This window comes from Scyliorhinus canicula, chromosome 13 (genome assembly GCF_902713615.1).
Source record: "Scyliorhinus canicula chromosome 13, sScyCan1.1, whole genome shotgun sequence".
In the NCBI taxonomy this organism is placed as follows: domain Eukaryota; kingdom Metazoa; phylum Chordata; class Chondrichthyes; order Carcharhiniformes; family Scyliorhinidae; genus Scyliorhinus; species Scyliorhinus canicula.
The window spans coordinates 115,005,563-115,149,741 of NC_052158.1; the positions used below are offsets into that span (position 1 = coordinate 115,005,563).

The window sequence follows — 144,179 nt, forward strand, 5'->3', positions numbered from 1 at the left end:
ATTTTTAAATTAGTTTTTAAACTGAAACCTCACCTGCAGTCTAAAATAGATCTTATGATGCTCTTTTTAAAAATATCAAACGTGTTCTCAGCTTCAATCTTCATTGGCTTTGGGACAGGCTAACGTCAGGAAAAGAGCTATGAAAATTGGTGTCTTTCTTTTTATTCCAAAGTGATTCAAATTTTGTATAAGATTGGGCATTGGAGTTTCCACTGGTGTTTAGGTGAATGAGAGATAATATAAGATCCCGAGGGAACTGGACAGGGTGGATGCTGAAAGGATGTTTATCATTGTGGGAGAGACTGGAATGAGGGGACACAGTTTAAAAATCAAGGGGCGGGATTCCCCGTCCGCCAGCCCCTTTTTTCTCGACCGCGCGCCGTTCGCTGGCAGCGGGATTCTATCTTCCTGCCGATTATCAATGGGATTTCCCATTGTAACCACCCCACGCCGCCACAAGACCCATTGGTGGGGTTGCACTGCTGGTGGGAAATTTGAATTGCAATGACCAGAGAATTGATAAGCGTTTGACCAGCGTTTGATAAGGTTCCCCACGGTCGGCTATTGCAGAAAATACGGAGGCTGGGGATTGAGGGTGATTTAGAGATGTGGATCAGAAATTGGCTAGTTGAAAGAAGACAGAGAGTGGTAGTTGATGGGAAATGTTCAGAATGGAGTTCAGTTACGAGTGGCGTACCACAAGGATCTGTTCTGGGGCCGTTGCTGTTTGTCATTTTTATAAATGACCTAGAGGAGGGCGCAGAAGGATGGGTGAGTAAATTTGCAGACGACACTAAAGTCGGTGGAGTTGTAGACAGTGCGGAAGGATGTTGCAGGTTACAGAGGGACATAGATAAGCTGCAGACCTGGGCTGAGAGGTGGCAAATGGAGTTTAATGTGGAGAAGTGTGAGGTGATTCACTTTGGAAAGAATAACAGGAATGCGGAATATTTGGCTAATGGTAAAATTCTTGGTAGTGTGGATGAGCAGAGGGATCTCGGTGTCCATGTACATAGATCCCTGAAAGTTGCCACCCAGGTTGATAGGGTTGTGAAGAAGGCCTATGGTGTGTTGGCCTTTATTGGTAGAGGGATTGAGTTCCGGAGCCATGAGGTCATGTTGCAGTTGTACAAAACTCTGGTACGGCCGCATTTGGAATATTGCGTACAGTTCTGGTCTCCTCATTATAGGAAGGACGTGGAAGCTTTGGAACGGGTGCAGAGGAGATTTACCAGGATGTTGCCTGGTATGGAGGGAAAATCTTATGAGGAAAGGCTGATGGACTTGAGGTTGTTTTCATTAGAGAGAAGAAGGTTAAGAGGTGACTTAATAGAGGCATACAAAATGATCAGAGGGTTAGATAGGGTGGACAGCGAGAGCCTTCTCCCGCGGATGGAGGTGGCTAGCACGAGGGGACATAGCCTTAAATTGAGGGGTAATAGATATAGGACAGAGGTCAGAGGTGGGTTTTTTACGCAAAGAGTGGTGAGGCCGTGGAATACCCTACCTGCAACAGTAGTGAACTCGCCAACATTGAGGGCATTTAAAAGTTTATTGGATAAGCATATAGATGATAAGGGCATAGTGTAGGTTAGATGGCCTTTAGTTTTTTTTTCCATGTCGGAGCAACATCGAGGGCCGAAGGGCCTGTACTGCGCTGTATCGTTCTATGTTCTAATTCTGGCCAAGGTGTCTCCAATTTAGGAAGGAGATGAGAAGAAATATTTTCCCTCAGTGGGATGTGAGTCTTGGAACTCTCTTCGTCGGAGAGCAGTGGGGGCAGCATCATTGAATACTTTTAACTTTCGGAGCACAGCTCTTTCATCAGGTGAATCCTGGTGAATCAGGTGAATGAAGTAGCTGCGCTCCGAAAGCTAGTGATTCGAAACAAACCTGTTGGACTTTAACCTGGTGTTGCAAGACGTCTTACTGTGCCCACCCCAGTGCAACGCCGGCATCTCCACATCATGAATATTTTCAAGGCAGTGGTAGATTGATTCTTGATTAAGGAGGGAATCAAAGGGATCAGAAGCAGGCGGAATGTGAAGTTAAGGCCACAATACCATTAGCCATGGTATTGATTGGTAGAGCAGGCTTGCTGGGCGAAATAGCCTACTCTTGCTCCTAATTTGTATGTTCGCGAGTTAATATATTTTTATGTTTTGAAGTTTGTTATCAATAAGCTACCTACCACCAGTTTAAAAACAAAACCATCATGTCTGGTAGAACGGGTGAAATCTGTATGGTGTCTATAACAAATACATTGCTGTATCACGATTTTAAAGTACCAGAGACACAGGAAGGATATAAACATAGGGTTTGAGGCATGCCTAATAATGTGGAAGCACCATCTGAAAAATGACGACAATAGGTTTTCATCATGCTACTCTTGAGGAGAGTGGTAGAAGTGATGCGATCGTGACTCAAGAAATGAATGGTGGTGAAAAAGGATGTGAAAGTAGGAATGCCAGACAAAACAGACCCCCCCCCCCCCCCCCCCCCCCCCCACCACCACTACTACTCACCCTGTTTCAGCCTGCACACCACATTCTGCGAGTCTTCCAATATTGCACTCTGTTTATGCCCAGTAAGGAACATTCAGGGGCTCTAACATAAGACAGTACAGACCGAAAGTATCTCAGTGGTTAGGTCAAGGATCTGAAAGAGCACCATACCTACCCCCCCACCTTAACCCTGTAAATCCACCTAACCTGCATATCCCTTGGCACGAAGGGGCAGTTTTATCATGGCCAATCCACCTAACCTGCACATCTTTGGACTGTGAGAGGAAAGCGGAGCACCCAGAGGAAACCCATACAGACAGGGGGGAATGTGCAAGCTCCACACAGTCACCCCAGGCCAGAATCAAACCCGGGTCCTGGTGCTGTGAGGCAGTAGTGCTAACCACTTGAGACATCAAATTCTAATGCCCACTTAAATCATTCTAAAATCTCATCATTGCTAATGATGTAAAGACTGCATTGATTATTAATAATAATAATAATCTATTATTGTCACAAGCAGGCTTACATTAACACTGCAATGAAGTTACTGTGAAAATCCCCTAGTCACCACACTGCAGCGCCTGTTCGGGTATGCTGAGGGAGAATTCAGAATGTCCAATTCACCTAACAAGCGCGTCTTTCGGGACACGTGGGAGGAAACTGGAGCACCCGGAGGAAACGACACAGACACGGGGAGAATGTGCAGACTCAGTACAGACAGTGACCCAAGCCTGGAATCGAAACTGGGATCCTGGCGCTGTGAAGCAGCCATGCGAACCACTGTGCTACTGTACCCCACCAGTCCCAATGATTCTACCGCCTCCCGCAAACAAGTTACTTGTACGCTGCCAAATGTCCCTCCATGAGCAGCACAGTGGTTAGCACTGCTGCCTCACAGCTCCAGGGTCCCGGGTTCAATTCCGGCCTCGGGTGACTGTGTGGAGTTTGCACTTTCTCCCCGTGTCTGCATGAGTTTCCTCCATCTGCATCCTACAGTCCAAAGATGGGCAGGTTATGTGGATTGGCCATGCTAAATTGCCCCTTAATGTCCAAAAGTTTAGGCGGGGTCACTGGGTTACGGGGATAGGCTTGAGCAGGGTGTTCTTTCCAAGTGCAGTCTTTATGGGCCAAATGGTATAATAGGTAACCGTCAAATACAAGATTTCCTTTGCTGAGTCATTCATATAAAGGTAACATGAGGACCTGAGCAAACATTTTTTGAATAAATACAGAAATTCAATAAATCGACATTGAATGTAGGATATCATGGTAGTTTGGAATTACTTCATTGACTTGTCAAATAATGCTGCTACTGTGATATGATGGGTGACAAAAAGTTGATAGGGAAATCTATGCATTTCGAATTTCAGGAGAGAACTTATGGCATAGATATGTGATTAGTCAGTCATTTATTAAATTCTTCAAATGTAATTGTGAAGAAAACAAAGCAATGGCAGCTTACCCTTAATAATGTATGTGATTCTCTACGCCTCGGTTTCCCTAGCTGGTTTATACTGCTGTGATTAACTTGTGGCCTGATTAGACTTTTCTTCTCTTTAATCTGTCTATCTATTAAGTTAGCATTAAGGATTCTGACTGACAAATTGAGTTCAGCTTTTTATCTCTCTTCCTGCCTGACCATGCCTACCTTCCCCTTGCACAGCCTCCCCCATCCTCTCTCCTCCCACCCCCCTTCTTTGGGTAAATCCTATTTTCCTCGGTGGACATAAATAGGATTCCGATCAAATAAAACTACTTTCATCTTCTTCCTACTATATATTCACACCACATTATAGAGAGAAATTTACCATGAAATTCTCAGCTAAAGTGTTTCCTATTTAGAAGTAACAGATGTCGGAATGCATGTCAGTTTGCATTGCATATGGTGCACAGAATACAAATTTACTTATAAAAGAAACGTGGTTTCCTAAGAATTCCTAAAGATCTGACAGTCGTGTGGAATTGTCTCATGTATAAATAACAGTGAATGCAGCATAATTGTATTAAAATTGAGTTTTTCTTTTTAATTTTAACTGTGCATGGTGACTGATCACGCAACATTTGACTCTGGCCTGAATCTGGTTTCGGAGGGTCTGCTATTTGGATTGTCCTGTCTTAAGAGGGATTTCAAGGTTTTCATTAGTTCTCATCCAAGCTGTTTAAGTGCCATGTGGAACCCAGGCATTCAGCTCACAGAATCCCACAGACACATTTTTATTCACTTCAATTTTATGCATTTCATTCTCCTAGCCCCCCACCTCCTCACCCCGCCACCTCCTGGCCCCACCACCATCTTATTCCTCCCCTTGACAACATGGTTTATATTTGTATATATCAAGAAAATACTGCTACTATTCCCAGGATGTTTTTGTCTATTAAAATGAATGGTGACAATTCCTGCTGAGAGTGCAGGCTCACAAGATTTGGCCATTTAATCATTGATGCGTAGGAGCTCAGTCCATTAAATCCATACAGAAGCAATTTTTCAGCTGGTATCATTGGATAGGCGAGTTGGTGTATTGAAATTTATTTTATCTATCTTTTCTCAACTCCATCATTAAAACCTATTTGTTGTTGTGGCTGTTGGATATTTCACAATGGAGCACATGACAACCAAGACTGATTTTGCTCAACATTTAGGACTGAGATGCGGAGAAATTTGTTCATTCCGGGGGGGGGGGGGGGCACAGGGTAGACCTTTGGAATTCTCTATGCCAGAGGGGTGTAGATGCTCAGTCGATGAGGATGTTCAAGACTGAGATTGATTGATTTTTGGCATGAAGGCTGCAGAGATATGACGATATGTGGGAAAGTTAAATTGACATTAAAATTCAGCCATGATCTTAATAAAAGGTAGAGCAGGCTGGAAGATCGTGAAGTCTACTCCTACTCTTTCTGAAGTTCTTATGTCCATCACACTGTGATTGCAGGAGAACAATTCCACAATTCCATCACCCTTTGTAAGAAGAAATGTTTCTTGATCTCATATTTGGCTGCCCTCGCTCTAATTTGTGTCTTACAGTATATATATATATTGGATCTTGGAGTGCAATGAAAACCACATTGTAAATTAATCTTTGCTAAATAGAAACCAACAACAACTTTTAATTGTATGATGTTTTAATATTGTAACCACGTCAAGGTACTTCATCAGCGCATTGTCAAACATGTCTGTGTGTTCTGAACATATCATTCAAGAAACTATACAGAGGCTAGAGTCATGAACCTTGGATCACTTACTGAGCTCACTACAACTATTGGTTTCTCCTTTTCTATTTCTAAACAGACCATGTAGATTACTAGCTAAACGGAGAACACCAGTAATGATCTCAACTGTCATTTATATGTCACATTTAATGTAATATAAAATCCCAAAGTATTTGATAAAACAGATTGCAGCACTTAACAGGTGTAGACAACTTAAGAATATCATGGTTAAAGGTAGATTATGGTAAAGTTTTTTTAAAATTGCAATGATCAGGGCCAAAATTTGCTGTTATAGAGCTTCTCATTGTTTTGGGGCCTGGTCAACTTCTCAGTGAAATATACCTTATTTATGTAAGTTTTACATAACAGTTCAAGTTTGACATTACACAAAGTGCAATACAGTGCAATTGCTTTGAGTACAGGATATGGCACTCTGAGACACCTCACTACATTTACAATTACAAGATATATTTACAATAGACATTTCCCATGCAACAATCACTGGTGCAGCTAGCCCAAGGGGTTTTACATGGGTTCCAGTCCTCCTCGTATATAGCAGGAGGATCTTGGTCTGTTTCCCATTGAGCCTTTGAGGCTCCATGTTTTATTACATCCTTCACAATACTGGAATGTGCCAGTCTGTGACACATGGACGTGGACAAATATTTACAGTGAAAGATGAACCATTTTCAGACAGCCGAAAGACCATCTTTTCATCGAATTGATGGTCCTCCAGTAGCAGCTGATACTTACCACTCTGCAGCCTTGAGAACAGCCTGTAGAGCAATGGGATCTGTCCTACGGAGCTGCTCTTGCCAACAAGTATTGAATCGCTTTACAGACCTTTGCTGACAAGAGATCAATATAGATTGGTCCCCACTCCCTTTCGCCCACTTCTATCCAAACTGGCTGCTTTTTCACCGGACATGTCAGTGTTAAGAAAGGGGCTGAGAGACATTCCAATTAGTTGTCTCATTTATGTTAAGTATCTAATAATTGACACTGATATGTAAAGAGGCTTCAGGTGGCCTTTGTGTCAGGTGATGTGAAGATAGAGTTTTGTGCAGAGTCTATTAAAGTGAAATAAAGGTGTTTGTGAAAAGGAGCAGAACCTTTGACTCTTTATACAACGGCAGCTAAAAGTCTAACAAATGGTAGCAGAGGATGATTGCTGTGCAAATGTGAATGGTTGAAAGATACAAGTTTTCCAGACCAAACCAAGTAGTGAGTGTGCAGTAAAAAAAAAATATACGGCTGAACATAGGATAAACATAGCCAGTTATGACTACCCCCCCCCCCCCCCCCCCCCCCAACCCACCATTTGACCAATGGAGAAGTGCAGTAGTTATGTGGACTAAGGTAACTGTCTTGGAAAAGAGAAAATAAGGTATGGCATTGGCTCTTTCTCTACCTTATGGCAGTAAACTCCGAAGCAAAGTGTTTTCTGAGCTGGAATTGGAAGTGTTAGACTCAGAAGAAGGTCTGGAGACTCTATTATGTTATATGGATAAGATTTATAAAAAGGATGACTTGTTAAGTGCACATGAAGCATGGTCGGATTTTGATAGGTTCCGGAAAATAGAGGATTTCTCCATGGAAGACTATATAATGGAATTTGGCAGACTATATAAAAGGCTGCAAAAACACAACCTGGAATTTCCACAGTCTGTGTTGGCCTTTCAATTACTTGACTGTGCTAGAGTGAGCAACATGGATAGGCTCTTTGTTTTGACAGGAGTTGAGTTTGCGGATAAGGATACCTTTTTCGATCAGATGCTTTAAAAAAGTTTCTGGGGAAACATTTGATTCCAAAGACTCTGATGACCCAAATAGGTCAGTCTGCAATAAAGCAGAATATGGAAGATACACACTAACAGGATGGCGAAATCGCACGGCTACAAACAGGTTCCAAGACAAATAAGGAGATCGGGACCCAGAAATTATGAAGACAGAAACCCGGAAGGTGAACACCAGAAATGCCGGGGTATGATAAATCGATGTTTTCAATGTGACTCTCAATACCATTATGCTTTCAACTGTCCAACACATTATAATAGAGTGAAGCAACACATGACACGCAAGAGTCAGAAGAGGAAAAAGATAGTGACCAGAAAGAAGGCATTGTCCTATTAACAAGCAGTTTTACGGCGGTAATGAGGGTGTTTGTTGCAGAAACCTTCAATTGTGCTGTATTGGACAGTGGCTGCACATCTACTGTGTGTGGAATTGACTGGTTGAAATATTACCTGGACGCCTTGAATGCTGAAAATCGTAACAAGGTTAAGGAATTTGAAAGTTCCACAAGTTTCAGGTTTGGGGATGATAATACTCTGAAGTCGCTGAAAAAGTGGTGATCCCTTGCAGTATTGCCGGAGTGAATCATTTCATTAGCACGGATGTTGTATCAAGTGAGATACCTTTGCTTCTGAGCAGATCTTCGATGAAGAAAGCACACATGAAACTGGATATGGAACAGGATAAGGCAACAGTTTTTGGAAAGACGGTGGACTTACAATTTACACAGTCGGGACACTATTGTATTCCATTACTGACAAATAATATTTCAAGTACAGTTGTTAAGGATGTGTTAATGACAGTTGAAAATGGGGCTTTAGCTGATAAAAAGCTTGTTGTATTAAAACTGCATAGGCAATCTGCGCATCCGTTTCCTCGGAGGCTGAAAAATGTATTAAAGGATGCAGGGGTAAGGGATGAAGACTATACTAAACTGATAGAACAGGTTAGTGATCGCTGTGAAGTTTGCAGGATGTACTGAAGGACACCAGCACGTCCGATAGTAACCCTACCTTTGGCCAGAGCTTTTAACAACATTGTGGCCATGGACCTTAAGATCTGGGATAAAGCCAATAATATATTTATTTTGCATTTTGTAGATTTAGCAACCAGATTTAGTCAATCATCGATTGTACGAAGTAAAGAAAAGAGAGTAATCCTGGATAAAATCGTGGAAAAGTAGATAGGTACAGGAATGGGCCCACCTGCAAAATCCTTACGGACAATGGAGGAGAATTTGCTAATGATGAGTTTAGGATATGTGTGAAAACGTGAATATCACAGTTATGAATACGGCAGCGGAAAGCCCATTTAGTAATTGTGTGTGTGAAAGAAACCATGCGGTAATAGATGACATGCTCTGGAAATTTTTGGCAGATAGACCAAACTGCACGCTAAATTCAGCTTTAGCATGGGCGGTACATGCAAATAATTCATTGCAGCTGGTTGGGGCTATAGTCCCTATCAATTAGTGTTTGGTAGAAATCCTAAAATTCCGTCCATTTTAGATGACCAGCCTTCAGCTTGGGAAGGGACTACAATTAGCTCTGCCTTTGCTGAGCATTTAAATGCATTACATAGCAGTAGAAAAGCATTTTTGGAAGCAGAAGTCTGAAAGAATTCGCAAAGCTTTAAGACATAATGTACGGCCATCAAATACCAGTTTTCAGCAAGGAGACATAGTATACTATAAGAGAGACAATTTTAATGAATGGAAAGGCCCAGGGACGATCATAGGCATATTTGGAAAATCAATTATTTTGCAACATGGTAATCAAACTGTTAGGGTACATTCATCAAGAATAATGGGTACAGATTACAAATTTTCAAATTTAGACAGAGCAGACAGACATGACGAGGAACCAGAGTCATCTGATACGCACATGTTGCAGAACTATGAGGACCAGTTAACTGATATAGGCAGGGTTTCTGCCGAGGAACACAACACTTCTGATGAATTAGAACAATCCATTTTTCCAAAAGGACAACTGCCAAAAGTTGGTACAAAAGTGACAAATTTGCCTGAAGGGTTGAGTCAATGGAAGGATAAAACTGTTATTAGTAGAGCAGGGAAGGCCACTAAAAAGTATAGACATTGGTTGAATGTACACCATTCAGGGGAGGGAGTCGAGACAATGGATTGGGAACACGAAGTTCAAAAATGGAGGACACAGAAACGCGGTGCCAGTTCAGATAGTACAGATCGGATAGTGAACAGGTCCTCAGGAAAATGTTGAGAACTATTGAAAGGACATCCCACAGCAGAAGGGAAAGATCAAGCAGTAGCAGTACAGAACGACATACCAGGCGGGAGAAGGGACATAGTTTATCAAGATCTCGGAATATGAGTAAGATGACGAATACGAATAGGAGTAGAAGCCCACATGCACGTGAGATTTTGGTGGCTTCCAATAAATTATATGAAAAAGTTATCCAAGATGCCAAACTGTATAGTTGGAGTGAATTTGGGGTGTACAGAGAAGTACTGGAGAGGGGACAGAGAGCTCTATCCCACAGATGGATTTGCACGGAAAAGGTTCTTCCGGATGGAATGTATAAGGCCAAGGCCAGGCTTGTTGCAAGGGGATTTGAAGAAAACTTAGAAGATCAGAATTTAAGGGTAGATTCACCCACGGCAGGAAAGGTTATTTTAAAGATCTTCTTGGCATGGGAATGCAAATCTATAGCTAAAAAAGCTGCCTTATTGCAGGGGTATCAGCTCCAAAGAGATGTTTTTCTCTGTCCTCCTAAAGAGACAGCTAATACAGAAGGGGTACTCTGGAAGTTGAACAAATGTGTATATGGATTAAATGATGCGTCTAGAGTCTGGTATGTTGAAAGCAGATCTGGCAATGTTTTACTGGAACTGTAAAGGAAATCTTTCTGCCATCTTTATGATGCATGTCGATAATGTTTTGTGGGGCGGGAGTAGTGATTTTGAAGCTATTGTAATCTCTGGTTTGAGGAAAGAATTCAAGGTTGGAAGTCAGGTGCATTTAAATATATTGGACTGGAAATCGGACAGACTAAGTTAGGGGCAACTTTACGTCAGCAATCTTATTTGGAAAGCGTCAGCCCAATAGCAAGTAGTCGTGGCCAGGTTTCACAAAAAGACGTAATGGTTTCAAAGATGGAAAAAGAGCAACTGCGAAGTTTAATTGAGCAATTGAATTGGTTAGGTAGACAGGCCAAACCGGACATGAGTTTTGATGTCTTAGAGTTAAGTACAAAAATGAATGACCCCAAAGTGGAAGACATAATAACAGCAAACAAAGCATTGGTCAAACTAAAAATGCAGGAGTGTGTTTTGAGGTACCCGGTTTTAGGCGACCGTAGGCACTTGAAACTCATAGTTTATAGTGATGCATCCTATGCAAATTTATGTGATGGGGTTTCAAGCCCAGGATATTTTGTAATTTTCCTTTTGGGAACAATGGTAAATGTTGTCCCCTTGTGTGGGAAACAAAGAAAATAAGGAGTGGTCAAAAGTACATTGGCTGCTGAGACATTAAGCCTTGTAGAGGCGGTAGATATGGCCTTTTATATATCTCAGATCTTGACAGAAATTTAGAGAAGGGGATTTGGGTAATATACCCATTGAATGTCACATTGACAATAAATCCCTGTGGAAAATGTGCACTCTTCAAAAAGTGTCAATGAAAAATGGTTAAGGATAGACATCGCAAGTTTGAAGTAGATGTTGGATAGCGGGGAGACAGCAAAAATTAAATGGGTTGACAGTAGCTATCAATAGTCAGACTGAAAAGAGAAGGGGGAAATTGCGAGTGTATTTTTGAGTTTCTTGTAATTTTGTTTTCACCTAATTATTTTTTTTCTCCAAGGAAGGGCAGACTGTTAAGTAATCGGTTAAGAGACATTCCAATTAGTTGTCTCATTTATGTTAAGTATCCAATAATTGACACTGATATGTAAAGAGGCTTCAGGTGGCCTTTGTGTAAGGTGATGTGACGATAGAGTTTTGTGCAGAGTCTGTTAAAGTGAAATAAAGGTGTTTGTGAAAAGGAGCAGAACCTTTGACTCTTTATACAACTGCAGCTAAACGTCTAAAAATCAGTGTCACCCTGTCAGTGCCGCTTCCAACGTTAATGGCAGGAATTACACCATTTTAAGAGGACCATTTTTAAGAACCGGAGACTCCACCTGCAGTCTGATTAGCAATTGGATTCAGGCAGAAGACTGTCAAGTGAATGTTGACTTTCTTCAGAGAATTCAAAAGAAAAGACTTGCATTATGCAGTGCTTTTCACAGGATGTCCCAAAGCACCCTTGGAGCAAATGAAGTACTTTGAATGCATTCACCCATTTTTTTTTAAAGAATAGGTCAAATCAATTTGAAGGTTGGCTCACTAATTATTATTTAATATTTAATCATTTTGAGTGGTTAGCCAAGCAACAAATGGTAACTCTAAATATCATTTAAACACCATTGATTTTCAATACGCAGCCCTGCCACAATAATATAATCACAATTACATTTAACACAGCTTGGGTTGCTTAAATAAAAGAGATGGGAATTTTAAAAGCCATGTTAATGAAGGAAAGACCTTTGGTTCCATTGTACCTTTCTCAATAATTTCATACCTTCAGGGTTAAGAATCCATAGGGGTTAAAGCAGTTGGATATTTGGGGCAAACCGTAACATCAAACAAAGTGCTGATGGCTGCAGTCTGTTGTGATCATTTAGTGGAGCTAAAGTGATTTGGTTGTCAAATTCCAAAGCTTGATGACTTCAAAGCTGGTTTAACTCAGTGAGATGGGAATTAAGAGAGCTGTGTCTGTAGTTAGCAGTGGGAGTATAACCTACCTCTGGTTCCTATTGTTCCCTCTCCCCCTGAGTTGGCTCCTGCAGTTCAAAGATAATATCTTCTCTTTTCTCAGACAGACCCAAGTTACAGGATATAGACGAGGGGGTTTCTGTCAATATTGGCTTTTAGAAATGACATTTACATGTCTAGGTTTATTCATCAACCGAGACAAAATTACAATGTAACCTACAGAGAAATGAACTAATCTGTCTATAAGAGTTCCCACCATAGGAGGGGTGGTACAGAGGTTGTAGAATGTCAGAGAAAAAGAGTGATTGATATACATTTAAAAAATATTAATGAAGTATTGTAAATTATAATTGCTCAGAAGATTTATTTTGTCCTGAAATGTTTTTAATGAAATGGCAGAATACAAGATAATTCTTTGGAAATGTTGGCTGAGATCACAGAGTTTCAAGAAAGTTTTCCTTTTCTAGCTATTTCATCGCAAAAAAATTTCACAGCTCCTCAACAATAATTATTCTGATTACCACTGGAACAATAATTATTCTGATTACCACTGGTGCCACGTGAATTGTTTGCAACTGTTAGCAATTGCTAACTATCGTCCCAATCTCCACGCGCAGAATTTGATTTCAGTAGGTCAGTGTTTCATCATAATTCTGCTTTTTGCTCCTAGTAAAAGTGTGGTTAAAGTGCAATAAATCACTGATACTTTCAATAGCAGTCTCACCTGAAGTGATTGCCGTTCAGATGTGAGACGCTTGAAATTAATTTCCTCACAAAGTAGTTATTGCTTATGAGAACAGAATATATTACGTGTTAAAAGTCAGTGAAGCCTAAAGACCCTTTTCTTCCTTTCCTTGCCACCCCTCTGTCCTTTGACCACTCCTCAGAAATGCCAAGTTAACTGCGATTGAACCAGGAATCGTCCTCTTAGGTACAGATCAGTACTACACTAAATTATGCATATGGTTAGCACTGCTGCCTCACAGTGCCAGGGACCCAGGTTCGATTCCCGTCTTGGGTGACTGTGCAATGTTTGCACCGCGTCTGCGTGGGTTTCCTCTGAGTGCGCCAGTTTCCTCCCACAGTCCACATGGGGATAAGGTGGGCAAGTGGGCTTTCAGAGGGCTGGTGCAGACCCAATGGGCCAAATGGCCTCCTTCTGCACTGGAGGAATTCTATTTATCAGCATGAGACACTTGGAGCTGAAGACAAAATGGATTCAGTAGTAATTTCCTTGCATTCTTTTTTAAAAAATGAACACAAATTAGGAAAGAGCATGCCAGCTCCAACTACAGTTCAAACTTCTGAGTTAATACAGATTGACGATGTTTCAAATATAACCAAATCTATTCTTGAAAATGCAATATAGCTACCTCAGTTCGTGTACACTGCTGAAACAAAAAAGGCTAGCCGTCCAGTTTGACCAATATCTAGATGCATGTCAGTAACAAAACTGGTAATCAGTAAATTGCTTTTTTTTAAATTTAGAGTACCCAATTCATTTTTTCCAATTAAGGGGCAATTTAGTGTGGCTAATCCACCTACCCTACACATCTTTGGGTTGTGGGGGAGAAACCCACGCAAACACTGGGAGAATGCGTAAACTCCACATGGACAGTGACCCAGAGCCGGGATCAAACCTGGGACCTTGGCACCGTGAGGCAGCAATGCTAACCACTGCGCCACTGTGCTGCCCTAATCAGTAAACTGCTAACAGTGTAGCCCTAGTATGTACTCTAAAATATAATTGAATCTAATTTCACCAAATGTTATGCAAACAAGTTTACGGATAAGAAACTAGACCCACATTATTATGCCCTTTTAACAGAAGGATTATGTTTAGACTTCAAATATTTAAAAAAATTTAAGCATTAATGGTGTTGTACTAGAGGCCACCTAATTGCACAAGGGAAAATGAAAAGGAAGTCTGTAGGCTGAATAGGGAGATTAGTAGGCAAAACCAAATTATTGTTTTTAATTAGGCATTCATTAACAAGGACAGGAAAGGAGTATACTGTGAAAAGGAATTGGAATTCCTAAAATGACAAACTCCGTGTTCAAGTACTTCGTTTGGAAGTCCACAGGTGAGAGGCATTACTAGATATAATTAGGAGTACAAAATGATCAGGTAGATGAGTTAATGTTAATATCCATGACGTAGTATGTATTCCAATAGGAGAAGTATTACATTTAAATAGGAGGCACGATTTACAGGCCGTGTCCCGCCGGCATTGAGACGGGACATGGCCGGTAGGTCTTGCGAGAAACCTCTTCCAGGATTCCCAATGGTCTTTCCGCCCCACAAGATCTAATGAAATTGTGCGATCTGGATACTGCCCATAATGGACGGGATCCAGAGTAGCACAGTTAAGTGAGCTTAACAGCTCAAACAGGGACCAGGTGAAATAGAACATAGAACATAGAACAGTACAGCACAGAACAGGCCCTTCGGCCCTCGATGTTGTGCCGAGCAATGATCACTCTACTCAAACCCACGTATCCACCCTATACCCGTAATCCAACAAGCCCCCCCTTAACCTTACTATTACACTACGGGCAATTTAGCATGGCCAATCCACCTAACCCGCACATCTTTGGACTGTGGGAGGAAACCGGAGCACCCGGAGGAAACCCACGCACACACGGGGAGGACGTGAAGACTCCACACAGACAGTGACCCAGCCGGGAATCGAACCTGAGACCCTGAAGCTGTGAAGCATTTATGCTAACCACCATGCTACCGTGCTGGCACTTGGGGTGGGGGGAGGGTCTCTGTGGTGAGCGCAGGGTGGCACTCTGACACTGCTGATGCCACCCAAGCAACATGGTACTGTCTGGAAGCTTGGCAATGCCACTTGGGTGACAACCTGGCACTGCCAGGGTGTCCAGGTGACACTGCCTGGTCGGAAAAGCCTGGGTGGCATTTTACCGATGCTGAGGGTTGGGCCCAGGGATGCCCTGCCCATATGAGATGTGGTGCAGTGGGTGTGGGGGGGGTGGTGAGGAGCCTCCAGTTGGGGGTGTTCCGGGTGTTGTGTCGGAGGGTCGAGAGATCGTTGCTCCATTTAAAAATGGCGCCTGATCTCTTCCTGCCCTGACTGAATGCAGCCTCGGCAAGATGTTCCATGCTGAGGCCCGAAAGAAAACCCGACCCTGCTAACCCCACCCGGGTTCTTTTTTGTCAGATCGCGCCCACGGTCTTTTGCAACGTCAAAATGCCTCAAATAGATTAACAGGTGAAATAGAATAATTGAAGTACAGCTGGAACATAGTCACTGCTCTAATGCAGGGGAAAATGGCAGCCAATTTATGCAAGATTTCCCCCCAAAAAACAATTAAAATCCATTTGTAATGTTGGTTGAGTGATCAAAGTTAGCCAGGAAGGGCAGCACGGTGGCACAGTAGTTAGCATTGCTGCTTCACGGCGCTGAGGTCCCAGGTGCGATCCCGGCTCTGGGTCACTGTCCGTGAGGAGTTTGCACATTCTCCCCGTGTTTGTGTGGGTTTCGCACCCACAAGCCAAAGATGTGCAGGGTAGGTGGATTGGCCATGCTGAATTGCCCCTTAATTGGAAAAAAATAATTTGGTACTCTAAATTTAAAAAAAAGTTAGCCAGGACACAAGAGGAGCTCTTCTTCAAATGAAGCTCCACTTGATCCTTTACATCCACCTAGAAAGACAGACAGGAGCTGGGTGCAGTGTTTCAGCTGAAAGGTGTCTATGAGAGTACCACTCCCCCAGAGCTCCACGGCATGTTAGCTGAGGTTATCCTTAAGTCTTAGGAGCTGGTAGATTGAACTCATGACCTTCTTTATTTGCAGATGAGAACACTACATCAAGCTATCACCCCAGGCACAATTTAACCTGATTTGCTAGAAAAGAAACCTATGGGATCGGCGGGAATATTGTGCCTCATCCAATATTGTTTGTCATTGTCTTCAATGGAGTAAAATGGACTGGATATCAAACTAATGTTGCCGCAGATCCCACCGGTTTGTGAATGGTTAGGCTAAAACTGCCCCTCTAAGTTTTAAAGCCCTAAAATTTTTCCTGTTTTGTGAACGGAGATATTAAGGCCGATTTGATGGAGGAGTTTAAATTTATTGATGTACCATCAATTCACTACAAGACGATGCGAGCGAGTGAACATAGGTTTTATTATCAAAGAACTTGCCTTCCTGTAACTGCTGTAACAACTGAGCGCCGCCACCAGACGGCGGTCTATATACCATCCGGGCGGGCGGATCCCACCAGGGTTCCAGTACAATACATGGAAGGAGATCATATTACCATTCCCTGGCCATAGGCCACAGTACTATACAGACAATTTATATTGTGGTGAATTATGAAGAGATTGGATAAAGTAAATTGAAACATGGTCTGGGATTTTCTGGCCACCCCATCACAGTGAGTTCCCCCATGGCAGATGCGCTGGCTCATTCAAATCTCCATTGGCTTCAGCAGGACTTGAAGATCCCATCGGTGTGGGGCTGGAAAATCCCAACCATAGTTTCCTGTTAATTGGATTGGATTGGATTGGATTTGTTTATTGTCACGTGTACCGAGGTACAGTGAAAAGTATTTTTCTGCAAGCAGCTCAACAGATCATTCAGTACATGGAAGAAAAGGGAATTAAACAATTCAAGAAAATACATGAGAATACATAATAGGGCAACACAAGATATACAATGTAACTACATAAGCATTGGCATCGGTTGAAGCATACAGGATGTAGTGTTAATGAAGTCAGTTAGGAGTCTGGTGACAGTGGGGAAGAAGCTGTTTTTGAGTCTGTTCATGCGTGTTCTCATGAGGTGTTCTGAGCAGGAAAATGGAGAAATAAGATGAAACAAACCAGATTTTATAAAGTACAGGAAAGATTTTTTTTACTTGGAGGCATGTGTTGCTGTGGAATGCACTATCAGAGTAAATGACTGAAGAGGTGACATAAAAGAACTTAAGAAAAAGTTATGACAGGTTGATGAAAAGGGCAGGAAATGAAAGGTTATGGGAACAGAGCAGTCGGGTGTGATTAGGATTGCTGTTCAGGTACAGGATAAACACCAGTAGGTGCTGGTTGGGCCAAATGGCCTGTTCCTGAGTTGCAATTACTTTGCTTCCCATTTTTATCATTGTCTTAAATCCCAGGACAATCCCTGCAATCTCTCTGACTTAATTGACTTCACTGCTAAACTCCATAGTTTACAATCACAAATAATTCTCACAACATTTATTGAGAGAGGTTAATTTTATTTGGTGTGATTATCTTTAAAATTGTCACTGATAAGCTCTTCAAATTGCACTGTGTAAGGCATATTGTCATGGTGAAGAAACTGCATTTGGCTGAAGCAGATTTGCGTCCCACACTGCAGAGTGATAATATAGTATTATGTGGGTATAAACGATGACTGCAAATAACTCACAAAATCCAATGCATCCTCCCCAAAGATAATGTGAATGGACTCTACAATTCCATTGTCTCTGTCCATACTGAAAGCTGTACTATTGCTGTCAGCATTGTCAGTATGAAGTTACCATTACTCGGTCATTTCTGAACTTTTAATCCTTGTACTTCCACAGGTGAATTAACTTGTCTTTGTGGAATTGGGTCACTGATAAATATACTTGTCCGGTGACAAGTTTTCTTGGTTTGTGGTGGTTTTAAGCATTTAAGACTGACATCATCATGCTTATTATGTGACTGCACTGACATTTTTCATTTTTGGCATTCAATAAACTGTAAAACTGGCTTAAGAGTGATCTTTTAAAGCTTAATATTAGTCCATGATTAAAAGGATTGTAAAACGCATGACTACAAAAAATAGGTGTACACAAATTGGTATTGACACAAATTTGTCAAAATTACAGTTCTGGATTTAACTGGAAGATTAATGTGGCAGCATTGAAGCCTTTCTGGCTTTTATACAATTTTATTACGCCAAGTATTAGTCAGGGAGCGAATTTAATATCCTCCCCCATGGTGGGTTTGGTAGCATTTAATCAGACAGAGGGTGGTGAGAGGCCGTGGGGGGGTCCTCATTATAATGTTCGCAGGGCCTGATTGAGGGACCTGGCATCAAGAGGGGGATTGGTCCACCAAGAGCTTATACCCTGCCCGTGCTGCTAAACCCCCTCCCATCTCTCCCCGCTACCCCATTCCCACCATCACTCACTCGAGCCTGGGTCCATGGTGATCCTAGGCCTTGCATGAGTAATACTGGCAGCTGCAATTGCCTCCCGGAGGATGCTGCCAAACAAAGAAGGGTTACCGGACTCTGATCAGCTGGCAGCTCTCAACAGATGGGACCTCCAGCCCTAGAGTCCTCTATTCCGTGGAAGGCCCACCAATGTCCAGTTACATGCCTGACATTGGCAAGTCTTCTGAAAAAGGGACAAAGTCAGTCTCTGCCAGTTTGCCAGCTGGCAGATGAGACCCCTGTCACCTCCATGAAAAACTAACCGTGGTGTGTGAGCCAATTGTTTTTACAATTTTGCATTCATTAAATGAGAAGAGTTTGTGGTGAGGGAGGGAACCTCCCATTTCAGGGAGCCAGTGTTGACATTCAGCAATCCCAGTTCAGTCAGGTGCAGGATAAGACTCCACCCAATCTGCCTTTACAATCTGCCTCAATTCCAATTTTAGCTAGTATCCCTTAGGTACCAGGGAAGCACTATTCTCCCACACTAATCATTCTCTTTGAGTGGCATTGCCAATTAGTGTCAGATAGGAAGACAAATGTTTCTAAACCATTGCAGCATGCAGTTTTTGTGATCCAGAAACCTTTTTTTAAATGGACCAAACTTTGCAACAATTGGCTCATTGGGTTAACAAAGAGAGAATTGTTCAAGATGAGTACAGATTAACAGGTTCAGACTCAGCATGTTCCATTCAATGTGCCATAGATTACAATGGGAAATTTGAAACAACACAGCCAAATCTGCAATTATTGTTCTCCCAAATTAAACACAAGTTTATTGATTATAGATAACGTCACCCAATAAATCACTTTTGACAAATACAGAGAGGATATTACAGCTTTTTAATCAGGATCTATAAAATGACATTACGGTCCCCAAATAGCTTATCATTTGTAGGGTGTGAGCTTTGTTCCTGCTTTTGGTGTTATTTAAACTTTAAATGCTTTTTTCATCGTCCAATGCCTTTTCTGAAGAGGTGAAAGTTCACACAAATTTCTTTAAACAGAACTTTATTAGTTCCTCTTTTGCACCCTAGGAGTTTTATTAATTGACTCCTTGAGTCTACATTCTAAACAAATGCTGAAGTCATGTGGAAAACATCATTCAGGCAGCAGACAAGCCACTTCTTTCAGTTTCTATTGTACCCTATCATTCACTTAAAATGTTACATTCCTTATTTTGAGCTGTGTTCCCTGTTTCTAGGTGAAAAGCCTGTCTTTATTATTTGATACCCAAATCTCTTTGTAGGAGCCATAACGTTCCTTGTTATACATAGGTGGCACAATTAAGTCTAAAACATTTTTTCTAATTTTTATGAGTGATTTGTGTGCCTACAAAAATTATTTCGATGGATGATAATAGGGTGAGTAGAAGTACTTATGCTGGCCCATGTTTGAGGTCTGGGTACTTAACTCGAGTGGGGAGGTTTGGAGCATGGAGTAAGAGAAGCACAGAGTGAGTTGAAGCCTGAGTGTGACAAGGAACAAGTGCTAAGTTGGGAATTTGATACAGTTTTTAAAAAAAAATTTTTATTGGCATTTTCAACATTATGTATATTGATATCCGTGTTTATTTATTGTACAGTGTAACAAAAGGCTTTTGTCTTGCGTTACTTTATTTAGATTGCTGCCATCTGGTCGGCGTGTCCTCACACCCCACCTCTGCGTGCCCCCCCCTCCACTAGCCCCCCTTTCCCTAACCCCTCCCCATCTCCCCCCACCCACTCCCCTTGCTGTCCTCCCTGATTGATCGGCAGGTGCTCCCCCTTCTCCTTGATTCCCCCGCCCTTTCACATGATTGCTTTCAGTGGAATTTGATATAGTTGGGAATTTGTGAGCGATCATCTTTTGTCACCAAGCTAGGAGACTTTTGCTGCGTAAATTAATAACTAATTAACTAATTAAATAAATAAGGTTAGACAAACATGGTGGTGGTATGCTGTGACTTCAACAAGTGGGAATCTGGGGAATGCTTTACTGTCTAGAAAACCCTATCTGTGATAAGTGCCTGTGGCTTGCGCAACTTTGGTTCAGAGTTGCTGAACTGCAGCTCGAGTTACAGAGATTGTAGATCATCAGGGAGGGTTGGACATTTTCTTCCACGAGTAGTCACACACCTCCAGCTAGATAGAATAATAGCATTCATCAATGGTCAGAGACTGGAGTGTGTGACTGTGAATTAGGCAGGTATGGGATACAACAGGTAGTGATGGAGCAGTCTTAGCTCTTTGACCAAGAGGTGCAAGATGTTTGATACCTGTGTGGGTGAGGAGAAGGACTGCATGGTGGATTATGACATCATGGTGCATGATGTCATTCAGGTGGAGGGAGTGAAAAGGAATGTGCTGGTGATAGGAGACAGTATAGTCAGAGGGATAGATGCTGTTCCCTCTAACCCCAATAGGGAGCTTCAAAGATTTAGCTGACTGCTAGTGCCCTGTGTTAAGGACATCTTGTTACGGCTGGAGATGAACTTGGAATGGGAGAAGAAGGATTCAGTTGATATGGACCATATAGGAACCAACAAAATAGGTAGAACTAAAAAAGGTGTTCTGCTGATTGTGTTTGTGGAGTTCAAGTCCAAATTAGAATGCAGAGCTTCAAAAGTAATTACACTGAATTGTTTCCTGAGCCACATATCAATTGGCACAGGGTAAAGCAGATTAGAGAATGAAACATGTAGCTTAAATAGTGGTGTGGAAGTTAGATTAAAAGAACATTGTAATTGTAAAGAATGGTAGCAAGTCTGAAGATTGACAATGTTTTAGACAGCAGCAAAGGGCCACCAAGTGGTTAAAAAGCGGGCAAATGAGAATACTAGAGTAAACTAGCCAGGAATATAAAAAGATTGTAAGAGCTTTTACAGATATACATTTGTTTTTAATTCATTTGCGGGATGTGGGTGTCACTGGTTAGGCCAGCATTTATTGCCCATCCCTAGTTGCCCTTCAGAGTAGCTAAAATAAACATTGGTTCCTTGGAATCAGGTACAGGAAAAATTATTATGGGTAATGAGGAAGTGGCAGAAACACTGGATTCTCCATTTGGGAGTCTATGGGCGGCCTTCTCCGTGGGAAACGGCAAAATCGTATCCGGCGATCAGGCAGAGAATTCCCGTTTGCGACTGAATCGGGGTTGGTGCCATTTTTTGGATGCTCCACCCGCTCCAAATTGGCATCATCTAGGAGCGCACCACACACCATTGCGATGGCATCAGCACGACACTTTGAGGCCCTCCTCCAATGCAACGCCCCCGATGGGCCGAGTTCACAACCGCGCTGGTCGCCTGTGGTCTGAGTTTTCGTAAAGCTGGAGTGTCCAGTGCCGCAACAGTTGAGGGGGAGCCGTGCTGCTGGCAGGGGCAGCTGGCAAGTGGCCGGTGGAGGTGATCCGGAAGTGGCGAGGGTGGGTCCAGGGGGACGCCACTTGCCCGGCCAGGTCCGTGTGCGGCCAGCGGCATGTTATACGGCGTGGCCACTACAGCTCGTCGCCGTGCGCAAGCACGGCCATGGACCCAGCAATTATCCGCCCGTTTATGTTGGGAATGCCGGGAGTTTTAACCGGCGCCGCTGCTAGCCCCCCACCGCTGGCAGCTTTTTCATTGCAAAACTAGACACTTCCTCCGCACATAGCTTCAAAATGTTCTCCTGCTGGAGATGAATTATAATGAGTGTATGATCCCACTGGGAGTTCAAACCGGCAAGCAATTCGTATTCCTTGCCATCAAACTTGTATATGGCATGGAATACAAGGGATTTCTGAGGGAATCTCTCTATCGGGCCGACATTTTGAGTGGTTGGCTCAATAGCGAGATTACGTGCCCCACCCCATCCCCCTCGGCACAGCAAATCCGGCCCGAAACCCCCCCTGCGCCACACAGCAGCTCCCCACCCACAGGGATCCCTGTAAGAAGGAGACACCCCCAGGGACACCCCCCTCTCAGGACACCTGCAATAGCCCCTCCCCCCCACAGGAAAGAGATCCCTGTCTGGAAGCTCGAGAGAAGACCAAACAGGGGCAGTGAGAAGAAATACAGCTGTAACACTTACCTTGAAGCTCGACATGTCCATTCTAGGAAGGAGAGCAGCTGTGACCCACAAATCCATTAGCTGCCAGCCATTCAGAGTTTTCTAGCATTGGTTTCTGATTGACAGCTCGTACAAACCATCTGCAGCTTTGATTCATTGGCCCAAGTGGTGAAACCCCAATGTTTACAAACATTGACCACATCAAAGAGAGATAAGTGCATTCCAATCACGCGTATGTGATTTCACTGCGTCCCGGGATGGAGAATCCCACCCTTTGTGTTTGTCTTCACAAATTACATACCAGAATTAAAGACAAATAAATAAAGTGGCTAACAAGAATGAGAAAATTAAGGTAATTAATCTCAGCAAAGAAAAAATATTGCAACAATTTAAGGGACTAACGTACACTGGGCGCGATTCTCCGCTGCCCACGACGGGTCGGAGAATAGCGGGAGGGCCTTCCCGACAATTTTCACGGCCTCCCGCTATTCTCCCCCCCCCCCCCCCGGCCGCCCCCCGATACGAATCGCTGCTCGCCGTTTTCTACGGCGAACACGCGATTCTCCGCAGGCCGATGGGCCGAATACCGCGGAGTTTATGGCCGTTTTCACGGCCGCGATCACACCTGCTTTCAGCGTTTGTGAAAACGGCCGAAAAGTGCCTGTCCCAGACAACCGTGGCACCGATTGGCACAACCGCACAATTCTCCAATGTGCGATTAGAGAAGTGAAAGCAAGGGGGCTCCAGAGATTGGGCCGCCATTTTAAAATGCGCTCCTTCACGCCGGTCCACACAATGGTCTGTGTTCCGATGCAAACATGGACACGTAATGGCATCTGGGGGGGAGGGGGGGGGGATGTCTCCAAGAGGCCCCTCCCATCAGAGGCCGCCAGTGGTTGGGCTCTGGGCAACTCCTGTTGTCATCCAGGTACCTTGGCACTGCCAACCTGGTACCACAGTCATCCTAGCAATGCCACCTGACACTGCTAGGGTGCCTGGGTGGCACTGTTAGGCTGGCAGGGACACTGTCAAGGTGCCAGGTGGGCTGTGCTAAGGTGCCCAGCTGCTAAGTTTGCACTGCCAGGGATCAGGCCTGGGGGTGCCCTGCCCTTATGTAGTGGGGTGAGGGGGCTCGAAGACCCCCTAACAAGTAAGCTCAGCGGGGTTGTTCTCGATACTGCAGGCCCTGAGAAATACCACGCTAAATGTGCCCAAAACTGTACTCAGTTTGTTTTCCCGTTATTTTGCGCCATTGACTTGGATGTGCACATTCAAGGAACACAAAATGTTAACATGCAGGTAGAGCAAGAATTTCAGAAGGCAGATGGCATTGTGGCGTTCATTGCTAGGGGATTGAAGTACAGGAATACAGAAGTCCCGCTGCAATTGTACAGGGCTTTTGTAAGACCCCCATCTGGGATAGAATGTGCAAAGTTTGTCTCCCCATGTACGGAAGCGTATACTTGTATTGGAGCGAGTATAGAGAGAGTTCACTAGATTGGACCCTGTGATGCAAGGTTTATCTTGTGATGGGAATAAAAGTAAATTAAGCCTATAATCTGTGGAATTGAGAAGAATGAGAGGTGACTCATTGGAACACACAAGATTCTAAAGTGGCTTGACACTGGGACAGACACTGGGAGGTTGTTTACACAAGCTGGGGAATCTAAAACACAGGCGCACAGTCTCAGGATATGGAGAAAATCATTTAAGACTGGGATGAAGAGAAATTTCAACACTCAAATAATCTACCCTTGAGGGTGGTAGGTGCCCCATCATTTATTATATTTAAAGCTGAGATAGATTGTTGGCCTCTCATGAAATCTAGGGATATGGGGAGTGGGCAGGAAAAGTGGAATTGAAGACAAAGATCAGCCAAGGTCATATTGAATGGCCGAGCAGGCTCGTTGGACCGCATGGTTTATGCCTGCACTTCATGTTCTTGCGAGTGGGCACAGCGTCTGGATGTTTTGGAAATTGTTGCAGTTCAATAGTACTGAAGGCTAGAGTTCAACAGATTTTGGGGTAGGAGAGCCCAGGAAAAGTGAATTCCCCCCCCCCCCCCCTTAACCTTACTTTTTAGGACACTACGGGCAATTTAGCATGGCCAATCCACCTAACCCGCACATCTTTGGACTGTGGGAGGAAACCGGAGCACCCGGAGGAAACCCACGCACACACTGGGAGGACATGCAGACTCCGCACAGACTTCTCGGCCCAAAGGCGCAATCTAGCAGCTATGTCCTTTAGGACCCGGCCAGCTCGGTCTGTGGTGATACTAATGGGCGCCACTCTTGGTGATGGACAATGAAGTCCCCCATCCAGAGCATATTCTGCGCCCCTGGCACACACAGTGCTTCCTCTAAGTGGTGTTCAACATGGAGGAGTTCTGCTTCATCAGCTGATGGTGGCCAGTACGTGGTAATCGGCAGGAGATTTCCTTTCCCATGGTTATTAACCTGAAGCCATGGGACTTTGTGGGGTCCAGAGTCGATGTTGAGGACTCCAATGGCAACTCCCTCCTGACTGTATTCCGCAGTGCCGCCACCTCTGCTGGGTTTGTCCTGCCGGTGACACAGGACATACTCAGGAATGGTGATAGTTATATGCTGTTGCCGTAAAGCATTTATGCATATATTTCCTGCTTCATAAAATTCATTGATGAAACAGCAAGGGCAGGGACTGCATGATTCCCTGATTAACATTTCAGTTTTGGATAATGAACATTATACATTATAAGTGAATCAACATGTATTGTTTCAGTAAACACCAAATTTTTATGAACAAAAATTACCCTCTAAAAAGTGCAAAAACTCACTCTTTATGTAGGTTCCAAGTTTTTAGATGTTAGCAAGAAAATCTCCATTAAGCTCAAAAATGCTTCAGTTGCAGATTTTAACTGATTAAACAAAAATCTATTTTTCATTGGTACATTCGTAATTTAGTTTCCCAACCATCAACAAGGAAACTACAATCGTAGGCATTCCTGTTCACATTCTCAAAAGTTTTCTGTTGTGAATAAGCGCAAGATGAGCCTGAAATAAAGCTGTGACCATTCGATCGTCAGTTTGTTACGAATCTTTTGGAAAAAGCAAAAACTGTGAAACATTCACAACTTAAGGAGATACAGGGGGCAATTCTGCCCCCCCCCCCCACCCCCAAACCGGCGCGCACGAGATTTATGGCTGGCCGCTCGGAGAATCGCCGCTCGCCGTTTGTAATGGGCAAGCGACGATTCTCCAGCCCGGATGGGCCGAGTGACCTGCCCAATACGAAGTGTTCCCACTGGCGCCGACCACACCTGGTTGCTGCCGGCGTGGACAGCGTGGGAACGTCCTGGGGGGGGGGGGTGCACAAAAGGGGTCTGGCCCCCGATCGGTGCCCACCGATCGGCAGGCCGGCCTCTCTGAAGGAGGCACTCCTTTCCTCCGCCGCCCCGCAAGATCACTCCGACATTTCTTGCGGGGCGCCCGCGGGGAGGACGGCAACCACGCATGTGCGGGTTGGCGCCAGCCAACCTGTGCATGCGCGGGTGACGTAATTTACGCGGCGCAGCTTTTACACGCCGCCAAGGCCCGGCGCGCGTAAATGGCGCAGCGCCACTCCTAGCCCCCCGCGGGTGGGAGAATAGGGGGCGAGGAACGGCTTCCGACGCCGGAGTGAAACACTCCGGTTTTCACTCCGGCGTCGGCACTTAGTCTCCCGATGGAAGAATCTCGCCCACAATCTTTTACCCTTTAGTGCTTATTAATGCACAGATTCAGCAACCCACACATGCTTGTAATGGTCAGTTTACCTTCAGAAATCCTCTCAAACTGTACAGACTCAGAATACTCAAATGTGGTTGAAAGATCTCGCCAACCACAGTGAGGAAAATATCCAATCAAAGCCACAGGTCTTTGAGACAGACGGAGGGCTTGATGCAAAAGAAATTCATGAAAATGTTAAAAGATAGAACAATTTCTGAAATACCTCATTTAAAAAATACATATCTTGTTAAACACTTATTTGGCAACATATGAGATTTGAGAAAAAATGGGAAAAGGAAACACGGTTTGATGGATTTGATTGACTCATCAACCAACAGTAATATGGAACGCTTCACGAATTTGCGTGTCATCCTTGCGCAGGGGCCATGCTAATCTTCTCTGTATCGTTCCAATTTTAGTATATGTGCTGCCGAAGCGAGCACATCAACCAACAGTAATAAGCATCCGTTAGACAGGAAGGATCTATTATAAGTCAATACATAGAACATTTTGAATTCAAAGCTTATTCTTGATGTAAGAGTGTGTTTAAAGAGTCGTGACAACAAAGGATGTGCACATATACAAAACATTTTAAATACAATATAAATACATATCACTTACACTCTCCCATGGCAACGCCCATACCTAATCTATTTTCTAAATAGTGAGGATCATTTGCATCTTCACTGTTTATCAAGTAGGCTGGTGGAATGGATCAAATCACAATGGATTCATTGGATTTTATAACTAGTAAGCAATTAACTCCACGAGACTACAGCCCAAATGTCGAAGATTGTGTTGTGCTGATTCTCAATATTCTACCATTTACCATATGGGCAGAACATTCACCTCAGGCAGGGGCATGAAATAAGCAGCAGTCACTCAGTTGTTGGAGCCAAAGAGGGAAAAATCAGATGGAGTGCGTTGAGTTCAAGGACAGGCCACAGGAAGCGTAAGGAACAAAATATTTATTAATAATAAAGGAGACCCAGGCTCAGCCAGATCCAATTCAAGGTGGTTCACAGGGCTAACTGTGGCCCGTATGAGTAGGTTCTTTAAAGGGATGGAGGATAGGTATGGTCGGTGTGCTGGAGGGCCCGCGAATTAAGTCCACATGTTTTGGGCATGTCCGAAGCTTAGGGAATTCTGGCAAGGATGTGCCGATGTCATGTCCATGGTATTGAAGGTTCCGAGTCCAGAGGTGCCGATTTTTGGTGCGTCGGTAGACCCGGGAGTCCAGCGGATGAGAGAGGCTAATGTTTTGGCCTTTGCCTTCCTTGTAGCCTGGAGACGGATCTTATATGCGTGGAGGGACTCAGAGCCCCTGACATTGGGAGTATGGGTCAGTGACATAGCCGGGTTTCTCAGGCTTGAGAAGATCAAGTCGGCCCTGAAAGGATCGACGTTGGGGTTTGCCCGGAGATGGCAGACGTTTATCGACACCTTTGGGGAAATTTAAGCTGTTGGAAGTTGGGGGGAAGGTAGTGAGAATGGTTGATTAGTTAGTGGGGGAGGGGGACTGGGGATCTGTGTATGTAAGCCATGTTGGCTGGGTGTGGTTGTTGGTTGTGTGGGTGTTACTTTGTTATTTTTCCTCTTGAAATGTTTGTTAAAAAAATTATAAATGCCTTAATAAAATGTTTTTTTAAAAACAATAAAGAAGACTCTTTGTACACTGTACATAAAGAAGACTCTTTGTACACTGGTCCCAGAAGGGACTACCCCGCGCCCAGCCCACATTCGGGTCGGGGTTTTTATATCCTGATTTGCTCTCCCTCTAATGATATCTGAAATATACTGAGGGAATGAACTTTTTGGGTGGCAGGGGCTGGTAGGAGCAAAAGTAGGCCATTTGGCCTATTGAATGAGTTCACGACTGATTAGCTATAATCCCCAACTTCACGATTCCGCTTTACCCCACAACCCTTGATTCCCTTACTCACTAAAAATCAGCCTGAGTTAGCCTTCAACATATTAATGACCCAGACTTTACAGCCTTCTGTGGTAAAGAATTACACAATTTCATTAGAAATGCTTCCTCATCTCTGTCTTAAACGGGTGCCCTTTACTCTGAGATTATCTTGTCTAGTTCTAGACTCTCCAATAAGGGAAACATTCTCTCAGCATCTACACTGTCAAGCCCCTTGTGAATCCTGTATGTCTGAATCAGGTCAGCTCTCATTCTTCTAAACTCCAATGAGTACAAGCCCAATGTAACCAACCTCTCCTCATAAGATAACCTTAGCAAACACATCCCTGCTGACTCCGGCAGGTCCACTGCCATTTTGCACTCTAACGAATGTTGATTGGCAGCAAGGGAGACTTTCATCCTCACTCTTAAAAAAAGTCCATCTCGTAGAGCTGCCAGCCATCAAATTGCCCTTTTGTGAGGTCATCACCGCCTTTTTGTGAGTCATCCTGGCTCAGATAAATGTTCCAAACGTTTGTTCAGTATTTCACTAAGAGCTCTGGAGTTCTGTGTAGTTGAAATTTGTTTTCTTTTTTTCTTTTTTAGTTTAGAGTACCCAATTATTTTTTCCAATTAAGGGGCAATTTAGTATGTCCAATCCAACTCAACTGCACATGTGGCACAGTGGTTAGCATTGCTGCCTCACGGTGCCGAGGTCCCAGATTCGATCCCGGCTCTGGGTAACTGTCCGTGCGGAGTTTGCACATTCGCCCCCATAACCCAAAGATGTGCAGGGTAGGCGGATTGGCCCTGCTAAATTGCCCCTTAATTGGAAAAAAATGAATTAGGTACTCTAAATTTATTTTTAAAAACTACACTGCGCATCTTTGGGTTATGGGGGTGAGACCCACGGCGACATGGAGAGAACATGCAGACAGTGACCCAAGTCGGGAAGCAAACCTGGGACCCTGGCACTGTGAAGCAACAGTGCTAACCACTGTGCCATCGCGCTACCCTTATACACAGGAGCTTGACAACTCCCATCTGGTCTGCTCAAGGGCCATCGGCTTATCGCATTCTTTCCAGAGCTATTCGTTCTGTTCGTTCATGGTCTGAACCCAATGCTTTTTTTGCGTGTTGATCACCCTTGTGTAGTTTACATTTCAAAAATTGAAATTCCTCCTTGCTTCTCAATTTTACCCAAGTATTTTGTTACACTGATTTTCCAGTTGTTTTTCGAGCTTGTGAATCTTTTAATTCAGCTCACCAACTACTCTGGTAAGATTGCCCTTGTAGAGTTATTTGTGGAACTATTGTATAAGTTTAATTACTTTGTGTGGGCATTCAGTTATTTTTTGATTATTTCTTCCGTCGTCTCTGGTCGCTGCTTAAATTCTTTCAATTCTCTCGTTAGATCTTCAACCTTCTTCGTAAAATTTTACTTGTACGAATTTGCTCCTCTATATGGAACATCTCTTCTTTCATGTCTTCAGATTGAATCAAAGTTCAAATATGTTATTAGTTTTTGTTATTAATTTTGCATTCTGCCTTTCAGCCTTTTTATTTTTGGAATTTTGCTCAGACATTTTTCCACAGGCTTTTGTGATCTGGTGAGGTCCTATGTTACGGATGCCTGGTCAGCTCTCAACAGTTTCCAAAAGACTTGCTCAGAACCATAACTTTTTAAAGTTTAGAGATGGTGCAAAAAGATCGATGTTCCAGGTGTGATAATTTAACAAATAGGACTTGATTATTTTATAAACAAACTTACAAAATAAAATAAAACAATAATTAAACTTTTAGACAACTCCAAAATATACCAATTACATGTAGTTTCTTAACCTTAACACCTATTTCTTATATTATCTCTCCTGGAACAAATCAATCTTTTTGCACCATCTCTAAATTTTAAAAAGTTATGGTTCTGAGCAAGGACACTGTTGAGAGTTGACTAGCCGCCCGTAACAGAGGACCTCACCAGATCACAAAAGCCTGTGGAAAAACTGAGTTTTAGTTTAGCTAATTTGATTTCAGTTGGAGAAAAGGGGCGCGATTCTCCCAAAGGGAGACAAAGTGCCGACGCCGGAGTGAAAACCGGAGTGTTTCACTCCGGCGTCGGAGGCCGCTCCTCGCCCCCTATTCTCCAACCCCCAGGGGGCTAGGAGCGGCGGCGCGACAATCTCGCGCGCCGGGCCTTGACGCTTGCGCCAAAGCGGCGCCACCTGAATGACGTGGCCGGCGGCGCCTAAATGATGTCACCCACGCATGCGCAGGTTGGCCGGCACCAACCCGCGCATGCACGGTTGCCATCTTCCCCTCCGCTGCCCCGCAAGACATGGAGGGTTGATCTTGCAGGGCGGCGGAGGGAAAAGAGTGCGTCTTTCAGAGACGCCGGCCGGACAATCGGTGGGCACCGATCGCGGGCCAGAACCCGCCTGAGCACCCCCCTGGTGCTCGATTCTCCCTCCACCCCCCACAGGCCCCACACGCAGCGGTCGCGCGCTGTTCACGCCGGCGTGAACTGGTCAGATTAGGCAGGCCGTTCGGCCCTTTCGGGCCACAGAATCGCCGCTCGATTGGAACGGTGATTCTCCGAGCGGCCTGTCACAAAACGCGACACGCTGTTTTGGGGGTGGGGAGGGGGGGGGGGTGGGAGAATCGCCTGCGGGTGCCAGGGCGGCGTGGAATGAATCACTCGGCATTCCCGCGATTCTCCCACCCGGCGTGGGGGTCGGAGAATCGCGGCCAAGTAGTGAGAGAGACGTCAGCTCTCATACCTCATGCTAGAAGCAGTTGGCTTAGACAGCTGGAGAGGGAACCTCTCTCAGCTTTGCGAGAAGAAAAGCTATACCGTGGAGTAATGGTTAAGAAAACAAATGCAGAGACCTCAAGGGCAACTAGTTGAGGAAACTAAAGAAATGCAGAGAAGTTTCCAAACAGTCTGATGTTAAACGTACTAAAACAGAGAACTGCTCAGTGAAAAGACCGACAAAAATCTGAGACACCAGAAAGATATTTGAAGTGATTTTCAGTATTCTGAGATTTAACAACAAAATAACTATGGAAATTGGTGGCTGAATCTCGGAGTTTGTAAAAGCAAGGAAACCTAAAAGGTGATGGTGTAAAATCCTGGATTGGATTCACTGTTAAAAGTGAAGCAGAAGCTTTGTTTAAAAGTGTCATTTTGAAAACCTGGTCTGGATTTTGGAATGCAAACCGCTAAGGGAAAGCATACATATGAGAGAAGTTTTTAAAGTGTGTTTTGGGGAATGGAGTTTGGAAACTGTCACATGAAAGTCATCTGAGGGTTGGGTGTGGGGATTCTGCGGAAACATGCACAAACATTCATTTGCCATTCTGAATGCAGAGTATATATGTCCAAAGTCACCTGGTATGATTAAATGGGACTTTGTGTATTGTTGAGACCATTGTAGCTTAAAATGTACTTTATAATTCGTGTTAATCCTGAAACCTATATGTAATTGTAAAGCGAAGCGGGGAGTAAAGGAGTATTGGATAATAATCCAACTTTACACGTTTAATAAATGTTTGTTTCATTGCTGTTAATACTGATTAGCGGTCCTCTGACTCTGTTCCTCCATGTTTTATTTCAAACAGTAAAAGTTACAATCTTTTGAGCCAGGGTTCCAATCTGGGATCTTCTCGTCCAGTTGTAGCACCAGCTGGGATCGCAATAATTCCTTCACTTCCGCCATGTTGTGATGGTTTATTCACTGTCTCACTAAGAGGTCAGAAGCTTGTGCGGTTGAACATTAAGTGTTTATTGGTCCCACATAAAAGGGGCAATTTAGTGTGGCCAATTCACCTACCCTGCACATCTTTTTGGTTTGTGGGGGTGAGACCCATTCAAACATGGGGAGAATGTGCACACTCCACATGGACAGTGACCCGGGTCCGGGATCCGAGTTCGCAGTGCCGTGAGGCAGAAGTGTTAACCACTGTGCCACCATGCTGTCGGGGACACATAACGATGCACGTAAGCTGTAGTCCAAGTTTGATGCTAACTCCATGTTTACTTCTAGACAACCTACAACTCTTTCTCTAGTCTCAGGTCATGTGTCTCTTTACATCATCCTGTGGGTGATACGGTACCCAGTCTCACATTAACCCTTGCTATGCTAGATACCCTAAGGGTCCCATGCTCCTGGTTAAGAGGCATGACCAATGGTAGAATCAACATATTTTTGGTGGTGATGGTGGAAGAGCTGGAACTTCAAGGCAGCTTACAGGTGGCGCTTTCTTCAGGAAGAGCACACATGAGAATGGCAACGGGAAACTTTTTTTAAAACTTTAGTATATCCAATTCTTTTTTTTCCAATTAAGGGGTAATTCATCTACCCTGCACATCTTTGGGTTGTGGGATGAGACCCATGCAGACATGGGGAGAACGTGAAAACTCCACACGGACAGTGACCCGGGCTAGGATTGAACCCTGGTCGTCAGTGCTGTGAGGCAGCAGTGTTAACCACTGCACTACCGTGCTGCCTTCATATATTCCTATCCCTAGTTGTACTGCTAATTTCTCATTGAAATTGAAAATGGTAGGCGCCTATGAGCAACTGAGAAGGAAAGCACAAGACTGCGGGGCACAGATAAATGAGTAGAGAAACCCTTGGGCAAATCACTACAATATGATTCTTTCAAAAATTATGGCTGGAAGTAGTTGAGTGGAATTTTATTAGATTACTAAACCAAAACAGAAGCAATAATTGCCACTAAATTAATGGAATAATTTACCGTAGATTGCAACATATAAGTTGATCTTGGGGCTCGACTTTTATGGCGAGTATAAGATGTAAAACACTGATGTGGGTGGATATGCAAAACAAATACAATGTCAGTAGTTCATATTAAATTAATATCGCACGGTGTATTGAATGAGTTAATTGTACAAAAATACCTTTCAATCAAACATTTTAAAATTGCCAGATTCATTGTCTTCGATTTGCGATACAAAGAGTTCATCGTATTCATTTTGAGTCACTTTGGCTATGCCATCATCATAAGTGTCCTACTCTAATTCAGGTTTGACACTTTCGCTTTTAGAATCATCCAACCACGACAAATTATCTTCCTAATGGGTAATTGTGTTTTTGCCACTGTCTAATGATGAAAAGCAGGAAATCGATCATTTTTGCATCAGGTCCCTTGGTACTCTCTGAGCAATTTTGGTCTTCTGTAGCAACACAAGATTGTTTTGTACCTTAAAGTGGCTACACCAGCTAGCTGTTGCTTGGAACCAATCCACCTACCCTGAACATCTTTGGGTTGTGGGGGTGAGACCCACGCAGACACGGGGAGAATGTGCAAACTCCACGTGGACAGTGACCCAAGGCCGGGATCGAACCACTGTGCCACCGTGCTGCCCTGCATTTCTGCTGACCATGTAAGTGTTCCTATGATTTTCAAGGACCCTTCCGACATATGCTTCTCAATATCAGGCCAGTGGTTGGTCTCCATTCCGATAATGTATTTGGTCTTGGGCATCTTCTTCAGGGTGGATTCTTTCTTTTTCCATTCTCCCACCAGTTTTTCATTAACACCAAATTCCCTTGCTGCAGCAGTTATTTGACAAGTTAGCAAATGTTGCAACTTTTAGCTTGAAAGCAGCTTTGTACTTCATGCATTTTGTTGGAAGAGCCCTTTCTGCGCAGCACGTGCCTAGTAATGTCTGCTCTTTGTTGGCCTGTCACAAACGCTACCATTTATTTGCAATGCAACCCAACTGCAGGATTCCATGTGTTGACTTAAAGCACAAGGTAAGTAAAAAACAAATTTCTGAGAAGAAAAATTGAGGCCATAATGTGATTATAGCATTTTGTAGCTGAAAAGAGCGATCGACTAATACAATCCATATATGTGAAAGCATGATTTTTGGTGCCGAGAAATTGGCTTGTCTTATACACCAGGTTGACTTATAAAGCACAATCTATGTTAAAGCACCAAATAAGGAAATTAAAATTAGATATGGAATTGATCTTTTTCTCTTTCTTTGCATCTTCCCTAAATAGAATGAAAATAGTAGAATTTACTTCGTTATCGATAGCACTAGGCCAAATGGGGTAATATACCAAAAGTTCCAAAAGTGATGTGAAGCAAGTGCAATTAATTAAATTTTAAAAAAGTTTCTTTGACTTTGTTTCCATATCCCCAAAAATGTTAGTTGCTAGGATCCACGGAATGTGACCATTTGATTTCCTCTCTAAATATTGCTGTTTTTCCTTGGCTCCATCAGTAGAATGCAATAACACAACGGAGACAGAGCTGCAGTGTGCACAGTGGGATATTTGTTCATTACCCGTGAATTCAATGGCTCAAACTAATATGAGAACCTAAGAATTGAATACAAACGAGACAGCATTTCTTGATTAACAGCTGGGGAGTTCAATTTTTTAATGAATTTTTTGTTAGCTTATTCGAACTTTTCAGACCCACATGCAGCTGTCCAAAATACCCAGGTCCAAACAAACGTGAGAAGATTGTGAATTCTTCAGCAAATGGACTTTGTCTGAAGAAAATGATGCGTACCTTAGCGATAGACTTGACTTGAGAGAAAAATTTATATGGGGACTTCAGTAGCACAGCAGGTTAGCGCATTGGCCTCTCAGCTCTGACTTTTAATCAGGTTCAGGCTGATGAAATAAATCAGCCACCTCTTTGCCAATTGTTGAAAGTGTGATAATGCAAGACAAGCAATATCACATTGGTCACTTTTCAATGGGTAAGAAACCGGGACAAAGTGTAACATGGGCTGTTGATTTGCTGCCATCCAATCTGCACTGGCACCGAAGACAAATTTCACCCTTAAAGTTAAAACATATGGAGTTAATGTAGTCCTTTTGGTACATGCCTACAACATAAACTTACAGTCTCACTTGAAAAGCTGCCTGGTTCACTGGTCTGAGAAATAGAAAGATCACAATAAAGCAGTAAATGGGACTTTGTCACAGCTATAATTAGCACGCCTCATTGCGCACACACTAGAGTTTTACTCTTCATATTCTGCATGTTACCCACCTATCTATCATTGGTTTCCTGCTTGCTTTAGAAGAATAGGGTGGAAAATAACTTGCATGAGTTACTCAAGAATAAGAAAGAGAATCTTTCTTCAGGTGATTACGGATACCCAGGCAACTTAGTTTGCAGAAGTGGACAGAGGTGGCTGAGCAGGCCGATCGATGCCAGGAGCTTACTTCCAAAAATTCAGGAGGAAATAACTCCCGGTTAGATTTACATATTCAATGGGGCTAAACAAGTCACAAGGCCAGACCCTTTTTTTTTTAATTTTAGAGTACCCAATTATTTTTTTCCAATTAAGGGGCAATTTAGTGTGACCAATCCACCTACTCTGCACATTTTTGGGTTGTGGGGGTGAAACCCACGCAGACACGGGGAGAATGTGCAAACTCCACACGGACAGTGACCCAGAGCCGGGATCGAACCTGGGACCTCAGCACCGTGAGGCAGCTGTGCTAACCACTAGGCCACCATGCTGCCCTACAAGGCCAGACTCTTGATAGAATTTGTATTTATATTCCCATGCCTGTTTTTACGCATGGGCAGCGTTTTGGATTATTTTCCAAAGTGAGATTTTATTCTGTTAAAGGTTTTCATTAAAGGCTAACTAAAAATCCTGTATTTAAAGACTTAATGTTGCAATAAAGATACCAATATGACTATACTGTTTTGTGGATCTCTGCTCGCATTACTAAATGCACTTTGCAAGTTTAATCAGTCCACAGTGTTCCTGAGGCATAATGAAACAAAAGACAGTTGTATAATAACAAACAAGTCACCACACCTTTTTTTTGTATGTTAGGTACATTCTGCAAATTAACAGACAGAAGCTGATCAGTTTGAATGAATTGATGTGGGTCTCAGTGATAGACCTCTCGTGAGTAAGATGAAGGTAGCATTTGCAATGCTTACATTCCAAACGTGAGCACCTCACATTTACATAAAAATCTTGTCCATACAGGGCAATTAATCATTTTGTCTAATTCTGCATTTAAAACATTGATTTTTCAGAGCTTTAGTGCTATCAGTCTTTTATGTCAATCATATAATGCGACAAACTGAATTTGAAAGATATCTAATTTTGGAGCTGCTTTGGTCTAGTTTATTTACAAAAGACTGACTCAAAGGCTCAGGGCTATTTTCTCTCTAATGTAAAAATTAACTCAGAAGAATAATCTTTAATCTGTATTATTGTCACAAGTAGGCTTACATTAACACTACAATGAAGTTACTATGAAAAGTCCCTAATCGCCACACTCCGGCGCCTGTTCAGGTACACAGACAGAGAATTCAGAATGTCCAAATTGACAAACAAACGTGTCTTTCGGGACTTGTGGGAGGAAACCGGAGCACCCGGAGGAAACCCACGCAGACACGGGGAGAATGTGCAGACTCCACACAGACAGTGACCCAAGCGGGAATCGTACCTGCGACTCTGGCACTGTGAAGCAACAATCCTAACCACTGTGCTACCGTGCCGGCCAAAGCCAGCCTACTTGCTAATTTCCAATTAGACAGAAGATCTGGGTGGACAGGTAAATTGCATAGCGAAAGTGAACATGCTGAAGGAGTTACTATTTGCTTCTAAAAATTCTGGTGTGCATTACTGGCACGTTATTTGTAATGCATGGCCTGCTCTGGCACGTATCTTTCCAATAATTTCCCAGATTATTCATGTCCTGTTTAAAACTATCCTGCTCCAAGTTGTCCTCTTAAACCAGAGGACCATTCTTGAATTGTACTTGAGAAGAATGAATCCGTCATTACCAATTAAGGCTGATGCATGTGAATACCTGATGCAGCACATTCTCACCTCTTTGCATTCATTAATTTGGAATGATTTCAAAAGTCAAATCACTTAGTTACCACCTGTCTGACTTTGGACTTGACGATTTAGTGCTTCTGAATAGATTGGCCAGGCCGTTTATTAACTAAAAACTGATGTGAAAACCATGGGCGGGATTCTCCGTGATTCGACGGGGCGGGCAACTCTGGTGCGAAGGTGTGGAGTGAACCACTTCGGCATCGGGCAGCCCCGAAGGTGCGGAATTCTCCGCACCTTCAGGGCCTAGGCTGGTGGCGCCGGAGTGGTTTGCGCCCCACCAGCTGGCACGGAACGGGCTTGGCACCACACCAACCGGCTCCGAAGGGCTTCCGCCGGCCGGCGCGAGTTGGCGCATGTGTGGGAGCGCCAGCGTGTGCTGGTGTCATCCCAGCGCATGTGCTGGGGGGATCATCTCCGCGTCGGCCATCGAGGAGGACCACAGCAGCAGACACAGAGTGCCCCCATGGCACAGGCCAGCCCATGGATCGGTGGGCACCGATCGCGGGCCAGGGCTACCGTGGGAGCACCTCCTGGGGCCAGATCCTCCCACGCCCCCCCCCCCCCCCCCCCCTCCCCCCCGAGGACCCCGGACACAGCCCGCGCAGCCAGGTGCCGTCTGCAAGTACCTACTCTAATTGACGCCGGCGGGTCTGGCCGAAAACGGCAGCCACTTGGCCCATCGTGAGGCGTAGAATCCCGGGGGGGCCCGCTGCCAGCGATTCCCGCCCCCGCCAAATCCCCGGAGCCGGCGGGGGGTCGGAGAATCCCGCCCCATATGTGTTTTAAAATAGAAGGTGCTTTTGTTCTTAAACCTGTTGAATCGCTTCCCAATAGCTCAAAAAGAACGGTTCAAACCAGGAATGTATTGATCCCTGAACTCAGCAGCGGCAACAACTGAAGCATCAAAATTGGTACCAGTAGCCATGGGTTAGGGAGGGGAAAGATCAGTCATGGTTCTTGGTTTTGTTCATTATCTAGTCACCCTACTGGAAATGTGGATATCGAGTGAGAACAGGATTGGATTTGGCTGCCAATCATCCAATAATAAAAACAGGTTTCAAGCAGTCACCGTTAAGAATTGCACATACATAATGGTCCCTTCTCTAAAGTGCCAGAAGGTGACTGGCGATCATAAACCAAACCATTGCATGAAACCAACTCTTTTAGGAGAGACGAGACAGAGAACGACTTGATGGCCTGTGATATTGTGGTCTGTGATTGGCTGGCATAGATATTTGTGGGTTTTACTGCTTATTACATAAACCCACACAACCATTTTACGCAAACCACAATCCTTCACCAGTGATCTGTGCACCTACTTCCCATTATTGATTTTCAGACTTAATGAAAAGTTGCAGCTTTACAGACATTAAATGCTTCTCTTTTGCAGCTGTTTAATTCAGATTTTTCAAACCATTTGCCTCCACCTGCAATATGGTTTATGTTATAAAAGAATCTGACTAACAGATTTCCCTGCAATGGCGATCCTTGATGCTTTATTGTCTGAAGCTTGGCATCATATAAAACGTTACTGTGTTTCCTCTGAAACTTACAGCTAAATTCCTCATTAGACATGTCATTTGCCTTTAGGATGGTCTCCACATTTTTCTTGTGCTTTCTCATCTTTGTTCTGTATGATTTTCTTTGAGATCTCCTGGTAAGGAGTCAAAACCACAGAAAATAATGTTTTGTTTGAAAGTTACCAGCTTCAATGTATACCACTACTTATTTGGCAACTTTTGCAGATTACTCTACACATATTGTGGGCAACAAAACTCTCACACATATTTTACTGTTTTAATTTTACTGTCATGCTTAATGTCTTCAGGGAATCTTCATGTTATTTATTCTTATTGTTGACAATAACAATCCCCTCTCTTTCTTTTATCTTCGATTGACTGAAAGGAACATGGGAATAAAACATCTAGATGGTAGCACCATCTAGTGGGATCTGTTTCTCTCTGAGATGTTTTCCGTTTTATAGCCCTCTTTTCCAGTGGCTAATTCTTGTTAAACATCCATTTCATACTCAGTGCCATATGTTAATTTTGACTTTTAATATTTCATACTCATTACAACACATTGTACTTTGCAGCTATGCCTGCACCTTGTGTCTCACTATCAAGTAAGAAAGAATGGCCCGTAACTTCTGTGTATCGGCAGGAAGCCATGGGCCGCCAAAACTGAGTGGAAACGTGCGCACTTACTTGCACTCAAAAATCGCAGTGGACTTTCCGGTTCCAGCAGCAGCCTTGGTTCTACGGCAGGACATTTTGTGTCGGCCCCAGAGGGGCGCAGTTTGAATGGTGCCTTATGACAGGGAAACTAAGGCAATGCTCATTGAAGCCATGAATTTATTCAGGTTATTATTGAGGACAACAAGCAACAGGTATCATAATTGTTTTTTTTTATAAATTTAGAGTACCCAATTCATTTTTTCCAATTAAGGGGCAATTTAGCGTGGCCAATCCACCTAGCTTGCACATTTCTGGGTTGTGGGGGCGAAACCCACGCAAATATGGGGAGAATGTGCAAACTCCACGCGGACAGTGACCCATGAACCGGGAACGAACCTGGGACCTCGGTGCCATGAGGCCGCAGTGCTAACCCACTGCGCCATCATAATTGTTTTAAAAGTATGTTGTCGTTTTTCTTTACTGTTTTTCTGGATGTGTATTGCATTTGGATGTGATTTATTGTCACATGTACCAAGGTACAGTGAAAAGTATTGTTCTGCATACAGTCCAGGCAGATTGTTCCATACATGAAAAACATAGGACATACATAAATACACAATGTAAATACATTCGGGTGAAGCATACAAAGTGTAGTGCTACTCAGTAGAGATGATAGGTGGAGAGATCAATTCAGTCCATACAAAGGTCATTCCGGAGTCTGGTAACAGCAAGGAAGAAGCTGTTTTTGAACCTGTTAGTGCATGTTCTCAGACTTTTATATCTCCTGCCCAATGGAAGAGGTGGAAGAGAGAATAACCCGGCTGAGAGGAACCTTTGATTATGCTGCCCGCTTTTCCAAGACAGTAGGAGGTGTGGACAGAGTCAACAGATGGGAGGCAGGGTCGGGTGATTGACTGGTCTGTGTTCACAACTCTCTGTAGTTTCTTATGGTCTTGGACCGAGCAGTTACCATACCAGCCAATGATGCAGACAGATTGGATGCTTTCTATGGTGCATCTGTAAAAATTGGGAAGAGTCAATGTGAACATGCTGAATTTTCTTAGTCTCCTGAGGAAGCATAGGCACTGTTCTGCTTTCTGGGTCGTAGCATCAACCTTTCCTCAGAGCCAATGCCCTCCATACCAGGCAACATCCTGGTAAATCTCTTCTGCATCCTCTCGAAAGCCTCCACATCTTCTGGTAGCGTGGCAACCAGAATTGAACACTATACTCCAAGTGTGGCCTAACTAAGGTCCCATACAGCTGCAACATGACTTGCCAATTTTTATACTCAATGCCCCAGCCAATGAAGGCAAGCATGCCGTATGCCTTCTTGACTACCTTCTCCACCTGTGTTGCCCCTTTTAGTGACCTGTGGACCAGTACACCACGATTTCTCTGACTGTCAATACTCTTGAGTGTTCTTCCATTCACTGTATATTCCCTACCTGTATTAGACCTTCCAAAATGCATTACCTCACATTTGTCCAGATTAAACTCCATCTGCCATCTCACCGCCCAAGTCTCCAAACTATCTAAATCCTGCTGTCTCCTCTGACAGTCCTCATCGCTATCCGCAATTCCACCAACCTTTGTGTCGTTCTCAAACTTACTAATCAGACCAGTTACATTTTCCTCCAAATCATTTATATATACTACGAACAGCAAAGGTCCCAGCACTGATCCCTGCAGAACACCACTAGTCACAGCCCTCCAATCAGAAAAGCACCCTTCCGTTGTTACTCTCTGCCTTCTATGACTTAGCCAGTTCTGTATCCTTCTTACCAGTTCACCTCTGATCCCGTGTAAATTCACCTTTTGTACCAGTCTGCCATGAGGGGCCTTACTGAAGTTCATACAGACAACATCCACAGCCCTACATGCATCAATCATCTTTGTGGCCTCCTCAAAAAACTCTATCAAGTTAGTAAGACACGGGCGGCACAGGCGGCACGGTGGCACAGTGGTTAGCATTGCTGCCTACGGCGCTGAGGACCCGGGTTCGAATCCCAGCCCTGGGTCACTGTCTGTGAGGAGTTTGCACATTCTCCCCGTGTCTGCGTGGGTTTCACCCCCACAACCCAAAGATGTGCAGGTTAGGTGGATTGGCCATGTTAAATTGCCCCTTAATTGGAAAAAATGAATTGGATATTCTAAATTTATTAAAAAAAAGTTAGTAAGACACGACTTCCCCTTCACAAAACCGTGCGGCCTCTCGCTAATACAACCCCTTGCTTCCAAATGGGGGTAGATCCTGCCTCGAATAATTGTCTCCAATAATTTCCCTATCACTGACATAAGGCTCACCGGCCTGTAGTTCCCTGGATTATCCTTGCTACCCTTCATAAACAAAGGAACAACATTGGCTAGTCTCCAGTCCTCTGGGACATCACCTGTGTCCCGCAGGGATTTTTTCTGGGACCTCTGCTCTTTGTGGTTTTTATAAATGACTTGAATGAGGAAGTGGAAGGGTGGGTTAGTAAGTTTGCCAATGCCACAATGTAGATAGTGTCGAGGGCTGTTGCAGGTTACAAAAGACATTGACAGGATGCAGAGCTGTGCTGAGAAGTGGCAGTGGAGTTCAACCTCGATAAATGTGGTGATTCATTTTGGAAGGACGAATTTTAATGCTGAATACTGGGTTAAACGCAGGATTCTTGGAAGTGTGAAGGAACAGAGGGATCTTGGGGTCCACGTACATAGATCCCTCAAAGTTGCCATCCAGGGTGATAGGGTTGTTAAGAAGGCGTATGGTGTGTTGCTTTCATTAACATGGGGATTAAGTTTAAGAGCCACGAGGTATTGCTGCAGCTTTATAAAACCCTGGTTCACCCACACTTGGAATATTGTGTCCAATTCTGGTTGCCACCTTATAGAAAGGATGTGGATGCTTTGGAGAGGGTGCAGAGGAGATTTACCAGGATGCTGCCTGGACTGGAGAGCATGTCGTATGAAGAAAGGTTGAGGGAGCTAGTGCTTTTCTCACTGGAGCGAAGAAGGAAGAGAGGCGATTTGATGGAGGTGTACAAGGTGATAGGCATGGATAGCCAGAGACTTTTCCCCAGGGTGGAAATGGCTGTCACGAGGGGACATTGTTTTAAGGTGATTGGAGGAAGGTATATGGGGAGATGTCAGAGGTAAGTTCTTTACACAGAGAATGGTGAGTGCGTGGAATGTACTGCCAGTGGAGGTGGTGGAGTCAGAGTCATTAGGGATATTTAAGCGACTCTTGGACAGGCACATGCACAGCAGTAAATTTGAAGGGGTGTAGGTTAGGTTGATCTTACATTAGAATAAATGGTCGGCACAACATCGTGGGCCGAAGGGCCTGTACTGTGCTGTGCTGTTCTATATTCTATGTTCTATCTCCACTTCGGTACCATTGATGCTGACAGGGGCTTGTATGATACCTCGCTTCCTGAAATCAATGACTAGCTCCTTAGTTTTGCTGATGTTGAGGGAGAGAATGTTGTCATTACACCATGCCCCTAGGCTCTCTATCTCCCTCCTGTGCTCTGACTGATCAGTGTTCGAGATCCGACCAACTACAGTCGTGCCATCAACAAACTTGTAGATGGTGTTGGAGCCAAATTTTTCAAGAGTCGTGTGTGTATATAGAATATAGTAAGGGGCTAAGTATGCAGCCTTGCGGGGCCCAGGTATTATGGACTCTCATGGAGGAGGTGTTGTTGTTTATCCTTACTGATTGTGATATGTGGGTCAGGAAGTCGAGGATCCAGTTGCAGAGAGAGGAGTTTTGAAGTTTTGATATGAGCTTAGCTGGGATTCTAGTGTGGAAGGTGGAGCTGTAGTCAACGATTAGGAGTCAAACGTAGTGGTCCTTGTTGTTGAGATGCTCCAGGGATGGACGTAGGGCCAGTGAGATGCTGAGGACCAGTTGTGGCAGTATGCAAATTGCAGTGGATCAAGGCATTCTGGGCGTATGGAGTTTATGTGTCTTATGACCACCTCTCGAAGCACTTAATAATGACAGATGTCATGGCCACCGGACGGTAATCATTCAGGTACATTGCCTGGTTTTTCTTTGGCACCGATATGACGGTGGTCTTCTTGAAGCAGGTAGGAACCTCGGAACATAGTAGGGAGAGGTTGAAAATCTCTGCGAACATACCCGCCAGTTGGTCCATGCAGGATCTGAGTGCACAGCCAGGGACTCGTGCTTTCCGAGGGTACACTTTCAAAAAGGCCGATCTGACATCGGAAGCTGTGACTGTAGGTATGGATGTGTCCGAGGCTGCTGGGGCAGTTGACAGCGGTTTGATGGTTTCCTGCTAGAAATTAGCATTGAGTTCATGCTGGAGATTCTTCTCAGCACATCCGCTGGAGATTCTACTCAGCTTTGCTTTGTAGCCCGTTATGTTGTTTAAACCTTGCCACAACCGACGAGAGTCCGTGTCGTCAGTCTATGACGCTAGCTTCGGCTGGTATTGTCTCTTGGCATCCCTTATGGCTTTGTGGAGGTCGTACCTGGATTTCTTGTATAAGTCAGGGTTTTTCTTTTATACAGATAATGTTATTATTGGTTCTTTTAAAGCAATTTTTAATTGTATCTTTTCTGACTGAAGATGATTATTTCTTATTTAAAAGTGAATATAGATTTAAAACAAATAACAAAACCTATGAATCTATTTAAATCTGCACTATATAATTATATAACTTTTCCTTTGGCATGCTCAAAACTGTTTTTATGTTTTAATTTAGAATAAGGTAACTGAAAATTTAGTTTGGAAGAAGAGAAGTCAGAATTTTTCAGACCACTAACAACAGAGATTCCTGAAGCAGGACAAAATGTAAATAACACCGTTTACTTACAGACCTGCAGAAGGGTGTCATAATATACATCTATGTATATAATGGAGTGCAGACAGGCAGTGATTGACACACAGGATGACCAGTGAGCACACAGAACAGAGCAGCCAATCACCAGACAGGACACGACCACTATAAAGCCAGAGGGCACCGGTTTTCCCGCTCTCTCTGGACCCAGCCACTGAGACAGTCAGAGTTTGTGAGCATAGCCAGTGCAAACACCATGTGGTAGCTAGTAAGTCTGGTCAGGCTAGTGTCAGGTTTCCAGTCAAGTCAGCATAGTGTCAACCCACAGTTGAACATGTATTATCATTTAGATGTTAAATAATATCGTGTTGCATCTCATCAAGTGTTGGAAGTCCGTCTCTCGCGACACTGCATCAAGTGCAGTCCACATCGACCCAGCCAGCCCAACACATCAAAGGGGTCATAAAATACTGTTACAAGATGGTTCTGACCTGGTTGTAAGATTGATTTGGTGTCTCCCAGGATTTTTTGTTTTAGCTGTCACTGGCCTTGTAACATTGTGGCCGGGATTTCAGAGAATCCCGGCCAAGTGTTGATGCCGACATCAAAACCAGCATGAGCGACGCCGGCATCAACGGGCCTCCAGGCCCAGGCATTCACCCCTTCCTCGAGGGCCAGACCGGCACCGGAGTGCTGTGCGCTGCTCTGGCGCCGAAAGCCAGCCCGGTCTGCGCATGGTGCCATGGCCGGCACGGGTCCATGCATGCGCACCAGGGCCATCTCTTCGCCAGCCCCCGGGCAATATGGTGAAGCCCGACAGGGGCCTGGCACGGAGGAACATAGCCCACCCCCCCCGGAATGAGCCCGCCCGCCAATTGATTGCCCGATTGCGGACCTGGCCACCGTGGAGGACCCCGCAGAGTTGGTTCCCCCCCGCCCCCCCCCCCCGCCCCCCCACAAGGCCGGCCTCCCGCAGCCAGAACACCAAGGTCCCACTAGGCAGGACCATAAGCAAACAACGCCGGCGGGACTTGGTGAGTACTCGGCCCATCAAGCATGGAGAATCGCCGGGGGTGGGGGGCCCCTGACCAGCGCAGTGGCGACCACGCCGGCGCGATTGGAGTCACCGGAAAATTGGCAGCCTGGCACCGGAACGGCGTAGCGAGATTCGCGCACCCCCCCCCCCCCCCCCTCCCCCAGCGATTCTCCGACCCGGCGGGGGATTGGAGAATCCCGGCCCTGATTTTTTTTGATTTTGGTTTATCATTATTACCTTTCTGCCTTGTTAACTTCAATTATCCTATTAATTTACAATGATCTCATAATTAAATGTTGTTTTTATGTTTCAATAAAACATTTTTAGGAGTATGCAAAGTTTAATGGAAAACATTTATTAACAAAAATAATGTTATAAATACAGAACTTTGATTCTATGTTAACATTTTACTTAGCATGGAAACGTAGCAGCTGCTGTATTACATTTAGTTTAATAACTATCTCAACTTTTCCAAATTTCTTGCAATAATATACATCTTTTCACTTTAACACAACAATCAATAAAATATTTTTTTACTTGGACACAATGATTCTGTTGTCTGTCTTTGGCGAAGTGAAGGGAGGGGGAGAGGGGGGAAGGAGGGAGGGTTCGATGTCCAAAAGCAGCAGTTGCCAGGCACACTCGAACATATCTTGCATCACTTGGAGCCTGGGCTTCCACACCTGCACCGCAAGTTATATCTGCATCAGACTCCATTTTGCCCTCCGACTCCTCCACTTCTGGTAGCAAGTCATCTTCAGGGTGAATGCTCAGTCCATGCTGACGGGCAAAGTTGTGCCCTGCATAATCTGCACATCCTCCCCGTGTGTGCGTGGGTTTCCTCCGCGTGCTCCGGTTTCCTCCCACAGTCCAAAGATGGGCAGCAAGTTAGGTGGATAGGCCATGATAAATTGCCCTTAGTGTCCAAAATTGCCCTTAGTGTTGGGTGGGGTTACTGGGCTATGGGGATAGGGTGGAGGTGTTGACCTTGGGTAGGGTGCTCTTTCCAAGAGTCGGTGCAGACTCGATGGGCTGAATGGCCTCCTTCTGCACTGTAAATTCTATGATTCTATGATTCTATAACACACTATAACTGTCATGAGTTTCACCTTCACTATTAACGGAGTGCGGCAGTTAAAGTTTGGCTTCAGGTCTTCCTTCAACATTTCACAATGCAACATTGACATCAAAGTCTGGGATACCCTTGCTTAGAAGAGGCATACTTGGAGGAACCTCTTGATTAAAGGGATGCAATTCTTCCTCGACATCGAACAGCTAGAGAAGGCCCAAAAATGCAGCCCGAGAAAGGAATAACAGCGATCCAGAATCCAAGGACCAATCCCATCTTCTGGAAACCCCTGCAGTCGAAGATGCAGCTCTAGGATTGGACTCATCAGTCATACAAAGACCCACAGAACCCATGACCAGTAACATGGGAGCTTCTTAGGTGGACAATCATACACATTAGCGAGTGATCTCTAAAGATTACCTGCAGTCAATATCCACTCTATCCATTATTATATATTATATATTATTATAGTTCCTTGAATGGAATTAACATCCTCATGACAAACAAAAGTTTTTTAAAAATCTTTCTTTCATTTTCTGTGATTACAAGCACATTTTATAAATTAAAGTACTTTTTAATTGGAATTAGCAGCCTCATGACAAGCCAAAGTTTGAACAAAATATTTATTTCACTTTATGTGCATTTTAAACATATTTATAAACACTATTATAAATCATTAATCCACCAAACAAATGGTCTCCGATGTCTCCTGCCTCTGCTCGATGATTCTGGACGGAAAAGAAAAGGTGCAAATAAATAGTGTAAAAACTTATCCAATATCGAGGCAAACAGGCCAAGTTAGCGCTGTCCTATTAGTATCCATTCAGCCGGTTCAACAAAGCGCTTCCATGAAAACATTTTTTAAAAAAGGGTCGGGAGTTTAAACGTGGTACGCTTTAAGTGCGCATGCCCACGTTTCCGGACTTTCACACAGTATCCCGGCGTACAGTCTCCGTACGCCCCAGAAGATTGTACAGAAGTTATGGGCCAATGATTTCATCTTTTTACTCTCTAAGCTTATTTTACTGATTAGCTTGTGTTCTGCACCCCACACAGCAAATTATGGCAACAATGAATCACTGTTACACTGAAAAGAACAAGGTTCAGCCTATTCATGAATTTTAAGGTTGATCTTATAAGTGCCGTGGCAGACTTACTATGAAGAGCTGGCAATATAATTTTATGAGCTATTTTAATGTACCTTGCTGGTATTTTCCCCTCAGTGAATAGAATTACATGGTAGTCGATCACAAATTGAAATTAATTACACTTGTTTGCGTGTAAATTGCAAGAAGATGGATGCCAAAGACAAGTATCAGTAATTGGGGTTCTTTTTGAAAGTTATACACTTCAATTAATAATAGATTCCAACTATTCATCTTCAACTTTCTGATCAAAAACTGTGAGAGAACACACGTTGGAATCAATGCCCTCTGACCTTTTCACTTAGCAGTCTGTATTCCTCCTAATCTAAAGGTTCAGAATCCAAAAACTGATTAATTGCTACATCGTTTCACTATTCATTTGAACATTTTCATTAGGATTGCAAGAGTCACTTAGGATCAAATAAATATTATTGTCGCCAATTAATCACCCAACATTAATTTCAGTGGACTTTTCCATTAGCAAGTGATTTAAATAGTGATCAACCATTATAATAAACTCTGCTAATTCAATACGTTTTTTTAAATATGAAGAGGGTGAATTATGGATAATTTTTATACTTTATGTATATTGCATCTGTTAGAAAGAAAACTGGTGTGATAGAAACTCAAACAAAAAAATGTGTGCATTTTTAGAATATTTTACAGGAAACACAAGACACCAACAAATGACATTTTGGAGTAGAATGACTATTTCCACGTAGTTCAACAAAACCTGATGTGGAGCCCAACTGGTCTTTTAAGTGGATGTCAACCATTTTCAGGAATCAAAGCCATTTAGACTTTGATGTCCTGTACTATGGGTGTAATTCCCATTTTGAATACCATGGGTATTTTTCTTTAGAAACCATGGGTATAATTGATGCCCAATGGAATTAAGATCTTAAGTTCCCTTTTAATGATGCATTTTGTTGTTGAAGCTTCTGCCACTAATGTTATGTGATAATAAATGTGAGTAATTGTTTACAATCTCCAATTAGACATTGGCTTTAATGACCTGAAAGAAATTCTGAATGCCACAATTTGATTTTTCTTAATGAAGGAAGTGCTTTGCTTGTTTAACATTTTATTTGTGCATTGGTTCCATTCAGCATTGTTACTTAAAGTGGAATTAAACCAGTAGTCAAGTAATTACTGTCATCACATTGTTCACTGTTCTCTCCATTCAATTAGTCTAAATGTTTCTCAGCTGTTTCATTCTCTGGCTCATTCAGTTAGTTAGGCCACCTGTGCCCTATGGTCCTTCTCTCTGTGAAGAATTCTAGGTTGATGTTGTAATCAAGATGCTATTTGCCTATGTTTCATTCTTAATGGAACTGTATGGATTTCCTCTATGAGAAATCTGTCATTGTATGTTTGCAGCAATTTTCATGACTGACATAAAATGTTTAATTGTTCACTTGGGGAAATGTAACTATTGCAATAGTTTGTTTTGGATGGAAATGATGAAGGACTTGCTACAGAAACAAGAAGGGGCTTTAGTTATGCAATTCCTACTTTATAAACGTGACTACACTTCAAAAGTACTTAATTGGCTGTAAAGTGCTTTGAGATATCCTGAGGTCCTGAAAAGCACAATATAAATGCAAATCTTTCTTCATTCCTTTCTATTAAAAATACAGCTTGTTAGAAGTTTAAGTTGCCTTATGCCAGTTTGGTTATTTGGACCCAACTCTGGGTCAAATTGTTATGAGTTCAAGATCCATACTGAGATTTGAGCTCACAAGTAAACTTCAGTTGGTTCACTGTTGCCATTTGAGTGACATGTTAAACTGGTTCAACTGAAGATTAAAGATACTAAGTTTAAATCGCAGAGAAATGTCATGATATTCTGGACAATTTTCCTTCCTCAACAAATAATATTTTTTTTAAAGCATTTTAATTATTCATTATTTAGGTGTTTGTGATATATTAATGATGTATAATTGCTGCTATATTTACTTGCATAGCAGCAGTCATTGCCATTCAACAGGTTCTGGAAACAGTTGCTGATATTCAGATGGAGTAATGAACATAGAAATAACTTGTGTTATTAAACGTAAAATTAGGTGTGATCAGTAGTTTTAATTGCGTAACTGGATTATCTGGATTATGGATCCAGCAGAGGGCAGAAGAGCGGAGCTGCTGATTGGCTGTTGAGGGGGAAATTTGCATCAGTGCATTGCGGTCACTGCATCCAGAACGTGTACCTGAGCAAGACACCCTCCGTGTTCAAGTGAAGGCAAGCATCCAGCAGAGGGCAGTAGAGCGGAGCTGCTGATTGGCTGTTACGGGGATTGCGGTCACTGTATCTTGAAGGTGGTTTGTGGAGGAGCTGTTGTCAAGTGACAGTTAGGAGGGAGAGCAGGAGAGCAATAGTTATTGGGGACTCGATAGTTAGAGGGACAGATAGACGGTTCTGTGGCAGCGAAAGCGCCTCACGGATGGTATGTTGCCTCCCGAGTGCCAGGGTCCATGATGTCTCGGACCGTGTTTTCAGAATCCTTAAGGGGGGGAACAGTCACAAGCCATGGCACACATCGGTACTAACGACATAGGTAAGAGAAGGGACGGGGATTTAAAACAGGAATTTAGGGAGCTAGGGTGGAAGCTGAGAGCCAGGACAAACCATGTTGTCATCTTTAGTTTGTTACTGGTGCCACGTGCTAGTGAGGTGAGGAACATGGAGAGAGTGCAGATAAACACGTGGCTGCAGGGATGGTATAGGAGGGAGGGTTTCAGGTACGTGGATAATTGGAGCACATTCTGGAGAAGGTGGGACCTGAACCAAAGAGGCACCAATATCCTGGGAGGGAAATTTGCTACGGCTCTTTTTGGGGGTGGGGTTTAAACTAATTTGTCAGGGGGCTGGGAAAATGAGCTGCAGTCTAGAAGCCAGCATTGAGAGTAGTAAGGTACTGAGGAGGGTATCAAGGTTGCAGGAGTGTACCGGCAGACAGACAGGTGGGTTGAAGTGTATCTACTTCAATGCAAGGAGCATCCGAAATAAGGTAGGTGAATTTGGAGCGCGGATTGGTACTTGGGACTACGGTGTTGTGACCATTACGGAGACATGGTTAGAACAGGGACAGGAATGGTTGTTGGATGTTCCGGGGTATAGATGTTTCAGTGAGAGTAGGGAAGGTGGTAAAAGAGGTGGAGGAGTAGCATTGTTAATCAAGAATAGTTTAATGGCTGCAGAAAGGCAGTTCGAAGGGGATCTGCCTACTGAGGTAATATGGGCCGAAGTTAGAAATAGGAAAGGAGCGGTCACATTGTTAGGAGTTTTCTATAGGCCCCAAATAGTAATAGAGATGTGGAGGAAGAAATTGCAAAACAGATTATGGATAGGTGTGGAGATCTCAGGGTAGTTGTCATGGGTGACTTTAACATTCCAAATGTTGATTGGAACCTCTAAAGGTCGAACAGTACGGATGGGGCAGTTTTTGTACAGTGTGTGCAGGAGGGTTTCCTGACACAAGATGTGGATAGGCCGACAAGAGGGGTGGCCACATTGGATTTGGTACTGGATAATGAACCGGGCCAAGTGTTAGATTTGTTTGTGGGAGAACACTTTGGAGATAGTGACCACAATTCGGCGTCTTTCCCTATTGCAATGGAGAGGGATAAGTTCATACGGCAGGGCAAGGTTTATAATTGGGGGAGGGGTAATTATGATGCGATTAGGCAAGAATTAGGGAGCATAAGATGGGAACAGAAACTGTCAGGGAAAGGCACAAATGAAAAGTGGAGCTTGTTCAAGGAACAAATACTGTGTATCCTTGATAGGTATGTCCCTGTCAGGCAGGGAGGAAATGGTCATGTGAGGGAACCATGGTTCACAAATGAGGTTGAATGTCTTGTCAAGAGGAAAAAGGAAGAGTATGTAAGGATGAGAAAACAAGGTTCAGTTGGGTTGCTTGAGGGTTACAAGGTAGCAAGGAATGAGCTAAAAAAAAGGGCTCAGGATAGCTAGGAGGGGGCATGAGAACTCCTTGGCGGGCCGGATCAAGGAAAACCACAAGGCTTTTTACTCTTATGTGAGAAATAAAAGAATGACCAGGGTGTGGGTAGGGCCGGTCAAGGACATTAGTGGGAACTTGTGCATGGAGTCAGAAGAAATAGGAGAGGCGCTGAATGAATACTTTTCTTCAGTGTTCACCAAGGAGAGGGGCCATGTTTTTGAGGATGAGAGTGTGATACAGGTGGGTAGGCTGGAGGAGGTAGATGTTCTGAGAAAGGATGTATCAGCAATTTTGAAAAACCTGAGGGTTGACAAGTCCCCTGGGCCAGATGGGATATATCCAGGGATTCTTTGGGAGGCAAGGGATGAGATTGCAGAGCCTTTGGCTTTGATCTTTGGGTCCTCACTGTCCTCTGTTCAAGAAAGGGAATAGGAATGACGCTGGTAATTATAGACTAGTTAGTCTTACTTCGGTGGTCGGTAAATTAATGGAAAAGGTCCTGAAGGATAGGATTTACGACCATTTGGAAAGATGCAGCTTGTCCGGGATAGTCAACACGGACTCGTGACGGGTAAGTCTTGCCTCACAAATTTGATTGAATTCTTTGAGGAGGTAACTAAGTGTGTAGATGAAGGTAGAGCAGTTGATGTCGTATACATAGATTTTAGTAATGCGTTTAATAAAGTTCCCCATGGTTGGCTCATGAAGAAAGTAAGGAGGTGTGGGATAGAGGGAAATTTGGCCAATTGGATAAGTAACTGGCTATCACATAGAAGACAGAGGGTGGTGGTGGATGGAAAATTTTCAGACTGGAGACCAGTTACCAGCGGTGTACCACAGGGATAAATGCTGGGCCCTCTGCTATTTGTGATTTTTATCAATGACTTGGAGGAGGGGGCTGAAGGGTGGTTCAGTAAATTTGCTGATGACACCAAGATTGGTGGAGTAGTGGATGAGGTGGAGGACTGTTGCAGGCTGCAAAGAGACATTGATATGATGCAGAGCTGGGCCAAAAAATGGCAGATGGCGTTTAACCCTGAAACGTGTGAGGTGATTCATTTTGGCAGAAATATTTTTAATGCGGATTACGGGCTCAACGACAGGGTTCTGAGGAATGTGGAGGAACAGAGAGAACTTGGGGTTCATGTCCACAGATCTCTGAAGGTTGACACTCGTGGATAGAGCCGTGAAGAAGGCTTATAGTGTGTTAGCGTTTCTTAACAAGGGGCTTGAGTTTAAGAGCTGCGGGGTTATGCTGCAACTATACATAACCCTGGTGAGTCCACATTTGGAGTATTGTGTGCAGTTCTGGTCACCTCATTATAGGAAGGATGTGGAAGCATTGGAAAGGGTGCAAGGGAGATTTACCAGGATGCTGCCTGGTTTGCAGTATAGGTCTTATGAGGAAAGGTTGAGGGAGCTAGGGCTTTTCTCTTTGGAGCGGAGGAGGATGAGAGGCGACTTAATAGATGTTTATAAGATGATGAGGGGGATAGGTAGAGTGGACGTTCAGAGACTATTTCCTCGGGTGGATGTTGCTGTTACAAGGGGGCACAACTGTAAGGTTCAGGGTGGGAGATATAGGAGGGATGTCCGAGGTAGGTTCTTTACTCAGAGAGTGGTTAGGGTGTGGAATTGACTGCCTGCTGTGATCGTGGAGTCTGACACTTTCGGAACTTTCAGCGGTTATTGGATAGGCACATGGAGCACACCAGAATGGCAGGGAGTGGGATAGATTGATCTTGGTTTCGGACAATGCTCGGCCCAACAGCGAGGGCGAACGGCCTATTCTGTGCTGTACTGTTCTATGTTCTATCTTTCCTGCAGTAAAGGAATTTGTATCGTATTGTAAGGGAGAAATAAAAATACAAATGTATATGTACAAATATATATAACAGATGCAATATACATAAAGTATAAAAATTAGCCATAATTCATTCACTTCATATTTTTAAAAACATATTGAATCAGTAGTTTATTATAATGGTTGATCACTATTTAAATCCCGGCTAATGGAAAAGTCCACTGAAATTAATGTTGGGTGATTAATTGGCGACAATAATATTTATTTGATCCTAAGTGATCCTTGCAATCCTAATGAAAATGTTCAAATGAAGAGTGAAACGATGTAGCAACTAAGCAGTTTATGGATTCGGAACCTTTAGATTAGGAGGAATACAGAATGCTAAGTCAAATATATATTATATACAAAAAATACAAATACTGAAATAGACCCATAGGTGCAATATCTTTTTTTTAAATTTAGAGTGCCCAATTCATTTTTTCGAATTAAGGGGCAATTTAGCGTGGCCAATCCACCTAGCCTGCACATCTTTGGATTGTGGGGGCGAAACCCACGCAAACGCGGGGAGAATGTGCAAACTCCACACGGACAGTGACCCAGAGCCGGGATCAAACCTGGGACCTCGGCGCCGTGAGGCTACAGGGCTAACCCACTGAGCCACCATGCTTTAGGTGCAATATCTTTCGCATGGAATAAGGTGTTTGGAATTAATGCTGCATTGTTAGGATACCGGACCACACCCTAGCTTTTGTTAGGATGCCGGACCACACTCTATCCTTTGTTAGGATAACAGACCACACCCCAACCTTTATTAGGATTTCTGACGAGAACCCCAAACAATTTTCCAATTGTAAAGGATACTTCGCCCCAGAAGTGCTGCTTTTGACCAACAGATATCTTTTATGTTAAAACAAACTTTAATTTCGACACAGAATTAACCACATTAACATCATAGAGATAACTTTCCAATGAACAGTTAAACATTTCTGAAATAAAAGGAAAAACTTAAATTAGTATCTACACCTGCCACAAATTCAAATTAAGCAAACCAATATAAATAACAAAACAGGTTACTTACTTGTGTCAACCTTTGGAGAGAGGGACTTTTTTCAGGAACAACCTGAAAATACTTTTGTCTTGTCAAGACCCTTCTGCTCAACATAACTACAGACAGACCTGGCTCCTTCTGTTAATTGCATAATCTGTATCCCATGAAGATTTTCCATCCCCTGCTTAGTGAGGACTACGTACAATCCTTCACAACATCAGGGTCACGCAGGTGAATACCAGTAGTGATCCCCGCCCACATGATTCTGGAGGAGGACTGGAGAATCATATGGGGCTGGAGACTCTGGTGTCCAGCCCTCTAAGTGGTTGCAAATGGGTCATTAGGATCCGTTTTTATCCTGCCACTGGTGCACGGACGTGAACCCAAATTTCCTCCAGAAGCCTGATTCTTCGCTGCATCGGGAACCCCGCTGCCGATGTCATGGGGCAGACACTCCAAGCCAATATATATAAATTTCTACATTCATCACAGCATTAGGACTTAGCACAACCGCCTCATGGCGCTGAGGTCCCAGGTTCGATCCCGGCTCTGGGTCACTGTCCGTGTGGAGTTTGCACGTTCTCCCCGTGTCTGCGTGGGTTTCGCCCCCACAACCCAAAAATGTGCAGAGTAGGTGGATTGGCCACGCTAAATTGCCCCTTAATTGGAAAAAATAATTGGCTAATCTAAATTTATAAAAAAAAAAAAAAAAAAAATCACAGCATTAGGACTGAAACTTGACTGAGCAGGAGACAGCAAATGTTTCCTTTACTGGAGTTTTGCATGATTCTATACTCTGTTGTCTACTGTATATGCAATTTGCAAATTTTTAAAAATGTGTTGCAGACACCAATGTCCAATGAAAAACAACAACCCTGTGGCTCCAATGGTATTCCAGCTGATATTTTTTGACAAACTTTTATCAATACTTCATGCATAGATCCTACAGATTTGGGAGGAGAAAGAACTCCCCCATCCCATCGCCGACTTCAAGAATGCGGCAATTGTAATTATTTTCAAGGAGGGATGTAAACTGTTCTGTGGAATCTATAGGGATATCCCCCTCTTGTCCACAGCAGAGAAAATCCTGACATGTATTCTCCTGAGTCACCTACTTCCTGTGGCAGAGGAAATCCTCCCAGTGACACAGAGTAGCTTTAGACTTTTCACAGGAACATGATCAGTCAACTGCAAGAAAAATGTCAAGAACAACACAGAGAATTCTTCATTTGTTACAACACGCTGGGCGAATGTGCGGTCAATTCCAGCCCCAGAGTCCTAACACAAGTGAATTAACAAATAATTTGTACAAAATTTCTGAGATCTTTGGGCCTTGACTGCTTCAATGACAGGCATGAGATTTGCAAGTTAAACACAACAACTGTTTATTTATAACAGAAATAGAGGGCAGCATGGTGCCGCAGTAGTTAGCGCTGCTGCCTATGGTGCTGAGGACCCAGGTTCAATCCCGGCCCAGGTCACTGTCCATGTGGAGTTTGCCCATTCTCCCCATGTCTGCATGGGTTTCACCCAAATAAACCAAAGTTGTGCAGGTTAGGTGGAATGGCCACACTAAATTGCACCTTAATTGGAAAAACATAATTGGGTACTCTAAATTTCTTGGGAAAAAAAAACAGAAATAGGGTTGAAACATGCAGTAATTGTAACAGACTAAAGGCCAGCTAATCTACTACTCCCCCCTTTTACCGTCCCACCCTTTACCCCAAAACACACAAGACAGACACACACAGAGGGTGGAGGAGGGATAAAATAATAATAGTTAAAATGAAATGAGAGATCAATGTCCTTGCTTCCGGTCAAGGTCATTGCAGCAGGCTGGCCTGCTAGAGTGTTTAGGGATCAAAGCAATTGGCTGGATTGCTAATGAGGATCTTCTAGCAATACCATACAGTCAGAACTCCCAGGCTGTAGGATTCACTCTGGGGAGTCACTTTAACTTTTAATAACATGGGTCTTGGCTCAAAGGATCCACCTCAGGCCTGTTTAATTCTTACTTCTTTCCAACTCCACCAGAATGACCAACAGGGCTGCCATCCTTAGCTTCAGACCAAAATAAAAAATAAAAGCAAACACAGCCACACAGAGGAAGGAACAGTCCATAGAAAACCCTGACCCATTGTCAAGAGCCTTTGATTGTGCCTGGCAATTCAAAACAGTCCATTGGCCAATAGCCTAGTCCATCACGATGTGTCAGCACTGATCTCCCTTGAATCTGTTGATCTGAAATATCAACAGTTCTTTGCAATCTGCCTTGCCTGCAGTCATAAGTCAATCATCAGTTTACCAGTCACTCGAATTAAAGATACAGGTTATCTTAAAAGCATAGGTCCCGGCCTAATGGTTAGCACAACCGCCTCACGGCACTGAGGTCCCAGGTTCGATCCCGGCTCTGGGTCACTGTCCGTGTGGAGTTTGTACATTCTCCCCGTGCCTGCGTGGGTTTCGCCCCCACAACTCAAAAATGTGCAGAGTAGGTGGATTGGCCACGCTAAATTGCCCCTTAATTGGAAAAAATAATTGGGTAATCTAAATTTATAAAAAACAGCATAGGTCCCATTATTTGTCGAGGTACAAAAATTGAAACAGCAAAATAACAGGTTAAAAGGGAAAAGCAATGTACAGACCTAGACTAACAGGATAATAATAATATTTATTAGTGTCACAAGTAGGCTTATATTAACACTGCAATGAAGTTACTGTGAAAAGCCCCTAGTCGCCACACTCCGGCACCTGCTCGGGTACACCGAGGGAGAATTCAGAATGTCTAATTTACCCAACATCACATCTTTCGAGACTTGTGGGACGGGGAGAATATGCAGACTCCCCGCAGACGGTGATCCAAGCCGGGAATCAAACCTGTGACCCTGGCACTGTGAAGCAACAGTGCCAACCACTGTGCTACCATGCCACCCTTGTACATTGTATTCATCAACCTGACCAAAGTATTGGACTCAACAAATTGTGAGGTTCTGTGGATCGTGCTCCAAAGATTTGAATATCTAAAAAACCTCATCATAATCCTGCAATTGTTTCATGATTAAACAATCCAAACCAGGATCGAACATGGCTGTGTGATAGCCCTCATACTATTTACAATCTACCTGACAGTGGTGATTCACTTTGTCAAGGATCAACTCCCCTTTGGTGTCAATATTAATTACTGTCTAGATGGAAACCTCTTTAACCTCATTCGCCTCTGTGCCAAAACTATACTGACTGTCATAGACATACTTGATCTACAGTTTCTGGATGGCTGTCATGTTCAATCTGCACCAGATATGCAAGCCACATTATATATTGTTTTTCTGCTTGCAAGAAACTCAGTTGTCCTTGAATGATGCAAAAACAAAACTCATATCTCAGCCAAATATTCCACCTTCCATATCTGTTGAAGGAGAGATTCTGGAATATGTTAAGCACTTCCCATACCTTGACATCCAACTATTTCAAAAGGCCACCATTGATGAGTAGACACAATACCTGATTAGCCGTATCAGTTTAGCCTTCTACAAAACAGGGCAGTGAGAGTTTGACAACAAAAACCTCTGAAAGTCAATAGGAGTCCCAGTGCAGTTGCTGTCACTATAGTCTTGTACTGCAGCAAGACCTGGACCATGTATTATTGACACCTAAGGGTGCTAGAAAAATTACAGCAGCAATTTCTCTGCCACATTCTATGTCTTGAATAGGAGGACCATAAGAACACAAACCCTAGCGATCTTCTTGAACATAGTTTTGCAGAATTCAGGAAAACGGTTGAAAAAATATTTCTGATAGACTGGACGCTGCATCCTGATGTTCAAAAATATCTCCCCTGAAGGCAGTACGGTGGCGCAGTGGTTAGCACTGCTGCCTCACGGCACCTAGGACTCGGGTTCAATCCCGGACCTAGGTCACTGTCCATGTGGAGTTTGCATATTCTCCCCATGTCTGCGTGGGTCTCACTCCCACAACCCAAAGATGACCAGGGTAGGTGGATTCACAATTCGAAATTGCCTCTTAATTGGAAAAAAAAACGATTGGGTACTCTAAATTGATAAAAATATATATCTCCCCCACCATATCTTGTTTTCTCAACTATCAAACAGCGAATGTTCTAAGGGGGGTGGGTGGCAAAGAAAATATTTGAAAGATACCCTGGTGCTCTCCTTGCAAAACAGAAGCATTGACATTAATGACTGGCAGGTTCTTGTTACCAATCGTTCAAAATGGTGACAGGTTATCCGTCAAGCTGCATCATGGTTTGAGTCACAAAGTCTTAATGATTTTTTAAAAATTCTAATTATGGAGCAATTTAGCGTGGCCAATCCACCTCCCCTGCACAACTTGGGGTTGTGGAGGTGTGACCCACGCAGCCACAGGGAGAATGTGCAAATTCCACAAGGACAGCGACCCGGGGCCGTGATTGAACCCGGGTCGTCGACGCCAAGAGGCAGCAGGGCTAACCACCGCGCCACAGTGTCTTAATGATGAGACAGAGCAGCAGTACAGAAGGAACGAAAAGGAGGCATATCCTGCACTTCAGATCCCACTACCTCATACATCTTGCCTCATGTGCCCAAAGATCCTTGGGTCAAAAATGGGCCAGTTTAGCCACATGATCCATGACAGAAACCCGCAAGCCTGAGGGACAACCGATGACATTAAAGATAAGTCACGATTTTATACAGATTGATGAAAGAGCTCTGACTAAATAAATAGACAAATTAATTTCAATGTGAATCAATCCAGGCTTGTGGCTTGTTCCACAAAGAATACATCTTATTTTGAAATGATGTATGGGAATACATCATAAAGTGCCTTCTATAATAGGAAAAACACCACTGAAGTTCGGAGGAAGACAATGGATCCAAATTTGGCTGACAGCTCACGAGTTGTAATATTGGTCTGATACAGAAAAACTAGGAGATCTACCCCTCTCATCTCCCAGGATAACATCACAAAAAATTAATGGAAGATCTGTACACACACTAGCATTTCACTTCCTCAAAAGCAAGACCAAAAGTTAAACTGAGCAGAGAAATCAGGACAAATGATATAAAATGACATGGGACCTGCTGGTTACAGTGGACACCTAGGCACCTGCTGAACACCACACACTAATCTGTAAAGATCCCCTGGCAAATGAAAGAACTTGCATTTATATAAAGCCTTTCATGACACAGGATGCTCCAAAATGCTTCACAGCTGATGAGGTATTTTTGAAGTGTAGTCGCTGTTTTAATATAGATAAAAGGCTAACTAATTTTTACACAGCAAAGTGGTGTAAACAACTAGTGATAAATGACCCGATGTTGTTTGAGGAATAAATATTGGCCAAGACACTGGGGATAACTGATAAAATCAAAGACTGATCTACTGTGAATTATACTTGCAAGATAAAAGAATGGAATGTTGCAGCGTGTGGTGTTGAACACAATAATCAATAGAGGTTTATTAACTGGCTCTGAACTGTACAAAGGCTTGATCTAGACTAAGGCAAACCCGGGAAGTAGCTGATGATGTAACATGACCAGACGCTTAAAGTAACCATGCAACAACAAACAACAACCCCTATATATAACATTCGCCCCTTCCCCCTTTATTTCTAAGGCCCAACACAACAAAGAGCTATAGTATGTTTACATAGTCGTGAAAACATTTTAAAAACTAAATTTAGAGTACCCAATTATTTTTTTCCAATTGAGGGGAAATTTAGTGTGGCCAATCCACCTAACCTGCATATTTTTGGGTTGTGGGGTGAAACTCACGCAGACACGGGATAATGTGTAAACTCCACACGGACGTGACCGGGATCGAACATATATACAAGGACACCACTACTCCAACACCGTTCGGTGAAGTATCACTGGTAAATTTAATAATTATAAAGTAGTATACAGTTAATAGAAAGACAACCTGGTGGGTGTATATTCTGCATTGGTTGCCTGAGCACTTCAGGGATTTGGTTGTTCGTGACCTTAGAAGTACTCTCAAGTTCTGCAATGAATGTCTCTATCCTGGAAGGTGTTACAGTTTCTTTTGCAGAAGAAAGACCAGTAGTAGCAGCGGATTCTTTGGCAATCATTGCTTCAGCGGATTGCCCAGAAGTCGCAGTCACTCAATCTGCTTGTATGGATGGTGTTTCCTCTTGTTGTTCTGTGATACATGGTACTGGCATATTGATATGCATAGATAACAACTGGCCTGCGTGTTGACTCCACGCTAACTCTTCCTCAAATGTTACTGGATCGGAGATTGGGCCCGAATGAGCCAATACAGTTGCAGAAGTCAACTTTTCGCTCGTGGTGTATCTATGTGCCAACACCTGCTCTCCTTATTTAACCGTCATCTTGAATTATCTTTTCTTCTCATGATCTGCGACTGCAGATTGCGTTCTACTATCTCGGATGCCTCCTGCAGGAAGAGTAGATCAAAGATAGTTCTCAAAAACCGCTTTATTAACAATACAGCGGGGGAACTCTGTGTCGTTGTATGTGTGGTGTTGTGATATGTCACCTAGAAACTGTTTAGATGGTGATGAACCTTAGCCCTTGGAAAATTTCAATGCATGCTTCAAGGACTTGACAAACCTGTCAGCAAAACCATTCATGGATGGGTGGTAAGGTGCGGATTTTATGTGTTGGATACCACTCACCCAAGGCGGCATGGTGGCACAGTGGTTAGCATTGCTGCCTACAGCACTGAGGACCCGGGTTCGATCCCAGCCCCGGGGTCACTGTCTGTGTGGAGTTTGCACATACTCCCCGTGTCTGCGTGGGTTTCACCTCCACAACCCAAAGATATGCAGGTTAGGTGGATTGGCCACACTAAATTGACCCTTAATTGGAAAAAAGTACTTGGGTAATCTAAATTTATTTTTAAAAATGGATGCCACTGACCTTTAAATAGTCCTCGACTTCCTGAACTGTGAACGGTGGACCGGTGTCACTCACGATTTGTTCTGGGTACCCATATCTGCCAATAATCTCATCGAGATTTTCAATAGTTGGTTCCGCTGTTGGTGGTTTCAGTAGGACCACCCTCAGGCCACGTGTGGTGGGTGTCTACTCAGGACCATGAACATGGGCCCCTCCAGCGCCGGCCCTAGGGTTGCTGGCGTCCCGGGCAAGCTGAACTTCAGCGCCCTCCGGGGGCGGGGGCGGGGGGCGGGCGGGGCCAGGGGGGGCGGGGCCGGGGCAGGGGGGGGGGGGCGAGGTGGGGGGGGGCGAGGCAGGGGGGGCGGGGCCGAGGTGGGGGGCGGGGCCGAGGTGGGGGGGGGGGCGGGGCGGGGCCAGGGCGGGGGGCCGGGGGGGGGGGCCGAGGGGGGGACCGAGGCGGGGGGGGGCCGAGGCGGGGGGAGGCCGCCCTGGGGAGGGCGGCCACCGCGTATGCGCTGGTTGGCACCGGCCCAACTGCGCATGCGCGGGACCCGAGTCTCTGGCGCCCCCTAGCACATGGCGCCCCGGGCGACTGTCCGAGTTGCCGGTACCTTGGGCCGGCCCTGCTTATGCACCAGAAAAATCAATGTGTAGATGTTGTCAAGGCATTTTAAGCCACTCCCATGTATGCAATGGGAACAATGGCAGTGCGTTCTTTACCCGCACACATGACTGGCACAGTCCTGCTATTTCCTCTATGTGGGCATTGAATCCTGACCACCAAACGTAGCTCTGTGCGAGTTCCTTAATCTGAACTATACCTGCATGTGCTTCATGGAATAGTTTCAATACTCTATGTTGCAAATTTGGAGGAATAATTACTCTCATCCCGCACAAGAGGCATCTGCATGTACTTTTAATTCAGGCTTCCTGGAAATATACGGGTTTAATTCAGGATTAATTACCGCTCTCCTCCTTTTCAATACCATTTAAGACCTGAGCCCTAGTCACTGGAACGCAACCCACTCCAAATGACATCAAACCTCGCCCCAAATGACATCAAAACCCGACTACAATGATGTCAATGCACCCCTGACCCCACCCACCCTCAGTTCACACAATGCTTTCTGGCCTGGCCTCTAGTTTCACCCTCGCCAGTCCAGTTGCCTGGCCCTCCTTACTCTCAGCCCTGGTCAAATCGCCCCACTGTACCCCAAAAACCACGCTAGTGCCTGCCTTGCCTTCGCACCCCCCAACTGCTCACCTCTTGCTTGTGGGACTTGGTCTCAAGCCTACCTCTATTTGTTTTGTGCGCCCTCCTCCCTCCTCAGCCCTGGTCTGGAGTTCAGCCACTACTCCCCTTAATAGACATTGTAAGAAGTCTTACAACACCAGGTTAAAGTCCAACAGGTTTGTTTCAAACACGAGCTTTCGGAGCACGGCTCCTTCTTCAGGTGAATGGAAAGGCTTGTTCCAGAAATGTTTATATAGACACAGTCAGAGATGCCCCGGAATGCGAGCACCTGCAGGCAATCAAATCATCAAAGACAACGAATAAACGGGCATCGTGCGACTATCAACAGGCAGGACTGTTCCCTTCCAGTGGGGGAACACTTCAGCAGTCAAGGACATTCAGCCTCTGATCTCCGGGTCAGCATTCTACAAGGAGGCCTTCAGGAGACGCGACAACGCAAAATTGCTGAGCAAAAACTTATAGCTAAGTTCCGCACGCATGAATGCGGACTCAACCGGGATCTGGGATTCATGTCGCATTACATTCGGCCCCCACCAACAAGCCTGGACTTGCAGAGGCCTACCGACCGAACTGGCTTGGGACAATTCACACCTCTTTAACCTGGAGTTACCTCTCTCTCTGCATCTTTGATGATTTGATTGCCTGCAGGTGCTCGCATTCCGGGGCATCTCTGACTGTGTCTATATAAACATTTCTGGAACAAGCCTTTCCATTCACCTGAAGAAGGAGCCGTGCTCCGAAAGCTCGTGTTTGAAACAAACCTGTTGGACTTTAACCTGGTGTTGTAAGACTTCTTACTGTGCTCACCCCAGTCCAACGCCGGCATCTCCACATCATTAATAGACATTGGTCAGCGCTTCCTTCTCGACCCTCATTGAAGGCTCGCAGGTTTGCACCCCGACAGAGGTTCATCGACCTCACTTTTGCCTCAAGCTGCTGGCCCGAATGTCGGAAACTTGACTGCTGCTTCCCTAAAGGAAAGTTCAGAAACTTCACATCAGATAATCAGGAGATCCATCTGACCTTCTCTCAAGTCTCCATGACGTCTCAACGTCTGGGACTGTGTTTTCCCGCGCTAAGGGAACTTCACCAATCAGAGCGCAATGTTGTTCTACATTGCCTGCTCAGCCTATCAGCAAGTTCAGAGCTATCAGGCTCTAATTGGTGAACGATATCCACCATGCAGAATGGTGCCCCCCGATTGGCGAGGGCCCATGCTACAGCGCTGTTTCATTGTAAGTCCACCTCTGATCTGACCAATACACAAAGGTGACAATGTATCAGCATTGGCATGGCTCTCTGACTGTTGGTATTTGATCTCGTAGGAATGTGCAGATAATATTTTTTATTTTTTATTTTTTTTAACTCCTTTTTTTCCATTAAGGGGCAATTTAGCGTGGCCAATCCACCTACCCTGCACATCTTTGGGTTGTAGGGGTGAAACCCACGCAAACATGGGGAGAATGTGCAAACTCCACATGGACAGTGACCCAGAGCTGGGGTCGAACCTGGGACCTCGGCGCCATGAGGCAGCAGTGCTAACCAGTGTGCCACTGTGATGCCCTTGGAATGTGCAGATAATATTAAAGACCATCTTTGAAGTCTACTTGCTGCCAATGAAGGAATACCTTTATGTGACCCAAAAAACTGTTAAAGGTCTGTGGTCCATCAACAATCTGAAGGGAAAACCATATAGGCATTGAAGAAATTTTCTCACACCAAAACTAATACCTAGTACCTCCTTCTCTAACTGAGTATAGTTTGATTCAGCACTTGTTAAGGTATGTGACACAAAAGCTATTGATCTTTCTTCCCCTGGAGGCAGTATATGTGACACCACTACTCCAACACCGTCCGGTGAAGTATCACTGGTATATTGTAATGGGAATTTTGGATTGAAATGTACCAAAACTTCTGACTTCTTCAGTGCTTCTTTCGCTAACTGGTGTGCTTTATCACACTCTGGCGTCCATTGCCATGCTTGTTTCATACTAAACAAAGTATGTAATGATTTAAGTAGCGCTGTTAGATTCAGGGCAAGATTCCCACAGTAGTTAATTAATATCGTATAGCAGAAGAGGCCTTTAAGGGTTAGATTAGTGAGCAGGTATTGATATACAGCTGCAACTTTCATTTGCAGGTAGGCCTGCTATAGGTAGATCTTGCTGAACTTCTGTCCTCCTGGTAGGCTGGCAAACAAATCCTCAATCAATGCTAACAGGTATTGATCTGTGCATAGAACTGGAGTAATACTTGTTTTGAAATCTCCGCAGATGCGTATAGTCCCATCCTGTTTCATTGTAGGCGCAATAGAAGTTGCCCAGGCACAAGTAGTGATGGGTTCTAAGACTCTTGTATCCACAAGTCTTATTAGTTAAGATTATACCTCTGGATGTATGGTACTGCTATGGCCTTGAGACTCTTCAACTGGTTATTTCGTTTGATCACAAGTGGCACCTGTATTCCTTTCATGGATCCCTGTGTGTCCTTAAATACACTACTGTATTTCTCTAAGGTGCTCTGTATATTCATTTTAGTATCAACTAAGGTGTCCACAGCACCCCGGTTCAACTTTATCTTCTCTAGCCAAGAGCGGAAAACCTCCCCGGAGTGGCAGCTCCACAATTTGTCCACTTAATTCAACTTTGATTATGATATATCCTCTCAGAGGCACTATTTACTCAGTGTAGGTCCTCAAGATGACATCTGCTGGCTTTAATGTGATTTAATTTTTGTTTATAGGTGGTCTCGGGAATTAAGGATGTGACATCTTCAGTGTCGACCTCCATTTAAAAAAACATTTTTCCAATTAAAGGGCAATTTACTGTGGCCAATCCACCTACCCTGTACATCTTTGAGTTGTGAGGATGAGACCCACGCAGACACGGGGAGGAAGTACAAACTCTACATGGACGGTGAACTGGGGCTGGGATCAAACCTGGGTCCTCGATGCCGTGAGGCAGCAGTCCTAACCCTGCGACCTCTATTTTTATTGGTTGTCCGTTTAATTTTGGAACTACCCAGAACCGATGTGACTGAACGTACTTTTATCTTCAATTCTTCATCAGATTGATGTGCTGTGCCTTCACTGCTGTTATTTATTTCTTACACACTGTGAATTTTCTCATTAGAATTTGTTTTGTTTCTCCTCTTGGGGGTATTCAGTTTTTTCCTTTGAATGTATTTCTCTGGAGAAACTGGTTTACTTCAGCAAGCCCTTGCTGTCTGGCCAATTGGACCACAATTTTTTGCATTAGACACCCTTGCTCCAGCAATCTGCTTTTGCGCAGTGATGACACACCTGTTGCTAGGTAGACTTTCTCTGGGTGGCAAGAAGACGATGGATCCTTGTGCCTGTTCCGAGCTGAGAAGCCCCCTAAGCAACAAGCTCCATCAAAATTGCTATCTCAGGCTGTCTTCAGACTTATATTTTAACAATATCCTCTGGATGGCCTCATTCCTCAATCCACAAACAAAGCAGTGTCTAATCATATCATCCAGAGAGTCACAAAATTCACAATACTCTGTGAAGCACTATAAGGTTGGAACTAACTTGCTATATTTTCCCCTTCTAGCTGATTCCTACATGATTATTAACCGTTTAGATGAATAATGGTCCTCTAGTCTTTTAACCAATTCTTGATAAGTTTTGTCACTGATTTTCTTCGGCTAGACGAGACTTCAAGATAAATTAAAAGTTTTATTGTCAGTGGCATTAAGGAAAGCAGGGAGCATAATATCTTCTGATATCTTGTTGGATCTTGTTGGCTGGATAGAAATCTATCTGCATATGACTTGCAATTTACAGATTCTGCCTCAAATGGGCCCATGTTTGATGCCAAAACTTTCCTGCCATTTTTCAGTGATACTGGGATCTGTTCACAACCTTATATTAATGGCCTCATAAATAATGTTGAATAAGCCAATTGTAGCAGCTTGCGATGCAGAAATATATATTTTTTTTCCCACTCTGCCTCCATGCCTTACTTTATTGCGTGTGGCAAGCTCCGCAGCTTGAACTCCACGGGGTGCCAGTTCCAAATTAAGATTTGTTATTTACAGCACAGGAGGCCATTTGACCCAACGTGTCTGCACTGGCTCCCAAAAGGGCTACCCAGCTAGTCCCATTCTCCAGCCCTATCTCCGTAGCCCTCCAAATGAATCACTGTCAAATATGTATCCAACTCTCTTTTGAAAATTCCCATGGAATCCACTTTCACCACTCTCCCAGGCAGCACATTTCAAACCCCAATAACTCTATGAGTAAAGAAGTTTCTCCTCATCTCACTCCTTGCTCTCCTGCTGACCATCTTGAAATTGTGACCCGTAGTCACTGACATACTAACTAGTGGAGACAGAATATCCTTCTTTACCCTGTCAAAATTGTCCTTAATTGTGAACACTTCAATATGGTCACCTCTTATTCTTCTCTGCTCTAAGGAGAACAAGTCCAATTTCTCCAATCTTTCCGTGTATCTAAAATTCCTAATTCCTGGTATTATTGTAGTAAATCTCCTCTGCACTCTCTCCAGGGCTTTAACATTCTTCCTTAATTAAGGTGCCCAGAACAATACTCCAAATGTGACAAATAATATACAGAGGTGCAGCATCACTTCCTTGCTTTTATAATCTAAAGCCTCTATTTATAAACTCAAGGATCCTATAGGTTTTCTTTTTTTTTCTTTTTTTTAAATTTTAGAGTACCCAATTCATTTTTTCCAAATAAGGGGCAATTTAGTGTGGCCAATCCACCTAGCCTGCACATCTTTGGGTTGTGGGGGTGAAACCCACGCAAACACGGGGAGAATGTGCAAACTCCCCACGGACAGTGACCCGAGCCAGGATCGAACGTGGGACCTCGGCGCCGTGAGGCTGCAGTGCTAACCACTGTGCCACCGTGCTGCCCTTCTATAGGTCTTCTTAACAACTGTTTCAACTTGCCTGACCACCTTCAGAGTATTATGCACTTCAACCCCGAGGTCCCTCTGCTCCAGTACTCCCCTCAACGTTGTACCATTGAGCCTGTATTGCCTCCCATGTTTCCTCTACCAAAATGCATTACCTCACATTTCGCTGCATTGAAGTTCATCTGCCAGGTGCCTGCCCATTTGGCCAACTTGTCAATGCCCCTCTGAAGTCACTGAGCGTCATCCTCACAATCCACTATTCTCCCTAACTTAGCATCCTCTGCAAATTTAGAGATTTTCCCCTCATGATATGAAGGTTTCTTTTTAAATTTATGCCAGTCTAATGCTAGGTGCAATGTGCAAGTTGCGATCGCTGACCTACTGCTGATCTCCTCAACGGTGACAGTCAAAAGCTTTGAATTTCTTTTTCTCTTGGGAAAGTAATCTTTTTCCGATCCATTCCTTTTGCTTTTTGCTTTTTATTCTGTTGTGTACTGGCAGGATAAAAGAATGGAATGCTGAAGCACGGGGGTTGAAAGCAATAACTAACAGAGGTTTATTAGATCAGTGATTTTCAAAGTACGGGTCATGATCCGCGGGTGGGTCGTGGGCGGGTGTCAAGATGGTCACGGCATTCCGTCAGTGGTCCTGAACACAAGAGAAGCACCCAAAGGCCTATACCGGCAGGTTTGTTGAGAATGGCTGCCTTTTAATTGAGAAGGAAAGGAGGCTGTGTGCAGTCTTCTGACCATAAGTGGCAGCGATGAGCAGGTCATGTGCCCTACATGTACACCTGGGGCAGAATTCTCCGAACCCCCACAGGGTCGGGGAATCGCCCGGGGCCAGCGTAAATCCCGCCCCCGCGTGGCCGGAATTCTCCGCCACCCGGGAATCGGCGGGGGCGGGAATCACGGCCCGCCAGTCGGCGGGCCCCCCGCGACGATTCTCCGGCCCGCGCTGGGCCGAAGTCCCGCCGCTGTCAGGCCTCTCCCGCCGACGTGGTTTAAACCACCTCTGTGCCGGCGGGAGCAGGCGGCACGAGCGGGCCCCGGGGTCCTGGGGGGGGGGGGGGCGTGGGGCGATTGGACCCCGGGGAGTGCCCGGGCCTGTGCCGTGGGGGCCACTCTTTTTCTTCCGCCGCCGCCACGGCCTCCACCATGGCGGAGGCGGAAGAGACCCCCTCTACCGCGCATGCGCCAGTGGTGACGTCAGCGGCCGCTGACACTCCGGTGCATGCGCGGACTCACGCCGACCGGCGAAGGCCGTTGCCGCCAGTCGGTGGAGCAGGAGCCACTCCAGCGCGGGCCTAGCCCCTAAAGGTGCGGAGTATTCCGCACCTTTGGGGAAGCCCAACGCCGGAGTGATTGGCGCCACTCCGCTACACCGGGACCCCCCGCCCCGCCGGGTAGGGGAGAATTTCGCCCCTGATGTCAAGCGCCTTGTATTTACGTGCTTTTTATGCCAAATCATGGCAAATCACCAGCTTAAAGGTGGACATCAGTAAACAACAAGGAAGAAATGGCCCACCCAAACTAATTCTTAAGCAAAACAAAGGTGACAAAATAATTTAAAATAGAGGCGGCACGGTGGCGCAGTGCTCAGCACTGTTCAATCCCGACCCCTGGTCACTGTCCGTTTGCATATTCGACCCATGTCTGCGTGGGTCTCACCCCCTCCACAACCCCAAGATCTGCAGGATAGGTAGATTGGCCATACTAAATTGCCCATTAATTGGAAAAAAGAATTTGATACTCTAAATTTATTTTTAAAAATGATTTTAAATTAATTATTTAAAATTAAATTAAAACAAAACAGTAAGATCAAAACAAAAGAAATAGGCACACAGTTCCGGGAAAGCATTCACTGAGCTGTCAGATACTGCATGTTTGCATTTAAGGTTCAGCTGGGCATGAAGTACAGCTTGAAGTATATTCAAGCAGATGGAGGAATGCTGCTCATTAATCATATACTCCTGGTAACTGCATATAACAGACTTTGCCAGGCACAGAAGCAGATTCAGCAGGAGGTTCTCTCATATGCGCAACTTGTGCACCGCTGATGAAAAATAAACAGAGTTGCGGAAAATTAAACAAAATTAAGAGCAACACCACCCACACCCCGACACCCTCCTACCAAACAGTGAAAGATGCGGGCAGAGTGTCTAACATCACAGATGGAGATGGAACACAGACTGTCAGCAAATTGGACAATCTGTGAAAGATCTCAAGAGCCAATGGCAAGGTCACTACCAAGTGTAACCTCCTCCACTGATATTGTATTCGATCTTCATTGATGTTGATCATGGTAAATTGGATGAAGCACAGTTTTGTAATGATGGTAGTATTACGTTATGTAGTGCAATGCATTATTCTGCTGTCTGAAGTTTTTCCAAGTTTAAAATTTGTTTGGTGACAGGGAAACTGGAAGTTTTGAAAATGCTGAGTAGTTTGAAAATGCAACCGAGGCAATCCAGAAAATGAAGTAAAAGCAAAACACTGTGGATGCTGAAAATCTGAAATGGAAGCAGAAAATGCTGGATAAACTCAGCCAGTCTGGAAGAGTCTATGAAGGGAGAAACAGAGTTAAATGTTTCAAATCTAAAGGGTAATTTAGACGCGAAACATTAACCCAGAAAATTAAGACTGTTTTGCTGGTGTAACGAAATGTGATGCCTTGGAACAGTGCTGTAACTAATATAACAAACTGCATTACTTGTGGTGTTTTATTATAGCTTTGCACTGATACTTTGGCTGAGTTCTGCGCTTCGCTTTTTTAGCGAATGTCACTGTCTTGACGTTGATTATTACATACTTTACTCATGTAAATAATTTTCAAAGTCCAGAAAACCTGGGAAGTAGCAACTTAGGGCTAGGGGTGTGATAGATTATTGATTTATTGATTAATTGATTTATTTGGTGCCTTTAAGGATTGATTGAGTGCATAGCTAGAGAATGGAATTGTTCCCAAGGCCATGGGCAGGGTTCTCCCAGCCCGGGACCGGGCCGGAGAATCCCCGCAACCGGGCCAAGCTGCCCCGATGAAGGCACGCGATTCTCCGCGGAGTGATTGGTGCTGGCGTGTTTGGCGCTGCGCTGGTCGCGGGCCACTGTACGTGACCAGCCTGCCAATTCTTGGCCCGGGATGGGCTAAGCGGCCGCGCTAAAAAGACAGAGTCCCGCCGGCGCCATCCGCACCTGGTCGCAGCCGGCGGGAACTCTGCGCGCAGGGTGGGGGGCGGCATGTGTGGGGAAGGAGTCTCCGACGCGGGGGAGCCTCCGATGGGGCCTGGCCCGTGATCAGGGCCCACCGATCAGCGTGCCAACCTCTTGCTCCCCGGGCCTATCTTCTTCCGCGCCGGCCCCTGAACACCAGCGCCATGTTGCGTTGGGGCTGGCGCATTGAGGGAGGCCACCGCGCATGCGCGGGTTGGTGCCGGCGCCCACGGTGCACAGTTCGCGCCAGGATGGGAGGCTGTAGGGGTCAGAATCGGTACTCCCAGTGGCCCGTTCACACCATCGTGAAACGCGACGGCGTTTCCAACGGCGTGGACACTCTGCCACCGAATGGGAGAATCCCGCCCCGTGACTGTAGAAAGATAGTCATTCTTTTGTCATTGTTTCAGATAATGAATAGTCTATTGCCATGTCTGCAGAAATTCAGACATTGTTTCATGAAACGTTGCATCAAAGTTTCATGTAATGAATCGACCATTGTATCCCAGTACATTTAGTAATGAAAATATATCAAAGACTTAGCAACAGCAAGGTAAGCTTGCCGCACGTGAGTGGCGCATGCAGATGCTGAATTAATTTGACGGACATTAGTAAATCTTAAGTAATGACCAATGTTTGATTAATAAGTCATTTTCTAAGTGACAGACATTTATTTGAATAAATCAGGAGGTTTCATCTGAGAATTAGAATCCAATGAGAGTGAATGAGGGATTAGACCATTGATAAGAATTTCTTTAAGAATAAGATTTTGTGGTTAAGGTTCTGTTCTAAATTTGTGCTTTCATGAATTCTGAACCATCTATTTACTTTCTTTCAAGTAATCTTTTTATACTTTTCTTATGTTTTTTGTTTAATGCTTTTTGCTATGCTGTGACCATTTAATGTATTATTTTGATCAACATTTTTGATTCCATTTTTATGCAAGTATATCAAAGTGAATGATTAGCAAAAACAGTTGTATTTTGGACACCTCCAATCAACTGGACTTTTGGCTCTTATTAGAAGATGTTATAACAGATCTTATTGGGTGTCAGGAGATCAATGAACATTGAGGAGCACTGAAGGCTGGTCTTGTGGTTTGGCAGAAGTGTGGAAGGTGCTGCGGTAGCTGGAGCTTTTTAAAAATTATTCGGTCAATGGATGTCAGCCTCATTGCCTAGGCCAGCATTTATTGCCCATCCCTAATTGCTCTTGAGAAGGTGGTGATGAGCAGCATTCTTGAACCACTGCAGTCCAGCGATAGTGAAGGAACAGCCGATATATTTCCAAGTCAGGATGATGACTTGGTGGGGAAAGTCCAAGTGGTAATGTTCCCATGGATCTGCTGCCCTTGACCTTCTAGGTTGTTGTGGTCGTGGATTTGTAAGGTGCTGTCTCAGGAGGCTTGGTGAGTTCCTAAGATCATAAGACATAGGAGTAGAATTAGGCCACAAGGCGCATCGAGTCTGCTCCGCCATTCAATTATGGCTGATATTTTTCTCATACCCATTCTCTTGCTTTTTTCCCATAACCCCTGATCCCCTTATTAATCAAGAACTTATCTAGCTCTGTCTTGGACCCGCACAGCCTTCTGCGGCAAAGAGATCCACAAATTCACCACACTCTGGCTGAAGAACTTTCTCCTCATCTCTGTTTTAAAGGATCGTCCCTTTTGTCTGAGATTGTGCCCTCTGGTTCTGTTTTTTTCCTACTTGTGGAAACATCCTCTCCATGTCCACTCTATCCAGGCCTCGCAGTGTCCTGTAAGTTTCAATAAGATCCCCCCTCATCCTTCTAAACTTCAAAAACTTCAACAAGTACAGACAAGTCCTCAACTGTTCCTCATACGACCAGCTCTTCATTCCAGGGATCATTCTTGTCAACCTCCTCTGGATCCTTTCCAAGGCCAGCACATCCTTGTTAATGGTACACACTGCTGCCACTGTGCATCGGTGGTGGAGGAAGGGAATGGCACCTAACTTACAGCTAGCGCGCGCAAAGTCATGGGCCGTTGACTTTAATAGCAAAATCTGCTCACTTACCTGTGTTCAGTGGATTAAATGAACCTTCCATTTTCTTTGGCAGCCTCTGGCCTCCAGCTCATGGGAGTCTGCATGGGCTCCAGCGCGACGCAGGAGGAGTGCAGTCCTGACCCCTTATGACGCAGGCAGCTTGGGAATGCCCATTGAGGGCATTTGAACAATAGATTTAGATGGAAAACAACAGGCAACTATTTTAGCAAATGTTTTAAAGATATGTAGACATTTTGTTTGCTCTTTCTTTTAAACAGGCATTAAATTGTTGATTCTTTTAAATTAACTTTTAATTTTTTTTATGATTAAAGATGATTATTTATAAGTGAACATGGGTTTGATTATTCGTTTTAAACCTGTGAAACTATTTAAATATGCACTATATTATTATATAACTTTATATGTGACATGCTTAAAAATGTTTGTATGCTTTAATTCAGATTATGGTTATAAGATTTTAAAAGCATCCCAGGGCTTTTTGCTGTCACTGTTCTTGTAACATCTGATTTTTTTTGATTAGTGTTTATAGAATCACTACAGTGCAGAAGAAAGCTATTCAGCCCATCAAGTCTTCACTGACACGCGGCAAGAGCACCCTACCCAGGTCCACACCCCCACCCTGTCCCCATAATCCCACATAACCTTTGGACACAAAGGGAACATTTAGCAAGGCAAACCACCTAACCTGCACATCTTTGGACTGTAGGAGGAAACTAAAACACCAGGAGGAAATGGTGGGGGCACAGTGCTTAGCACTGCTGCCTCACAGAGCCAGGGACCCGTGTACAATTCCGGCCTTGGGTGATTGTATGAACTTTGTATGTTATCCCTGCGTCTGTGTGGTTACAATATCTTTGATCCTGGGTGGATCCACCAAAACCACAAACAGGGGAAGATAACCTAACGCACCCGCATTCACTATCATTTGCTGGTACACAGCAAAAGGCAGAGCCCACCTCTGGATCTGGGCGGACTCGATCGGCAGAACTGCCTTATCTTCATGAAACAGGCCAAGCACTGGCTTATGATCATTAATTACGAAAAAATAGTGGCCATGAACGTACTGATGAAAGTGACCGCCAGACCCTCTGTTTCTATGTCGGCATAGTTATACTCCGCAGCCACGAAAGTCCTGGAGGCAAATGCTATCGGACGGTCGCAGCCATCACCTGCGAGAGGATGGCGCCAATGCCGTATGGTGATGCGTCGCACATCAGATGCAGGGGCCTAGTTGCATCAAAATGGGTTAGCACTCTCGCTGAAACTAAGTTCTGTTCCACCAACTGGAAAGCCTCTGCCTGTTCTTCGACCCAAACCCAGGGCTGGCATTTCTGTAGAAGAAAGTGAAGGGCCAGGACTGTCGCCAAGTTTGGCATAAAATGGTCGTAATAATTAATCAGTCCTATGAAAGAGCAAATTTCCATAGCGTTATGTGGCATGGGTGCCACCTCAATCACCTGCACTTTGTTGGCGACTGGGTGCAAGCCATCCTGTTGACCCTGTAGCTTAAATGCTCCACCTCCTTAGCATTGAAGATGTATTTCACCTTACGCAGATAGACGCCATATTTCGAAAACCTCGGTAGTACCGCTTCAAGGTTTCACAGGTTCTCACTCTCCATGGCCCCCGTGATCAATACATCATTGAGATAGATGGCAACACATGGGAGATGTTGTAAAATGCCTTCTATTAGAACATGCAACGGTGGTGTGGCACGGTGGCGCAGTGGTTAGCACTGCTGCCTCATGGCGCCAAGGACCCAGGTTTGATCCTGGCCCCGGGTCACTGTCCTTGTGGAGTTTGCACATTCTTCCTGTGTCTGCATGAGTCTCACGCCCACATCCCAAAGATGTGAAGGGTAGGTGGATTGGCTAAATTGCCCCTTTATTCAAAATTTTTGGGAAAAATAAAGAAAGGAGCGGCTGGAATCCAGGTAAGAATCTAAGAGTAGTGTGGCAAACTGTCTCGGACTGCCACTCCATGGAAGTTTAGGCCAATATTATTTAACACATTACAGTTTCATTTATGTCTTCTGGGGCATTTTCCATGTCAGAGATAATCTTCTAAAATAATGGAATTTGTACAAGGGAGGAAAAGTGAAAATTTCCCAGGATTTCTAAAGCAGCTCAAAATAATTTACTTAGCAGACAACTGACCTAATAAATGCATACAGTTTACAGCTGGAAGTAAAGTTGCCACACTGACTGAGATAATTAAATGAAATTATATAAACGCTTCACTATACATTGCTTTGGCAAATATAATTTAACATGTCTTCATGATTTTGAGGTATTAATAGATTCACCAGATATAATTTGTCATCTCCTGAGGAGAGGTTAAGGGCTAAGAGCACAGATTCCTTTCATCTGACTCTCTGCCACTGTGTCATCTGTCCAGGACTAATCAAGTTATCATATCAACAAATCTCCCTCAGTCACAGACTTCAGTGTCTGGCCTTTGAGAAAAATGTGATGGCTGCAGCGCAGACAAATTTCTAGCAGCAGGATGTTGGAGCGTTCCCGCCTGGCTGTATGAAAAGTACCTGTAACCTCCGCACAACCTCTCCTCTCCCTCACGCTGAGAGTTCACATCGTGTGAGTCTCGTGCTGTTCATCATCAGTCAGCAGCCTCTGATTAAACCAGAGCCACAGAGAGAGTTGTGACTTCTCGTTCTACATGCACTATGCATATCATGTTACTGAAAGGAAGGTGGAATTAATTAAGATCCTTAAATCAGGAAAATACATCTGCTGAGGGGCACTTTTGGTATTTTAAGATAAAAAATTTCCTTTCTTTCACCCTTTGTTTCAACATCGTTTGCATGTATAAACCCTGTCTAGAGGGCATGCAACCTATTCCCAGCCCTCTACAAAAGTTCTTTTTATTTTTTTTTCGAGTACCCAATCATTTTTTTAAAATTAAGGGACAATTTAGCGTGGCCAATCCACCTACCCTGCACATCATTTAGCGTTGTCTGGGTGAGACCCACGTGGACAGGGGGAGAATGTGCAAACTCCACATGGACAGTGACCCTAGGCTGGATCGAACCCAGGTCCTCGGCACCGTGAGGCAGCCGTGCTAATCACTGCGCCACTGTGCTGCCGTTTTTTAAATGTTTGCGAGGAATAGTGGTGTGGAGTGAGTTCCTTTAAAAAAAATTTGTCTCCTATAGAGAAGTGTGGTTGGGGAAGCCTTTTTCTTCATTTATTCTTTTATAGGATATGGGTATCATTAGCAAGGCCCATCCCTAATAGTCCTTGACCTGAGGCTTGCAAGTCACATTTTGGCCAGGCCAGATAAGAAGGGCAGATTTCCTTCCTTAAAGCGTTGTGTTATTCTTCTTGACGTAGCATAAACTGCTTCCTTGATGTACACTCTGACAAAGGAAGGTTCAGACTTGAGATAGCTTTAAAAAAGGTCTGGAGCCCTTTCTGGTTCACCTGTGTCAGCTGAGGTTTCTTTATGCTCCTCGTCTGGAGGCATTTCATGTTCACTTGAATCTTAGCACAGGGCACAGAACATCAATTGATATCTGATCCTAGCTGGCTTTGAAAGCAGACCAAGCAGGCCAGCAGCACGGTTCGATTCCCGCAACAGCCTCCCCGAACAGGCGCCGGAATGTGGCGACTAGGGGCTTTTCACAGTAACTTCATTTGAAGCCTACTCGTGACAATAAGCGATTTTCATTTCATTTCATCTTCTGAGGTCTCGTGAGGCTCCCCGTCCGAAGTCACCATGTTCAGGAATGCATTTGCTTGTGGAGAGGCTCGAGCGGATGAGGTTTGAATTAGCGTGGTGTCACCGGAGTCACCAGTAGTCTCACTGTCGAGTGCCTCTGTACACACTAGCTGAGGTCTGTCACGTTGCACATCTGGTATGGGAAGTGGGATGCCGTCGTCACTTGTCACACATACAGTGAGTAGAGCCTCAGTGTCTTCTTGTCGTTCACTTGAGCTGGGTAGACTGTTAGAGTCATCTTTTGGTGGCTCAAGTAACCTGGGTAGACTGTCATGGTTGCTTTGTTTTTCATCTGAGCGTGGTAGACTGTCATAGCCTTCTTGCTGTGCACTTGAGCGTGGCAGACTTGCACCGTCTGCTGCTGGTTGCTCAGATGAGATTGCTAGACCTTCATGGTCTTGTTCACGCAAGGACTGCGCTCTGGAGTCTTGCGTTGCTTCCATCGTGGAGTCTGTCCACGAGCTCGCTGTGGAGGCTTGTGTCACTCTCTCTGCAGAGTCTTGCAGCGTTCCCTGTGTGGAATCATGCATTAGTCTCTCTGTGGAGACTGTCATCACTTCTTGTGTGGAGGCTGGGATCCTTTGTGGTGCATGGACCACTCTCTGTTTGTTGGTGTCAGGCTGCAGCATAATCCTGCACTCACGAGTCGGGATGTCATATATGCTGGCCTGAGGAATTCCCACTCTGAAGAACCCATCGTCGGGGTCTTCAGCGTACAACACCTCTAGTTACGGTTCGGATTTGGCACTGGGTTAGCCATCTCCCAAGATCAAACCTTCATCTCAGTCGTTGTCTACAAGGACCATATCATTTTCTAGGGCGGTGCTAACTGCTTGTGGCAGGGTTCTGCAGAGGTTACTTTCAGCTACTGGTCAAATTTCAGGCATTGTGCTGTCGTTCCAGGTGAAAGAATCTTGTTATACGGCTTTAGAAATTTTTTTTCTTGTTTTGGGACATTTCCCCTTTAAGTGGGTGTGGTCCAGGCCTCTGACGTCATGAAGCTTGTGACGTAGAGTGAAGGAAGCGATTACGCATGCGCAGATTGCGGTTCCTTTACTTGGGGCCTTTTTTGCAACTGCGCATGCGCGGCCTGTCGCGCATGCGCATGCGAAACGGGCCTTCCCGTTCTGTGCGCTCTTCGCCCAACTGCCCATGTGCGGCTCCTTTGCCAAGATGGCTGCAAATCAAAACTACCGTTTTCTGCAATTGCAGGCCTACCCTCACCTCGTGGTCAGTGTTGGCGCCTCTTTTACTGTTTTTTCTTGTATCTTCCTCGCAGAAATCTTGGAATTTGTCCAGGACTGCCTGGAAGTCGCTCTTGTTTTGGCCCTTTGAGTATTTGAAGGTCTCGAATATTTCAGCTGCTTTTTCACTCGCGATGATAAGTAGAAGCCTTATTTTCTCTGCATCGGCCAGGCCATCTAAGTCGGATACTGCCAGGCAGATCTCAAATCACTGCCTGAACGCACGCCAGTTTTCACTGAGATTGCCTTGGAACCTGAGCTGTTGTGGTACCGGAATATCGAACATCTTGCCTGGATGGTTTTGCTGGTTGTCACGGATTTGTTTAGTTGAACTATAGGGATTAACAAGAACTCCTGGAACCATGCCGTGTTATGCTTCTTGACATCGCATAAGCTGCTTCCTTGATGTACACTCTGACAAAGGAAGGTTCAGACTTGAGATAGCTTTAACACATTAATTGAACCGTTAACATTTCTCCTACTTGAGTTGACTCTGTTGGTAATCTAACTATAGTAACTATATCTAACTAACCAGTCTGCTCTATTCCATGCGGTGGGTGTTATGCTTTCCTGATCTGCTCCTGTCCTTCACTCTGAGTGTCACCTATGGAAAGAGAAAGAGCATGTGTGCCCTGTCCTTTTATATGGGTAGCCCCCTTGTGGTAGTGTCACCTCTTGTGTGTGTCTTGACTGCCCATTGGTCGTGTCCTAGCTTACTGACCTATTGGTTGAATGCCTGTGTGTCATGATATCTCTGGTGCTCCCTCTAGTGTTTATTTAGTCTAAGTGCATTTACATTAACCCCTTGTGTATTTACAGTGTCCTAGTGTATCTACATTAGTCCCCTGTGTATTTACAGTGATGCATATCACCACCTAAAGGATATTAAAATAACTAGATGCATGCTTACAATTGATGATGGTTTCATGATTACTATTATTGAGACTGCGCTTCAAATCCAGATTTATTCAGTGAATTTAAATTCCACCAGCTGCCAAGGCCTAAGAACATAGCCTAGGCCTTTGCATGACGGTGATATTCCCACTATCAAAGCTTTGACAAAGAATCATCCAGATGTGAAACGTTAGGTCTCTTCTCTCTCCACAGATTCTGTCAGACCTGCTGAGATTGTCCAGTATTTTCTGTTTTGTTTCAGGTTGCAGCAATTTGCTTGCATCCTCTTGATTGCCAGCCAGTGCCAGAGCAGCATTAATGATTGAGAAGTAGTATATTGCACAGGTCATTCAGTTGAACTGGAAGCATATGTCATGCCAGGACAGGCATGAAGATATTACAATTGATGACCTGTTCGGATCACTGCCAAGGAGACAAGTGACCGATGCAACTTCAACACAGACTATCAAGCTTCCAGAAAAATCAGGATTGAATTCTACTGGGTGGGGATCTCCCTCTTGAATGAACATGCAGAAACCGCATGCCTCTGTGGAACTTCACACATGCCTTTGTTGAAGCATAGTCCAAAACAGAAAGACAATCGACACCTAGACGCTATGTCTCCAAGTTTACAATGTAACAAAGGAAAACTGATGAGACCAGTTAGCCACAGGTTAAGTGTGAAAGACCACCACTTACCTTCTATTGAATGTCAATGGTCTTTGACAATATGACTGAAACTGATTCTCTGATGCTGAAAGGCCACCATCTGCCTTCTATTGTGCATCAATGGGGTTAATCTGAAACTGGTTCTCCTATACTGCAATGCTTTTATTCCAAAAACTCAGAAGAGACCTAAGCAATTGCAGAACAACACCAGCAGCTGCAGAGAAAGGCTGGACCACCCTTTGCCTTTTAAGATCTGTGAGGCTTAAAATTCTTTTGATTCCAAAAGCTCCGGGTTCACCTGTAAAAAAAATTGGACATCTGGTTACAATAGCGAAGTGCCTGTCCACATGCCCTGTTGATCAGTTTTCACTTCAAGAGAACCCTGCAGCTAATCCCAGCCATCAGAACTCATTTGAAATACAAGTCTACAGTGGTAAAATGCTTCCTTCTTCACTGGGCTCCCAAAGGCACACGGACTGTTATTTTTGGTGGTTTAATACTTGGAAAGTGCACTAGCGTCTTTCATTGTATCTTTCTTGAGTGAGTAGTGTGCGACTAATGTGGTGTTTTAGATTATTCGATCCTCTTGGTTTAAACCCACAAAAGGCTGCTGCTGGTGACTTTTAAATTGACCACTAACTAAGTGAATGGGTGGGGGAGTTAGAAATACACAAACTGCCTTTATAAATGTAAACCCCACTGATTACAAACAGAAGGAAAGAGAATTGAGGGTTGAAGTTTACCTCTCCTACCCAGTAACAAGGAGAAACCACTAGCAAGGAAGAAAATGGGGAAGAGGAAAGATGGCCAACATACTTTGACACATATTTTGAAGTCACTATTAATCAGCTGTTGCGTAAAACACAATTCAAACATTGAACTTAATATATCTTAAAATGACTATATTCTGTGATGGCTACATCATCAGCAACAGCTTTCATTTGGGGTGTGAAATGTTAATCCATGGGCTTTCTGCCTCAAACAATAAACACTGGCAAAAAATATGTACAGGTCAACACTGTGCAGACTGGGATAAAGTTTAAAAACATGTGCAGATTTTTAAAATGTTATTATTTTGAAACTATATGAAATACATTCAACTCCCTATCTATTAATGCATCATCTATCTATAATATATCATACATTGATACTGACCTCAGAATTCCAACAGTAGTTAATCTGCAAGGGGCAGTATAAACATAACCTAATGTAACATTACCAGATTGAAAATCTAAGGTTATTTGACAGTCAGTCAGCATATTGAGTGAATCCTCAACTGATGCTTTAAAAAAATGTAACGAGCAGTAAAAATCCATCGAAGGCCAAAGTTATTCAGAGAATAGGAATCAAAAGCAAGATGGATAGCTGGAAGTGGAGATTTAACTAAATGGAAAGGGCTTAGCTCCAGGTCGGCAAAGTCAGGGTTTAGAAACCAAATGTGGGAACAGGGAGTCCCAGTTGAAACTAGTATACGGTTTAGTAAGCTGTGGGCTGCTTGCCCTGCTGGGGCTACATTACCAGCTAGGGCAGCACTTCTTCAAGGTTTGCCTGTTATTTCAATTTTCCACCTTCCCTTCATGTTGACCTCCCTGCTCTTGGCCCCCTGCAGTTTTCTAATGCAGCTTAATGGACTTTTCAGGAAGAGCACCTCATCATTCAATTAGGCACTTTACAACCTTCCCTATTCGATATTGAGTTCAACTAGTTCAGGCTGTAAATTTGCCCCCATGTTTTCCCTTTTTTTCTCTGTAGGTTTTGGCTTTTCTCACATTTCTCTCTTGTTTTTGGATGGCAGCTGTTCAGCATCTTGCATTTTACCCTACTCTGGACACATCTTTTGTTTCTTTGTTTGTTTCGTTACTTGTCCCACTGCCAATCCCTTTGGTCCCGATTCACCAACTCTTTTGTCATTTAATCTCTCCCGTCTCCCACCTAATCACATCTTTCATTTTGTTCTTTTCCTGCCTTGCTCCCTTTCACTTGCTTAAAACCTATTACCGATTTGTCCGGTTCTGATGAAAGGGTATCAACTGCAAAAGTTCACTCTGTATCCGTCTTCATGGATGCTGTCAGATCTACTGAGTATTTCCAGCATTTCCTGCTTCTTATCACCATTGAAGACATTGGCCTAGGGCGACACAGTGGCGAAGTGGTTAGCACTGCTGCCTCACAGCGCTGAGGGCCAGGTTCAATCCCAACCCCGGGTCACTGTCCACGTGGAGTTTGCACATTCTCCCCATGTTTGCGTGAGCCTCACCCCTACAAGCCAAAGATGTGCTGGGTAGATGAATTGGCCATGCTAAATTGCCCCTTAATTGGGGAAAAAAAGTACTTTAAATTTATATAAAAAAGACATTGGTGTTGAGGATTATTTGCTGCAAAGTGTAGTTTTCAGTGATGGATTTATCCAGCAATGAGCAGACATCAACAGCTCACGAGAGCACTTTAAACTTAGCAGGAGATTATTTAACTCCAGACGTATTTGTGAATACCTTCCCTCCATTAATGAGGATAGTTACTCATTGGTTACACTGGCAAGTATGGATTTGCGCCTTTGCTAACTGCACATCAGGTACCACATACTGCTGCAAAGTGGCATGAGTGTCAGTGCAATTGTCCATGAAACCTGAATGCATTGCCATTATCCTCTCCACTACATCATGGACCCAAATCAAGTTCCATTAATTGGAAGAGCAAAACTTCAATAGTAACAATTTTCTTTGACAGATATGAGCATGTTTTCTTCTTTTAGCTGTGTTCTCACAGTTGTCATCCAAATCTCACCGATTCCTCTTACAGGAACCCCTCACAATCCGCATGGTGAGCAGCACAACGAGGTGAGTGTACTCATTCTCATTACCCTTTTTTTAGACTATCCAATTCACTTTTTTCCAATTGAGGGGCAATTTAGCGTGGCCAGTCCACCTGACCTGCACATCTATTGGGTTGTGGGGGTGAAACCCAGGCAAACACGGGAAGAATGTGCAAACTCCACACCGACAGTGACCCAGAGCCAGGATCTAACCTGGCACCTTGGCACCGTGAGGCAACTGTGCTAACCATTCCCTCATTCCCATTATCCTGTTGACCGCAGCGTGTGTGCGCACCATTTCCCATGAATTGGTGAGCCTGCCAACTATACAATGCCATCCGGAAAATAATGTTACAATCCCTTTAGGAATATCTGGAAGTGACACCCATTCCTGCCTTCGGCTGATACATTAACAGTATAAAAATAATTGACTCCGATGTTAAGTAATGGGTTAAGAGACATTGCAATTAGTTGTCTCATTTATGTTAAGTGTTCAATGATTGTCTCATTTATGTTAAGTGTTCAATGATTGACCATGATACGTAAAGGGGCTTCAGGTGGACTCTGGAGCTTGGGATGATGTGTAGAGTTCTGTGCAGAGTGAGTTTGAACCATTAAAGGTGTGTTGGTGAAAAAGGAGCTGAACTCTTGACTCTTCATACCACAGCATCTAGTACATCTGACAACTTCAATGCTACCCAATTTTATTAAATGTAAGTGGGGGCAGCACAGTGGCGCAGTGGTTAGCATTGTTATCTCATGTCACTGAGGTCCTAGGTTCGATCCCGGCTCTGGGTCACTGTCCATGTGGAGTTTGCACATTCTCCGCGTGTTTGCATGGGTTTAGCCCCCATGTGGTGATCTAACCACTGTATATATGTGTGCTTGCAGTAGGGGGATGTATGGCCGTACCTGTATTACAGGTTTCTCCGGTAAGCCCCTGCCGGCTAGCTCCACCCACAGGGAGCAGTATAAATATTCGTAAGTTTCACTGAGATGCCATTCTGCAGCTGCCGCCGGAGGAATAGCATCTCACTGTAATAAAGCCTCTCTTGTACTGAACATAGAACATAGAACATAGAACAGTACAGCACAGAACAGGCCCTTCGGCCCTCGATGTTGTGCCGAACAATGATCACCCTACTCAAACCCACGTATCCACCCTATACCCGTAACCCAACAACCCCCCCTTAACCTTACTTTTTTTTAGGACACTACGGGCAATTTAGCATGGCCAATCCACCTAACCCGCACATCTTTGGACTGTGGGAGGAAACCGGAGCACCCGGAGGAAACCCACGCACACACGGGGAGGACGTGCAGACTCCGCACAGACAGTGACCCAGCCGGGAATCGAACCTGGGACCCTGGAGCTGTGAAGCATTTATGCTAACCACCATGCTACCGTGCTGCACTCGAGTCTTTGTGTACAATTGTTAGCGCCACACCCCACAACCCAAAAGATGTGCAGGGTAGGTAGATTGGCCACACTAAATTGCCCCTTAATTGGAAAAAATGAATTGGGCACTCTAAAAAAAAAATTTAATGTAGGTTTAGTGTTTGCATGACCTCTGTCAGCCATCTGACCAGTAAAGATGGCAATGGTGTTAAAGTTTCCGTCACCGGACACAGCTGTCCCTGGAGTTGCAACATAGTATAATGAATTAATGCAAATAAGTGTTGTGGACTCTTCACACTACTTTGCCTTTTTTAACTATCAGACTACTTGGCAGCATTTGGAGGGTTAGAGTGAGCTGTGTAGAAAATTGTCTTGGATATTATTGTGAGCCACCCATTGCACACTGCACCCTGTATTCATCGCAATGACTTCAATTCCCTGTCTAAACCATTCTTTCTTCCACTCCTCCTTTAAGACCTTTTGGTCACTCATATTATTAAATCCTTCTTTGTCTTGGCATCTATTTTTGTCTGATTAATTCTTTGCGAAGCAAGTTGGGATATTTTGCCTTGTTAAAGATATAAAGAAATAAAGTTTTGCATTTATATTACAAATTTCAAGCTCTCTGGATGACCCAAATGCTTTCAAGCCAATGAAGTTCTTCTGAATTACAGTCACTGCAGTAATGTAGGAAACACAGCAATCATTTGGCACTCAACCCCAGGAAGAAGAGAGAGAGCAACACCACAGCAGAGACAAAGAGGCTTTGCCACATGAGCCGACATTCGCATCATCAACTCCGACACTGGCATTGCACTTGGAGGCTGGTGAAGAGTTGAGATTATGTGTTGCATTACTGGGCGAGCTCTCATGTTAATTCACACGCCAACACGTCAGCTGATGGCCTTGCAGAATAGTTCAGATGATGGGCTTGCAGAAGATTTCTGCTAAAGGGGATTAAGATGAAGACTTTGATGTGCTGCCATGCAGGAGAATGCTGATGGACATGTACATAAGATGTTGGGTGCATTGGCTGACCTGTTAGCCTCCTGTCACTGCCGAGGAGCATGGTGGAGAATCCCAAGCTCTCTCCACAGTCTCTGCTTCATCTCCTAATCATGTTGCTGACCCAGAGGCACTGCCACTGCAGTCTCCATTCCTGTGACAGTCTTTGTGAGGATAGGTCACCGAATCATCTATTGTCTATCTGAGGGTGAAACAACATTCCCTGCTCAAATCCAGCAATTTACCCCACCCCTTAACTAAAAGAAATACTCCAGATTATGTCCAGACATAAAAGTAAGTGTCAATCAAATTACCTGCAAGTTGGGTGCTTGGCACTTTAAATAACATGAATAGTGGGTCTTGGCGGCACGTGGCACAGTGGTTAGCACTGCAGCCTACAGCGCTGAGGACCTGGGTTTGAATCTCGGTCCTGGGTCACTGTCCGTGTGGAGTTTGCACATTCTCCCCGTGTCTGTGTGGGTTTCACCCCCACAATCCAACGATGTGCAAGTTAGGTGGATTGGCCACGCTAAATTGCCCCTTAATTGGAAAAAAAATAATTGGGCACTCTAAATTTAAGAAAAAATGAATAGTGGGTCTCTTTCGCAGCTTTGTAAATATTCTTTGGTGAGTGACGAGTGAATACAGATCTGTTCTGTTATTGCTACCCATGATATGTGCTGCTTGAACACCATGAAGCAGTCTTGTTGAAGTTACAAAGAAGTCTTTATTCACATTACTGAACTATGTACATATTTACAGTAGAGGGTAAAGGTTCTTACATGTTGCTACCTATCTCTAGACTGCTCTAACCTCGGGATCATGTGCCTTCTTACATCACAGTGTGGGCAGCACTGAACTCAGTTCCATGTTAACCCTTTAGGTACCAGATCCTTCTCCTGCAAATACATTCTGTGGACCTGCATGTAAATCATGTGTCACATCAGGCAGTATAGCTGATGTCGCGGTCTGGCCATTTCCAAGGTTTCCTTTGCATATATGGCAAACTTGCAAGGGTACATTTCTCAGCATGAAGCACCAATCACGCTGCTTCAGCAGTGACCTTCTTATGTTTATCTAGCTTCCCATTAAATATATCCATGTTTTTTTTATCTCCATTGCTGCTTGTGGTAACAAGGTATTCTTACCATTCTTTGGGCAAAAAATGTCTTTCCTGATTCCTCAATTCGATTCATTGGCGACCATCTGTACTGACAGGGGGTGATTCAGCAGGCCAAAGTTAAAGTCTGGTTTGGGTGCATTTGGTACAGAGTTTCGCAATGGCCGTGTTGTCGAGATTGTGGCCCCTAATCAACGGCACTTCGTGCCAGAGGTGAGCTCCTATGAGATTCTCGACATTACTGGCTCCCTCGCCCTCTGGTTCACTCGGCTAGTGGCGAGACGCTGAGTCACGAGCTGGTTCACTCGGCTCGTGACTCAGCGTCTCGCCACTAGCAAGGGGGAGCTCCTTTTGAACGCTCCCTCACCATTCACTCCCAGTCAACACACAGTAAGAAGTCTTAAAACACCAGTTTAAAGTCCAACAGGTTTGTTTCAAACACGAGCTTTCGGAACGCAGCTCCTTCCTCAGGTGAATGGCGAGGTATGTTCCAGAAACATTTATATAGACAAAGTCAGAGATGCTGGACAATGCTTGGAATGCGAGCATTTTCAGGTAATCAAATCATTACAGATCATTACAGTCAACACACAAGCATGGCAGCGCACAGACTTGCTCCTCGCTTTGGGGATACCGACTTCACAAGGTTTCTCGACGCTGTGGATGAGAGGCGGGGCACCCTGTTCCTCCGAGGGGGTCGGAGGACCAGCAACAGGGTCAGCAATTCTGCCTCCGAGGCAGTGGCAGTGACTGTCAGTGCGACAAGGAGGACTGCCGTCCAATGTCAGAAGAAGACCAACAACCTCCAACGAGCTACTGGGGGAGGTTGCCACTTCTCTCCTGGCATCAGTACGCTTGCCACCCCTCAAATTCCCAAACACTCTCCCCCCCCCCCCCCACCACCCAAACCACAGGCTGACATCTCGCACCCTCCCCACATCTAATCCAGCAGCACATTGGCCTAGTGGTTAGCACTGCTGCCTCACAGCACCAGGAATCTAGGAACGATTCCGACCTTGGGTGACTGTCTGCACTGGTGTGGAGTTTGCACAATTTCTCTATGTCTGCGTGAGGTTCCTCCCGGTGTTCCGGTTTCCTCCCACAGACCAGTCGGGCAGGTTAGGTGGATTAGCCATGATAAATTAGAACAATGGGCCCGATCCTAGAGTTCTCGGGGCAGCACGGTGGCACAGTGGTTAGCATTGCTGCCTACGGCACTGAAGAGTTGTGTGGAGTTTGCACGTTCTCCCCGTGTCTGCGAGGGTTTCGCCCCCACAACCCAAGGATGTGCAGGTTAGGTGGATTGGCCACGCTAAATTGCCCCTGCTAAATTGCCACTTAATTGGAAAATTAAAAATTTTTTAAAAAAATAACAAAATAAAAATAATTGTGTACTCTAAATTAATTTTTTTTTTAAATCCTAGAGTTCTCAGCCCTACTATTTCCAGCTCCTTCATCAATGACCTGCTCATCATTATAATCTTATAAAAGGAAACTTAAGGCACTGGAGAAGTGCAAAAATGCTTCATAAGAAGGATTGCGTAATTGAGTTATGGGTCCGTTAGCTGTAAACTCAAATCCTATTATGGCCGCTAAATCTCGCCAGAGGGCCAAAATGCCAGTGAGATCTCGGTCTGAGATCTTCCCCACCCCCTCCAGTGATGTGATCCAGAAATTGAAATCCATTTAAATATCATTAAATGGCCTTACACCGTAACATTCAGTCCGTGGAATGCTCCCGTCCCACCGACATGATGTCACGCTGGCATGAATCACTACAGGTTTACAAAATGAAAATCAGTCACGATGACCCCCCCCCCCCCCCCCCCCCCCCCCCCCCCCCCCGGGTGCGGAGGTGCTTGGATGCCTCGGGGTTCAGGGCCAAGGTTTGTCACTGCCCCTGGCATCATGGCAGTGTCAGGAGGCATTGCCAGGGGTGAAACCATTCTCCAGGGTAATAGTGCAATCTGCTGATTTTCTCATGACAGTGTCAGAAAATCTGGCTGTGTTCCTGGAGAATAGTCAGGACCTGATACCCATTCCCATTTGTTTGGAACGCCTGCCCGATATATCAGGAAAGGCTGAAGAGACTGGTGCTGATGATTGAACACTTTCTCTCCCACCACACTCACTCCCTCCTGTGCCCTCACTCCGTCTCTCACCTGCACTCACTCCCTCTTTCCACTTGCACTCACTCCCTCTCTGCCCTCATCCCCTCACACTATTTAACTTTCAAACTCACTCAGTCCCCAGTCACTCACTTGCTCAGATGCCAGTTGTCTTCACAACCATACTGCCTCATGCTCCGGGACACCCACCCCCGGGTGCTGCCCCCCCCCCCCCCCCCCCCCCCCCCAACCCCCGGGACACCCCCTCCCCCGCTGGGATACCCCCCCCCCCCCCCCCACTCCAGCTGCCTCGCTCTCTAGGCCCCGCACCCTCACTCCAGCTGCCTCATGCACCGGGACCCGCACCCTCACTCCAGCTGCATCACTCTTCAAGACCCGCACCCCCACTCTGGCTGCCTCGCTCTCCGGACCCCACACCCCTACTCTGCCTGCCTCACAAACCAGTCGCCGCACCCCCACTCTGGCTGCCTCGCTCTCCGGGCCCCGCACCCCACTCTGGCTGCCTCACCCTCCGGGCCCCGCACCCCCACTCCGGCTGCCTCGCTCTCCGGGCCCCGCACCCCCACTCCGGCTGCCTCGCTCTCCGGGCCCCGCACCCCCACACCGGCTGCCTCACCCACCAGGCCCCGCACCCCCACTCTGGCTGCCTCGCTCTCCAGGTCCCACACCCCCACTCCGGCTGCCTCGCTCTCCGGGCCCCGCACCCCCACTCCTGCTGCCTCACCCTCCGGGCCCCGTGCCCCCACTCCGGCTGCCTCGCTCTCCGGGCCCCGCACCCCCACACCGGCTGCCTCACCCACCAGGCCCCGCACCCCCACTCTGGCTGCCTCGCTCTCCAGGTCCCACACCCCCACTCCGGCTGCCTCGCTCTCCGGGCCCCGCACCCCCACTCCTGCTGCCTCACCCTCCGGGCCCCGTGCCCCCACTCCGGCTGCCTCGCTCTCCGGGCCCCGCACCCCCACTCCGGCTGCCTCACCCACCAGGCCCTGCACCCCCACTCCGGCTGCCTCGCCCACCAGGCCCCGCACCCCCACTCCGGCTGCCTCGCTCTCCGGGCCCCGCACCCCCACTCCGGCTGCCTCGCTCTCCAGGCCCCGCACCCCCACTCCGGCTGCCTCACCCACCAGGCCCCGCACCCCCACTCCGGCTGCCTCGCTCTCCGGGCCCCACACCCCCACTCCGGCTGCCTCATGCTCCAGGCCCTGCAGCCCCACTTCTGCTACCCTGCTCTCTGGGCCCCGCACCCCCACTCCGGCTGCTGCACCTTCTAGACCCCACACCCCCATTCCGGCTGCCTCGTGCTGTGGGCCCAGTCCCCCACGTCTGCTGCCCTACTCTCTGGGCCCCACACCCCCACTCTGACTGCATCACCCTTCAGGTCCTGCACCCTTACCCTCTCGCTGCCTCGCCCTCCGGGCCCCGCACCCCCACTCCAGCTGCCTCATGCTCCGGGCCCCGCATCCCCATTCCAGCTGCTTCACCCTCCAGCCCCGCACCCCTACTGCGGCTGCCTCACCCTTCAGGTCCTGCACCCCCACTCCTGCTGCCTCATTCTCCAGGCCCCGCACCCCCACTCCGGCTGCCTCGCTCTCCAGGACCCGCACCCCCACTCCGGCTGCCTCGCTCTCCAAGCCCCGCACCGCCACTCCGGCTGCCTCCCCCACCAGGCCCCGCACCCCCACTCCGGCTGCCTCGCTCACCAGGCCCCGCACCCCCACTCCAGCTGCCTCACCCTCCAGGCACTGTGTGGTAGACAGTATTGTATGTATTATGCTACCTGTGTTGGAGGTACTACTGTATTAGAGATACGTGGTTAAATCCTGTCTGCTGGCTCCGCCCAGTGGACGGTATAAAGAGGTGTTCATCCCCGGCTGCAGCCATTTTCTGTTACGAGCTGCTGGAGAACACATCTTGTCTAATAAAGCCTTCGATTATTCTCTAATCGCAATAATTGATCGTGCATCACACTACATCCCCACTCCGGCTACCTCGTGCTCCGGGATCCGCACCCCCACTCCGGCTGCCTCAGGCTCCGGGCCCCGCACCCCAACTCCGGCTGCCTCGTGCACCGGGCTCCGCACCTCCACTGCGGCTGCCTCAACCTTTGGGCCCTGTACGCCCACTCCAGCTGCCTCACCCTCCAGGCCCTGCACCTCCACTCCGGCTGCCTCACTCTCCGGGCCCTGCACCCTCCCCCTCCGACTGCCTCATGCTGCGGGCCCCTCACCCCCATTCCAGCTGCCTCATGCTCCGCCCCCCTCTCCCCTCTGGCTGCCTCAGTCTCCGGGCCCTGCACCCCCACTCTGGCTGCCTCACCCTCCGGGCCCCGCACCTCCACTCCGGCTGCCTCGCTCTCCGGGCCCCGCACCCCCACTCCTGCTGCCTCGCTCTCCGGGCCCCGCACCCCCACTCCGGCTGCCTCGCCCACCAGGCCCCGCACCCCCACTCCGGCTGCCTCGCTCTCCAGGCCCCGCACCCCCACCGGCTGCCTCACCCACCAGGCCCCGCACCCCCACTCCGGCTGCCTCACTCTCCGGGCCCCACACCCCCCACTCCGGCTGCCTCATACTCCGGGCCCTGCAGCCCCACTCCGGCTGCCTCATACTCCGGGCCCTGCACCCCCACTTCTGCTACCCTGCTCTCTGGGCCCCGCACCCCCACTCCGGCTGCTGCACCTTCTAGACCCCATAACCCCATTCCGGCTGCCTCGTGCTGTGGGCCCAGTACCCCCACGTCTGCTGCCCTACTCTCTGGGCCCCACACCCCCACTCCGGCTGCCTCACCCTTCAGGCCCCACACTCCCAATCCGGCTGCCTCACCCTCCGGGCCCCGCACCCCCACTCCAGCTGCCTCATGCTCCGGGCCCTGCGCCCCCACTCCGGCTGCCTCATGCTCCGGGCCCCGCACCCCCATTCCAGCTGCTTCACCCTCCAGCCCCGCACCCCCACTCCGGCTGCCTCACCCTTCAGGTCCTGCACCCCCACTCCGGCTGCCTCATTCTCCGGGGCCCGCGCCCCCACTCCGGCTGCCTCGCTCTCCAGGACCCGCACCCCCACACTGGCTGCCTCGCTCTCCAGGACCCGCACCCCCACTCCGGCTGCCTCGCTCTCCGGGCCCTGCAGCCCCACTCCGGCTGCCTCACCCTCCGGGCCCCGCACTCCCAATCCAGCTGCCTCGCTCTCCAGGCCCCGCACCCCCACTCCGGCTGCCTCATTCTCCGGGCCCCGCGCCCCCACTCCGGCTGCCTCATTCTCCGGGCCCCGCGCCCCCACTCCGGCTGCCTCATTCTCCGGGCCCCGCGCCCCCACTCCGGCTGCCTCGCTCTCCAGGACCCGCACCCCACACTGGCTGGCTCGCTCTCCAGGACCCGCACCCCCACTCCGGCTGCCTCACCCACCAGGCCCCGCACCCCCACTCCGGCTGCCTCGCTCTCCGGGCCCCGCACCCCCACTCCGGCTGCCTCGCTCTCCGGGCCCCGCACCCCTACTCCGGCTGCCTCACCCACCAGCCCCGCCCCCCCACTCCGGCTGCCTCGCTCCTCGGGCCCCGCACCCCCACTCCAGCTGCCTCGCTCTCCGGGCCCCGTACCCCCACTCCGCTTCCTCGCTCTCCGTGGCCCCTCGCCCCCACTCCGCTGCCTCACAAACCAGCCCCGCACCCCCACCCGGATGCCTCACCCACCAGCCCCGCACCCCCACTCCGCTGCCTCACCCACCAGGCCCGCACCCCCACTCCGTCTGCCTCACCCACCAGGCCCCGCACCCCCACTCCGGCTGCCTCGCTCTCTAGCCCCGCACCCCCACTCCGGCTGCCTCGCTCTCCAGACCCCGCACCCCCCACTCCGGCTGCCTCGCTCTCCAGGCCCCGCACCCCCACTCTAGCAGCCTCGCTCTCCAGGCCCCGCAGCCCCACTCCGGCTGCCTCACCCACCAGGCCCCGCACCCTCACTCCGGCTGCCTCACCCTCCAGCCCCGCACCCCCAGTATGGCTGCCTCATGCTCCGGGACCCGCACCCCCACTCCGGCTGCCTAGTTCTCCAGGCCCCGCACCCCCACTCCGGCTGCCTCACCCTCCAGGCCCCGCACCCCCACTCCGGCTGCCTCGCTCTCCGGGCCCCGCACCACCACTCCGGCTGCCTCACCCACCAGGCCCCGTACCCCCACTCTGGCTGCCTCACTCTCCGGGCCCCATACCCCCATTCCAGCTGCCTCACCCACCAGGCCCCGCCTGCCCACTCCGGCTGCCTCGCTCTCCGGGCCCTGCAGCCCCAGACCGGCTGCCTCACCCACCAGGCCCCGCACCCCCACTCCGGCTGCCTCGCTCTCCGGGCCCCGCACCCCCACTCCGGCTGCCTCACCCACCAGGCCCCGCACCCCCACTCCGGCTGCCTCGCTCCCCGGGTCCCGCACCCCCACTCCAGCTGCCTCGCTCTCCAGGCCCCGCACCCCCACTCCGGCTGCCTCGCTCCCCGGGCCCCGCCCCCCACTCCAGCTGCCTCGCTCTCCGGGCCCCGCACCCCCACTCCGGCTGCCTCGCTCTCCGGGCCCCGCGCCCCCACTCCGGCTGCCTCACAAACCAGGCCCCGCACCCCCACTCCGGCTGCCTCACCCACCAGGCCCCGCACCCCCACTCCGGCTGCCTCGCTCTCCAGGCCCCGCACCCCCACTCCGGCTGCCTCGCTCTCCAGGCCCCGCACCCCCACTCCGGCTGCCTCGCTCTCCAGGCCCCGCACCCCCACTCCGGCTGCCTCACCCACCAGGCCCCGCAGCCCCACTCCGGCTGCCTCACCCACCAGGCCCCGCACCCTCACTCCGGCTGCCTCACCCTCCAGCCCCGCACCCCCAGTATGGCTGCCTCATGCTCCGGGACCCGCACCCCCACTCCGGCTGCCTAGTTCTCCAGGCCCCGCACCCCCACTCCGGCTGCCTCACCCTCCAGGCCCCGCACCCCCACTCCGGCTGCCTCGCTCTCCGGGCCCCGCACCACCACTCCGGCTGCCTCACCCACCAGGCCCCGCACCCCCACTCCGGCTGCCTCACCCACCAGGCCCCGCACCCCCACTCCGGCTGCCTCACCCACCAGGCCCCGCACCCCCACTCTGGCTGCCTCACTCTCCGGGCCCCTTACCCCCACTCCGGCTGCCTCGCTCTCCGGGCCCCGCACCCCCACTCCGGCTGCCTCACCCTCCAGCCCCGCACCCCCACTCCGGCTGCCTCGCTCTCCGGGCCCCGCACCCCCACTCTGGCTGCCTCACCCTCCAGTCACTGTGTGGTAGACAGTATTGTATGTATTATGCTGCCTGTGTTGGAGGTACTACTGTATTAGAGATACGTGGGTAAATCTCTGTCTGCTGGCTCCGCCCAGTGGACGGTATAAAGAGGTGTTCATCCCCGGCTGCAGCCATTTTCTGTTACGAACTGCTGGAGAACACATCTTGTCTAATAAAGCCTTCGATTATTCTCTAATCACAATAATTGATCGTGCATCACACTACATCCCCACTCCGGCTACCTCGTGCTCCGGGATCCGCACCCCCACTCCGGCTGCCTCAGGCTCCGGGCCCCGCACCCCCACTCCGGCTGCCTCAGGCTCCGGGCCCCGCACCCCAACTCCGGCTGCCTCGTGCACCGGGCTCCGCACCTCCACTGCGGCTGCCTCAACCTTTGGGCCCTGTACGCCCACTCCAGCTGCCTCACCCTCCAGGCCCTGCACCTCCACTCCGGCTGCCTCACTCTCCGGGCCCTGCACCCTCCCCCTCCGACTGCCTCATGCTGCGGGCCCCTCACCCCCATTCCAGCTACCTCATGCTCCGCCCCCCTCTCCCCTCTGGCTGCCTCAGTCTCCGGGCCCTGCACCCCCACTCTGGCTGCCTCACCCTCAGCCCCCCCTCTCCCCTCCGGCCGCCTTAGTCTCCGGACCCTGCACCCCTTGAGAAGGTGCTGGAATGGTGCTCTCGTGTGTTTCCAGCAGTGCTACATCATTGACTTGAAAATAAGGATAACATGACTTAGAGACTGCATGTAAATGAGAAATAGGAAATAATGGCAGCAGGAAAAGAAGCTAATGCAAATGGTAATCTAGCTGAAATTAGTTAGATAAGAATGAATAGATAAGACTGGGAGGTGCGGTATTGTTGCACACTTCACATTAATCAGTTAGATCTCTGCACAAAGGCAAGAGGAGGTTTGCAGGATGCTGCCTTCTTGATGGCAGTGCTCCGATTGAGGAGAAGAGCCAAGCTCATCTTTGATAGGGTTCCCCCGGACCTCAGGCTGGGCTCCTAAGAAGAAACAAAGGATGAAGAGATCAAACACATCCCACAGAGACTGGCATGACCATTTCTATTTAGATTGAATGAGATACAGCGCCGCACATGTTTACATTTGTCAAGACTTGTGGTGGTCATTTTGCGGGAGGTCTATCACCACATGGACTGAGAGGCCAACCCATGCCAGTGGCCCAGAAGGTCACCGCAAGCGGATCATTCCAGAAATCCACAGGGGACCTATGTGGCAGCTCTCAGCCCTCAACACATAAACATATCAAGGAGGTGATGGATGCCTTTACAGTAAGGCTTATCATGACATGTTCACAAATAATGAAGCTGGTCAGAATGCTAGATTTCATGAATTTGTGCCAATACCAGGTAGAGTGCAATCGATTGCACTCATGTCACTTTAACATAGAACATAGAACAGTACAGCATAGAACAGGCCCTTCGGCCCTCGATGTTGTGCCGAGCAATGATCACCCTACTCAAACCCACGTATCCACCCTATACCCGTAACCCAACAACCCCCCCCCTTAACCTTACTTTTTAGGACACCACGGGCAATTTAGCATGGCCAATCCACCTAACCCGCACATCTTTGGACTGTGGGAGGAAACCGGAGCACCCGGAGGAAACCCACGCACACACGGGGAGGATGTGCAGACTCCGCACAGACAGTGACCCAGCCGGGAATCGAACCTGGGACCCTGGAGCTGTGAAGCATTTATGCTAACCACCATGCTACTGTGCTGCACGTTTAGAGCTTCATGGCAGCAGCTCCTGCTCTTCATTAACAGGAAAGTTTTCCACTCCATTAACATCAGAAGCACATTTGCACCAGGTATCCTGCCTCCTGCATCCTGAGTCACTCCCAGGTCCCTCAGATATTCAAAGGGTTGCAGCGCTTCCAGAGCAGGCTGCTGGGTGCCTAAAGATAGGTTTCTGATGCCTGCACTGCTCGTTTGGAGCTCTACACTACTCTTCAGAGGGGTTATCCAACATAATCATGGTATGTTACATTCAGCACAACCTGGCACTTCAAAAGGAAAACCCCTTGCCAGAGGAAGGCATGGAGGAGGCTGAGAACTCCCCGGATGATGATGGCATGAAGAGGCTGTTGAGGGTCATCTTCCATGTAATGATGGCCTCAAAGCAGCACAAGTGGTAGACATGCCCATGATGCCCTGATAGCTACAAGTTCCCATAAATTTAAGATCCAGGCACAAGAAACCGAGTGCAGATCTCCTGTCCCATAGTGCTATGTCAGTGCTGGGAAAGGCCTTTTCCATCAGTGACATCAAGAAGTCTGCATCCAGCCTTGGACCTGCAAACCTGGTGTACCACCGGGCTCCGTTCTTTGGAAAGGTCGGCAAACAAAGCTGCATATAGCCACTGTGGGAAGTAGAAGTCAGATCTCCAGCGCACAGACTGCATCTACTGGACTCAATGCAGTCGGAGCCACTTGAATGAGATACTTCTTGTGGTGATAGAAATGCACACGTGGTTGGAGATATCATCATGGCTGCAGTTATATAATAACTGTGACATCTCATTATCGATGAGACACTATTACTGGTAACCCTCTGAGGCACATGAACATGCATAACCCAATGGCGCCTCATGAGGAATAAACGTTCCACATTCCAAGTGCAGATACTTCCAAAAAAGAGTTGGTCACATCTCCCTGACATTACACAAGATGTGAGTAATTAGCATGAGCCCACTAAACATCACATGAATCTGAGGCATATGAAGGCACCATTCACAGAAGTGGGAGCTTGGGTCAACCTCGCAATAAGAGCGCGCAGAGATGTACATGCATGACACATTTAAATAATGAGACCATTATCATGAACAAAAAATGTATTTACAAGGATATATTATATATACAGTGAGTGAATATGCGCCCCTACAACGAGGTCAAACCGTTGCAATTTGTTTTTTGTTTGATGCAGTATCTCTTTAAAGGGCAGCTCTCGATTTGTTCCTCAGTTTATGTGACTTTGTTTAGTTAGTTCAAACCAAAATAGTATAGTGGGATCAAAGTTTAAAACATTTTTCTAACCCTACTGCTATATCTGGGTGCATCCCATACATCCACAGCAGAGGTGGAGACAGCAGACAGCCTGCTGACTGCGACGCCCTGTTGTCTGTGATGATCCTGGTGGCCTGGCCTGCTTTGGGTCTCCTACTGTGAGGCAAATATACCCTCCTTGGCACGTGGGGCTGGAAGTGATGGGATCACAGGTGGCGGGGAGGGGGGTTGAGATCAGCTGGACAATCTTGGAATCACCTGAATGGATAGCCCTGGTGTGTGTAGCTCATTGTCTTCCTCCCTGTGCATGCCCGAGGACCTCTGCCTGACTCGTTGAGGAGAAGCGGCATTGGGAGTGAGGTCAAGATGCCCAACGCCCTTCTTACCTTCACTCCATCGCTCTAGGTAAAGTTCCGAGCGCAAATCCGGCAGAACCAGCTGGAGCAAGATCTCTGAGGCAGTCACCAAGTGCGTGAGAACCCGACCCGCCGGGCAGCAGGAAACTTACCGCCCGCATCCGCAATTACTCTCCAGAATGGAAAATTCCTCCCAAAGTGTTTCTAGCTTGTCTTTCATTAAATGCTGGAAATTCTGGTGATGTGGCTTATCAGAATCAGGGTAATCCTGTCGTACTTCAACCAAGGTCATCCCTTTATAAATAACTTGTGATCCAGAAGAATGCCATCATTTACGAGTCATAAGATACCATGTTTTCTGCATTGAAACGTTTAGATATCCACAACAGATTTGCAAATTTATGGTTGTAACAACCAAAGTCCCATCAGGATATACAGGGTTATGCGTTATCAATATACCCTGCATTTCTTTTCCAACTTAATAGTTTAATAAACTACCAAATGTGCATTCATACCCTAGTTAAAACAAGTGCTTCCAGCTTTGTTGGATGCAATTCAGTCAGGAAATCTATCATCTGCTGTGACTTACATTCCACTGCACCTTATTAAAGCATGAAGCACATTAAAGCTGAACAATCATGACTTAACATTCCAGATTGTCAGATCATAGAATCGTAGAATGATAGAACAGCAAAGCGCAGAAGGAGACCATTCAGCCCCGCAAGCCTGAGCTGGTTCTTTTGAAGAGCAATTTAATTAGACTCACTCCCCCGCTCTTTTACCACATCCCAGCAATTTCTTCTCCACAAGTATTTATCTAATCCCCTTTTGAGGGTTACTAGTGACTCTCCAATTCATGCACCATCTGGACTATGTCATAAAAATCATTTCTGGCTCCTTTTTCATTCTGTTGAACACATGCTCACTATTAAGATGTGTTAGTCGATAGATGTAAAAGATCGCATGATGAGAATGAACGAGTGAAAAGGATGAAGTGATTTCTCACTAAGCTCTGTAAATATTGACAGAACCTTCAGTTATGTATTCAGTTAGCATCATAGAATCATATAATCCATACAGTGCGGTGGCGCAGTGGTTAGCACTGCTACTTCATGGCGCCGAGGGCCCAGGTTCAATACTGACCCCGGGTCACTGTCCGTATGGAGTTTGCGCATTCTCCCCATCTTTCCGTGGGTCATACCCCCACAACCCAAAGATGTGTAAGGTAGGTGGATTGGCCACACTAAATTGCCCCTTAATTGGAAAAAAATATTGGAGTTCTCGAAAAAAAAAATTTTTTAAAGAGTAGCATGGTGACGCAGTGGTTAGCACTGCTACCTCACGGCACCGAGGTCCCATGACCGATCCCAGCCCTGGGTTACTGTTCGTGTGGAGTTTGCACATTCTCCCCATGTTTGCGTGCATTTCGCCCCCACGATCCAAAAGATGAGCAGGATAGGTGGATTGGCCACACTAAATTGCCCCTTAATTGGAAAAAATGAATTGGTTACTCTAAAATTTATTTTAAAAATAAATAAATAAATTTATTAAAAAAAGAATCCCTTCAGTGCAGAAGGAAGCCATTCGGCCCATCAAGTCTGCACTGCTCCACTCCGCCCTATTCATGGTAATCTAATTTTCACATTCCTGGACAGTAAGGAGCAATTTATCATGGCCAATCCATCTAACCTGCACATCTTTTGACTGTTGGACGAAACTGGAGGAAACCCACACAGAAACGGGGAGAACATGCAAACTCCACCCAGATAGTCACCTAAAGCTGAAATTGAACCCCAGTCACTGGCAATGTTGGCAGAACTATTTTCCACCATTAAAATGCCTCACCTCCAGAGTATTCATGTAAACAGGGAGTCAATTAAAAAAAAGCAAATAGGAATCCATCAGAATTAAATTGCTGGGGCGCCGAGGTCCCAGGTTCAAACCCAGCCTTGGGTCACTATCCGTGTGGAGTTTGCTCATTCTTCCTGTGTTTGTGTGGGTCTCACCCCCACAACCCAAAAGATGTGCAGGATAGGTGGATCGGCCACGCTAAATTGTCCCTTAATTGGAGAAAGAATTATTGGATACTCTAAATTTATTGAAAAAAATAATTAAATTGTTGGGCTTAGACTTTCTGTCTTTGTTCAGCAAGTTTCTGATATAAATTCAGAATAATGGCAGCTTTCCAAGTGTCCATTCTCGTTTCTTTTTTTAAATAAATTTAGAGTACCCAATAATTTTGTCCAATTAAGGGGCAATTGAACATGGCCAATCCACCTACCCTGCACATCTTTGGGCTGTGGGGATGAAACCCACGCAGACACGGGGAGAATGTGCATACTCCACACGGACAGTGATCCAGGGTCAGGATTCGAACCCGGGTCCTCGGCGCCGTAGGCAGCAATGCTAACCACTGTACCACTGTGCTGCCCTTCCATTCTCATTTCTGACAGGTTACTGATCTGCGCGCATACATATCACTGGGAGTTCATTAACGTATCCTAAAATAAGCAGGAATGGTGCTCAATTCCCCAAATACCGTGACTTGTGCTTCATTGTAACAACGCTACATTAAAAATAAGATGCTTCAGGTGCATGTGTGTCACCAAAATTAGCTGATAATAACAGAAGTATTTAACTTTGGTGTTTGTAGACTGAAGAGAATTTCCAGTTCCAGTCGTGTTCTTGAAGTGTTATTTTTTGCCTTGCACCAGAGTTGGACTGGACGTCTTTACAACATTACGAAGAGGGCCCTTGAAACCGCAGCGAAACGTTTGCTCACACCCATAGTAACAGGTTCTGTGCACCTATCCAAGGGTGAAAGTAACTTACAGTTCTTATAGGTACACCCTTATGGAAACCGCTGCCACCCCCCCCCCCCCAACTCCCCCCACCACGACTACTACCCGCCCTCCCCCCCCTACCGCCTGCAGGCTGAGACACTTAACTTCATGGATACCTCTGAAATAATACCTCTTTAATATTGGAATAAGTGGTCTGACCTAACCTTATTGAAAGTCCCACATTGGCCCAGACAGCTGATCTGGCTGCTCTCCCTGTTCCTGTCGTGCTATGCCTCGAAATGAATGTGCTGCATGTCGGCACTTTCCAAGCCACAGTTTCACAGATGGCATCAGATTCCACTGAGTATCAGGAGATGCCACACATGAAATGAATACCAAGTCCACTACATGACGAGTGGTAGATGCGACCCGATTCACTGTAATTATATTATTTATCACACTGAATCCCCTTTCCCAGCCAGCGTTGCTTGCAGCAAAGGTGTCCACTGCAAGGAGGAGTTTTTTTAAAGTTTTCAGTGGACGTGTTTTCCTCCAGAAGCCTTGAATTCAACAAAATGGGTTTACTGTTGACTGATTCTCAGTTGATCAGCCAATGCTCTTACTTCCTTTTGTCCAAAGTTGGGATTCCCCGGATTATTTTGCCACTTTTCAGGATTCAAAACCGACAAATTATTGATGAAGTTCCCATAATCAGAAGCCCCTTCTTTGTGTGTGCTTTGATCCGCTTTCTTTGATGCAGTTGTGAATAGTTTTCTCCTCACGTTGTCAACAGCCTGCTTGGATGAATTGAGACGAGTTGATTGTGGGTCTTTTCCCAACACCGCTTAGCTTGTTGTTTTTGAACATCATGAATTGTTCAGCCTTCTGGGCTTGTCCAGAGTGAACTTCTGGATTTGTTTTAAGACTTTTGATTCGATTGATGTATATTTTCATTAGATTGCCTGCTTTTGGAATGGTCATTTTGCATTTTTGCAAGATCTCGGTTCTGTCAGCACATCCAGCATTAAAGAAGGGTTTCTGATAAAAAGATTTTCACAGGACACAGCTTACAGTGTAGTCCTTGAAATTTAACACATTCAGTCCCAGCTCACGACCGGTCTTGTGAGGCCTCCCAAGTGTTTTGCCAACTGCAGGGTATGATTGCCAGACTGCTCTGCTCTCCACTTTGATGACACCTACCTTAGATTGAACACTTTGTCCAGTTTATTTCCTTTTTAAAATAAATTTAGAGTACCCAATTATTATTTCCAATTAAGGGGCAATTTATCATATCCAATCCACCTATCCTACACATCTTTGGGTTGTGGGGGTGAAACCCACACAGACACGGGGAGAATGTGCAAACTCCTCACGGACAGTGACCCAGAGCTGGGATAGAACCTGGGACATTGGCGCCGTGAGACTGCAGTGCTAACCACTGCACCAGCGTGCTGCCCAACGTTGTCTAATTTTTAATGTGTAATTCATGGGAATGAGCACTCAGTTCATGAGAATATTTTTGGCGATTACTATAAAATTAATATAATGGTCGAAACTTTCTTCCCATTCCCGTTGGTGGAATCTCCCGGTCCCACTAGCGGCGACCCCCACCACGGGTTCTCCAGCCACGGAAAAACCCATTGACAGCAGCAGGCAGGCTGCCTCCGCCACCACAAAACACGTTGTGTAGGGGAGGAGGGGGTGGGGTTCAAGGGGGGGGGGAGTTGGTGGGGGGGGGGGGAGGGGGGGGGAGTCTAAAAAGACTTAAAGTCACTTGTACCTCTGGTGACTTCTAAAGCTTCATCAACAGCAAGTTCCATTCTAGAGTTGAGGCAATGCCATGATATCACATGAGAAAAGTTACTTTGACGTAGTTTCCAACACCAGCTTTGACCCCAAACATCACATTTGAGTCTTCACTACAAAAGCAGATCAACACCTCAAATAATAGTTCCTTAGTGTTCCACTTTAATGGCTTCTGCTCTTGTACTTTGCAGCTCAATCAAGTCCAGAGGAAATATAACTGACCCCTATACTGGTTCTCAGAAAAATTATAAGAGTCGGGTGTCCAGCAAGAATAGTTGATTTAATGACAAGTTCAGTCATTTGTGACTTACTGTCACTGATTTTATTGAGAATTTTCTTTTTCATTTGTGGATTATATAATTTATTATGTCGACAGACTGTTCTCGAATGGAATAAAACTTTCCTTCCCTTGCAATTTAGGTTCAGTTCATTTAGATTTTAAAAGATGTTTGCAAGATAAGGTATAGCTTGTGTCCAACTCTCATTTGCCAGTACTTCCCTGCATATAACGCTCATGGGCTTTGCATCCTGATTTGCACTGGCACAATTAACAAAGCCATACCTCCAGAAATCATCTTTATAGTGCTTTGTTCTTGATTTCAGTTTCTTCTTAATGGGAAGTTCACCAAAGACCCTGGAGTACTGTTTCTATCTCACTCCAACTCTGCTTTGTTCTGCTGTGGACTCTCCTGCGCAGCTCTCTTCAGCAGGTCCTGGCCTGTTTGTGTCTCTGGCCCTCTCTTCCTTATCACAAAATGACCCATCTTCAGCTCTTCACAGTCCTGTTGCTTGCATTCTGGCAGCTAGAAAATGGAGGAATTGCACCTCCATGATTTTGTTTTGCGCCCAAAGCATGGATATACAGGGCGTGTGACACAGTGCGTATGGCAGGCGCATGACTAGTTCTCTGCCGCCACTTCTGGAAGAAGACTCTAACATACGTATTTAAAGGTTGATCGCGGCTGTTGGGCATTCTTAAAAGCCGGTTGTCCCTGCTGGGTGCTTTTCCCACAATCAGGAATGCCGTAACCCACCCACGACAAACCCGCGGGTCACAACCCCCAGTTTGAAAACCCCTGGACTATGGTCTTCGATTTTAAACCCTCCCCAATGGGCTGGAGGGAGTTGCTCTGGCCTGACGCTAGAGAGTGTGTATTAAGAAATTGGAATTGAAATGAAAACAGGCCACTTAAAGTGTAAAGTTGTGGCATAATTCTGTCTTCAGCGCTGTGACCTATTTTAACTTCACCACAATGCACTGCCTGCTTATCAACAGGAACAACACTGAAGGAGGAGCTGGTTGGCCAGAAGGGACACAGATGTGTTTCAAAGCTTTTGATCTTTTAAACTCATTGTCGGTGAGGAGGGGCAGGAGTGATTGACAGCCATTCAAGATACATTTCCAGAAAGGTACATACACATCACATCACAACTCTCTTAGTGAGAGAAAGTAAGGTTCAAACTATGTAGTGTTTAACTGTGAATACACCTGGAATACTGATTTTGGATATCAAGAAATGAGAGAATTGCAAAGTTTGGGGCAGGGCAACTACATTCCTGAATCTGCTCCATAGCGTCATGGCTCTGAGTTCGAAGGAAAAACTGGCTACACTGCAGCGTGATTTTAACCCAGCTGACAGGTGGGGTGAGTGGATAACCAAAACAATGCTCAAGAAAGAGATCATGCCATTCCTGAAATGGTCCCCACAACACCATGGGCTGGAATTAGGGTGTCACGCGGTCAGTAGATACCAAGAGAAGCCTCCCCTGCACTTCTGACTGCCGTAATACCTCATGAGATCTAACCAGGTCTCCCGTGGTGTTGTGATCTGGATCCCAACCACAATGGGCGGGACCCAGTCTCGCACGGTTAGGTGAGTTTAAAGCCCAATTAGCTGTGCTAGCGTTGGATCAAATGGACAGCCAGCATCTACCTACATCGCTAAGGAAATCCCAGCTGAGCACCAATTAGTACTGGTCCCCACAAATGGAGACCAGGCGTACCAGTACATGGTGGGGGAGTGGGTCTCCCAGATGATCGTATGCCCCCGGGTGGTACCACTGCCAGAGTGCCATGCTGGCAGCGCCCAGGTGCCAGGCTGGCATTTTGCCCATACAGGGAATAGGGCCCAGGGTGTCCTGCCAGTATCTGCTGGGTTGCAGGGGGAGGGGTGTGCTCGAGATTCCCCCGACAGGTGAGTTCGGGTGCTGGAGAGATATGGTGGTCGTGTTGGGGGGGGGGGGGGGGGGGGGGGGATCTAGAGATTGGGGTGCCATTTAAGAATGTCGTCCCAATCGCATTCTGCACTGAGAAGTTCCACTCGTCGAAGTTCCTTAGTCCAGGAAATGACACGAAGTGCAACCTCGGTGGTGGTGGTGGAGGGGGGGGGGGGGGGGGGGGGGGAGAAGGGGGGGGGAAGAAGGGGGGGGAGGGGGGGTTGGTGGGGGGCGTGCGGGCGGCATTCACCGCTGGGCCTCAAAATTGCAACAGAGGAACAGCCGGGTCGTTCCTGGCACTTGCAGCCCCATTAATCCCATCCATGGCAGCACAGTAGGATTGTGGTTAGCACAATTGCTTCACAGCTCCAGGGTCCCAGGTTCGATTCCGGTTTGGGTCACTGTCTGTGCGGAGTCTGCACATCCTTCCCGTGTGTGCGTGGGTTTCCTCCGGGTGCTCCGGTTTCCTCCCACAGTCCAAAGATGTGCAGGTTAGCTGGATTGGCCATGCTAAATTGCCCTTAGTGGCCAAAATTGCCCTTAGTGTTGGGTGTGGTTACTGGGTTATGGAGATAGGGTGGAGGTGTTGACCTTGGGTAGGGTGCTCTTTCCAAGAGCCGGTGCAGACTCGATGGGCCGAATGGCCTCCTTCTGCACTGTAAATTCTATGCTCTATGATAGAACGTACCCTGATTTTCGGGGGGTTAGTTCGCGCCTCATATATTTTCATTTGACAAAAGTTTGTTCAGGTAGCCAGCCAGCACCAGACAGGAATAAACTTATTTAACATCAAAACATACAGGACAATGATGTCATTGACATCACATTGCAATTTTAAGGAGAAAACCAGGAGGCTGCAAAAAACTAGTACTGGAGAGGTCAGAAGAGGACATGCAGTATTTATTTTTAAATTTCTACCTGGATTCACTGCAAGGTAAGTGAATCAGGAATGTTCCTCCAGGCGATAAGAGGTTTACGTGCACCTTCCCGTCCCAGTATTCTTTTGACTACCCAGCACTGACATCTGTTTGGAAGCCACAATCACAGCTCTAATCTTAGGCCAGGAAACATTCGCTTGGGCCCTGCCAATGTCTACTCTACCTCTTAGTAATTCCTGTCCCACTTGTCAATTTTGCTGTAATCCCTCCCACCTTCAGTGTGAGACCATTCAGAACAATTGAACTGATGCTGAGGGTTTAAAGTGGCCCAGGCCTCACACTCACTTTGCCGAAGGAGTGACGACTGCAAGCCCTGAACAAACCCCAAATTAAAACCAGGCCTTTGGGCTTCTTTGGGCTTCTCAGTTTGGGAAGGGAGATTATGACCTTCTAAAGGTATGTAAGGTTATAGAAAATGTGAACCTGCAATATTACTTCAAATGTAGCACAAGAGGAAACAGGGTCAAACGAATAAAGGGGAATTTTACAATTGGCATCATTTTTCTTTACACAGCACAATTAACGTGTGCAATACACTCCCAGATAGAGTGGTGGAGGTGAGAAATTCTGAATTATTTAAGAAACAATTCAGGCTGCAGTGGAAGCACATTGGAATTCTTTGGATGGATACGTTAAGATGGGCTAAATGTCTTTCTTCGTTTGATTCTCAACTAAGGCCAAACAGAATATTGCAGGTCTGTTCCATCAGACTCAATGTAAGCGAGTATGAAGGGGGTAACAGTAATAAGAACATAAGAACTAGGAGCAGGAGTAGGCCATCTGGCTCCTCGCGCCTACTCCGCCATTCAATGAGATCATGGCTGATCTTTTGTGGACTCAGCTCCACTTTCCGGCCCGAACACCATAACCCTTAATCCCTTTATTCTTCAAAAAAACTATCTATCTTTAGCTTTAAAGTATTTATTGAAGGAGCCTCAACTGCTTCACTGGTCAAGGAATTCCATAGATTCACAACTCTTTGGGTGAAGAAGTTCCTCCTAAACTCAGTCCTCAATCTACTTCCTCTTAATTTGAGGCTGTGCCCCTTAGTTCTGCTTTCACCCGCCAATGGAAACAACCTGCCCGTATAGATGTATCCTATCTATTCCCTTCATAATTTTATATGTTTCTATAAGATTCCCGCGCATCCTTCTTAATTCCAACGAGTACAGTCCCAGTCTACTCAACCTCTCCTCGTAATCCAACCCCATTCAGCTCTGGGATTAACCTAGTGAATCTCCTCTGCATACCCTCCAGCACCAGTACGTCCTTTCTCAGGTAAGGAGACCAAAACTGAACACAATACTCCAGGTGTGGCCTCACTAACACCTTATACAATTGAAGCATAACCTCCCTAGTCTTAAACTCCATCCCTCCAGCAAAGGACAAAACTCCATTTGCCTTCTTAATCACCTGTTGCACCTGTAAACCAATTTTTTATGACTCATGCACTAGCACACCCAGGTCTCGCTGCACAGCAGCATGTTTTAATATTTAATCATTTAAATAATAATCCCTTTTGCGGTTATTCCTATCAAAATGGATAACCTCACATTTGTCAACATTGTATTCCATCTGCCAGATCCTAGCTCATTCACTTAACCTATCCAGATCCCTCTGCAGACTTCCAGTAGCCTCTGCACTTTTCGCTTTACCACTCATCTTAGTGTTATCTTCAAACTTGGAATCATTGCATTTGGTCCCCAACTCCAAATCATCTATGTAAATGGTGAACAATTGTGGGCCCAACACTGATCCCTGAGGGACATCACTAGCTACTGATTGCCAACCAGAGAAACACCCATTAATACCCACTCTTTTGCTTTATATTAATTAACCAATCCTCTATCCATGCTACCACTTTACCCTTAATGCCATGCATCTTTATCTTATGCAGCAACCTTTTGTGTGGCACCTTGTCAAAAGCTTTCTGGTAATCAAGATATACCACATCCATTGGTTCCCCGTTATCTACCGCACTGGTAATGTCCTCAAAACATTCCACTAAATTAGTTAGGCACGACCTGCCCTTTATGAACCAATGCTGTGTCTGCCCAATGGGACAATTTCCATCCAGATGCCTCGCTATTTTTTCCTTGATAATAGATTCCAGCATCTGCCCTACTACTGAAGTTAAGCTAACTGGCCTATAATTACCCGCTTTCTGCTTACATCCTTTTCTAAACAGTGGTGTCACGTTTGCTCATTTCCAACCCGCCGGGACCACCCCAGAGCCTGGTGAATTTTGGTAAATTATCACTAGTGCATTTGCAATTTCCCTAGCCATCTCTTTTAGCACTCTGGGATGCATTCAATCAGGGCCAGGAGACTTGTCTACCGTTAGCCCCATTAGCTTGCCCATCACTACCTCCTTAGTGATAACAATCATTTCAAGGTCCTCACCCATCATAGACTCATTTCCATCAGTCACTGGCATGTTATTTGTGTCTTCCACTGTGAAGACCGATCCAAAAAACCTGTTCAGTTCCTCAGCCATTTTCTCATCTCCCACTATTAAATCTCACTTCTCATCCTCTAAAGGGCCAATATTTACCTTAGCCACTCTTTTTTGTTTTGTAGAAACTTTTACGATCTGTTTTTATATTCTGAGCAAGTTTACTCTCAGAATCTATCTTACTCTTCTTCATAGCTTTTTTAGTAGCTTTCTGTTGCCCCCTAAAGATTTCCCAGTCCTCTCGTCTCCCACTAATCTTTGCCACTACATTTCATTTCATTTTGCTTTGCATGCTTTTTCCTTCAATTTGATACTCTCCCTTATTTCCTTAGATATCCACGGTCCACAAGAGGTGATCGTCTCCCTGGACGCAGAAAAGGCCTTCGACAGAGTCGAATGGAAATACCTCATAGAGGTACTGGAGCGGTTCGGGCTTGGAACAGGGTTCACCGCTTGGGTAAAGCTCCTGTACAACGCTCCCATGGCGAGTGTACAGACCAACAATACCAACTCCCAATACTTCCAGCTGCACAGGGGCACCAGACAAGGATGCCCACTGTCCCCGCTGCTGTTCGCACTAGCAATCGAACCGCTAGCAATCGCGCTCAGGGCAGCAAAAAATTGGAGGGGGATCCGAAGGGGAGGTAGAGAGCACAGAGTCTCACTCTATGCGGATGATCTGCTCCTCTATATCTCGGACCCACAAAGCAGCATGGACGGAATCATCGCGCTCCTGAAAGAGTTTGGAGCCTTCTCGGGCTACAAACTCAACATGAGCAAAAGTGAGATCTTCCCATTACACCCGCAAGGGGGGGGGGGGGGGCAGCACTAAAGGGGCTGCCGTTCAAACAAGCCCGACATAAATTCCGCTACCTGGGGATCCAAATAGCCCATGACTGGAAAGGGATCCACAAATGGAACCTCACCAGCCTGACGGAGGAAGTTAAAAAGGACCTGCAAAGATGGAACACACTCCCGCTCTCCCTCGCGGGGAGAGTTCAGACGATCAAAATGAACGTACTGCCCAGGTTCCTCTTCCTGTTTAGATCCATTCCGATCTACATCCCCAAGGCCTTTTTCAAAGCGCTGGACAAACTCATCATGTCGTTCGTATGGGGGGGTAAAAATGCTAGGATCCCAAAGAAGGTCTTACAAAAAACAAAAACCAGGGGAGGGTTAGCCCTCCCGAATCTACAATTCTACCACTGGGCAGCAACAGCCGAGCGAGTAAGGGGATGGATCCAGGAGCCAGAAGCTGAGTGGGTGCGTGCGGAGGAGGCCTCCTGCATGGGAACCTCCCTCCGGGCCCTCGCCACGGCAGCACTCCCATCCCCACCCAAAAAAACACTCCAGCAGCCCAGTGGTGACAGCCACCCTCCAATCCTGGAACCAACTGCGGCAGCAACTTGGCCTGACCAAAATGTCGAACAGGGCTCCCATCTGCAACAACCATAGGTTCAAACCAGCACTGACCGACGCCACCTTCAAAAGGTGGAGGCAGGACGGGGGGACACTGACAGTCAGGGACCTATACACGGACGACAGGATCGCAACACTGGACGAACTGACAGAGAAATTTCAGCTAGCTGGGGGGAACGAGCTACGGTACCTGCAGCTCAAAAACTTCCTACGAAAGGAGACAAGGACGTACCCACAACCGCCACGACAGACACTACTGGAAGACCTACTGGACGCAAGTATCCTAGAGAAAGGGAACTGTAGTGACATGTATGACCGACTGGTAGATAGGGACGACACCGTACTGGACGCAACAAGGAGGAAATGGGAGGACGACCTGGGGATGGAGATCGGGTGGGGACTCTGGAGCGAAGCACTGCATAGGGTCAACTCCACCTCCACGTGCGCAAGGCTCAGCCTGACGCAACTAAAAGTGGTACATAGAGCCCACTTAACAAGAACCCGTATGAGTAGGTTCTTCCCGGAGGTGGAAGACAGATGTGAACGGTGCCAAAGAGGCCCGGCCAACCACGCCCACATGTTCTGGTCCTGCCCCAGACTCGTGGAGTACTGGACAGCCTTCTTCGAGGTAATGTCCAAAGTGGTGGGAGTGAGGGTGGAGCCATGCCCGATAGTGGCGGTCTTCGGGGTTTCAGAACAGCCAGATCTATTCCTGGGGAGGAGGGCGGATGCCCTTGCCTTTGCCTCCCTGATCGCCCGCCGTAGAATCCTGTTTGGCTGGCGGTCAGCAGCACCGCCCAGAGCTGCGGACTGGCTGTCCGACCTCTCGGAATCTCTCCAAATGGAGAAAATCAAATTTGCCATCCGAGGGTCGGACGACGGCTTCCACAGAACGTGGGAGCCATTCATGCAACTGTTCCGGGACCTATTTGTGGCCAATGTACAAGAGGAAGAATAGTCGGGGGAAGGTAGCGGGAGGGGGGGGGGGGGGGGGCTACAGGTTCGTTACGGGGGTTCGATGGCTAGCTAAGGCCCAAAACCAAGCTAAATAAACATGTTGAGGGGGGGAGGGGGGGGGGGGGGCGCAGTTACTACTACGAAGATGCTTACCTGTAAATATGTATGTTAATTTTTGCGTGTTTGTTTTTGTTTGTTTTTTTTTCTCTCTCCTAACAATTTGTAATTTGTTCAATATAAAATACGAAAACTGAATAAAAACATTTATAAAAAAAAAAAGATATCCACGGTCGATTTTCCCTCTTTCTACCGTCCTTCCTTTTTGTTGGGCACTGTGAAAAATCGCTTGGAAGGTTCTCCACTATTCCTAAACTGTTTTACCATAAAGTCTTTATTCCCAGTCTACCTCAGCTAGCTCTTCTCTCATCCCATTGTAATCTCCTTTGTTTTAGCACAAAACACTAGTGTTTGATTTTACCTTCTCACCCTCCATCTGTATTTTAAATTCCACCATATTGTGACCGCTCCTTCCGAGAGGATCCCTAACTATGAGATCATTAATTAATCCTGTCTCATTACACAGGACCAGATCTCGGACCGCTTGTTCCCTCGTAGGTTCCATTACATACCGTTCTAGGAAACTTTCGTGGATACATTCTAGAAACTCCTCCTCAAGGCTGCCTTGACCGACCTGGTTAAACCAATCAACATGTAGATTAAAATCCCCCATGATAACAGCTGTACCATTTCTACATGCATCAGTTATTTCTTTGTTTATTGCCTGCCCCATCATAATGTTACTATTTGGTGGCCTGCAGACTACTCCTATCACTGACTTTTTCACCTTACTATTCCTGATTTCTACCCAAATGGATTCAACCTTATACTCCATAGCACCGAAGTCATCCCTTACTATTGCCCAGATGTCATCCTTAAATAACAGAGCTACACCACCTCCCATGCCATCCACTCTGTCCTTCCGAATAGTTTGATACCCTTGGATATTTAACTCCCAGTCGTGACCATCCTTTAACCATGTTTCAGTAATGGCCACTAAATCATAGTCATTCACAATGATTTGCGCCATCAACTCATTTACCTTATTCTGCATACTACGAGATGCAGGTAAAGTACACTTATGTTGGCTTTATACCTCTGTATGTCTTGAAGTGGTTGTTTGAAGTGCGGTGTTTATGGTATCATTCTTCAAGACACAAAACCGTAGAAAGTTCTGAAAGGGTTAGTCAAAGGTTTTCATTACATTGATTCAGATCATCTATTTGAGTGTTGACGACTTGTGACCATGATGCATTCTTCTCTTCATACTGCTTGAACTCTATGCGGTCTTTGGCATGGTTGACAATTCATTTTCCATAGCTGACCATTCCATTTTCCATGGTTGACTATTCAATTTTCCATGGTTGACCATTCCAGTTTACATGGTTGACCATTCCATTTTCCATGGTTGACCATTCCATTTCCATGGTTGACCATTGCATTTTTCATAGCTGACCATTCCATTTTCCATGGTTGACCATTCCGTTTTCCATGGTTGACCATTCTATTTTCTATCATTGACCATTCCATTTTCCATGGTTGACCATTCCATTTTCCACAGCTGACCGTTCCATTTTCCATAGTTGATCATTTCATTTTCTATGATGTGGAGATGCCGGCGTTGGACTGGGGTGAGCACAGTAAGAAGTCTTACAACACCAGGTTAAAGTCCAACAGGTTTGTTTCAAACACGAGCTTTCGAAGCACTGCTCCTTCCTCAGGTGAATGAAGAGGTCTGTTCCAGAAACATATATATAGACAAAGTCAAAGATACCAGACAATGCTTGGAATGCGAGAATTTGTGGGTAATCAAATCTTTACAGATCCAGAGATAGTGGTAATCCCAGGTTAAAGAGGTATGAATTGTCTCAAGCCAGGACAGTTGGTAGGGCATCTTGAAACCCATCGTACAAGTTACGCCCAGCTTCTGCCACGACACGACGGACTTCCTACATAAACTCAGCACCCATGGACCAGCTGAACCAGGAACATTCCTCGTTACAATGGACGTCTCGGCACGCTACACCAGCATCCCCCATGACGACAGCATTGCTGCAACAGCCTCAGTCCTCAACACCGACAACTGCCAATCCCCAGTCGCAATTCTGCAACTAATCCGCTTCATTCTAGATCACAACGTCTTCACCTTCGACAACAAATTCTTCATCCAGACGCACAGAACAGCCATGGGGACCAAATTCGCACCTCAATATGCCAACATCTTCATGCACAAGTTTGAACAAGACTTCCTCATCGCACAGGACCTTCAACCGACGTTGATACATCGATGACATTTTTTTCCTTTGGACCCACGGTGAAGAATCACTGAAACGACAACATGATGACATCAATAAGTTCCATCCCACCATCAGACTCACCATGGGCTACTCTCCAAAATCAGTTGCATTCTTGGACACACTCATCTCCATCAAGGACGGTCACCTCAGCACTTCACTTTACCGCAAGCCAACAGGTAACCTCATGATGCTCCACTTCTCCAGCTTTCACCCTAAACACATTAAAGAAGCCATCCCCTATGGACAAGCCCTCCGTGTACACAGGATCTGCTCAGACGAGGAGGAGCGTAACAGACATCTACAGATGCTGAAAGATGCCCTCGTACGAACGGGATATTGCGCTCGACTCATCGATCGACAGTTCCAACGCACCACAGCAAAAAACCGCACCGCCTCCTCAGAAGACAAACACGGGACACAACTGACAGAGTACCCTTCGTCGTCCAGTACTTTCCTGGAGTGGAGAAACTACGACATCTTTGCAGCCTTCAACACATCATCGATGAAGATGAACATCTTGCCAAGGTCATTCCCACACCCCCACTACTTGCCTTCAAACAACCACGCAACCTCAAACAAACCATTGTTTGCAACAAACTACCCAGCCTTCAGAACAGCAACCATGACACCACACAACCCTGCCAGGGCAATGTCTGCAAGACATGCCAGATCATCGACATGGATACCACCATTACACGTGAGAACACCACCCACCAGGTACGTGGTACATACTCGTGTGACTCGGCCAATGTTGCCTACCTCATACGCTGCAGGAAAGGATGTCCCGAAGCGTGGAACATTGGCGAGACCATGCAGATGCTGCGACAACGAATGAACGGGCATCGCATGACAATCACCAGACAGGAATGTTCCCTTCCAGTCGGGGAACACTTCAGCAGTCAAGGGCATTCAGCCTCTGATCTCCGGGTAAGCGTTCTCCAAGGCGGCCTTCAGGACACGCGACAACGCAGAATTGCCGAGCTGAAACTTATAGCCAAGTTCCGCACGCATGAGTGCGGCCTCAACCGGGATCTTGGATTCATGTCGCATTACATTCACCCCCCACCATCTGGCCTGGACATGTAAAATCCTACCAACTGGCCTGGCTTGAGACAATTCACACCTCTTTAACCTGGAATTACCCCTATCTCTGGATCTGTAAAGATTTGATTACCCGCTAATGCTCACATTCCAAGCATTGTCTGGCATCTTTGACTTTGTCTATATATATGTTTCTGGAACAGACCTCTTCATTCACCTGAGGAAGGAGCAGTGCTCCGAAAGCTCGTGTTTGAAACTTTAACCTGGTGTTGTAAGACTTCTTACTGTGCTCATTTTCTATGGTTGACCATTCCATTTTCCATCATTGACCATTCCATTTTCCATGGTAGACCATTCCATTTTCCATAGTTGACCATTCCATTTTCCTCTCATGCATCTTCTCCCAATGTTCAGTTGGTTGGAACTGTATGATTTCACTCTCACATACCCAGTAACCTCCTTCAATAGTTTCTCTTCACACTCCTGCACCTTTACATCTGACACTCCCCAAGGGCCTATCTTTAGCGTCCTCCTGTTTCTGCATGCTGCCCCTTGCCGACATTATCTGAAGGTCTTCCATGTGTAAGGATGAAAAAAAAGAAAAACTTACATTTATATAGCACCTATTACAAAGATGTTCCAAATCAATGTTGCAATGTAGGAATGAGGCAAACAATTTACACACAGTAAGCTCCCACAAACAGCAATGTGAAATGATCAGTGTTTCTTTCAGTGATGTTGGCTGACACGAATGACACAAGAAGATCTATCTCACCACAGCCCGTCTGAATGTCTCAGTGATTCTCCGCTGTCAGATTCCTTGTCCAATATTCAGTTCTGGAAGAGCTATAATTTCTTCAAATGAAATACTGGGATGAAAGGAGTCATCATTATCATTCTTCAAACATGAATACTGTTAGGTCAGCATCAATTCAATCCCCATTCAATGCATTGGGTGCAACCTAACGGAAAGGTTTCTAAGTGTCATTTGTGGCATGTTTTGCTGGAAGTTTCTCCCCGACTCTGTCAGTGAGTTACCTACCGTTATTTACCGAGCAACCCACTGCCTGTTTTTTGACGGCGGAAGCAGGATTTTCTGGTCCGTTCTTTGTCAATGGGGTTTCCCGTTCACTGCATAATAATCTTTATTAGCGTCACAGGTAGGGTTACATTAACGCTGCAATTAAGTTACTGTGAAAAGTCCCACTTCGGATACACTGATGGAGAATTCAGAATGTCCAATTCACCTAACAAGCATGTCTTTTGGGACTTGTGGGAGGAAACCGGAGCACCCGGAGGAAACCCACGCAAACACTGTGAGAACATGTCGACTCCGCACAGACAGTGACCCAAGACAGGGGATCGAACCTTGGACCCTGGAGCTGTGAAGCAACAATACTAACCATTGTGCTACCGTGCAACCCACCCCTCGTCGCTGGGAAACCCGTGTGCCGTCGGTGGAACCGGAATATCCCGCCGGCATGAACAGCTGGTAAATTCAACTCTATGTCACGTTTTTGGGCCCTGGGGAGCTTCTCACTGGGCTAGTCCACACTTCGAATTATTTTCATCACTGGGGAAGCTGAACTCACTGGCCAGACCAGCTCCTCAGAAACCAGGCCACCATTTTGAAAGGGTACCCTGATCTGTAAGAGGGCTCATGGGTCCCCCACACTCCTCCGCCCATGGGCAATGTCAATCCCCACACACATGGGCATCACCCCACATCCCCCCAATTGATGACCTCCTGCTAAGAGGTTGTTGAGAGCCCTTCCTTTTCAGGCCTTCCCATGCCCCATTCAAGATCTCCCCCTTCTGGGACCCCTACCCTTTAACCCCCCCAACCTTCCAGAGGGCCCTTCATACCCACCCTACACCCCCCCTCCATCCTTCATACCCTCCTCCACCTGCCTTTCATGGGCATGGCCCCCCTCAGGCCCTGAATCTTTCCACTGCCACCCTAGTCTGCAGGCACCCTGGCACAATCACCCTAGCACCCAGACAGTGTTCCTGCTGGCTTTGTAGTGCCATCCAGAAGACAAGCTGGACAACGCATCGGGATTTATATTGCCCTTCTCCAGCTCCTCCATTTCTGATGACAAGTCATCTTCTGGGTGAATGCCAGAGTCATTGAGTTTCATTTCTACTTAAATTATTTATTTATTTATTGGTGTGGATGAGAAGAAAGGGGAAGGAAGATTATTGGGGCGGTGGGCAGCTACAATCAGGTCAGCCATAATCTTATTGAATGGCGGAGCATGAGTGAGGGGTTGAGCGGCCTACTCTGCTCCTATTTCATGTGTTTGTGTATAAATTGTGCATGGCTAGTTCACACATCTGGCAAAATTGTGATGTCAATTGCAGAAGAAAATCCAGCGGCTGTAAATATTTGTAATTTGGAAGCTTTCACAAAGAAGAAAATGATGAGCAAAAGTGGAAAAACTATGGAGAGACAAGAATGCGTGGGTAGTCCTGGTAAAGATGGCAAAACATTGAGAAATGATATCCCAAACTGAATACAAACACTCTTGGCTGTTGTTACCTACTGTTCCATATTACCATTCAAATGCAAGTTAAATAAAAAGAGGAAAATTTTACCTTTCTGTGGCTGTTTCCCTGGCCCTGATTTTCTCTCCAGATGGATTTTAAACTCTCACGTTGCTCTCGGGGCCTGGTTTATTTTATGTCTTGGGTCTCATGTAAATCCCATCAACTGAGTTCCTGCCTGCTCCGGTTAGGAAATCGGCAGATAGCAGCAGAAAGTCACATGGCCCGGACCACTGACACCAGTTAGGCAGAGGGATTGGCTTCTAAGGCTATCTCACAGGGATCTCAAAATCGGGAGTGAGGGGCAGGTCCACAGCAAGGGAGTTTGAAGCTTTTTTTGAAGATTGGAGGGTTCCACAAGTAAAATTTTTAGTTATTAAAAACTTCCCTATTTGTGCCTTCAAACGTTAGACTTAATCTCCTTCCCCGCTGGAATCGAGGCTACTAATCTGGAGGCCCTCTGAGTGTAATGTTCCCAGCTGCTTCCGGAGTGTCCCATGTGGTGTCCCAGGCTGAAAAGGCACAGCATAAATCAGAAAATGTTAGCATGCAGCAAGTGATTAAGAAGGCAAATACAATGTTGGTGTTTCTGACGAGGGCAATAGAATATAAAAGTGGGGAAAGTTTTACTGCAACTCTACAGGGCCTGGTGAGACCCCAGCTGGAATACTGTGTAAAGCTTGCTCCACTTATTTGAAAACGGATATAATTGTATTAGAAGCAGTTCAGAGGAGGTTCACTTGACACATTCCTGCGATGGAGGACCTGTCTCCGGAAGAAAGGTTGAATAGGTTGGGCCTATTCCCATCGGAGTTTCAAAGAATGAGAGGTGATCTTATTACAACATATAAGATCCTGAGGGGACTTGATAGGGTGGAGGGGAGGGGGGGGGGAGGGGTTGGGGGAACTAGAAATAGGGACACAGTTTAAGAATAAGAGGTCTCCCATTTAAGACGGAGATAAGCAGAAATTATTTTCTCTCAAAGGGTTGTTAGTCTGGAATTTGCAAGCCATGGAGGCTGGGTCATTGAATTTGTTCAAGGCTGAGTTAGATAGATTTGGACAAGGGAGAGGAGGGTTATGGCTGGGTAGGCAAGAGAGTAAAGCTGAGACCACAATCAGATCTTATTGAAAATAGTGGAGCAGGCCCAAAAGGCTGAATGGTCTATTCCTGCTACTCAATCAGGTGTCCCTATGCTGTTTGTGTGCCTGAAACTTCCTATCTGCCCAGATTATGACATTAAACAGCTGTTTTGGATAATCTGATACAGATATTCCCAACCTGGACCGTGCTGGCCCACCAAATGCACTTGCTTGTTATTTAACGAAAAATATGCATTCGGCTGCAAGAGAGACCTTCCCAACCATCCACTAGCATTATTAAGCAGACCAGGCATCCAACTCGCAGGGAAGGAGATTTTGACTGTCCTCTGCTTTTGCTAAGTTTGTGTAAGTACTGTGGAATGCTTTGGAATGTTTTATGGTGAGCTGAATGATTTGGCTGGGAGTGTTGTGACATCCTCACAGGGAAGGCAGAGCATTTGATCGCTTGTCTACAGGGAGGTTATGGGGGTTGCAGCCACAGTGACTCCGGGTCTGCGACAGGGAGATGGAGCATAGGCTGTGGGGAGACTCTGTTCAGGGAATCTCTGTTCGAAAGAAGGAGGAGGCAGATAAGAGGCTCCAGTATGCCTTTGCTTTGAATGCGTTGCCTGAGAGTTTGTACTGAGACCCTTCGAACAGCATCCCTCCAAAACCATTGCTGAACAATCCTCCAACTTCCAATTCATCTGTGATATTCTATTACAGCGTCCTCTCGGCCAAGATCCTGCAATAAAAGCCACCAACAAAAACTTGCTGTTGAAATGAATGAATGAAAATCTCTTATTATCACAAGTAGGCTTCAAATGAAGTTACTGTGAAAAGCCCCTAGTTGCCACATTCCGACTCCTGTTCGGGGAGACGGGTACGGGAATGGAACTATGCTGCTGGCCTGCTTTAATAGCCAGATCTTTAGCCCTGTGCTAAACCAGCCCCTCAATTGGTGCAAATGTTACATCTTTATCAAACAACACATCTAAATGTAGAAGCAAAGAATGACTTTTTCACCCATGTGCATCCCTTTATTGAGTGCCCTTTCCCATTGTTGTGTTCTGAGTGCTGTTCCTGTGAATGGCAGCAATAGGTTGGCGGAGTGGTAGTGGTGGTAAAACTCATTCTGACAGCAGACAGCAGGGCTGTGCTTCACAGAGCCACTGCCACTCAGTTGTGGGCCACCTTACCTGCAGAGAGCAGAGTTTCAGTGATTGTGTTGCACTCTGTTTGGGCGATGTGCCTGCCACTGCTGAATAGCTGGAGGTTGAAAATAGTGTAGACTAATCTGTTTAGTGCTCAATGTTCACGAGCGAAAATTGAAGTCAGATCCTGATGATGTGATTGGGGCCTGACAGTTTTGACGATCTGCTCAGTCGAGCAAGTGGAAATCAGGAATTGTCAGTTCCTGGCACTCCAGGATGAGCCAATAATCTGCCCGCCCACACATATGCCAACAGGTAGCCAGGTTGAGAATTATTTTTTCTGCTTCTGTTGCTCTCTGTAAAACCTATTCTCTCCCTCACACTGGGATAATTAACATTTTGGATGTGGTGGAATGCTTGATAATTGCAGCTCATCCACTTATTAAACATGAATAGGATGGGAATAGAGGGATACGGACCCGGGACGTGTAGAAGATTTTAGTTCAGACGGGCAGCATGGTCGGCGCAGGCTTGGAGGGCCGAAGGGCCTGTTCCTGTGCTGTACTTTTCTTTGTTCTTTGTTTGTTCTATCCCACCTAATATCCCTTTCTTTTGACTTTATTGGGAAGTAAAATCCGGCAGGATAACCGGCAGCTGAACCCCAATTGTCAGTTTTTCTACCGTAAATGAAAATATTCCTCTGTCTTTCATGTTATATATCATTATTTTCCTTCTTCTCGTTTTGTAAGACTCTCATGCACGCTTTCCTCAGTGTGATTCTGTATCTCTTGCTGTCTTATTTTGTCTACTGGAGTTTCTACCAGTTGCTTCTTTTTTATTCCTGCATGTCTCTCACCGTCACTCGCACATGTTCCTTTACTTATATAATGAATTTCTATGTCTTACTTTCATTAATGGTCAGTGGTGCAGTGTGGCAACATAATCATAATCTTTATTGGTGTCATAAGTAAGCTTATATTAACACTGCAATGAAGTTACTGTGAAAATCTCCTAGCCGCCATACTGCAGCGCCTGTTCGGGTGAGGGAGAATTCAGAATGTCCAAATTACCCAGCAGCACGCCTTTCGGGACTTGTGGGAGGAAACCAGAGCACCCGGAGGAAACCCTTGCCGAAACAGAGAGAGCGTGTTGACTCCACACAGCCAGTGACCCAAGCTGAGAATTGATCTGGGTCACTGGCACTATGAAGCAACAATGCTAACCACTGTGCTCCCATGCCACCCAGTTACAGTGTGCCATGCTGAAGCTGGGCAAATCAACTGGATGAGGCTGATTGACCTCCAGCTGGTGCACAACTTGCAGGTGGGATGGAAATTGGGGCCGGAATTCTCCAGTCGTTCCGATTAAACTTTTCCACTGGCGGGTTCAGCTCCGCCAGTGGGTTTCCCAGCTGTGTGGGGTGGTTACAATGGAAAATCCCATTAACAATTGGCGGGAATGTAGAATCTCGCCGACAACGAACAGCGCACCGACGAGAAACACATGGTTGACGGACCGAAAAATCCCACCCCAAATGTATGATGTGAGGGCTGATGTCTATGGTTTGCATGTGAGATGAGAGGGGCTGAGGCAGTTATGGTCATATTCAGGTTTAGATAGAGTAAGAGAATCGTTTAACTGCAGGTTTTAACCACAGAATCTTTTAGATGTATGGTAATTGTTGGTTCCAGATAGGAGCTTTGAAAAACAAAGAGCAATTTCATAGGTTGATTTAATGGAGATTTCTTCTTGCCAATTGGTAATAATAATCGCTTATTGTCACAAGTAGGTTTCAATGACGTTACTGTGAAAAGCCCCTAGTCGCCACATTCTGGCACCTGTTCGGGGAGGCCGGTACGGGACTTGAACCTGCGCTGCTGTTGTTCTGCATTTCAAGCCACCTGTTAGTCCACTGTGCTAAACCAGTGCCTTTTGTACACAACTGTATTGGAGTGAATCAGCATGGTTGGCATAACAAATAGTGGCTTTTTTTCAAAAAAGCATGGCATAAATTTTCAAGTGCGAGGCACCTTACAGTGTGATGTACCAAGTTGAGATCTGCTCTTAAATGTTTTAATTACACAGATAAATATAGCCCCATAAGCAGACGGCACGGTGGCCCAGTGGTTAGCACTGCTGCCTCACGGTGCCGAGGACCCGGGTTCGATCCCGGCCCCGGGTCACTGACTGCATGGAGTTTGTACATTTTCCCCGTGTCTCCATGGTCTCGCCCCCAAAACCCAAAGATGTGCAGGGTAGGTGGATTGGCCACGCTAAATTGCCCCTTAATTGGAAAAAATGAATTGAGCACTCTAAATTTATTTTAAAAATGTAAATAAAAGTAATAACAGTCAGATATTCATGTGTCACCTTATCTCATGAATTTCTTGGTTTGGAAATGTGCACTGGTAAGAACAGCAGAAAGAGTTGATTACAAATCATTTGATGTGTCCTGTTTCTCTTTCCTCTCTAATTTCTGCTCCCTTCCTCTGCTGCATCGATGGCGCAGCATAATTCCATGGGCAGTGGTCACTCAACATCTACCCCACTGAAGTGGTCATCATTCACATCTGAATCCTGACAGGTTGCACGTCTTTGGAAGAGTTACAGCCAAGTCCAATCCTAAATGTTCCCAGGTGCACAGTTCTAGAAGGGGTCATTGTAGGCTGATAACATTTTGGGAACCATAGCTGATTTTTCCTCCTGTGTCCAACAAGAGCTTGGACCAATTGTAGCATCTGCAGCCTGGACTGGGATCAGTTTACTCAGCACTCACAGGAGATCAAACAGATGATAATTCCTGTTTTATCTAATTCAGGGATGGTGACTTTACCTCTAACCTATGAGGGAAACCCAACCGATTTGTTTCTTATGGTCTGAATAGAACTTCCCACAATCACTTTCTTAAAAGAATAGAATGCTGTCGGTAGTTATCATCATCATGTGTATCGATGCATTTTTTCTGGTGATGCATGGCTGATCTTTCCAATTATATTTTTGTTCACTTTTCATTTTGTATAAAGCCTATTAGTCTACAGATCAGAACCCAGCTGTTATACGGTGGGGTGCTTGCTCACAGATGTTCCAATTAAAAGTCTACCACATCACACTAATTGGAGATTACTCCAACATGGAAATTTGGACCAAGCAGTTGCACTTGACACAACTGAGAGAGCCACCAAGGCAGCTGAATAGACTAATCCCAAGTAAAGCTTTGAATCTAATGATTTGGTTCAACAGTTTGAAAGAAAACCCAACTGTCTAATTAAATTGTCAAATGACTAATTAGATAATTACAAATAAGTTGCAGTTCAGCACTTTTCCAAGGCTCCAGACAATAATCCCTCACTTCAATATTCTGATAAAGGCCTACGGCTTCTTTAGAAGACTTTCCAGGGCCAATTGTAACTACCTCCTCCCACAGAATTGGGTTTGAGGTCTGAGAATGGCATTAACTCACTTAAGCAGTGACTCCAGCCACCACCACCTTCAGTCGGCTCCAGAGATGCACGGCTAGGGTACCTGTCTGGTTTAAGTGGCGAGCTATTAGTTATTTGAGGCATAACTATGCAAAGGGGAGTTTCTCCAAAGGAGTGCTTGAATTAGAAAAGTCACCCAGAGGGGATGGGGTGCATTCTCGGTTGCTGAGTATGGGTAGAAATAATAATAATAATCGCTTATTGTCACAAGTAGGCTTCATTGAAGTTACATTGAAAAGCCCCAAATAATTGAAACTCTGGACATAACCTTCCAATCCTCCTTAGATATGAGAATGCTGCCAGAAGGTTGCAGAGTTGTAAATGTTACACCTCCCTTCAACAACTGAGAAAGGGATAAACAAAGTAACTGCAGGCAATGGTGTGGACACAAAATTAACTTAGGAACAGAAAGCAGAGGATACGGTAGCATAGTGGGTACTTTTTGTGACTGGTAAGTAGTTTTTCGTTTTTCTTTTTCTTTTCATTGGTATATTTATTTATTTATTTTTCATTTCTTTTGGAATTGTAGTTGTATAAGTTAACCAAAGGCTTAAGACATGGCAGGAGATCCCAGACCCGTGTCATGCTCCTCGTGTGCGATGTCCCTGGCTCCTTCACGTGCAAGAAGTGTGTCTAGTTGCAGCTCCTGTTAGACCACTTGACGGCTCTGGAACTGCGGATGGACTCACTTTGGAGCATGCACGATGCTGAGGACGTTGTGGATAGCACATTTAGCGAGTTGGTCACACCGCAGGTGAAAGTTACTGAGGGAGAGAGAAAATGGGTGACCAAAAGACAGAGCAAGAGTAGGAAGGCAGGGCAGGTGTCCCCTGCGATCACCTCCCTGCAAAACAGATATACAGGGCGAGATTCTCCCAAAACGGGAGAAATCGTAAGGCTGGCGTCAAACCCGGGCGGGTTTTACGGCAGCGCGCCCCTTCCCGACCGGGAACCGATTCTGGTCCCCGGTCGGGGCTAGCAGCCCGACGCCGTAGACTCCGGCATGACGGGCTTAACGAATATCGTTAAGCCCGCTTGCCGGAGTTAGCGCCGGCTGACGCGTCATATGACGTCAGCCGCGCATGCGCGGATTGGAAGACTCCAACCCGCGCATGCGCAGATGACATCATCGCGTATTTGCGCGAAACCCGCGCATGCGCGGGCCGGGTTGCCCCTCAGCCGCCCCGCGAATGGATACTGCGGGGCGGCGGAAGGAGAAAGAGTGCGCGGGCATCGGGCCCGCTGCCCGCGATCGGTGGGCACCGATCGCGGGCCCATGGCACCCTTGGCATGGCCGTGGTACTGCCGTGCCAATCGGTGCCATGGTTATAAAAAGCGAGTTTGTGACACCGTTTTTACGAACGGCCAGACCAGCTGTGTTTGCCATTCGTAAAAACGGCGTAAAGGGCTGGGACTTCGGCCCATCGAACAGCTGTGAATCGCTGCCGGCCGTAAAAAAAGGGCGGCAGCGATTCGGGTCGGGAGTTGGGCGGGGGGTGGGGGAGAATAGCGGGAGGGCTGGAAAAATGTCGGGAAGGCCCTCCCGCTATTCTCCGACCCGTCGTGGGGGTCGGAGAATTTCGCCCACAGCTTTTGATACTGTTGAGGGAGATGGCTCACCTGGGGAAGGCAGCAGCAGCAAGGTTCATGGCACCGTGGCTGGCTCTGCTGCGCAGCAGGGCAGGAAGAAGAATGGCAGGGCTTTAGTGATAGGGGACTCAATCGTAAGGGGAATAGACAGGCGGTTCTGCGGACGCAATCGAGACTACAGGATGGTATGTTACCTCCCTGGTGCAAGGGTCAAGGATGTCTCGGAGAGGCTGCAGGACATTCTGGGGGGGGGGGGGAGGGGGGGGGTGGCGGGTAGGGTGAACAGCCAGCTGTCGTGGTGCACATAGGCACCAACGATATAGGTAAAAACGGGACGAGATCCTACAAGCTGAATTCAGGGAGTTAAGAGTTAAACTAAAAAGTAGGACCTCAAAGGTAGTAATCTCAGGATTGCTACCAATGCCTTGAGCTAGTCAGAGTAGGAATGTCAGGATAGATAGGACGAATGCGTGGCTTGAGAGATGGTGCAAGAGGGAGGGATTCAAATTCCTGGGGCATTGGATCCAGTTCTGGGGGAGGTGGGACCATTACAAACCAGACAGTCTGCACCTGGGCAGGACTGGAACCGATGTCCTGGGGGGGTGTTTGCTAGACGTGTTGGGGAGGGTTTAAACTAATGAGGCGGGTGATGGGAACCAATGCAGGAAGTCAGAAGGTAGTGAAACAGGGACAGAAACACAAGGCAGTAAGGGGGAAAACGTAAGGCAGAGAAGCCATAGTCAAAAATCAAAAAGGGCCACAGTACAAGGTACAGTGATTGAGGGGAGCTCAGTGAATAGGCCCAGTAATAGTAAAAGGAATAAAATGGGAAGTAAAAACATAAATGGTAAGCGACGTGGCAGATTGTTACATGAAGATATGGGTTCAACGACAAGGAAAATTGGGAGAAAAGTTAAGAGGAAATATAACTTAGGATAGGTTACTGATTGAGGTGTTAAGATTCAAAACAGAGGGATAAAGCCAACATAAGTGTACTTTACCTGAATGCTCGTAGTATTCGGAATAAGGTAATTGAGTTGATGGCGCAAATCATCGTGAATGACTATGATTTAGTGGCCATTACTGAAAAATGGTTAAAGGATGGTCAAGACTGGGAGTTAAATATCCGAGGGTATCAAGCTATTCGGAAGGACAGAGTGGATGGCAAGAGTGGTGGTGTAGCTCTGTTATTTAAGAATGACATCCAGGCAATAGTAAGGGATATCGGTGCTATGGAGGATAAGGTTGAATCCATTTGGGTGGAAATCAGAACCTACATGTTGATTGGTTTAACCAGGTTGGTCAAGGCAGCCTTGAGGAGGAGTTTATAGAATGTATCCGCGATAGTTTCCTAGACCAGCATGTAATGGAACCTACGTGGAAACAAGCGGTCCTGTGTAATGAGACAGGATTGATTAATGATCTCATAGTAAGGGATCCTCTCGGAAGGAGCGATCACAATATGGTGGAATTTAAAATACAGATGGAGGGTGAGAAGGTAAAATCAAACACTAATGTTTTGTGCTTAAACAAAGGAGATTACAATGGGATGAGAGAAGAACTAGCTAAGGTAGACTGGGAGGAAAGACTTTATGGTGACATAGTTGAGGAACAGTGGAAAACCTTCCAAGTGATTTTTCACAGTGCTCAGCAAAGGTTTATACCAACAAAAGGAAGGACGGTAGAAAGAGGGAAAATCGACCGTGGATATCTAAGGAAATAAGGGAGAGTATCAAATTGAAGGAAAAATCATACAGAGTGGCAAAGATTAGTGGGAGACGAGAGGGCTGGGAAGTCTTGAGGAGGCAACAGAAAGCTACAAAAAATGCAATAAAGAAGAGTAAGATAGATTATGAGAGTAAACTTGCTCAGAATATAAAAACAGATAGTAAAAGTTTCTATAAATATGTAAAACAAAAAAGAGTGGTTAAGGTCCCTTAGAGAATTAGAAGGAAGATTTAATAATGGGAGATGAGGAAATGGCTGAGGAACCGAACAGGTTTTTTGGGTCGGTCTTCACAGTGGAAGACACAAATAACATGCCAGTGACTGATAGAAATGAGGCTATGACAGATGAGGACCTTGAGATGATTGTTATCACTCAGGAGGTAGTGATGGGCAAGCTAATGGGGCTAAAGGTAGACAAGTCTCCTGGCCCTGATGGAATGCATTCCAGAGTGCTAAAAGAGATGGCTAGGGAAATTGCAAATGCACTAGTGATAATTTACCAAAATTCACTATGCTCTGGGGTGGTCCCGGCGGATTGGAAATTAGCAAACGTGACGCCACTGTTTAAAAAAGGAGGTAGGCAGAGAGCGGGTAATTATAGGCCAGTGAGCTTAACTTCGGTAGTAGGGAAGATGCTGGAATCTATCATCAACGAAGAAATAGCGAGGCACCTGGATGGAAATTGTCCCATTGGGCAGACGCAGCATGGGTTCATAAAGGGCAGGTTGTGCCTAACTAATTTAGTGGAATTTTTTGAGGACATTACCAGTGCGGTAGATAACGGGGAGCCAATGGATGTGGTATATCTTGATTTCCATAAAGCCTTTGACAAGGTGCCACACAAAAGGTTGCTGCATCAGATAAAGATGCTTGGCATTAAGGGTAAAGTAATAGCATGGATAGAGGATTGGTTAATGAATAGAAAGCAAAGAGTGGGGATTAATGGGTGCTTCTCTGGTTGGCAATCAGTAGCTAGTGGTATCCCTCAGGGATCAGTGTTGGGCCCACAATTGTTCACAATTTACGTAGATGATTTGGAGTTGGGGACCAAGGGCAATGTGTCCAAGTTTGCAGATGACTCTAAGATGAGAGGTAAAGGAAAAAGTGCAGGGGATACCGGAAGTCTGCAGACGGATTTGGATAGGTTAAGTGAATGGGCTAGGGTCTGGCAGATGGAATACAATGTTGACAAATGTGAGGTTATCCATTTTGGTAGGAATAACAGCAAAAGGGATTATTATTTAAATGATAAAATATTAAAACATGCTGCTGTGCAGAGAGACCTGGATGTGCTAGTGCATGAGTTGCAAAAGGTTGGTGCAACAGTTGATTAAGAAGGCAATTGAGTTTTGTCTTTGCTGGAGGGATGGAGTTTAAGACTAGGGAGGTTATGCTGCAATTGTATAAGGTGTTAGTGAGGCCACACCTGGAGTATTGTGTTCAGTTTTGGTCTCCTTACCTGAGAAAGGATGTACTGGCGCTGGAGGGTGTGCAGAGGAGATTCACTAGGTTAATCCCAGAGCTGAAGGGGTTGGATTACGAGGAGAAGTTGAGTAGACTGGGACTGTACTCATTGGAATTTAGAAGGATTAGGGGGAATCTTATAGAAGCATATAAAATTATGAAGGGAATAGATAGGATAGATGCGGGCAGGTTGTTTCCACTGGCAGGTGAAAGCAGAACTGGGGGCATAGCCTCAAAATAAGGGGAAGTAGATTTAGGACTGAGTTTAGGAGGAACTTCTTCACCCAAAGGGTTGAATCTGATGTACCATCAATTGGACTCAAGACACGATTAGGATCCGAACTGTGGCTTTAATCAGCTAGTTGTTAGCCCGGTGGTCGACTACAGAGTAAGGCCGACCGCCGGGAACTCTGGGCGCTTATACCCCGCCTTGGAGGCGGGGTCTACTTGCCTCTCGACCAATTGGTGAGCAGTCACATGACTAGTTCCAGCCAATCGGACGAGAGGCACATGACCAGCCAGAGCTCTGCACCAATGGTAGTGCTCACATTCATACCACCACAGAATCTATGGAATTCCTTGCCCAGTGAAGCAGTTGAGGCGCCTTCATTAAATGATTTTAAGATAAGGATAGATAGTTTTTTGAAGAATAAAGGGATTAAAGGTTATGGTGTTCGGGCCAGAAAGTGAGCTGAGTCCACAAACAATCAGCCATGATCTCATTGGGGCCAGATGCCGTACTCCTGCTGCTAGTTCTTATGTTCTGAGTCTGCACGTTCTTCCCATGTCTGCATGGATTTCCTGCGCTCCGGGTGCTCTGGTTTCCTTCCACAAGTACCGAAAGATGTGCTGTTTGGTAATTTTGACATTCTGAATTCTCCCTCTGTGTATTCAAATGGGCGCTGGAATGTGGCGACTAGAGGCTTAGCACAGAGGATAGCACTGTTGCTTCACAGCACCAGGGTCCCAGCCGATTCCCGGCTTGGGTCACTATCTGTGTGGAGTCTGCACGTTATCCCCATGTCTGCGTGGGTTCTGGTTTCCTCCCACAGGCCAAAGATTTGCAGGTTAGATGGATTGGTCACGTTAAATTGCCCCATAGTGTTCAAAGGTTAGGTGGGGTTGTTGGGCTACCGGGATGGGATGGAGGTGTGGTGATGTTCATTTTCGGGGGCTTCTGTAGACTGGCCTTCTTCTGCACTGTAAATTCTAAATTATTATTTTTTGTTTTAAATAAATTTAGAGTCCCCAATTCATTTTTCCAATTAAGGGGCAATTTAGTGTGGCCAATCCACCTACCCTGCACATCTTTGGGTTGTGGGGGTGAAACCCACAAAAACAGGGGGAGAATGTGCAAACTCCATGCAGACAGTGACCCAGAGCCGGGATCGAACCTGGGACCTCAGCGCCGTGAGGCTGCAGTGCTACCACTGCACCACTGTGCTAGCCCCCCAAAAAGATATTTTATGTTCAAATGTGTGTCTCCAACATTAGTTGTTTGATTATGTTAATGTTACAAGAAATATTTTCAAACTTTTTTTAATCAGGCAGAGTCTTTGGAACAATATCATAAAACTAATCTCTTATACAGCATTTCTGAAGAATAATGAGGCTTTAACTTAACTTTCAATTGTGGTATTTCCTGTTTCCTGGAAGCAAGATCCTTACATGTAAGAGCAGCAGTCTAACGAACAGATGTCTGGGAGAAAATGTTTGTTTTTCACGTAACAGAACTCCCCAAAAGACATTTCAAATTAATGTGGCCCAAGAGGGAATTATCATTTGTCGTAATGCAACACGGCAGCAAAGTGTAAACGATAGCAGTGATTCCATTAATACATTCAGAAGAATTGGTTCTTGCAACTTGACTCAGGGAAATTGCAAGTTATAGTTACTAGTAGTGTAACTTTGTTGTCTGCAAAGAGATGGCTCAAAAAGTAAAGTTAAAGTTTGGAGAGACTGGACAACTGGAGTAAAGATCAAATGGATATGGTATGACAACAGCAAAGAAATTCTTTGAGTTCTGAATGTTTGTCTTTTCAGGTTTTGACTGCAATTGATTAAATTATATGAACATATGGCGCGGGATTCTCCGACCCTCCGTGCTGGAATTGCGCCCGGCATGCAACCGGAGAATAGCTGTTCACGCCTGTAATCCAGCAAGACGGCGCTCCATGATTCTCCGCGGACCCACCAGTCGCGCGTGCGCGGTCGACGCAGCGCTGGTTGGGGGGCCATTGAAAGCAGCCCCCACGGCGATTCTCCGCGTTCGACAGGCCGAGTGCCCGCCGACGTGATTCACATGTGGTCCCACCTGGCGGGACCTCGGCGTTCTTGCTGCGGGGGCCGTTCTGGTGGGGGGCAGGGGGGAAGGGGGTGAGCAGGGGGCGAGGCAGGGGGATCCGACTCCGGGGGGGCCTCCACAGTGGCTACCGATTGGCGGCATGCTCATTCCAGGGGGGGGGGGGCTAGGTTCCTCCGCGCCAGGCCCCTGTAGGGCTCCGCCATGTTGCGTGGGGGCTGGTACGTGTCCACGCATGCCCACGCATGCACGCGCAGGGCCGCCTTTTGGCGCTGGAGCAGCATGCAGTTCTCTGGCGCAGTGCTAGCCCCCTGAACAGCGGTGAATTGCTTGGCTAGGAGGCCAGTTGATGCCGGCATACACCACTCCGGGTAATCCCGGCCATGAATTAGGAGCAGGAATGGGCCACTTAACCCCTAGAGCCTGCTCTGCCATTTAATAAAACCAAGGCTGATCGGATTGTAACCTGCCACTGACCCACTATAACATTTCAGCCCCTTGCTTAACATCATACTTTTGTAATGTTCAAACTTGACTATTCCAATGGTCTCCTGGCTGACCACGTACCTTCAACCCTATGCAAATTTAAGCCTCTCCGAAGCTTAGCTACATGTATCCTGATCGCACCACGTCCTGTTACCTATCAGCCATGTGCTTCCTTTCCCACATTGGCTCCCAGTCTGTAATTTAAAATTCTCATCCTCACCTTCCAATTTCTCCATGGTCTCACCTCTATTTATCTCTGGGAAATCTGCATTCCTCTCATTCTGGCCTCCTGGGCATCTTTGATTTCCATTGCCCTCACCTTGGTCCTCATGCCATCAGTTAGTTAGGTTTTGGAATTTCTTCCCTGCAGCTTTTTGGCTTTTTCTCCTCCTTTGAAATCCTCCTTAAAACCTACCTTATTGACCAAGCTTTATCATCTGTATCTTTCTTCTTACCCCACTGACCCTTGGAGAGTACACAAACAGAACAGGCCCATTTACAAGAGCGGATTAAGCCAGGTGTGGGCTACACCATGATAGGTTATTATGGACACCAGTCACCCACACTCATCACCCTCTCCCCATGGTTTGGATAAGAACTCCATCTTGGCCCTGGCACGTGCAGAGGTTCCAATCTGCCATCCTTGCCTGAGTAGACCAGACCCCTTGTATTTTCCTTCCCCTTCTCTACGTCCTCCCAACCAATTTCATGTTTGCGTTCTTCTCTTCCCAGATTGACATTTTGCTACCACCCTTGATCAAGTTGACATTATTCTTTCTGTGCTCCAAATTCAACGTACATTCTCCAACCACCACCCCTCAACACAGTTCAAGATGTTCATAGAAGGTACTCTTCTATTCCATGTTATCTCTATGCTTTCCCCTTTCCTTAGTTCAAAAGCACATTCTTCCTCTCTTCCTCAGTTGATGCAGGATTCTCTCCAACTTGCTCATCCAAGGTATGCTCCCAGGTTCAATACCTCCCTTCTTCCCTTTATTGCCATCATCCCCCCAACAAGCATGCTCATAAATGAGGCATGAAGGGCAGCACGTGGTGCAATGGTTAGCACTGGGACTGTGGCGTTGAGGATCTGGGTTCGAATCCCAGCTCTGGGTCACTCTCAGTGTAGAGTTTGCACATTCTCGCTTGGATTCACCCCCATAACCTAAAGATGTACAGGTTAGGTAGATTGGCTATGCTAAATTGGCCCTTAATTGGAAAAAAAATAATTGGGCACTCTAAATGTATAAAAAAAACAGAAATAAAATAAATGAGGAATGATGCAATCATGGGGACTTTAGGCCAAATCTTGCAGTCTTGCAAGAATGTCACCAACGTTCTGCAGCAGCAGGAGTTATTTTGCAGCTGGACCCAGGTAAGAGTGGCACTGAGGATAGAGGCCTAGGCAAAGCTGACTTTGTCACATGGACCATACCCCCAAATTGCAGTCAGTGATGAATGCTGACCCTTGACATGCATGCCTCTTTGAGTTTAAAGCTGAGTTCTCAATTAAAATTTTCCAAAAATTTGACTGTAGAGATAGAACAGACTTCCAAGAATATCAAGATGAATATAATGTCGGGAAATCCAAAGTTATGCACTTTGGTAGGAAGAATAAAGGAGCTGAATATTTATTTAAATGGGGAACAACTGTAGAAAGCTGCAGCACAGAAGGATTTAGGGGTCATTGTGAATTAATCACAAAAAGCTAACATGCAAGTTTAACAGGTAATGGGGAAAGCAAATGAAATGTTGGTCTTCATTTCAAAGGGAATGGAGTATAAAAATAGGGAAGTCTTTCTAAAACTATCTAAGGCATTAGTTAAACCACACCTGAAATACTATGAACAGTTTTGGTCCCCTTATCAAACAAAATATATACCGGTTTGGAGGCAGTCCAGAGAAGGTTCACCGGGTTTATCCCAGGTATGCAGGGATTTTCTTATGAGGGAGGTTGAGTAGGTTGTCACTGTGCTCATTGGAGTTTAGAAGAATGAGCGATAACCTGATTGAGACATATAGGATTCTCAGGGGGCTTGACAGGATAGATAATGAGAGGTTGTTTCCCCTTGTGGCAGAGTTTAGAACCAGAGGGCATAATTCAGAGTAAGTGGTCATTTCTTCTCTCAGAGGGTAGTGAATCTATGGAATTATTTAGCGCAAAGAGCTGTACAGGCTGGGCCACAAAGTATGTTCAAGACTGAGATGGACAGGGCGCCACAGTGGCTCAGTGGATAGCACTGCTGCCTCACGGCAGTGGTTAGCACTGGGGCAATGGCGCTTAGGACCCGGGTTCGAATCCCGGCCCTGAATTACTGTCCATGTGGAGTTTGCACATTCTCCCCTTGTCTGCGTGTTTCTCACCCCCCACAATCCACAGATGTGCTGGTTAGGTGGATTGGCCACGCTAAATTTCCCCTTAATTGGAAAAAATAATAATTGGGTATTTATATTTATATATAAAAAAACACCCATCATCCACGTAGCTCCACATTCACTATGGCCCAACTTGGCTGCTAATCTTAACGTGAGATGCCTCACCCTATGGCTGTGGGTGGTGCTGGCTCAAAGGTGGGACGACTGCACAGAACGCCCAATTGCTTTTGCTTCAAGGACCCTGGTGGACATTAAATGATAGTATACCCAATCAGAGAAGGAGGGCTTGGCTGTGATATTTGGAGTCATGAAATTCCACCAATATGTCTGCGGGAGGCACTTCTCCATTGTGCCTTGTTTTCCTGCTGATGTTCCCTCAGCGCCTCGGCAAAGGCTGACTTCCAGTTCCAGTTCCCCCCTGGCCCAAGGGGAAAATACTCCTGTCTGCCCAGTTCTTTTTGTTGCGGCGAACTTTCCATTCCGCCGCTTCATGCGCCGATTATTTTGTCTGAACGGGCTCGCCCATTGCCCCGTCTGCTTTTGGTGCCCCTTCTCCCTCTGCTTTCGCTCCCTTCTAGCATTTTTTTTATCTTCCCCTTTTTATTTCCCCCTTTCTTTTTTCCCCCCCCCCCCCCCCGTTTTCTTTCCTCCTCCCTTCTCTCCTTTAACACTTTTTTTAAAAAACTGCAAAAGAATTTTTTTTTTTTTTAAAGTGAAATTATTCTCTCTCTTTAAAAGTTTTCCTTTCAAAATGTTTTTTTTTGAAAAAGGGAAAATTCTCTTTTATTTTCCCTGACTCACCCAGGGTTGAGAGAGAGAGAAGGCTTCTGGTCGGGCCGGGAGTTCCTCTTTGTTCTGCCGCCTGCCTCGTGGTGGTGGCTGCCGGGGGAAGGGGTCGGTCTTTGCTGCTGGCTCGGTGCCCGCTCGATCTCTGCTTTGGTCTGTGCCGCCGCTCGTCTTACCCCGCGTTCTCCTGCCATGCGTGGGGGTGGGGTGCCCGATCGCTCCGCTCCTCAGCACCCAGGTCTCCCACTTTAATGCGCTTTGGAGTCCAGGTTCTTCTTCTTCCCCACTCTCTTGTTGCGGCGGGGGGGGCCCCAAATGGATGAATTTGTACGCTTGGGTGCAAGTTCTCGCCGAGGAGCGGGTCGCAACTTTGTTCCCCCCCAAGAGCTCCTCCACCCGCGACCACTCTCTTCTGTATAATTGATGTCAAGCACAGGAAAGTTGAGTAAGTCGGCACTTTGCCTACAATGAACAGCTGAAGGGAAATAATGGCCCAGATTTCCGTCCCTGTGTCGTGTTCACGAGTCAGCAGATAACCCAGCTCAGTGAGCCCAAATATCCATCCACAGGTCAGATTTTTGGTTTGGGAGGACAGGCTGATAGATGAGTCTGATGGGCGCACAGTGGCGCTGTGCTTAGCACTGCTGCCTCACGCAGCCGAGGACGCGGGTTCGATCCCGACATCGGGTCGCTGTCCATGTGTTTGCACATTCTCCCCGTGTCTGCATGGGTCTCACCCACACAACTCAAAGATGTATAGGGTAGATGGATTGGCCACGCTAAATTGCTCCTTAATTGGGAAACAAAGAATTGGGTATTTTGGGCGCGATTCTCCGCACCCGCGGAAAATCGCGAAGTTGGCTGTGAAAACGGCCGACTTTTGCGATGGCCCGACACGGCCCAGTTCCCGACGTATTCACGTCCGGGAAATGGGCTAGGAACGGGGCCGCGACAATCACGTGCGCGATGACGCCGGAACGCGACGCCGGCACGAACACGCCCACGTGACGCTGCCCGACGCCGTGAAAAGGCGCGGGTGAGCACAGAAACTGTGGCCAGGATGTCGGAGCTCAGGAGAGCAGCCCCGCGATTCGTGGAGGCTGACGTGGAGACGCTGCTCGAATCAATCGAGCAGAGGAGGGGCATCATCTGCCCGCGTAGAGGGCATCGCCACCCTGCCAGTGCGGTGCGCCAGGCCGGTCGTGAGGTGGCTGCTGCCATCAGTGCTGTGGGGCAGACCCCTCGCTCTGCAGAGCAATGTCGGAAGAAGATGCACGACCTCACCAGGGCTGCCAGGGTAAGTGCCATAAGGGTGCCCCCGGGTCACAACCATCCCTCCCCCCTTTACTTAATCACCCCCACCCCCCCCCGGCACGGGGGGTGGAGGGGGATTGGGGCACAATGAGTTGAGGGTGGTTCACAAAGTAGTCACAGACCCAGCGCTCTGGCCCCGTGGAGAGATGCAATGGTCTTATTACAACTTGACCCCCAAACTGTGCCAGTATCTGAACGGACTGCTGATACCTGCCGTATTGTAATAATCTACCTATGCCCCCTCCCCAACAGGACAAGACCGCTCACAACACTCGTGAGCGGAACAAGACTGGAGGGGGTTTGCCCATCCTGCACCCCCTCACCACGTTTGAGCAGAGGGCACTGGACCTTGTTGGGGGATCTGCCACCGGGAGATCGCGCAATGCGAGGTTGGCGGAGCTGCAACAAGTGAGACAACCCTGCATGACAAACACCCCCCCCTCCCCCATCCTCTGTCCCTTCACACACCCTGCCCACTTGGACACCTCCCCCATCCTCTGTCCCTTCACACACCCTGCCCACTTGGACACCTCCCCCATCCTCTGTCCCTTCACACACCCTGCCCACTTGGACACCTCCCCCATCCTCTGTCCCTTCACACACCCTGCCCACTTGGACACCTCCCCCATCCTCTGTCCCTTCACACCCTGCCCACTGGGACACCTCCCCATCCTCTGTCCCTTCACACACCCTGCCCACTGGGACCGTCCAGCGCCCGGCCGAGCGTCTCTAAATAACCCGTTTCATTCTCTTCCCTAGGACGTGATGCCGAACGACCAAGGCCGTCTGCCTCCAGGCGGACACAGGCATCTGCCCCCACCTCACCCAGGGCCGCACGACAGATGGTGCCCGATCAGCGGGGAGTCCCATCCTCCCCAACCGAATCTGTGGAGCAGGACGCCCAGAGGGCGGCGAGAGAGCAAGAGAGAGAAATGGCGCGCGAACGCCCTGTGGCCTCTCAGCGGGCCGATGACATAGAGGAGGCGTCAACCCAAGACGACCTCGAGCTTGCGGCACAGCTATCTCCCACACCATCCACCATCCCAGAGACACTCACCCCGGTTGGCCTATTTAGTGATGAGGCTCCTGGGTCACAGTCTGGGTCGCACATCACAGCTGAGCAGGTACAGCAGGTGGAGGTCGGAGCAGCCGAGGGCCCGGACTGGCGGAGGCCAGGCCAGGCCCAGCATGCAGCTGGCTCCCAGACGTTTTCCGAGTTCCTGGAGTTTCTCAACCCACCCGCACAGCCGATGCATCAAGAAACCCAGGGACACAATGACGGGATGAGGGCTGTCTTCCAGACTCTGCAGACGCTGTTAGAGAAGTCGAACCGCGTCCACGAGCAGGGAGTGGTGCCGCTCATGGCAGCAACCCAGGCCGACACCGCACAGGGGTGGCATCCGCGGTGGAGGCAATGGGTCAGGTTATGCAAGGCTTTGGGCTTAATGTGCACGCGTCATCCTCGGCACTCTCACAGGCAGCAATGCGCCAGAGCCAACACGACATTGACGGTGCGCTGCAGGCCTTGGCCGAGTCTCAGCAGGTCATGGCCCAGTCGCAGCACGCCATGGCACAGTCACAGCAGTCGATGGCACAGTCCCAGCAGTCGGTCGCGGAGAGCATCAATCGCCTGACACATGTGCTGGATGGCGTCGTGCACTCACAGGTTGAGATCGCACAGTCCCTGGCGGGAATGTCTAACTCCCTGCACTCCGTCTCTGCAAACCTTCGGATCCTGGTGGATACCATTGCAGGCCTCCAGGACTGGCAGCGCCAGGTGTCGGTGGCGCGACAGGGCACCTCCCCGCTCGCACCTCTGTCCCAAAGTGAGGCCCTGGGGCCACCGGGCTCCCCGAGGGAGGAGGAGGTTTCGGGACCCGTCCCATTAACTCCATCACGGGACGTCCCAGAATTCTCGGGCTCCCCCCGTCCCATCCCTGGTGCATCGGGTGGGCAGCAGGCAGAGCGGGGTGGCACAACATCACCCGTGACGCCCGCAGAGCAGCCTGGCCCATCAAGGCCGGGTCGCCCCAGGAAACGCTTGCCGAAGGAGAAACGAGTCGAAGGGGGCGATTCACAGCAATCCTCCTCCACTCCTGCTGTTCATCTGGGGAATCACTTAGACGTAGTGGTAGGGCCCGTAAGGCAACAAAGAGAGACACTGAGTAAGTTGGCATGGGTGAAGGGCACAGTTTAGTTGTAGGGGCTAGGGCACCTATAAATTATTGTTAACATTAAACGCACTGTTCCACCTTACTTGTAATTCCGTCTGATTGTTCCACAGCCACAGGAATAGTGATGGTGACCGAGTGTCGCTGGGGTTGACGAGCAGTGAAACATCAGTGCCGGGTACTGCAGGGCTCCTCCGGAGTGGTGCAGGCACCTGAATCTCATCTTCAGGAGGCCAAGGCAGCGCTCCACCACCCCCTGGTTGCTGCATGGGCCTTGTTGTATTGGGTTTCCGCATTGGTCTGAGGCCTCTGTATAGGCGTCATCAGCCAAGACCTCTGCGGATAACCCCTGTCGCCTAGCAACCAGCCCATCAGCCGGGGGGGGACGACCCTCAAACATCGCAGGGATGAACGACTGCGCCAGTATGTAGGAGTCATGCACACTCCCTGGGAACCTTGCACAGACGTTCATGATCCTCATGTGGGGGTCGCATACCACCTGGATATTCATGGAGTATGTCCCCCTTCTGTTTGTGAACACCTCCCTGTCCCCTGCAGGCGGGCGCATGGGGACGTGAACACAATTGATTGCCCCCTGCACCATCGGTATCCCGGCCACGCTGGCAAATCCACGAGCTCGTGAGTCTTGAGTTGCTCGGTCCTCGGGAAAGGTGATGTAGCGGTCCGCGATGGCATAGAGGGCGTCGGTCACATCCCGGATGTACCTGTGGACCGATGACTGGGAGATCACCGCCCCGAGACTGGAAGGAGCCGGTCGCATAGAAGTTAAGAGCGACCGTCACCTTGATGGCAACCGGGATCGCGTGTCCTCCCCCCGTTCCACGTGGGGCGAGGTGCGCCACGAGGTGACAGATATGTATCACCGTCCGCCTACTCAGCCGGGATCTCCTCCTGCAGATGATGTCCGTCATTGTTAGGAAAGAGACCCGGACACGGTACACCCTCGGCCTTGGTCGTCGCCTTTGGCGCTGTGGCTGCACCCTCACTCTCTCCTCCTCCCCCTCCTCCTCCTCCCCCCCATGCCGCTTGATGACTGGCAACTCCTCGGCCCTTCCCTCTGCTGCTGCAGCTGGCCCTGCATCCACTGCGGGTTGTGGCTGTGGATGCTGCTGCATCGCCAAATGCAGTAGAGCGACCCCAACCACTGCGCAGAACATAGCCGTTCTGTTCACAGACATTGTGCTAACCTACAGAAGGGTGGTGGGGGCAGAGAAACGGGACATGTTAGACGGAGGTTAGTCGACACCTCGGCAGCCGCCTGCCACGGGATACCTGTGTGTCCCGGTGGCCTGGTCGCGTTGCTGACACACGGGCAACCTAACCCCTGGTCACTTTCTGCATCCAACGGGCAGTTAACTACGTCCTCTTCACCGGTGCGTCAGTGGCCTGTGGCCGTAAGCCACAGGGGAACCAGCGGCCGTGTCCTCGTGACCGGCACACCATGGCATGGTGGCAGACATTTTGTAACCGGGGTTGGACGGGTCACTCGCTCACTCTCTCCCTACCCCCCCCCCCCACTCCCACTCCCCCCTTCCGTCTCCCCCACACCCCCCTCCGTCTCCCCACTCCCCACTCCCCCTCCGTCTCCCCCACTCCCCCCTCCGTCTCCCCCACTCCCCACTCCCCCTCCGTCTCCCCCACTCCCCCCTCCGTCTCCCCCACTCCCCCCTCCGTCACCCCCACTCACCCCTCCGTCTCCCCCACTCCCCCCTCAGCCTCCCCCACTCCCCCCTCCATCTCCCCCACTCCCCACTCCGTCTCCCCCACTCACCCCTCAGTCTCCCCCACTCACCCCTCAGTCTCCCCCACTCCCCCCTCCGTCTCCCCCACTCCCCCTCCGTCTCCCCCACTGCCCCCTCCGTCTCCCCCACTGCCCCCTCCGTCTCCCCCACTGCCCCCTCCGTCTCCCCCACTCCCCCCTCCGTCTCCCCCACTCCCCCCTCCGTATCCCCCACTCCCCCCTCCGTCTCCCCCACTCCCCCCTCCGTCTCCCCCACTCCCCCCTCCGTCTCCCCCACTCCCCCCTCAGTCTCCCCCACTCCCCCCTCCGTCTCCCCCACTCCCCCCTCCGTCTCCCCCACTCCCCCTTCAGTCTCCCCCACTCCCCCCCGCTCTGGACCCCCCTCCCGTTCTCGGGGATGCCTTCCCCATTGTGGCCAGACTCCAGCAGTGCGTTGAGCGGTGCGCTGAGCGATGCGCTCACCTACTCGAAGCTCTCGTCAGCCAGCACGACTGGTTGACGAATTTGAAAAGCAGGTGTGTTGGCCGGCGTGAAAACATGGCGTGATAACGCGGGACTTCGGCCCATCCGGGCCGGAGAATAGCGGGGGGCCAATAAATTGGGATTCTGGTCGTGTTGGGGGGGCTTTCGAGGCCTTTGCTGGGAATGCCGACATGTAGTTTGTGCGGGTTTCGGAGAATAGCGGGAGGGCATCGGACCGGCGTCGCCGTGAAAATATGCACGGCCCGCTATTCTCCGAACCGGCGTGAGAGCGGAGAATTGCGCCCTTATATTTTAAAAAATAAATGAAAGAAGAGTGGGGGGCTCGACCGGAACAAAGAGGCAGGCTACCGGGTGTGGATGTGAGCTGGGTGGCCGCCAGGCCTGCTCTGGCACTGTGTTTAAATAAATAGAAAATAATAATAAAGCAGAAATCATTCTCCAACCCTTGCTCTTCACCACCTCATCCTCCCCGCAACTCTCTCCGTGCCGGATCCATGCCCCCAGAGGAATTTAGGACCCAGGAACAGGAGTAAACTGTTCAGCTCTTCGAGCTGCTCCACCACGATAAGATCATGGCTGATCAGGTTCTAGTGTCAACTCCACTTTGTTGCCTGTTGCCCCATAAACCTTGACTGTCTTATCTATCAGAAATCTGTCTAACTCTGCCGTCAATACTTTCAATGACCCAGCCTCTGCTCCATGTGGAAAAGAATTCCACAAACTACTCTTTGAAAGATACAAACCCTCTTCATCTCCAGTCTGGACTTATTATTAAACTCTTTCCCTAGGATCCAGTCTCTCCCAGAAGTGGAAGCATCCTCTCAGTATCTACCCCATCAAATCCTCACAGGGTCTCATTTCAACTTGAACAGCTGAGTTCAATTTTAATGACACCATGGGCGGGATTCTCCGACCCTCCGCCGGGTCGGGAATCGCCGGGGGGGGCGGCGCGACCTCCGCCGGCGGCCGCCGAAATCTCCGGCGCCAGAGATTCGATGGCAGCAGAAATTGCACCGCGCCGGTTGGCGGGCGCTCGCATCCCCCCCCCCCCCCCCCCCTCCCCACCACCGCTATTCTCCAACCCGCGATGGACCGAAGTCCCATTCGTTCTATGCAGGTCCTGCCGGCGTAATTTAGACTAGGTCCCTTACCAGTGGGACCTGGTGGGGCGGGCGGGCTCCGGGGTCCTGGGGGTGGCGCGGGGCGACCGGGCCCCGAGGGGTGTCCCCACGGTGGCCTGGCCCGCGATCGGGGTCCACCGATCCCCGGGCGGGTCAGTGCCGTGGGGCACTCTTTTCCTATGCGCCGGCTGTGTAGGCCTCCGCGATGACCGGCGCATCGGTGAACCCCCCCCCCCGTGCATGCGCGGGTATGATGTCAGCAGCCGCTGCGCACCCACGCATGGGTGGATCCGCGCCGGCTGGCGGAGTCACTTCGGCCGCGGCTGGCGTGGCGCCAAAGGCCTTCCACGCCGGCCAGCAGGGCGCAAACCACTCCGGCACCGGCCTAGCCCCTGAATGTGTGGAGTATTCCGTACCTTTGGGGCGGGCCGACACCGGAGTGGTTCATGCCAATCCATCCCGCCGGGATCCCCCGGCCAGCCGGCTATTGGAGAATCCCGCCCCATGCATGTCCAAAAAGCTGGTGTCCCATGCAGACACAATGGCTAAATGGTCTCCTTCTGTACTGTTGAAACATAGAAACATAAAATAATAGGAGTAGGAGGAGGCCATTCGGTCCTTCGAGCCTGCTCTGCCATTCGTTATCCAACTCAATTACCTGTTAATGCCTTCCCCCATATCTTTTGATCCTTTTCACCCAAAGAGCTATATCTAACTCCTTCTTGAAAACGTACAATGCTCTCAACTACTCTCGACGGAGCGAATTCCAAAGGCTCCCCACACTCTGAGTGAAGAACTATCTCCTCGTCTCGGTCATAAATGGTCTACTTCATATCCTCAGACCCCTGGTTTTGGACTCCTCCAACAGCAGAAACATCTTTCCTGCATCTGGCCTGTCTAGTCCTGCTAGGTGTGGTCTTACCAAGGCCCTGTATAATTGCAGCAAAAACCCCTGCTCCCGTAGTCGAATCCTCTCGCTATGAAGGCCAAATACTATTTGCCGCCTTCACCATCTGCTGCACCTGCATGCCTACCTTCAGTGACTGATGTACAAGGACACCCAGAGATCGTTGCACATTCACCGCTCTCAATTTATAGCCATTCATCTTATCTACCTTCCTGTTTTTGCTACCAAATTCAATAACGTCACATTTAACTACCTTATACTGCATCTTCGGGCAGCACGGTGGCAAAGTTGTTTGCATTGTTGCCTCACGGTGCCAAGGTCCCAGATTCGATCCCGGCTCTGGGTCACTGTCCGTATGGAGTTTGCACATTGTCCCCGTGTTTGCACGGATTTCGTCCCCACAACCCAAAAGATGTGCAGAGTTGTTGGATTGGCCATGTCAAATTGTCCCTTAATTGAAAAAAAAATTATACTGCATCTTCCATTTGCCCACTCACACAGCTTGTCCAAATCACGCTGAAGCATCTCTGCATCCTACTAACAGCTCACCTTCCTACCCAGCTTTGTGTCATCAGCAAATTTGGAGACGTTACATTTAGTTACCTCATCTAAATCATTAATATATGTGAATAACTGGGTCCTGCGGTACCCCACTAGTCACTGCTTGCCATTTGGAAAAGGAAAATTTGGAATAAGACCCGTTTATTCTACTCTTTGTTTCCTGTCAGCCAACCAGTTTTCTATCCTCTCAATACACTATCCCAACCCCATGTTGGGATTTAGTTTTAGTTTTGCACGCTAATCTCGAATGCAACTTTGTCGAAAGCCTTCTGGAAGTCCAAATAAGCTACATCCACTGGCTTTTCTTTGTCAACTCTACAAGCTACACCCTCAAAGAATTCCAGTAGATTTTTTTTTGTTTTTTTATAAATTTAGAGTACCCAATACATTTTTTCCAATTAAGGGGCAATTTAGTGTGGCCAATCCACCTACCCTACACCTCTTTGGGTTGTGGGGGCAAAACCCACGCAAACATGGAGAGAATGTGCAAACTCCACACTGACAGTGACCCAGAGCCAGGATCGAACCTGGGACCTCGGCGCCGTGAGGCTGCAGGGCTAACCCACTGCGCCACCGTGCTGCCCTCCAGTAGATTTGTTAAACATGATTTCCCAAAGATGTGCAGAATAGGTGGATTGGCCATGCCCCCCCCCCCCCTCCCCCCCACCAGCGGTTCTCCAGCCCGCGATGGATTGAGTGGCTGCCCGTTTTCGTGGGTTCCTGCCGGCGTAAATTACAACAGGTATTTGCCGGCGGGACCTGGCGACACTCAGAGAGAAGGATAGGGGATGCGCAGAAGCATCACATCGAAGCATCGAAGCATGGCTTCGAGCAGACTGGTTAGTTAGATTGAGTTACGAAAGCAAGATTAGCAGGGGAGAGTCGAACTCAGGTAGGAGAATTGTTAACTGTTCAATAAATGTGTTAAGCCTATCTCCAAGTCTGAACCTTCCTTTGTCAGAGCATACATCAAGAAAGCAGCTCATGCTACATGTAATAATGCCGTTATACCAGTCACAATTTATTTTTCTTTAATTTAAAGTACCCAATTCATTTTTCCAATGAAGGGGCAATTTAACGTGGCCAATCCACCTACCCTCCACATCTTTGGGTTCTGGGGTTGAGACCCACACAAACACGGGGAGAATGTGCAAACTCCACGCGGCAGTTACCCAGAGCCGGGTTCCAACCTGGGTCCTCAGCGCCATGAGGCAGTCGTGCTAACCACTGCACCACTGTGCTATCCTGCCCCTCACAATTTCGAGCAATTTAAACTTTGACAGCATTCACAGGCTGTTCAGCTGTGTTAGGGCATCACAGGCCAAGCCCGATCTAGCCCTTACTCAACACCCCCCCCCCCCCCCCCCCCCCTCAAATAGATATTTCAACTTTAAACAGTTTTTAACTTCAGCAGCCTACCGAATGCCATTTGAAAGCTGGTGAATACATCTCAGCCAATCTCCTGTAGCATGAAATTGCAACTCTGATATTGATTCTGATAGTGCTGAGCTGAGGCAAAAACACATAAAAGCTATTTTACCAGGGGGAAAAAACCAATCTTCCGTACAATACATTAGTACTCACAAAAATCTGCTTTAGTTAGAGTTTACACAAAAGCTTAATACCTTACTTCCCAAATCTTTGGAAATGTTTGACAACGGTAAACGTGAGTCTTTCTAAAATAGCGTAGCAGTCTATTGACAGTATTGAAGCTAATCTGTGTTAGCCGTTGAAGTTTCTGTCTATTTTGGTTTCTGAGCTTTACTTTCCTCTGTACTGACTAACACAGCTGTGGGCAAGGTAAATCCGGTTGTTCCTTTCATTAGAAGCTACACCAAAGAGATATGCAGATCTCCTGAAGTTCTATTTGCCAGTCTGCTTTATATGTTTGTGGCTGTCTGCCAACTATAATATTTGCTCTCATTTATTCTGCTCTCATCTATTATAGTTCCTGGAAGCCCAGACATTACTGATGCTACCACCAGTACAACTTCAGAATAAATGTTGGCCAAGCCAGTCATCTCTGCTCACACAAGAATGTTCCAGCACAGCAAAAAAAAAAGGCAAACGGTTGCACCGTCAACTTGCAGTAAATATTTTACATACGTAGCATGGTTAATTATGTAAATAGTAAGAGCATTTTACTGTCAGCTCTTGTGAATTATAAAGAAATCGCCTCCCATTTCAGGCAGAGATGAGGAGAAAATTCTTCTCTCAGAAAGTCTTTGATATTCTCTTCCACAGAGAGCAGTTGAGGCTGAGTCAGTGAATACATTCTAGGCTGAGTTAGATAGATTTTTGATCAACCAGTGAGTTAAGGAGTTACAGGGGTCAGGCAGGAAAGTGGAGTTAAGGTCACAATCAGATCATCCATGATCTTATTGAATGATGGAAGAAGCGTGGTGGGCCAAATGGCCTACTCCTACCCCCATTATGACCTCGTGACCTCTTACATATATCTCCAGTGGTTCAGCTATGCACAGTGTGACTGCTGTTACTTGTCCCTCTTTTCTCTTCAGAGTTTTTGCAGCAACCTAACGTTTATATTGGTTTAGTATAAGCTGGCTTAGTTAGCTCTTTTTCCCAATCTCGCCAAATTCTCATTGAAAACAAATTCCCATATTCCCACTCAGTTACCAGCTCATTCTGATGGTAAAAGTAACAAATGGTAACAAATTGATTATCACCCAGAGTTGAGGAACCAATATAAAAATAGTTCCTTGACATCTAACAACTTACCATCTCAGACCTGTTTCAGTCCACCTGCGGCGATACTCTTCAAAACAAAACACTTGGAGTAATTCTTTTTACAAAGTTGTTTCTGTCAAACAAGCTGGTCAAAATAATTTGAAACATGACGTCATTCTATTTACTGTGAGAATGTCCCAAATTAGAGTTAACATTGGATTAATAGTTAGCTTCATTTGTAAGCAAAGGCTGATTTATGAACTTGGTTACTGTTTTAAATCATTTCTCCAGACAGCAGAGTAAAGTCTAGTTAGGAGAGATTCCCAGAAATGGGTGTTTCCTTGTCACTCTCCTCAATTCTTTTTTGCCTTTTCGATAAGAATTGTTCAGAAATTGCATGAGTGTTGACTTTGTTGAAGTTATCGCTGTAGGAAACGTGGGTGTGATTGTTTGGTTTTGTGTACATGTACACAAAAGGACAGGGATGGAAATTAGGTGCAGTCTTGCCACAACCAGAAGGTAAAAACAGAATTCTGAATAAAGCTCAAAAGTTAATGCTTTTGCAGATGGATTTTGTCAAGTTAAAATTCCTTAGCCCCTCTGTTACCATCAACACAGCCAACCTTCTCAATCATCTCCTCCTTTAGAACGTACTTACATGGCAATGCTCTCTCACCTTTCCTCTTCCAGCTGTCACAAGCTAGGAATTGACTTATCTCCTCTTACAGCCTTGCTTTTGGTGATAATGGGATGAAAATTGCAACAAGAAAAAAATAGAATTTCACCAGAAGCTCGCCCATTCGTCTTAATTTGTTCTAGGCAAGGCAGCACGGTGGCCTAGTGGTTAGCACAACCGCCTCACGGCGCTGAGGTCCCAGGTTCGATCCCGCCTCTGGGTCACTGTCCGTGTGGAGTTTGCACATTCTCCCTGTGTCTGCGTGGGTTTCACCCCCACAACCCAAAAATGTGCAGTGTAGGTGGATTGGCCACGCTAAATTGCCCCTTAATTGGAAAAAATAATTGGGTAATCTAAATTTATAAAAAAAAATTTAAAAATAAAAAATTTATTCTAGGCATGTCGGTATGCCTGGCAAAGCTGGCATCCCTAACTGCCTTTGAGAAGGTAGTGGTTGGCCTTCTTGAATGGTTTAAGTCTGTGCTGAAGGTGCTCCCACGATGCTGTTCATTTGGAAGTTCCAAGATCTTGACCGGGTAAGAGCGAAGGAATGGCAATCTCTGTCCAAGTGATGATGCTTTGTGACTGGGAAACGATAGTGTTCCCATGTACCTGTTGCCTTTGTCTTTCTGAGTGGTGCAAACCATAGGTTTGGGAGGTGCTGCCAAAGAAAGCCTATTAAAATTGCTCACACACATCACAGGCGCTCGTCCAACCCTGCATTAATTAAGACTAAAAAGACTGGGGCTCAAGGCCTGAAGCTACTGACCTCCAGGATCAAAGATTAACCTGTAATTTCAAAAGAAAAGATCCACTTGCTCTGTGTTCAGCTTTCTATCAGGCTGCCTCCACATCTCCTGACTAACAGCTTTATGGAGTTCCTCTACACCTGGACACACTTGGCCACTTAAACAGAAAATTAAGACATGAATTTCTGGAACCTCCCTTACCTACTACACCATTGCCTTATCTGTTGAAAACATTGGATTTACACAAGCAGGATATGCTGTTGGAAAATACTCTGGCAATCCGATGGCAATATGGATTGGGCATTGCCACTCATAAAAATAGGTTTTCCTCCTTTTTTACAACTTTTCCAGCCTGAATGATCATTTTGACAGGCTAAAGCTTTTTTTAAAAAATTTAGATTAGCCAATTATTTTTTCCAATTAAGGGGCAATTTAGCATGGCCAATCCACCTAACCCGCACATCTTTGGACTGTGGGAGGAAACCGGAGCACCCAGAGGAAACCCACGCACACAGGGGGAGGACGTGCAGACTCCACACAGACAGTGACCCAGCTGGGAATCGAACCTGGGACCCTGGAGCTGTGAAGCATTTATGCTAACCACCATGCTACCCTGCTGCCCCTTTAGCCTGGTGAGCTAAACCAGCCCCTAACCCAACCTCATCATGTGATGAGAGGTGAAGGTTCAGGTCGCGTTCTCTCTGAATTCCTGCCACCCACTAATTTTACCAGCCTGGA

At 46.9% G+C, this 144,179-nt stretch overlaps 1 non-coding gene across 1 annotated transcript; it reads right to left on the reverse strand.

The window, feature by feature from the left end:
• Positions 1–26,610: 26,610 nt before the first annotated feature.
• LOC119976885 lies at positions 26,611–26,717 on the reverse strand. Its single transcript, XR_005463045.1, has one exon. It is a non-coding gene; the product is annotated as a U6 spliceosomal RNA (small nuclear RNA).
• Positions 26,718–144,179: the final 117,462 nt, after the last annotated feature.